Source organism: Ovis aries, chromosome 4 (genome assembly GCF_016772045.2).
Source record: "Ovis aries strain OAR_USU_Benz2616 breed Rambouillet chromosome 4, ARS-UI_Ramb_v3.0, whole genome shotgun sequence".
Lineage (NCBI taxonomy): Eukaryota > Metazoa > Chordata > Mammalia > Artiodactyla > Bovidae > Ovis > Ovis aries.
The window spans coordinates 54974597-55118775 of NC_056057.1; the positions used below are offsets into that span (position 1 = coordinate 54974597).

Genomic DNA, 144179 nt, shown 5'->3' on the forward strand with positions numbered 1-144179 from the left:
TAGACATTGAAGAGAAGCACAGGGGTAAGAGGATGATGGACTTAGGATATTTATCAATAGGCAGTTTGGAGGAGGCAGTGAAGAATGATGAATGAAAATGGAGCTTGAATATAAAAGGAAAGTCAGAAGAAAAATGTCTACCGTTAGAATGCAAAGAGAAGAGAGATACGGGTGATATAGACATGTTCAGGGCTGTTGCTGAAATATGTATTAGTGCTACATTTCTTAAGTACTGTTATTGTTTATACAAACTATGATATGCTCAGGGTTAATCTAATTTCAGATTTCAATTTATTTTTTAAATTTTTTGTACATACAGGCGACTTGTACAAAATAATGTTAAGTGATTTAAATGATCATTTCTAGATTGAAAACATTTTACAAACTGGAATTTTCCTTTTGAGAATCTTGATGGTTCAGGCTTCTGAATCTCGAAAAGAAGGCCGAGCATCACTTTGAGTCTCTTATATTTTACCTGATGTAAAGCTAGAGGTGGAGCCCGATGAGCAGTGGTATCAGGCTGCCAAAAAGTCTCTGAAATTTTCACAAATGAAAAGCTCAACATGCTTTCATCCTACAAATAAGTTCAGAGAAAACTGATTTGATTTATAGTGTTAATTCACCTTGCTAGATGACAGCAGGCAAGTAGAGAATACTTGAAACTTTTTTATATTAATATAGAAGATATGTTGGAGAGATACCAGACCAGTTAGGATGTCTGAGATTTCTGAATTCATATGAGCAAGGATTTCTTACAGTTCTAATAAAAAGAACTTGCCCCTATGAGCACAGTGTTCTTTGTCGCTGTCTTGCAGTGACATGATAGTATTTGTGCCATGATATGATGTTCTAGGAATTTTTCTTTCTCTTTGATACACTGTCAATGGTCTCTCTACAGCATGATTGCATTTATCTGTTCTCTCCCTATCCATGTCTTCTTTTTATCTGGACTATTTTGCTATGAGTTTTTCCTTTGAGGAGACAACTAGGATTGTAATGCCCATAATATAGTCAGATTTTGCTAGAAAAGAATCAGCAAACCTTTTCAAATTAGTTATTCTGGATATTTTTCTAGGATATATAGGTGATTACATTAAAAAAGGATATAAATATATATATATATGTTGTATATATACACATGTACACACACTTATTTTTATCAGCACAACATAAAAAGCTTATTTCTGGGATCCTTTTATACTTAAATGTTATCTTTTATATACTTAGCTTATGTGAATATGATTGATATTTGTATTTGTAGCTGAATTGGAAGCAGTCAGAAGATACAAAAGGCAAATTGATGATAAGCATAGTTTCCAGACTAACTAAATACTATTGATACTTTGCACATATCAACTTAGATATTGTATGATTTTTATTTTTCCTTGATGAAGTTCATGATTTTTCTTCCATCAGATTTTTTTACTACAGATGTACCAGTTTCTCCCATTACCTTGTAGGAGTTTCTGGACCATAAACTATCCCTGTGAATTGATTCCACACTCCCTCAAATATGACTTTTCATAAGCCAAGTGCTTTAAAAATACATTTCATATATTTCTCAGACTACATGTAAAATCAGTATCACGCAAACATAATACTTTTACTACTTTCTTAGAGCATGGTGTTGAGAGGAAAAAAATTTAATAAATCTGTGCCACATCTACATTAATGCAGTGGTGCAATATTGAAACTGCTTTTATCTGCCACATTTCTCAAATGAAAGCGGCAGCTAAATTTTATGGTAGTTAAACTGTGAACCTTGCACACAAGTCTCGCCTGTGTGGATCTGGCCCTTTGGTATTATTAAGGCAGTAGCCTTTATTCTGCATCTTAGACTTTAAAAGTTGCTGTGGATATAAGAAACCTATCATGTGGTCATGTCTACACGGTAAAATCTTTCCAAAGTGCGCAGCAAATTTTTGATAGAATTCATAGGCCTTTCAAGAAATTAGGGTAAAATTCTGCCTGGCATTTCTGAAGCAGATGGTGGAGGAGACTGTGGTCTACTAGGCTCGCAAAGACCCTAGACATGGACTTTTCAATAGTTCCTGAGTGGTTCGGTAATAACCTGCCAATTGTTTGTAACTTCTGCAATAACCTGATAATAATCTTGTATCTTACACACCAAGGAAGTGTAAATTCCACTGTTTGAACAAGCAATGCCAACAATTAGGTGTTTGGAGACAAATACAGTGTTTATTAGTTAGAGTTCAGTTAAATCTTTCAGAGAAGTTTACCATTAAGCTGAAATAGGAGCAGCAGATAAACCACTTTTCATGTGAATGTGTTTAAATGGCTTAGAAAGGGATTATGTTTTAAATATTCTTATACCTTTATGTAAATTGAGTATGCTAACATTCTTGCTGGGATGCCGATAAACTCCTCTATCACCCACAGTCAACAGTACCTCTTCTTTAGCTGTCCTGAATAAATGAGTGACATTCACTATTGGCAAATCCCCCTGGAGTAACATGAGCTTGTGTGTGCCCAGCCACAATGCCAGTAATGACATGATTCTGAAGGGATTTGAAACTCTACCTCAACAAATTTATTTCTGTTTTTCAATATATATTCAAAGCAATACTTTGGCATTGTAATGTGATTCTTGACAGGGCTAAGGTAAATTCATCATGCTAAACTGAAATGTTTCTGGCAGATGCCTACTCTGTAACAATCAAATTGTGTGTACTGTAATATATGACAACCACAGTGCTACTTCTAGTTGTAAAACTTGCAAGTATAATTCTTTATTAATGCAAACTTGGAATGTAATTATGCAGTGTATTATCCCACCTTATTTTTTCATTTAGAAAAACTTTTCAAGACAGTCTACCAACTTACAGATCATGGGAATTTTTGAGTGATTATAGAAAGAATACAACTTTTTTGTCACAAATAAATGCAGGTATTTGATACTTTTCAAGATCAGATACTTGTTGAAATTTAAGAAAACATATAAGTATCATGTCTCCTTTTATTAAATATTAATTTTACTCTCCATAGAAATAATTATTTGTCCTAGGTGGATACTCTTTTTTAAAGAAGAAATTATTAAAATGCCAATACTGTGTATTGAAATATTATAAAAAGAGATATGTTTTGAGATAGCCTCTAATTAGTGATACCACCTATATACTTCAGTACAGTTTATCATATTTTAGGTCAAAGAGCCTAAACAATAAAATGTTTTATTTAAAGGAAAATGTAATTCAAGTGAATGACAACCTTTTGACTTCATAATATACTAAAAGCCTATTTAGTATGTCTCCTTTAATTCCCTGATATGAGCTCTGAAAACAAAAACACTCTTGGCACCAAAATATACATTTTAAGAACCTAACCATTTTTAAGCTTTGGTTTGGATTTCCATCACCTTTTCCTCCATATTTTGAATAATTGATTTTCATGAACAGATAAAAACCTTCATTTCACATTTTATGATCTAGTTGCCAGAAGCAAATCAAGCTTCCACCTGGGCAGCTGCATTGCGATCCCCTTCAAGTACCATCCTCCACCACTATGGACATGAAAGAACCCATGTGGCTTTCTTGTGCCCTGGTGACTCTGCCCTTACAGTCCTTAGCACCTATATTTTAGAGAAATGCTTGAAAATTCATTAGTATTTGTAATGTGAATTTAAATATTTATGTTCTAACATAATTATTTTGTAAGAAAACAGAAGTTAACTCTATGACCCTCTTGCAACTTTTTTTTTTTTTTTTTTTTTTGCTAAGAATAGAATAGCTAAAGCAGGTCTGGGTCACTTTATTAGGACTAAGGAAACATAATATGTGATGCTCAGAAATTTAGACAAATTAGGCAACCCCTTGGGGCCAGTAAACACCCTCCTAGACTAACACAGAACTTGGAACAGGCCCAGATGAAAATTTGAATCAGGTTTGCAGAAAGACAAAGGCTGGCAAGAATATAACTTCGGAAGATTTACTCACTAATTTTAGAGCTGCTGGAGGCCAACCAAAGAGATTTGGGTCATACATTACCTAAGACTTATGATGGGAACTGGACTTACTAAGCCAATTAAAGAATGATTCATTCAACCAGTCAGTAATCAGTAACTAGTTAGCAATCTGTTGATTTTGTTAAAAATGATCCATCCATTGTGTATGTAGCGCAGTGAAAATTTCTCCTCTCTTTCACTTATTATGCTCACAATTGTCATCCAGTTTGTGGTAGTAATACAGATCCAGTTTGCATGTTAAGTAATTCGTGGTATACATATGCATATATATTCATTCATTCACATATTAATTCAGCATATATATATAGATGAACACCTCTCATATGTCAGGCACTCTGGCGATCCTTTGTCCATGTCTCTTTGCTTCTGTTTGCCTCTCGCCTCTCTTCCCCTTCCCCCAACCCCTGCCTTACATCTATTAGCATACATCCCTAGGATACTAGGAAACTGGAACATTTTACTCTGGCATTTTCCTCACTGGTTCACCCACCCACATACTATGTATAGTAGTACACCCATCACATAAAATCACAGTGAAATTTTGACAGTTTCCTAATATTGGTGAAACTGTTTATAAGCACTTTCAGATCCATTATCTCATTTAATGAAGACATGATGTTGGTGACCCAAAATGTGTAGTGTATGCACTTTAAAACTTCTATGAATTTGGCTTTTATTTAACGTTCATACAGTTGGTTTTATATGTAAACACTGGGCACATTTAATAGGCTCATTCACCTGGAATAGTCTTTCCGTTCTCTTTCAGAATTATCTTTAATTCAGTCCCTCCCCACTGCCCCCATATGTGATTCTACAGTCAGTGCCTCAGATCAGGTCCTTACCATCTTTTGTGTAGATGAACTCACCATCTTTTAAATCCCTAATAAGTTCATACTCAGTCCTTTCTAATTCATCTGCTGCCCCAATACAGTTATATCAAAATATAAATTTGATCTTGCTGTTTCCTTGATTTAAGTCCTCAGAAGGCTTTACTTAGCCTCCAGGTCAAAGTTCAGAAGCACTCAAAGAGCTGCCTTTTTTGACTCAGTTCTGCTTTTCCCCAGCATTACCAATTCTGTCCTTTCCAACATTACTGCAATTTCAGAATGCACCAATAACTATTTACTTTCTCCAAATCCCAGTTCAAATATTACCTCTTCTAAGAAAACTTCCTGGTTCTCCTGGGGAGTGTTAGTCAGCCTCCACTTCTCCCCTCTCTTAGCAATTATACCATCTCTATTATGTCTTTAATTCTGTCAAATTAACGTACATTCTCTCTCTAAGCTGTGAATTTGTCAGTGGACATCTTGATATCCCTACTCCCAGCACAGGGTCTGGAACAAACAGATTATCCTTGGCTGACTGGCTGAATATTGAGGCATCAATTAAAACGTCAGTTTACCAACTTTCAGTGGAGGGGTTGAACTGGAAGACTAAGTGATACTGGACCTACTATAGCTTAGAACTATGACTCTGAAGACATATAGATGTCACACCCAGTTGTTTTATTACCATTGGTTACATTCACATGGAGTCTCCAAATAGCACATTTCTGGAGGGATTCATTTCCAGGCTAAGCTTTCTATTGTGGGTCTGCTTATGTTAATATTATTGAGTCATTTTAGGTTGTAGGGAAACAGGAAAGCCTCATTATCTCTAGCAATCCTAAAGCTTAATAAACTTTGGACCACTCCTGGTAATGATACCTTCTTTCTTTCCCTCTCCCACCATCAGCTAGTTTTAGTGTCAAATATTAGCATGGAAATGTGTGATCATTGAACTTGAAATTGCTAAATACATTTCTGGAGTATCTAGTATAGTTCTTGTGGTATTAGAGTTGATTAACTGTGTTTAAGAGACAAACATCTAAGAGACCACCAGAATTTACATTATTTTGATAAATCTTAGAAACATATGATAACAGTATTGGATTCAGACAATGTGTGCATTTGTACACACACACACTCACACTTTCTCACTCATTAGAGTACTGGCAGGAAACAGATGGCTCACTCAAAGGGCTTAGTTGAAGAGCGTTTAATAAAAGGGACTGTTTACAGAGGAACAGTCAGTCAAAAGGTAACAAACATGGGATTTTGAAATGCCAGGAACTAGCAACAATGGGAAACATTCCTTCCCCATGCTGGAGGGGACAAGATCAGGGAGCTGCAGCTATGGAGGGGTCACTGCACACAGTCACCTTATAGGGAGGAATGGAGTTGTGAAAAATCACTGCCTGGCAGGAAGGGGGCCTGGCAGCAAGGTGAGAATTAACACCTTGACCTCTCTCTTCTCCCACGTTCTGATTTCCCATTAGTGCTTGGCATCAGCCAATGCCAACTGGGAATCAGAAATCAAGGGATCCTGGCACAGTGCAGGCAGAGACAGAGAGCAGATCTTTAGGGTCATATGGAGAATGACCAGCAAACAGTCTTTTGAAGAACATCTAACTCTTGACTCCTCATCCATCCAACTAGAGGGAAAAAGTCATTGATAAACAGGAACAAGACAGCGAAACACCGTGAGTTGATTGACTTTGGGGTCAATGTGTGTACCAAGAAATAAGCAGCACAGTTAGGAGCTATGATTTCCAGTGTCCCTCAGAGCCCATGCCAGGATACCCACTGAAGGCAGCAAAGATGGAAGATAGGAAACAAGGCAGGTAAAATTCAGATCCCAACTTCCTCACTCCAGTTTTAATCCAAGCAGCTGTGACTGAATCTCTTTATTAACTTATATATATAGGATTTCTTTAAAAATATATTGTTCTAATGGAAAGACATGGGAATAGAAATCAGTTTTCCTACATCCTACCAGTTACTGTGTGGCCCTAGGAAGTGAACTCAAGCAGTCTGTCCCCATTTTTTCATCTGTAAAATGGAAGTAAAAACGTATATCATAGGTGAATGGTAGAGCAGCAGAGATCAAATGAGAAAATGTATGTGGTTTCCTTTTGAAAAGTTAAAAAGCTCTACAAATGTCAGGCCCAATCACTATTGGATACTATCTTGTAAAGCTGGTTCCTGAGTATAAGCTTGTCAATATCACATCCTCCCTTTGAGGCTATCTTTCCTCTACACATGGAGCACTTTGCTCCACTCCAACTGAAACATCACATACAAAGAAAAGATAAGCAGTAAGAAAATCCAAATGTGTTGGCAATACGGCTGCATGTTAAAAAGAAAGAAGTAGATTCACACTGAACTCCGTTTTCGTGGTGCATAACTCCTCTTTCCATAGGTCCTATTAACTTCAAAGGGAGCTCCATGCATGTAAATGATTATATTTATTGGATGCGCCAACTCCTTCTTATCCTCCGGGCACAATTAGAAATATCAGAAAAATGAATGTCAGAGACTTGGATCCATGTTTGATATTCTATGGGAAATTTCCCATAGTTACAGATGTTAAAATTCCTGCCCAATTGTCCAGTTACAGATTTGTAGTATTTCTTTTTTTTTTTTTTAATCACCCCTGGAATTATTTCTCTTATTTTAGAATATTCTTTTCTTCATTTAAAGAAAAATATTCTCTTTAGGTCCAGACAAGCTAGTGATAATATCCGTGCTTGTTGTACAACTTGGGATAGTAATACCAATTTAGACTGCAGGACCCCTCTCTTGCAAGTAACGGCTAGGGCTTCCCTGAGATTATACCAATACTTTCAGCAATCCCGTTCCCATTTCAAGTTCACTCTAGTATCTGCTGGCTGAGACAGTGCCTAGGAACTGAATTCCTGGGTGCCCACTTTAATATTACATCCAGTAAACCATACTGTAATATCAGTGTTTGTTGTAAGTTCAAGCCACTATAGATATTCTCGTTATCTAGCTGTAAACTCAAGGGTTTTTTTTCCAGTTGAAATCACCACAATCAGTGAAAACAGATGGCAGGTGTGAGTTGAAATCACCACAATCAGTGAAAACAGACGGCAGGTATGTGGAGAACTGTACTTTTTGTACTGATTCGTCATTCTTTTTAAATTCAGTTGTCTCGTGGCTCTTGGTGGAACTCTCTCTAGAACAAATTCTGACAACTATTTAACATCTTCACCCCGTCTTATCAGTGAATATAAGTGCCTTGCAAGTGTTACAAGCAAGGCTCCTCAGTGATGCTATCTATGTACACACCCATGAAGGCAGGTCACCGTTTTAACTATACTTTTTTTTTAAGTGACAAAAAAGCAGAAACATAGAAGAAGCCCCCCAGAGTAAATATTTAGAACTATGATGCAAGGGAAAATATACATACTATTCAGTGATGAAAACCCTCATTGGAAATGTACCCACATGTAGAGTGAGAGATACAAAGATGCTTCAAAATAATATTTTGTTAAGCAGCATGATTTATAAAAATCATTCTAGCCAGTCTTATAGACCAAACTACATGCACAAAGTAATTTGGATCCACTTTGAATTATCTGTGAGAAATTAGTAGGCAAAGATAGTCCAATTTCAGTAAATATTTATAGAGCAAAACAATCCAAAATATATATAACAGTCAAATTTCTAGTGAAAATGTGTGTAAGTAGGTTTATTTTGAAAGGAAAAGTCCTCCTCCCAGTGTCATAACCAATTAAATTCTCCAGGTAATGACCCCATTTGCATAGTGAGCGGAGCCCACAAGTGGGAATTTTAATGGGCACACCACCTGAGTACAGTAATTGAGAGTGACATAACTTGAACTAGTTTTGTGCTTACCCCACTGAAAATTCTACTCATATTATTTTTAATGTCAAGCTACAAGTCAAATTTCAAGATGATGGATTTGTTCTTTTTTAAGCACCGAGTTTGAATAAAAGAAATGCTTTAATTCTGTTATGCATTGCATATCTTTGCTTTAACTAATCTGCAGTTCTGATTCTCACCATTGCTCCATTTTCCTCAGTGATTGGAATTTAATTTTATTCATTAATTTGTGAATAATTAGATAAAAAAAAATGACATCCTCAGCAGCCGAATTGCTTTAGGATTGCCATTTAATGTACTTTTTACCAGAATATGTATTATCGTTAAGCTGGCATAATAGTTTACTAAAAATGTAATTGTATAAATATGCCCAATTATTCTTTCTGATGATCTAACAAAGTCTAATATGTATTCATGGGCATTTCCCTCCTCCTTCACCTCAACACCAATAAAACGTAGTTCCTGCAGAGCTGATCACAGATGCCTTGTCATCTGAAGGTGTTACTTTTAAAAGATATTCTCCTTCTCTCTCAGGCACTATTCATGTCCTTGAAAGAATAGTGCATTCTGATTGAGGGATCATATGAGGTCCACATTAAATTATATAATAAAGGTGATCTTGAGACTCGGAGAGTCAGACACACATGATGAACTGTGCTATCCAGGTTTTGAGATGACATTTTAAAACTTCTTTTGTTTCACTCGAAGATTGCTTGAGATCCTAACTATTTGTAGGTGTTTGACACCACTCCGTCACATCTGTAATTGGCATAGCATCCAGCAGACAGGCTCTGTACATCTTTACACTGCAACCTACCAAGTTAAGAATGTATTGGTTCAATATAAAACAGCAGGCTGTTTTTAGACATAGTTACTAGTGCACAAGCTTTAATATGGCCTGGCTTCATCCTATAATGAGATCTTTTGGTTCCCTGCTCAACGGGCTTTTATTCCTTTGCAAAAGGCTATGAACTATGTCAAGTGGATCAGCTGCTTTTGTACACCCTCTTTCTTGGCTTTGGAATGTAATTCCTTTGCTTCTACCCCTTTATGCATCAGACAGAACTTAAGAACCTTTTCAGTTTTTCAAGCTAAACTGAGAATTTGTGTGAATTTGCTTTTCACTGTTTTCCTAATAATTACATTCTCCACTGAACGTCAAAGACCTGCCTGAAAGTGAACACTGAATTGCAGAGCTATACTTCGTCTTTAACAGATACATCTATACCCTCTTTTAGTAATATATTGAGGCATGTTTAGCTAAATTGATTTCTTCACAGTCACCTCACAAATAAACTCAAGATTCTCTTGTAGCAAGGGTTGAGGTGAGGAGGGATCAGGGGCATAAATAATGGACACACAGAACTACAACTAGTGGCTGCAGTTCTGCAGGAAGGCAAGGAACTACTCCTTTTGACGTTTGGCAGCTTGTGGTGGTGGTGGTTGTTTAGGTGTTCAGCCGTTGTCTGACTCTTGGCAGCTCAGGGGCTATCGTTACTGCCCAGGTGGAGAATGTCATGCGGTCGTCCCAGTATGAGGAGAGTGAGATGGTGCAGGTTTCTCCTTGCCTAGATAGAAATTCTTCTTTCTAGTTGAGGCTTTGATGTAGCTTTGCTTAGAATCCTGTTCACCTCCAGGTTGCCTGTTGAACTTGATTAAAATTTGGTCGTTTGGGTGATACTGATTCACAGGCCTTTAGAGAGGGCAGTCAGTGTTCATTGGGAATTTTGCAATGTGAAAATATATGGCAGATTTAGTCACGAGTGATGATTTTTCCAAAAACCACCCCTCCACGTTAGGTCTGCATCAACCCCTTCCACTTTAACCATAATCTCTAAAAGTAATCTGAAATGAACAAGTAAATATTAGTAGCCTCAGTAACAGTTTTCTCATGGGAAGTGGCAAACTTCTCCCAAAGGCTGAAACATCTTGAGGGTTTTTTGACTCCCTTGAGGGGCTTAAAGAAAACAGTCACTATAAATTTATTGATTATACGGGACATAGAGATGAAGGGTTAAAAAGAATGCCTTGTAGTACCCATGCCTCAATTTTAAAATAGAAATAGTAAGTGTAGAATAAACTCTATCCCTGTATTAACTGTCATTTAAAACAAAATGGTATGCTTTTCTGTATTAGTATTAAAATAAGAGAAAAATGGATATTATAGTGTCTGATGAAAGTTTATCTTGGCTGTCAGATTAGATGTCATAAACCTACAGGCCTACAAATCACAGGTAACTGGAAAGGGCATAAAGGTCTTGAATAGTATGAAAAATAATCTTATAAATAAATTTATTCATTAGATGGCTGGGTAAATCTAGGCATTGAAACTGGAATTCAAGAAGGCAAGCCACAGAGACTCTGGACTCAAATCTTATTTATGTTAGGCAGTGACTTTGATGTTTATAACATTAGAATCTAGGGCACTGATAAGAGTTTGTATAGATGAAGAATGAAAAGTTATTACATAAGGTTGCCTTGGTTACTCTGTGAACTGTTCAGAGAAACACCGGCTATTTCAGGTGAGGGAAATGGATATAGTCAATACACTATAAGAACACAAAAATAAAATTATTATACTCCTAAGTAAAATGTCTCTTCCTAAATAAAGTGATTCAAGGGGTTAAATACTAATAACAAAACACTTTCTACTACTTAAAAATTGTGCCACTAAAAACCCTAGTTGAAAGTACTTCTGATGATTTACTTTTGGGTGAAATTCACTGAAATTAATACCCAGTTCTATAGATCTTTTGTGTTTAATTTCAGCATATAAATATATATATGTGTGTGTGTATGTGTATAAACTACCACAGTTTTTTAATAAGTTGGGAGATAATTCCGAAGCAAATAAGTAAAAGCAATTTATTAAAAAACAAATGTAAAAAATGTGAATTTTGCTCTACTGTGAAGTTTTCACAGAAAACCATGTTTTACCATGTTTTGAAATCATTTGTCAACTATGATTTGCAGTATAAACTGATCTGAATCTTTCATAGTTCATTTATGGGCATGAGTCATGTGATTTACATAGGAGACTAAGAGATCTTTCAGAGCAGGATGTAACAGGAAAAGAAAAGTCTAAGCTTTTAAATTATAGTTGAATTCACTTAAATATTGATCCATCAATTAGATTAGAGAAATCATTTTTTTTTATTTCAAAATAGTATATTCAGGATAATACAGGTCCAGTTTAAAAATATTTAAGATTACGTTTCCACATTTAAAGAGAGACCAAATCTGTAACTGTAAACTAGAGCACTTATGGCCATATAATTCAAGAAAATATTTTACATTCAGAAATTCTAAAATACATATTGAAAATCTTTTCACATTTGCTACTTTTGTTTTTTTCATTTATTTTAAAAAATCATACAAGGTACTTTGTGGTATGACTGCAGAATAGACAATAGAGGAAAAGTACTGTGAATATAAATATGAGATTAAAATTCTACCAATTAATGCTCTCTGTTACAGAGAAACATTATAAAAGTGCTAATATCATCATTGTAAATAGCAGGATACACTTAAATATTAGACAAACAGTTTGGCAGAAAATTTTTGCAGTATAACAGATATACTGTTTTAATGATTCCAGGTCATAAGGTTTTATATATCAATATAAAGTTGATACTCTTACATCCTAATATATATACATGTTAACTTTGGATATATGTTAATATTCAGATTCTGGTTACTAAGAAATAGTAGAAAGATGTTCTCATATTTCATTTGTTACATCAAAAATGCTCTTTAGGCCAGGAAGAGATAGACAGCTGTTGACTAGAATTCTATTTAAGCCTGACAGTTTAAGTGTGTATGTGTGTGTGTGTATGTGTGTTTAAAGAGCACTAAAAGGGGATTCAAGAGTTTGCTAATTTATTTTTTTCTTTTTTAAGCCTTTTAAGTAATGATATAAGTGGAAACTAGGTTTCATCTCAAAGGAAAAATTATTGGTGACATACCCATGCTTTTGGTTTTAAAATCTTAAAAGCCTAGATTTGCTAAAAGGCTTCCTAACAATATGCATTTGTTTTTACTATCAATTTGATATTCAGTTGGAATAATAAAAAATAACTATTCATCCAAACATATAGTTTCAAAATTTCTACAAGGTATTACATTAAATCAAACCAAACTACAAGTTGGGGACATCAAGCTTAGTAGAAGAGCATGTAGTAGGAAAATATACTCTCCTTTTCATCTGTACCACACAAAGTCTCAATGTCTTAGTAACTTGCTAAGTCTTAATAAGTAACTCAATAAGTCTTACTCATTTCTTTACACTTACGGATCTTTATAACCCACCATTTGGGTTTAATGTAAAATTGCAATACTGAAATTTGGTCATAGTAATGGATGTCAAGATTCCCACTGCACTGGAAGGAATAATTTGTATTTAAGGTTAATTGTGCTTATAAATATTGTGGGGTTTGCTTCTTAACCAAATAACCCTTCCCCTTGCAAAATACTTAAAGCTCTCAAAAGAAGTGTTTGAATAAATCAAAATCAAAATGCTGAGATTTTAATATAAAATTTTTCCTAATTTAAGTGCAACTTTTCAAAAGTGCTCCACATTCTATAAATATAGCTATTTTAATAAAGCGTTGTTTTTATCAAAACTTTATCATAACCTCTAGTTTTTTTAAAGAAAGATGTATTGCCACAACTAAAGAAAATACATACATGAGGCATTTTTCTTGTAACTGCTCAAGGGCACAGTCAGCTCAGGTTGGTCACCTAAAACTTGGTCCTAAAGCTAATTCATTCAAGCAGCAGATGAATCACTCATCCCAAGAGGCCTCCTTCAAATGCCACATTCTCCTCGAAGCCTTCTGAATATTCCCATAGACGTTAGCTCTTCCTTTCTGTGTATCCCTACAGCCTTTTGAGTTTCTCTCCCTCATAATCATGGCTTCAATATGCCTGTGGGCTGGCCTATTCTTTACAAGTCTCTTTGCCTAAACTTTCCTCTGCTTCTCTGGATGGAAGCTGAATGCCATCCATCTCGGCACTGCAGCAGGTCACACACAGCAGGCACTCAGTGTCTGTTGAACAAGCAGAGCGCAGACACAAACACTAGGTACCCAACGCTTGTGTGGGTGTGTTTCTCAAAGTTTACTCTAAGGAATGCTTACTTTTAATCATTGTAAAAACATTAAAAATAAATTGTCTGATTTAAATAATCACTGAAAAAGAATACATTTGGAGCAAGGGGCTCCTAAGATGGGTTAAAAGAAACAGAGAGAGATAAGTATAAAAAGGAGGAGACATTTTTTTTTTTTTTTCTGTTTTTGGCCAAAATGTTCCTCAGTCACTGCAACCTATTAACAAGTTTAAAAGTAGTTAAAATTTCACATATTAAACCACGTGGATTTGGTTAGAGGGAGGAAAACAGGCTTTCAGAGATTACCTAAAATAATGAGTTAACAGTGCAAGTACTGGGTTGTTTGATGAGAATTTTACCACATGCTTTTCTTTTACCTCAAAAGAAAAAACTTAAAATACTCTCCAGTTTCAACGCAAACAGAAGATAAATATTTATGAAGGAAAACAAATTCCACAGCACTCCATACAGATTTCCAGGCAGTCCGATGATTCACAACAGGCATCCATGATGCCACAATCCATGTCACAAGGGCAGTTACAGTCATCTCCCATTTCATCTCCACAGCAACAGCAGCAGGCTTCTGAGGTGCAGATGCCACACGAAGCTTGTCCCAGGACAATATTGCAGAGGGTCAGAAATTCACAGAACAGGCAGGCCAGGATACAGTGGACACAGCAGTCTTCATTTTCAGGTGGGAGGAGACCACACAGTCAGAGAAAGAAGAAACACAAAATATATAAATCATCAGTAAGCTGAATAATAATTGATGAAAGTAAGTAATCCAGAATGTAAGGACCTGCAGTCCTAGTTCTGTGGGTTGGAAGGATGAGCAGAAACAGGTTAAATTTTCGATGAATAATCTTTAGAGGCAGATATTGCATTTGGTGGGGAGGGAAAGACTGTAGTTGTATATAGATGTGTGTGTGTGTGCCTGTGGGTTAGAGTATTACTCACTGCGCACTGGTCCTTGGTTCTAGGTTCCACCCCTCTATGCCTCTCATCCCTCTCACCTATATCCTACTGCTCTCTGCTAAATGACAGTAAAGTCCTTCAGAAAACAAGTTACTGCAATGTCCCCACCTGCTCTAAAACTGCAAGGAAAAAGATTTTAAAATGATACATTCAGTATATTATTGAATAATTAATTCAACAGCTAAATAAAACTGGCTCAATTTTATGGTCCTTGATTTTTTTGGTTTCACAAGAATTAAAAACAGACCGTGGCCCCAACCATTGTTTCCGGGATAGTTCTGCCTATCTCTAACAAAGGATACATACCTTAGCAAATGTGAATAATGACACAGTAGCACTGTTTTCCCACTTCCTGTGCGTGAAGTACTTTACTGAGACATCTCTAATGATGCCTTTTTGAACAACAAATGTCATGAACTGATATAAAGAAGTGAGAACTCAACAGATTACAATCTAATAAACTTAGTACACCATATTCTAAGCTTCTTTCCTCAGAATTTTGGGTCAAGTAAAAGGCACAACTGAAGAAAATGTCTATTTCCAGAAGACTTTAACACATGCAATAAAATAAATTATGACCAATGTTATAAGACATTTGTCTTATTTCAGAAATATTTATGAATTTTTAGCAGGACTATTTATAGGTGTGTGTTTGTGTTCCTTTTCTTCTTTAAAAATGTATACAATGCAAGCTTTAATGAGGGGATTCTGCTTCCAAGAACAGCAACAGACAGTATAGAACAATCCCCTATCTATATCCCACTGTGACATGACTTGTGTGTTTCTGTATTTGGCTTTAAGATTGAGTGCCTTTGATGGAGTTTCATCAAATTGTGTATTCCATCATAACCACTCCCCCCCACCTCTGAATATTCCCATTTCTCTATAGTCTCTAATTTGGTAGCGTTTATAAATTTGTAAAAGGGGGAAATGTGGGAAATACATACTTTACATGCCAGATGGCAAAAAGGAAGAGGGTCAGGAAAAACTCAAAAAGGAAACTCCAGAGTTGTTTGTAGAATTAAAGGCTAGGAGTTTCTTGGTAACCTAGTGGTTAGGATTCTTGGCTTTCAATGCCATGGTTCAGGTTCAATCCCTGGTCAGGGAGCTGAGATCGTGCAAGCTGCCTGGTTCAGCCAGGAAAAAAAAAGGCTAAAAAAATACATTGGTGTTTCCTCCCATCTTTCTCAGGGCCAAGCCCACTCTCATATAAAATGGTCTATGGAGCAACTGGAAAATGATCATAGAATTCTAAATCTGTGAGTTGCTGTCTTCCTCTAACGTTTTTAGTAGTACAGTAGTCCTCCACATTCCAAGACCCCCAGTGGATGCCTGAAATCATGGATAGTACAGAACTATATACATACTCTTTTTCCCCATGCATACACACTTATGATGAAGTCTAAGTTATAAACTGGACAAAGAGATTAACAGTAACTACTAGTAAAATAGAATAGTTATAACAATCTTCTATAATAAAAGTTATGTGAATGTAGTCTCTCTCGAAATATTTTATACAAATTTAATGCCTTTTCCATCTTAACTATACACTTATTACACACTGTGGCCATACCTTTTACAGTTTGAGGTGAAATAACAAAATTATCATGAATTTCTTTTCCCTTCTTCACAATTTCACAGATAGACTCATTCTAACTGTAGACTTTAGCAACTTCAGCATACAGGTTTGTGTGTGTGTGTGTGTGTGTGTGTGTGTGTGTGTGTGTGTGTGTGTCTTTCCTTATTAAGTTGAGAACTTTCACCTATTTAATCAAAGAAGTACTTTACAGTTTCTCTGTGGCATATATGAGTTGCCAGGATCAGTACTCTTGTGTTTTGGAGCTGGCATTATGTAAAATCAAAGTTACTTGAACACAAGCATGGTGATGTTAAGACAGTTGGTCTGAAATCAAGAAGGCTGCTACATACGAACAGGTGGAACACACTGGACAAAGGGATGATTCATGTTTTTGGTGGGATGGAGAGGATGGCATGAGATTTTGTCATGCTACTTGGAGCAGCATGCAATTTAAAAATTATGAATTTTTATTTCTAGAGTCTTCTATTGAATACTTTGGTACTGTGAGTAAATGAAACCACAGAAAACAAAACACATAAGCGGGGACTATGGTATCCAATCACAACAAGAGAACAGCAAAAATCTATTCCATGGATCCAAGTCCATAGCCTTGGGAAGTCCTGGGTTTCTAGAGAGCCTCTACTTTCCCTCTTTCTACATTCCTTCTATAAAGTTTTAGCCTGATATCTTATAAGTCTCAGTTTAGTAGAGTTTATCTAGGATTATGTTATCATCATGATTTGTAAAATATCTGAAACATTATAGAGCTGACTTTATTATTATTCCTATTAAGAAATTAGTGTTTAACTGGCAAGCAAGCCAGTTCTATTCAATATGCCTTCAAACAAATACCTGTATTAACTAATTCTAAGGACACCTTAACTTTGTATTCTGCTATGGAATGGCCTGTATTTCAAAACTAAGAGGGGAATCCATAAGAACTTACTTGATACCGAAGAACCTTAAGCACAGTTATTGAACATTAGATTATTTATGGATTAATCATGAAATATATCATACATTGATGTAGTGAACTTATCTTCAAGGGGAAAGAATGGCCTTAGAATGGCCTTCCCACCAGACTTAGAAATAGAGGGTTACAATATCTTTGAAGCCCTCTTTGGTCCCTTCCTAAGTACATCTTTCTCTTCCCTTGCTTTTTGTTGTATGTTGTACAACAATGAATCTGTAAATATCCCTACATAATCTATCAGAAAGAAAATGATACCACATAAATTCCTGTAACACTTTTCTCAATATTATGTAATTCAGATTTACCTTTCTTAATTCTTGTAGTTAAAGTTCACTTGTTTTACACTATATTTATCCATCCTATTTAGGAGTATTCTGGTCATTTCCAGTGTTTTGCTGTTCCAAACATTAATGTTTGAAACAGGTGTGTGCAAGTCTCCTAGAGCCAACTTGCTAAATAACTGACAGTAGAATTGCTGGGTTCTAGGATGCACATTCCAGTCCCCTATAATGAGAAGGACATCTTTTTTGGGTATTAGTTCTAGAAGGTCTTGTAGGTCTTCACAGAACCGTTCAACTTCAGCTTCTTCAGCATTACTGGTTGGGGCATAGACTTGGATTACTGTGATAGTGAATGGTTTGCCTTGGAAACGAACAGCGATCATTCTGTCATTTTGAGATTGCATCCAAGTACTGCATTTTGGACTCTCTTGTTGACCATGATGGCTATTCCATTTCATGTAATACTGCGTTTGGTTCTAAAGTGACTGCTCCAAAATGTATTCCCACAACCAAGTATGAGCATGCTCACTGCTCCACATCCTCACCAATCTTTGAAACTGTCATATTTTTGAAACTTTGAAACTTTCACATATGCCCATTTGTTGCATGTGAAATGGCATCTCATGGTAGTTTTTCCTGCATTTACTTGTTTACTAATAAATTTGAACATCTTTTCATGCTTTTGGCCATTCATGTTTCCTCTTCTTTGAAACAGGTGTTCATGTATTTCCATCACTTTTCTATCGAATTGCCTGTTTTTTTTTATTGACTTGCAGAAGTTCTTCATGTAGTGAAGACATCTATCCATCAGTCCTTTGTCAAATATGATTGTTCTCCCTTAGTACTGACTTACTGAAGTTAAGAGATAAGATGCACATGAGTTAATGTTTAGACTGAGAGTTTGAAGTGATGAAGAGAAAGTCAATCAAATCTTTTCTTTAGCTGGAAATTCCAGATGGAGATATCAGATAGACTAAGGAAGTAAAGTGGAAGACTGACAACTTTGGCTAATGAGTAAGTGAAAAGAAGAGGAGGTATTAACAAATTTGGTGGTAGAATGAAATAGAGAAGTTTTACTGTATTATTCAGAACAAAGGGAGTCCAGCCATTCTGATATACAGAACAGGAGGGGAAACCAATAAGTAGTCAGGAAGGAGTGACTGAATGTGAATGATGTGAAATCAGCTGCCCTCAAGATGAAGAGGAATGAGGGTGACAGTCACAGCGAAACCATTCACAGCCGCTCAGAGAACATACTCTTCTGAGAATTAAAATCTGTTCCAGATCTTAGACAATAGTGACAGTTGTTATACAAAAATCAGAAGCCCTAAGCCAAGAACAGATTCTCTCCAAACTTCTACTAGTAGCTAACAAAGAATTTAATTCTGTTGAACTTTGTATTTTTAGTAAACAAAGAACATGAAAAAATAAATTCTTAGTGCTAAATAGATCAAACACTCCTAGACTGTGTTCAACAACATAGTGTAATTTCTATAATGGATACCAATGGTGGTTTTATGTAGAATAAGAAGCCTGGCATTAATGAAGAAAAAGCATTTATTAATTAAGAAATGTGTTATCTTAGAAGAGACATTTTTACCACTCTTGTACTTTATTTATGAAACTTGACAATAAATTGTATTTTAAGCTCTTTAAAAATATTAATTCGATTCAAATAACATCTCTAAGAAGCAGTATTGGTATTATCCCCATTTTACCACAGATAGATTTTATAGAAAACTTAGGAGATCTGCTCAAAGTCACAGAGGCAGGAAGTAGCAGAGCCAGGACTGGACCCACATGATCCTCCCCTATCATCCATGGTCTAATCCAGCAGCCCATGCTGCTGGTGTGGGAATGACTACTTTTAACACTTCGTACATCTTCCTGGAGGAGGTCAGTTATAAATAACTAATTTCTGCTGATTTGTCTTGCTGATCTTGTTTTCAGCCTCGATTCATGTTTTCTTTCTAAAGATGAATCTGAATTTTAGTTTTAATGAAGACTTGATAATAAATGTTATCCTCAAGAAAGAGCAAAGTTGATGAGTTGGAGAACTCATAAATTTCCAGTCACATTGGTGAAATGGACAAAAAAGCATAGGCAGCCAAGACAGAGATGGTGTCTCAATCAAAGTAATCTAAATTTAAAACTTTAAAATTAACGTATGAACAGGAGCAATGTAGAGAGTAAATAGGAACTCTACTGGTATACAGTCATGACAGATTTTTAAAAAATAAGCTTTTTTTGCAGATATTAAAACTTACAAAAATAGTTATCCTATCCTGCCTAATTTACTGGAAAAGCACTTTGGGCTGCTCTGAAAAATCAAATCTGAATAAGCCACAATTCAAAATTCATTTCAGAGATTAAAGTGACATTAGCAAGGTGCATTCATAGAGACATCTACCAAAACCACATCCATTTTCTGTACTTTATAAGTAGAAAAATACTCAGATATAACAACAAAGAAGGAACAAGCCAAAAAACGAATCCCTAAATCCTATCAAATCAGTGTAATAACCTGATTTGTATTCCTTGCCAAAAGGATTTTTCTTTCCAGTTGTGTTCTGGAAAGGGTAGTTTGATTGTGACTGGAGGTAATGAAAAGGTTAAAATAATCTAAGAAGAAATAGCAGTTATAGTTTACCACCCCTCTCATCCCCAGGGGGATGGAAAATCATAAAAGGCATTAAGTTGTTGGTTTTATTTGAAGCAAAGAGAGGATTATAAGAATTAACAAACTAAGAAGACTTAAATGGAGAAACAAACTAAAAAAGATGAGTCCTCTGCATCCATGTAGTTCACTGTGAGAAATAATTGTTTTTCCCCCTGTTCTTGTGGTTTTTCATTTTTATGGTTTTATTCGGTCATATTTGTAGTTTTTTGCCAAAAGCGTTTAACCTTTGAGAAGCCAACTAGGTTCTGGGAAGGATGCCTTTTCCAAACTGGGCCCAAAAGAATTGCACAATTCAGTGTATTACTGAGAGGAGAATTCAGCACAAGACTGACAGCTACTGTAAATTTAGGAAAACAAAGAAACACATCAGCAGCTAAGGAGCTAAAAAGAAAGCATAAAAGGAAATCTTTGGCACAGTGTTTGATTAAAAAAAAAAAAGCTATTACAGATTACTTGCAGACACAAACCCAAACAAAATCTTTGAGTCCTCTGGAAGGTCATCAATGTTAAATCCATGCAGCTGGCATATCTGGCAAGGGTCTGTTATAGCTTCCCAATGCCATGAAGGTAACAACTGAACCTTATTTAAACAGCATCTTAGATGACTATTGGAAATATCTGTGACTGATTTGAGGCTCTTTGCTCTCTTTAAAATGAGACTGAGATTTATTTTAAAATGAGATTTATTTTTGTAAGGATACATGAGTTTAATAATAAAATTATCCCAAATTGATTTACCCAAATCATTGGTGGCCCGAAATACTAGGCAAATGGGGTCGCACAGAGTTGGACACAACTGAAGTGACTTAGCAGCAGCAGCAGCATGAGAAAAGCAATTTGTTTTAGTGAAAGGAACCCAAAGAGCCATCAGAAAACTCTGCACAGTAAACTCAGCTGTATTCTTAATAAGTCTATTTTTTTAGTTTCCTTCTTTTAAGATGTGGTATGACAGGTGCTTTGAATTTCTTGGAACAAAGACACCAAACAGCAGAGTACAGGGAAGGGCAAAGAACAGTGAATTCTGAGAATAACCCACAACCCATTTTTGAGCAAAGGCAGGTCTGTATGTGTCTTATCTTGAGTAATCTCTAATAACATTTCCTATGACTGAAAATGCTTGAAACTACTTTCTTAATCAGGTCTCCATCATGTAAACTATATACAAAGAAACGGGTTCATTATTTTTTTTCCAATAGGCCAATGATATGCCAAGGAGCAAATGCAGATTGAAACATGAGCAGTCAGTTATGTGTAATTACTAATTCAGGAAACTGTATTGTGATCAAACCTGACTCTAGCTTTACAATCAGAGAACCCACAGGTGACTCCTGCTGAGGCTCACATGCACCCTGGGACAAAGAGCGACTCACCACGCAGGGTAAGAGGCATTCCTCTACCCAGATACTGCTTTGCTCCAACTGTTTCTCAATAAAATCCAAAAGCAGGCTGAAAGTGGGTTTTGGTCATCCTGAATTGCAGCCAGGATGGCTAAGTTAGTATCTGGCCTCTGTGAAAGTCAGCTGTGAGGGATGAGACACAGACATCTCTAGGGAGTTCCGCTCTTCAAGTGATTGTGGGGGCAGGAAATATTTACTAAGACGGTACGGTAGCTCAGCTCTAAGGAGCTGTGTGTCTTCAAGCCAGAGGACGCACGGCATTCTGGCCTATGGCCCTAGAATGACCTGCTGCTTGCATAAATTGGCCTGAAGTACGCCTCCCACACAGAGCCCTCTGGCACACTGCTGTCCCAGCGAGGCCATGCATCTTAGCCAAAACACAGTCAAGATTTTCCTAGTAGGGAAGAAAGTGAGATAGGTCAGGAGGTAAAAGAAAGAGAGCAAGTTACGTTTTCCACTGCAGCATCAAGACCACACTTAGAGAAACAACAATAACCTTTACTATTATCTTTCCTCTAAATGAACTCAAAAGAACTGGAGCAAAAACAGCACCATTCTCCCCCACCCCACAGAGAGACTCCTTGATCATTTTCCTAACACGTGTCCAAGTCCTGGAGTCCCTTTTCCTCCTATGGGAAGTGCATTCATATTTTAAATTACATAAGTGGAGAGCAGTTTTTTTTTTTTTTAATTCTCTGCTTTGTTGATCCTGCTGCTTGATTTGCAGCTGATTGATCAAAATATTCCAAATTCTCAGGAAAATTTGATCCAGTGATTGTTGGTCATGACTTAACTGTAACCCTGATTCAAGCAGTTCTTTCTAGAGTCACCTTTTATAAAGTCTAAGAAGGAAACAAAAAGTGAAACAAAGTTTCCTAGGAGCTTTAGAGAGAAATCTGTCAGGGAGTAACATGCTGAGTTAGTAGAAGTGTTTAATTTAAAACACATTAGAAGAAAAGTATGTGGGCAGTGACGCAGCAAAAGAAAAGTGAAAAAATATCAATGGTGCAAGTATTATTTATATTAGTTTATTGAATCTCTATATTTAAAATCATATATTTGATAGCTGGTAATAAGTTACTGTTAGCAAAGGGTTAAGATAAGGATTAAAAGAGACAATGTATACAAAGTACTCAGTAAAGAATTTTTCATGTAAGTACTTAATAAATATTATTACTGCAATAACAATGATGACGATGGTACAATATTTATTCTAGAGAGGCTACAACTCTCTACCTTTCAATGTATTCTTCACTCTGATTACCACACCAAAATAGAGCCATTCTATTTTAACCTAAGGAGGTTTATTAAAGGCTCTGTTCTTAGTTCAAATACTTAAAAAAGAGACTCAAGAAGGCAATTCTAAGAGAATTTGCAGAAGAGTGGAGCAGAAATCTGCCTGGAAAGATTTAGTCAATCTTGTGTGTTTGGCTACAGCAGGAGATTTAAAAATAATAATCTTTTCCCATATTTAAACTATTATCCATTTATTTTCTCAGGAAGCTAGAAAGCAAAGACAGTAAAACCATACTTGAACCTACTCAGTGCTGACTTTATTAGTTGGCCAGTTGAAATATCTCCAATCCAAAAAGTTTAATTAGTAGGAAGGTTGACTTTAACTTTTGGATAACAAAATCTACTTTAGATCTTAAAAGCATTTTCCTAGAAAGAATCACTACATAAACAGTCTGCTAAAGTTGGTCACAATATTATCTATTTTTAGGACAAAAAATAAGTATAAGAAAATATATATTTGCATAAAAATGATGTAAGAAATCTCTCCCCAAAGCTTAATATTTTCCCATTTTTATTTTTGCCACTGTGTTTATTTTACAATTTACCTTTCAGCCTCACATTTTCTGATTTGTGCTTGTTTAAATATTGTGCCAAGGTATATAATGAAAAAGAATCAGCATTTTTTTTTTAAGCCATGTGGGTCTCCTACTTGGGTTATCTTATAAATGGTGATAATAATATAAACAGTAAACAGTAAAATAACACTTTTGCCATATGGGATTCTATTTATTCACTTTTATTGATGTGTAATTTACATATAGTATATTAGTTTCAGGTATACAGTGTAATGATTCCATATTTGTATATTCTGCAAAATGATCACCACAGTGTGTCTCAGTAACATCCATCATCGTATATAATTACAGATCTTTTTTCTTTCAGAGAAACTTTCAAATATGTAATACAGTACTACTAATTATAGTCAATCCACACAACTTATTTCATAATGGGAAATTTATGGCTTTCGACACCCTGCAACTGTTTTGTCCGCACCCCCCTACCTACCTCCAGGCTCTGGCCCCCAGCAACCTGGTCTTTTCATCTATAGCTGTGGTTAAGATGCCATATATAAGATCATAATGATATTTTGTCTTTGATTTATTTCACTTAGCATAATGTTCTGAAGGCCCGTCCATGTTGTTGCAAATGGCAAGATTTCCTTCTTTTTAATGGCTGAATAATATTCCATGGTATAATATACACCATATTTTCTTTAACCATTGATCAATCAGTGGACACTTAAGACTGTTTCCATATCTTGGCTATTGTAGATAATGCTGCAATGAACACTGGGGTACGTTTTCAAATTAGTGTTTTTATTTTCTTCAGATGAATACCTGGAAGTGGAATTGCTGGATCACATGGTCATTCTATGTTAATTTTTTGAGAAACCTCCATACTGTTTTCCATAGAGACTACCAATTTACATTCTCTTCTACAGTGTACAAGGTTTCCCTTTTCTCCACAATCTTACCAACATTTATTTCTTGTCTTTTAGAAAACAGCCATTCTAACAGGTGTGAAGTGATATCTCATTGTAGTTTTTAAATCAGATTGTTTATTTGCTATTGAGCTATAGGAATTATTTATATATTTTGGATATTAATCCAAATTTGCATATACTTTCTCCCATTTAGTAGATTGCCTTTTCATTTTGTCACTGGTTTCCTTTGTCTTGAATAAACTTTTTAGTCTAAAGTAACCTTACTTGTTTATTTTTGCTTTAAACGCAACACCTTTGATTTTTGGATCAAATCTAAAAAGTCATCACCAAAACCTGTGTCAAGGATCTGACAACCTATGCTTTATTCTAGGAGTTTTAAAGTTTCAGGCATTAAATTCTTCAGTCTTATAATAATTTTTGTCTATGGTATAGATAGTGGTTATATCTTTTGATATAACCAGTTCCATTCTTTTAACCGTGGCTATCCAGTTTTCACAGCATCATTTATTAGCATCTGTCCTTCCCCTGTTGTGTATTCTTACCTCCTATGTCATAAATTAACAGACCATATATCTGTGGGCTTATTTCTGAGCTCTCTCTTCTGTTCCACTGGTTAATGTGCCTGTTTTTAATGCCAATACCATGCTGCTTTGTATTATAATTTTGTATTATAGTCAAAATCAGAGCACATGATTTTTTGGTTTTGTTCCTTTCTCAAGATTGCTTTGACTGTTCTTAATCTTTTGTAGTTCCATACAAATTGCAGAATTGCTTGTTCTAATTTCTGTGGAAAATGCTATTGGCATTTTGATAGGGATTGCACCGAATCTGTATATTGCTTTGGATAGTAGGGACATTTTAATCTTATTAATTTTTCTAATCCATGAGCACAAATATCTTCCCATTTATTTTTCTTCAATTTCTTTCATCAATGTCTTATAGTATTCAATATAGAGGCCTTTCATTTCTTTGGTTAAATTTATTCCTGGGTATTCATTTTGATGTAGTTATAAATGGGATTATTTTAAGTTTGATAGATTGTTATTAGTGTACAGAAATGGGACAAACTCTTTAATATTAATACTGGATTCAACGACTTCACTCACTTCAATGATCTCATAGTTTTTGTAAGTGTCTATACCTGGTTTTCTATATATCCATAAGATCATGTCACCTGCAAACAGAGACATTTATACTTCTTTTTAAGTTGAATGTCTACTTTTCCTTGCCTAATATCTCTGCCTAGGGCTTCCAGTACTATGCTGAATAAAAGTGGTGAGAATAGGCATCCTTGTTTTGTTCCCAATCCCAAAAGAAACCTTTTTAGCTTTTACTGTCGAATGTGTTAGTGGTGGGAGAAGGCAATGGCACCCCACTCCAGTACTCTTGCCTGGAAAATCCCATGGACGGAGGAGCCTGGTAGGCTGCCGTCCATGGGGTCGCGAAGAGTCAGACACGACTGAGTGACTTCACTTTGACTTTTCACTTTCATGCATTGGAGAAGGAAATGGCAACCCACTCCAGTATTCTTGCCTAGAGAATCCCAGGAATGGGGGGAGCCTGGTGGGCTGCCATCTATGGGGTCTCACAGAGCCAGACACGACTGAAGCAACTTAGCAGCAGCAGTGTTAGTGGTGGACGTATCATATGTGGCCTATATTATATTTAGGTATGCTCCCTCTATGCCTACTTTTTTGAGAATTTTTATCACAAAGGATGTTGAATTTTGTCCAATGTTTTTTCTACATCTATTGAGATGATCTGATTTTTATCCTCCATTTTGTTAATGTGGTGTATCACACTGATTGATTTGTGGATGCTGAATCACATACTTGCATCCCTGGAATAAACCCCAGTTGATCATGTGTAAGATCCTTTTGACGTATTGAATTCAGTTAGTTAATATTTTGTCGAGGATGTTTGCATCTTTGTTCATCAAGGATAGTGTCCTATAATTTTTTTTTTTTGATGCCTTTGTTTACTTTTGGTATCAGAGTAATGCTGGTCTCATAAAAATGTGCAAGTATTCCCTCCTCTTCTATTTTCTGGAAGAGTTTGAGAAGGACTGGTATTCATTCTTCTTTAAAAGTTTGGAAGGATTCACCAATAAAACCATCTGGTTCTAACTTTTGTTTATTGGAAGGATTTTTTTTTTTTTAATTTTCATTACTGATTCGATCTCCTTCCTAAAAATAGGTCTTTTTGGATTTTGTTTCTTCTTGATTCAATCTTAGCAAGCTGCATATTTCCAGAAATTTATCCAAGTTGTCTATTTGTTGGAATATAATTGTTCATAGAATCCTATGTTCCTTTATGTGGTATCATTTATAATGTTTACTTTTCCTTTTCTGATGCTGAGTCATCTCTCTTGGTGAATCTATCTATTTCACTTATTTCCACTCTGATTTCTGTAGTTTTCTTCCTTCTACTAACTTTAGACTTTGTTCTTATTTTTCTAGTTCCTTGCAGTATAAATTAAGCTGTTTGAGATTTTTCCTGTTTCTTGAGGTAGGCGTTTATTAGCATATACTTTCCACATAGAACTGCTTTTGCTTTGTGCCATAAATTTTGATATGTTGTATTTCCATTTCATTTTTCTCAAGGTATTTTATTTCTCTTTTGATTTTTTCTTTGACCCACTGGTTATTCAATAGCATGTTGTCTAATCATTGCACATTTATGAATATTCCAGTTTTATATATATATATATCTAGACAGATAGTTGATTTACAATGTGTTAATTTGTGTACAGCAAAGAGATTCAGTTATACAATTATACGTATATATATTATATATATAATTTTTCATATTCTTTTCCATTATGGTTTGTCACAGGATATGGGATATAGTTCCCTGTGCTACACAATAGGACCTCATTGCTTATCCATCTTATATGTAAGATTGCCTCTGCTAACCTCAAACTCCTATTCCTTTTCTTTCCTACCTCACCTCACCCCCTTGAAAACCACAAGTCTGTTCTCTATGTCTGTGAGTCTGTTTTTGTTTCATAGATGTGTTTATTTGTATAGAATTCTAAATTCTACATATAAGTGATATAGTGCTTGTCTTTCTGGCTTCATTTAGTATGATAATCTCTAGGTCCATCCATGTTGCTGCAAATGGCATTACTTCATTCTTTTTCATGGCTGAGTAGTATTCCATTGTATATATGCACCGCATCTTCTGCTGATGGACATTTCGGTTGTTTCCATATCTTGGCTACTGTAAATAGTGCTGCTTGAACACAGGAGTGTAAGTGATCTTTTCAAATTACAGTCTTGTCTGGGGGTATGCCCAGGAGTGGGACTGCTGGATCATATGGCAACTCAACTTTTAGTTTCTTGAGGACCTCCATATTGTTTTCCATAGTGGCTGCACCAATTTACACTCCCACCAACAGTAGAGGAGGGTTCCTTTTTCTCTCCACACTCTCCAGCATTTGTAGACTTTTTATGAGGGTCATTCTGACTGGCGTGAGGTAGTTTGCTGTCATAGTCCCGGTGGCTATCAGACGCAGGTGATACACAGATAACTCTGGGGAGCACCCATAAGAATCAAGGTATTCAGTCATGTCCAAATCTTTGTGACCCCACAGACTATACTCCACCAGGCTCCTCTGTCCATGGAATTCTCCAGGCAAGAATACTGGAATGGGTAGCCATTTCCTTTTCCAGGGGATCTTCCCCAATCAGGGTTTGAACCTGGTTTTCCAACATTCCAGGAGGATTCTTTACCATCTGAGCCACCAGAAAAAGCCCCAAAGAAGGGTACAAGTTCCCTTAATGGGAGATACCAGTGACCTGGATGGAGGGGAACACAGATGGTGCCCGCCAGCCTCTGTCCCCAGAGAGAACTTCAATAGGCCCTAGATGTGTGTGTATTAAATGCTTGTCCCTCTGGTTGACATTTAAAGTTGAGCAAATAGGTCTCGTTCACATATTGTCTGGCCCCTCTCAATTGGTTTTCTGCACTGGTGACAGGTGAGTCAAAGCAAGCAAGCCCTTTAAGAGCTACTTCCAGTCACTGTAACCACGTGGGTCTCATGAAAGGAGAGTATCATTGGTTTCTCAAACCTTAGATGTTTGGGGAACTTATCTCTCTGCAGGTCTTAAAAGTCTCTGATATGAGGTTTAAACCCCCTACCCTCAGGGAGAAGCTCCAGGTTTTGTTTCCTCTGATTGTGGGTCACTACACCAAGATTTTGTCTCAGCCCCACTTAACTGCTTTGATGTAGGTTTTTTTCTCATTTGCCTAATGTTTAGGAGTTGTTCAGCTTCAAAACCTCAAGTCTCCAAGGTCCTTTTTAATGAGGAACTTTTATCTTCTTGAGTTATGTATTTGGTATGTCTTTGGGAGGAGGTGAGTTCAGGATAGTCTATGTCACCATCTAGAATCAGTACTCCCCATTTGGAATATTTGTAGGTTAATATCAGTGGCTATTCGAGAGTCCGCAGGGTTGGCCGTGTGATGTGAGGTTTTTGTGGCAGGATGGGAATAAACAAACATGCTAAGAGGAAGCTGACAATATCCGCAGGACTGGGACCAGACACAACAACACTTCAGCGACCTGAGCGTTCCTTAGCAAGAGTCCGAAGGGCTGAGAGGCCCCAGCAGTTCTTGTAGCCCCCATGGAGGCAGGGCACCATCCCAGCAGGACACACAGGCCTCACACAGGCAGGACGAGCCTCACTTGAGAAGGCCCAGGGTGTGCTCCCAGGCCCTGACAGAGAAGCCAGGCCCCCACCAAAGATGCACAGCAGTCTAACAGACACTGCAGGCAAGATGAAGGGGAACAAGCAGAGTAACACGCTGGGACAAAATGAGACGCCAAAGCACACGTCAAAGCTGTGCACAGGACGTAAATCCTGTTATTCATGGAGTTAATTTGCGAACCAGTGACGGCATTGTCCCTCTTCCCCCATCATGTGCTCTCTCCACCCATGTTCTCTCTCAATATCATCTGATTTCCTTTTTTTTTTAAGACACCAACACAAGTCAAAGATGAATAGGGCAGCAGAACACTGAAATTATAAGGTATAAATACTTCTACCTTAATTTAGTGTACAAACAACTCCAGAGCCAAGAAAAATCTATGATCACATTGTTTGCGATACTCTAATTGACAAGAGTAGATAAGCCTAGTTTTCTAATTAAAAAAAAACTGTAGCCTTTTTGTAATACTTTAAATTGTGCAAAAGAATATAAAAATTCTCTTTTCAATACTTAGTTGCTTCCTAATCCTCTGCACCTCATCAAGGCCACTCCCCAGTTGAGGTTTTCCTGCACCACAGCTCATTCCTACTATGACAGTTCAGGCAGTAAATGCCAGAACTACCCAAAGAAAAGCTGTGTCTGTGGTGGTTGTTGCTGTTTATATGGTTTGGTTTCGGTAACAGAACCTAATAGTGAGTTAAGTCTGTCTTAACTGACTGGAAAACAGGCTTTAATTTTCCAAATCCTAATAAACAGGATGATGCTTAGCTGTGCTACTCTTGAAGATAGCAAAGTAATTATAAAATGAAACATCTTTGCTTTTATGCCCCCAACGTTATTTCCTGTAGCTAGAAGCCTGCTGCTGCTAAGTCGGTTCAGTTGTGTCCGACCCTCAGCAACTTCACTTTCACTTTCATGCATTGGAGAAGGAAATGGCAACCCACTCCAGTGTTCTTGCCTGGAGAATCTCAGGGATGGGGGAGCCTGGTGGGCTGCCATCTATGGGGTCGCACAGAGTCGGACACGACTGAAGCAACTTAGCAGCCGCAGGCTTCTAGCTACAGGAAATGACATTGTTGGGGGCATAAAAGCAAAGATGTTTCATTTTATAATTACTTTGCTATCTTCAAGAGTAGCACAGCTAAACATCATCCTGTTTATTAGGATTTGGAAAATTAAAGCCTGTTTTCCAGTCAGTTAAGACAGACTTAACTCACTATTAGGTTCTGTTACCTGACCTTGAACAAGTATTTCACTCTGTTCATATGCATACAGTGAGTCGGGAATGATCTCCAAATTATTTTCAAGCACTAAGTTTCTATGATGATATGATGATATAATGTACAATTATCTATACACAATAGATTCCAAAGTCTAGCTCAGGGTCTTTTCTTGGCCTGGAACAAAGGTACTGCTAGGCTTAACACAAAGCAGTGTTAAGCAGAGCAGTCAAAGTTAAGCAGTCAAAGCAGAGCTGAAAGTTAACTGATGCTGAATACAAGTTGAGTTTAAGTTGGCTAAGTCCCAGGGGCAGATGGTCAGAGGGCATGTTACGTGAAGAGAAAGCAAAGGTGGATCCAGGTAGTGAGGAGGCTATGTAAAAAAACAGAGGCAAGAATATGGTAGTTTTAGAGATAAGAGTTGCTGTCTATTGTTGGAGCAGGAAAACCAGGTAGAAAGCTTAAATATTCCATTTCAAAAATGGAGAGGCAGGGACAGCATCTGTGGTAGTAATATGGTGTCAGGCAGGATGACTATGAGGAATAAGAAGGTGAGATTAGAAGGAGTTGATAAGACCCCAGACAAGAAGAAAAGTCAAGTCTGACTCCCTGGCTCTGGAGCCATTTACTGAGAAAAAAACAGAGATAGTTCCCTTCTGAAAACACTCAAAGGGGGATGCCCAAGAGGTGGCTTGAAACACTGATCTAGAGCTTGGGAGACAGTCAGAGCTGGAGGCTGTAACTCTTAAGAGTGAATAAAATCAAGTTGCCCAGGGAGAACGTCCAGAATGGAAAGAGAAGGGATGTAGAGATGTGAGGGAACGAGAGCATTTAAGGAAAGGACTGAGTAAGGTGAGTAGCAGAGGAGACGGACAGGAGTAGACACACAGACGGACTCTTCTTCCCATGCAGAGTGAGGGAAAGTTCCAGAGAACTTTGTCGAAAGAGTAGCAACAAAATGAGACAGTCGCTGTGGAAAATGGGAGAGGCTGGCTCTGCCGTTTGCTGCTGAGGGACTTCCCTGGTGGCTCAGACCGTTAAGCATCTGTCTACAATGTGGGAGACCCGGGTTCAATCCCTGGGTCGGGAAGGTCCCTGGAGAAGGAAATGGCAATCCACTCCAGTACTATTGCCTGGAAAATCCCATGGACAGAGGAGCCTGGTTTGCTACAGTCCATGGGGTCACAAAGAGTCGGACACGACTGGACGATCTTCACTGATCTTCACCTAGGTACCTGAGGGAATGTGTGAATCAAGGTGAGATCCAAGACACACTGGGGTATTTGCAGCAGTTTTTATGGATATCAAGGCTTTGTGAGTACTACTCAGCTCTTGGTACAGAGAGAAGGTAAAAAGACAGACAATCTAGACTTGGGGTTCTGAAAGGCAAGTATGAGAGAATAACAGAGTCTGAAGTTAGGAGATTTGTCAAGAGATCCAAATATAAACAAATATATACATTCCAAATATATAAAAATAGAATATATTTAAATATTTTATATTTACATTGTATAATATAGCATTACATTAAATATATGTATTTAATATATATAATAGATTATATTTTATATAAAATACTAGTATATATATTAAATATCATGGCATATATACTCATATATATAATTATAAAGTGGTCAACTGGAGTTCAAGAACCAGTATGTTCATATTTAGTTCACATTTATTTCTAACTATAACAACAGTAATCAAAGGCACTAGGTTAAAGACTAAAATAGGACGGCCGTACAGAATTCAGTACACAAGCCTGGGAACATGGCAGACCTGTTGACTTGATGAAGCTCATTTGTAGGCCCTGAGGCAGAGCTTCCTTTGGGTTTTTCTTCTCCTTTCACTCTGCTCTATAGAACACATGGAGTGAGCTACCTCCTATGGTCGATAGCTACCACAGATGCTGAAAAGTTCTTTCTACAATAACTACTCTTCCGTCATTCCAAAATGCAATTTCTGCATTCCTCAGTGAACATAATTATTAGGAAAAAATACACAACTTCTAGAGGCAAATTTAAATATGTTATGTATAGGGATGTTATTCCCCAAGAAGTCTGGTTTCTCCAATTTGATTTCCCGAGAGAAGTCAGAGTAGAAATTTATCAGGTTTAATATGTCATAAGATGTAAGTCCATTTTGCTCTTTTCTTTCAATTATCTGCACATCTCCCCCAAACTCTTGGATTTTTCAGTCTTTAGGAGACAACTACTATTTATTTGTATGAATTTTCCCCTTCAAAATAGGAACTTTGATTAGTTTCCCTGAGCAAACTATTTACTAATTATTCTTTTATTTTCTTCTAATTGCTTCCTATATCCACTTGATAAATGTCTACCACCTTCGGTCAAGTTTTCCCTTCAGTCAACTGTGTGAGTAGTAGGGAAGACCTTACACGTTATCAAGAACCTGTGCTGGGAAGGGGGCCTGAGGCCACATTATGCTGCCTATCAGTTAAAATCCTTTCAGAAGATTAATCTGAAATACATTGCCCAACAGATTGTTGACTTTGAGTCTTTCCTCTGTTTTCTCCCATACCTATTTATGGAGCATTACATTAAGATCACTGAAACGGTGGCAGGAGAAAAATCACAAAGTTAATTTTCTCCATGCCCTGGTATTGCTGACAATGGCTTGGTAAAAGAGTATCACTAAAATGTAAAGACAACTACAACAGTTACTTAAGAATTTAGTATTTAATATCATTTTTAAAATAGAAATTTGGACATATCTTAATATGAGCAAAAATTTAAGTTATTTACAAAAATGTGTTCTCTGTCTTATACAACATGCACACAGAAATGTAAGTGTACAAAACAAGTATGTTACTTGTAGTATAAAAATAGTATAAAAAAGAAATTTATACTACAAAGAATGCTTAGGGTGCAAAGGGCACTAGGCAGGGATTCTTTATTTGCAATGTAATGGACACAAAATAATATTTTTAAATGTGTAAAATGAAAAAAGATTTCAATGGAAACCAGTTATATTGAAACATTTATTATACCTCGGCTTTTAACATCATGATAAGCACTTCTTTTTTAACATATTAAAAACAAGACCTAGAGATGATCTAATAAGTGCTGTGATTTAAAGTAGTGATTAACATAACTAATACTTCATGATTTCTGAAATAACCATAAACTTATTACTTTCATCTATAATTAAGTAAAATTTAGAATTTCCTTCAAAGTTTAAAGGTTACTGACATTAAGGTTACTGCCCCCAACCTGCCCCCCATCAACGTCACGGATTCTTCCCAAAGCTAAAAACTTCTGAACTGGAAGATCATAAGCACATTTTTCAAATAGCTTCCTTGCGTATTCAACTGAAACTTTCTATAGAAAAAAATTTTTTCATCTTACAAGTTTTTTTCAGAAATATGGGAACTTTATACCACGAGCTCCCTCCCCTCGCTCCCTCCCCTCTATCCTATTTCATACTACACTAGTTGAGGTTTATACAAATTAAATATAAAGGTCCTCAAAACTATGATAGTTGAACAGTATATGTAAGTATTAAAAATTACTGAGAAAATTTCTAAGAGAAACTAGTATTTCAGTGTTACCTCAATTAGTTTTAAGATTCAGGCAGTGCCATTTAAGAATGCAATTTAAAAAAATCAAATAGCAACTTAACTATATACTCTGAAAGATATCAACTGAAAGACTCTAATTCAACCAAGAAAAAAAATCATTGTTAAGCCTTGGGTCTTAAAGAGAATTTTAAAGTCATATCTTGCAAACATACAAACTAAGAATAAAACTATCTGAAAAGAGTATTAAAGCATTATTACTGAAAATGTCATGAATCATTGCCATTGAGTTCCTCTAAATTGCAATAAATTGTTGAATGAAATCATGCAAAGGGAATAAAATGAGTCAGGAGGGAAAGAAAGAGAAAGAAATAAGAGAGCAGGGTGTTGAAAGATCAACAGACAGGTGGACAGAGGTATAGAAAGTATGCTTTGGAGAAATAACCAAAATGAGACAATCAAAATTCTGGACTTGCAGACCAGATTTTTAAAGATGAAGCATCTCTGATGAGTGCACAAAACAGATATACTTCTAGGCATGCTCCTGTTCCTTAAGACTCCTTTTTCAAAAATTCTTTGTTCAAAATTAATTTCCCTCCAATATTACAATTCTCCATTCATAACCATTTGAGTGTCTATTTAGCTAATAAAACACAAGATCTTCTAAGTGTAGAGGGAGTATGGTGGGGCACACACCCAAAGGAAGCAATTGAGGAAAAAAAACGTAGTAACAAAACACTAGGGAAAAAGAAAAAAAAAAATAGCACCAAAGAGAACAATAAGCTACAGTATCTGTAGATAATACTATAAAATATACCATTATCAAAATAGTTTTAAAGACAAAGGAATGTGAACAATCTATTTAGGCTTAAATTTTTGAATTTTCTCTTCTAGATTGTCACTACATGGCATGAATTGAGGTAAAAATTATCCACCAGTATTTTCTTCAGTTCATCAGATGAGGTAAATACTTTTATTCTATCCTCAAAAAATGCAACTGATTTTTTAAAAGGTGAAAAATACTGTTTGCTAAGGTGGTAAAATTTAGGCTAACGTGAAACACAAGACATAAGAACAATGTTTTGATTTACCATGAGCATCTAAGATAAAAGTTTTACTGTAGGCGGTCACCTCAAATATTTGACGACAAATTAGTATCATATTTTTCTTGTGTATATACTTCACAAACTACAAGACTCATGAGTCATCAACCAGTTTTCGTCAGAAGATTCCAAACATCCTGCACATTCTGTATCTCTTCCCAAAAATTTCTCCCTTTGAGAATTGTAGTATTATGCAGTGTCTAGTGCTATTATTATAACTATGAGATAATTTTTTTGAAGTCTTTCTAAAATGAATGGAAACTTCTAGCATATTTTACATCATTGCAAATGATGAAACAGTTTTAGATGGAAGGTTTGAAAAACTATAAATCTACCATGTCAAATCCTACTTGTCATTTGAAAGATCACCAGTTAAATAAATAGAAAGTAGTTAGTGTATGAACCTACCAAAGAAGGCAGTGTGAAAGATAATCTCAAAATATGGCTGGCCACTTTCTGGTAATGATCTAAAATCTGAGAGGGATGATGAGATAGAGGTACAGATATCAGTAACTACAGATGGGGTGCCTTCTAATAGATCTCTTCTGCTTCAGCTATTCAAGGGCATCCTTGTCCTGCATCATCCACCAGCTACTTCTCTACCAGCTCATTACCAACAAAACTCAATATATCCCATCTCTAAAAATATTCTTTTAGCTCACAGCCTTTTTACTATTCTCTTTTAGGAACACCCCTTGAACAGAGTAGCCTAGCTGTGCCATCTTTAATTTTCTCTACCACTTCAGTGAGACTTTTGTTCCCATCACACACCAACAGTATGAAGGTCACCAGTGATCACAGGACAATGTCAATGGTCACTTCTGATTCATCTCACTGGCCTTCTCAGTTGCTATTTGACACATGACCACTCCCTCCAACTTGAAACACAGTCTGTACTGTTTCCTCCGCCATCATTGACTACTCATCCCATTTTTTTTCATAGTGTCTGTTCATTTTCTGACTTATTGAACAGGTCTAGAGCTCAGTTCTTGCATCACTAATTGACTGTACTTCCTGGGCAGTAGTTCTTAACCCTGCATGGATGTTAGAGTCTTGTGGAGAACTTCCATAGCAGTGGCCACTAACCTTTTTGGCACCAGAGACCAGTTTCGTGGAAGACAGTTTTCCCATGGACTGGTCTGCGTGTGGGGAGGTGGTTTCAGGGTGATTCCAGCATGTTACATTTATTGCGCACTTTATTTCTGTTATTATTACATCATTTCCACCTCAGATTATTAGGCATTAGATCCTGGAGGTTGGGGACCCCTGTTCTAAAGGATTCTGATGCCTTGGTCCCACTCCACTTGAGTTAGGTTCTCTGGGGTCTGTGCCCAGAGAGATATTTCACATTGTACTCCCTTTGTCCAGAAGTTCTTACTTCAGATACCCAGGTGCTGGGATTGAGAACCACAATCCCAGGGGATCCCATGCGCTGAACATTCTGTACTCTGATGACTCACAAAACATCTCAGGGTGCAGATCTTTCCTCTCACCTTCAAACTCCTCTACCCAACTGCTTATTTCACTGTACCACCTGTAAAGAAAATGGGCATCTCAAATTGTTCAAAACCAAACCCTGTTCTTCCCACCTCTATTAATGGTAACTCCATACATTCAACTGCTTGGACCAAATAACCTAGAGTCATCCTTAACCCTCGTCTTTCTCTCACACTGAAATATCACCCTTTAATAAATCTTGCTCTGCCTTCAAAATACATTCATACACAACACTATCTTACTATTACCACTCTGATCCAACCCTGTCATCTCTCAGCTGAGTTACTGCAAGAGTCACACAGCAGGCCCCCAGGCCCTCTTTCTTTGGCCGCTGTGTACCTATAGTCTACACTCTGCACAACAGACAGGTGATGCTTAAAAATGGTGAGTCAGATCATGCCTATCATCTGCTCAAGCCCTATCACTGGCTTCCTACCTCACTCAAACCAAAATCAAAATCCTTAAAATGGGTCATTAGGTCCCTCCATAATCTATGCCCTGCTTTACTGTTTAGTTCTTAGAGATATGTCATTTTAGAATAAGACATCTGAAGGTATCTGGGGTCTTTTGTTACCTTCAGGAATAACAAAAGACCTAACAGGTGTTTGCTACCACCTTAGAAATCTGCGAATCTAACTGTTGTTAGATTCTGAAAAAAGCCCACACACCAAAAGTGATCACTGTGTAAGAGACAGTCACAATTCATTTATAGAAGTTGGAATTTTGATCTTAACTTTTAGAGCTTTTGCTTGTGACAGTAATTCAGTGAAGAGTAAACCACATTAAGGTCCTCACTGGTGGGTCAATCACTAAAGAATCTGCCTGCAATACAGAAGACCCAGGTTCAATCCCTGGTTTGGAAGGATCACCTGGAGAAGAAAATGGCAACCCACTCCAGTATTCTTGCCTGGGAAATCCCATGGACAGAGGAGCCTGGGGTGGGGGCTACAGTCCATGGGGTCACAAACAGTCTGATATGACTTATAGCAACTAAACCACCACCAGCAGACCACATTAAAACACAAATTTACTTTAAATACATTTTAAAGTTAAGCTACTAGATTCTGCAGTAATTTCCTTACTCATCTTTCCCATAGTTTTCTTCTCTTTAGCTGTGTGTTTACTTGTTTGGGCTCCTGATAGCTCAGTTGGGAAAGAATCCACCTGCAGTGCAGGAGACCTGGGTTCGATCCCTGGGTTGGGAAGATCCCCTGGAGAAGGGAAAGTCTACCCACTCCAGTATTCTGGCCTGGAGAATTCCATGGACTGTATAGACCACGGGGTAGCAAACAGTCAGATATTACTGGGCGACTTTCACTCGTTTATGTTCTGTTTTATTTCCTGTCCTATACTATGTGTAAAAGTTACAATTAAATTCAATTAAGGGCCTTATCAATCTAAATTCTAAGAAGCTATTAATTTCCATCAACCTGTGGTCTAAACACAAATCAGGAATTTGGAACTCAGATTCATAAATGTCTGCTGGGTCAGTGTCTTCCATTCAAATGCAATGAATACTTCTGGAATGAAGGAGGAGTGGGGACTTGAGTTAGATGCTTTTTGAGTAACTTTATGGGATAACTTGGTATGAAAGTGAAAGAACGTGAAGTCACTCAGTCATGTCTGACTCTTTGCAACCCCATGGACTGTAGCCTACCAGGGACCTCTGTCCATGGGATTTTCCAGGCAAGAATACTGGAGTGGGTTGCCATTTCCTTCTCCAGGGGATCTTCCCAACCCAGGGATTGAATCTGGGTCTCCTGCATTGTGGGCAGATGCTTTACCATCTGAGCCACCAGGAAAGCCCAACTTGGTATATGAAGACATGATTAGAAAGGAATTATCAACGATACTCCCATAAAGAGTGGAGTCACCTACATTAACAATTCAATAAATGCTTCTCTGGTTGCTCAATTCTCATGCTTTGATAATGGATGTGTATTTACATAATCCGAACTCTAGATTTATAATCCGAACTCTAGATCTAAATGCTAAATATCATTTCTTTAAATGATATGCTGGCTTGTCAATAAGGTTATCATTATTACCTTCTTAAATCTTCAAACTTTCCCTCTCTCCTGGATCCTTTCCATCCCAATAAAACCTTTTCCATCTTAAAACCTCTTTGGACGTTGACCTTTCTAGAGCTATCGTTATTAGTGTGTTTTATCACATTCCGCAACCCATATCATTCTGACTTCTCTACAAAAATGGCTCTTAATTAGGTCACCAAATGACATCCACATGGTTAAATTCAATAGAATCATTTCAATTCTTATCTGACTGAGGTGTCACAATAGCTGGCGCAAGCTTCTCCCTTGACTCAAAGCATTTATTCCCTGGTATCCAGGACACCACCCTCTCCAGTTTGTTTCTTCTCTCACCTTTCCTATCGACTCCTCTTGGCCAGATCATCTTCCTCTTCTTTTTGCTTTCTGACCTCTCCCCTAGGCTATCTTATCAGTGCTATAGCCACACTCTGACATCACTTTTAGAGAAAAGCCTGAACTTTCTATGGCATTGTCTCCCCAGTGCTCAAGCTAAACCCACTCTCCCATTCCACCAAGCTGGCTGGCCTCCAGTGATCCCTGAGTCACTCAGTTCTCAGTCATCTGACTTTTGCTCTTAAATCTCTACTGAAGAAAGATGCATGGTTTCAAATATCTCCTCTAAGAGAACTAACAGAAATTAGTGTGCTTGCTTTTAACTCCGTCTCTGAAGTTATATATTGCCAAATGTTCTTGGATTGTGTGTCATTACTGGAAATTGCACAAGTCTACAATTCATCTCCTGGTCAGCCTCAAACTATATTCAGCTATTCTTCACGATTTCCTAAATTTCAGTTCCCTTTCCGAACTAACTGAACTAGACGATGAATGACAGTCCTGATTAAAATGCATTAATCGGACTGCTACTCTAGTTCTGGGCCAGGACTCCTCGATACAATCCTGAAACCCTACAGAAAACCATCACTGCCCACACATCGCATGACTTTTGAGGTTGAAAATGGACTGTAATCCAGGATAAGCCTGGCTGCTGCACTTACCTGTTACTGTTTCACCTAATGAAAACATCATCTAAACTTACCATCATCAAAGAAAAAATTAAAACCCTGATATATTAATAGGGTTATTAGGTTATTCAGTTCTTTCCACTTAGCCTATTATTCTTTCCACTAAGCTGGGTTTCTAAATAACCTCTTCACTCAGCTACCCCACACCCCAATGCTTCCCAGCCAATCTAGCTGTATCTCCATTGTTTTATTTCCTCCTTACCCACCTCCTGTGTGAGTGCTAAGCTAACTCAAATTCTTAGAGCAGTGGTCTAAGCTTGTGTACAAAACCAAACACCAGAGGTGGAGTCCATACACAGTGGATAGTTATCTCTTCTTTCAGGTGTCAACCGGTATAAAAGAAGTGGTCTGAGATTTTGAGGCGTTTCTGTTTCAAATCTCAAATTATATACTTTAGAACCTTGTAAAATCTTTGCTTTTCACCAAATGGATGGATATAACTTACTATAGATCATAGATTACAAAGTTAACCTATTTTCCTAAACTCAAAAGGAAGTGTATTTAAATATTTACTTTCAGCCCTAAAGTAATATCACTTATAATTTGATAGATGATTTTTTAAGAACAGTTGATTTAATATTTTAATGATTTATACTTTGACATCGTCAACTCTGATCATACCTGTTTTCCACACACCCTTCTCTTTGTGTTTGGAGAAGGAAATGGCAACCCACTCCAGTATTCTTGCCTGGAGAATCCCATGGATGGAAGAGCCTGGTAGGCTACAGTCCATGAGGTCGCAAAGAGTCGGACACAACTGAGCGACTTAACTTCTCTTTGTATTACTGTTTCAATTAGCTTGCTGGTTGAGAAAAGAAAATTATTAAAATCCTATTTTCCAATGGACTGGCAAATATTGCATCAGAAAGCAGAATTCTAAACCTTTCTCCCACACAAGTATTCTGACATGGAATGGAAGGCACTGTGCCTGAGAAAACAAAACAAAATAAAACAAAATATCATGCAAGCAAATGAAGTATTTTGAGGAACACAGCAATATATCTTGCCAAAGTCACAGAAAATTTGTTTCTGGAGGCTCAGATTATAATGTTATAGTCAGATCATGAAGTCCTATTATTATCCTTCCACTAAAGTACTAGTACTTCTAGAAGTTTGGTGTGTTTTTTTTTGGCCTCATTTAGCTCAAATATTTGCACTCCCTTCAATCTCCCCATTTCATCTCCCTTGAGGATTGCAGCAATTTCCGAGATATCAACTATGACGTCTGTGAAATGTTGAAGAGTAAGTGCTTGCGTTCTCCAATTTATGCCCCTTACTTGCTTCATCATTTACTAAATAGTTACGATAAGTCAGGTACTAGGCTCTGTGCTTGAAGCCAAAAGATGGATAAAACCAAATCTTTGCCTTCAGTAAGATTACATTTTAGTGCAGAAAGAGTTAAACTCCAGTCTCATTGTGTATTTGGAAGACACTGTGGGGACCCAAAAGAAGAGTAATCAGCCCAGAACTGGGGCATCAGGAGACGACCCTTGAGTTCTGAAAAAAATATGGAGAGGTCATGAAGGCGAAGTTATGAGAAATATGAGGAAGAGAAGTGGCAAAGTCAGTCAGCTATGTTGTTAAATGTTTGTGCTTGCAGTTGAAGGCACAATTTCAAGTGTAAGGAGAGAAGAGGAAGTGGTGAGGTCAAGGAAAGATATTTTTACCAGTGATTCTCAAGGAAGGAGGGGGTGGAACCTATTTGAATCACCTAGTGGGCTTTTCAAACTGACCTGGTCAATTGTGTACATCTCCTTTGAAGCCTGTGTGCCCCACCCAGACTGCCTCCCAGAGTCATGGCTGTCCTCCTCCTACTCATGATCTGATGCAGGGGGAAATACACTGAAAAGGGGAGGAAGAAGAGTCTAAACACAAGACAGAGAAGAGTCATAAAGGTAAGAAGTCAAGAGGCTAGTTTAAAGACAAGCAGAGGGTACCAGTAAAATGGGAGAGGACTGGGCTGAAGTCTGTCCATATATGTCCAAAGCTTTCCTGAAGAACCTGTTAGCATGCCCAATTCACAAAGTCTATAACTAATTCATTTTATCTATGATAATAGTTCATTACTAAAATACAAAAAGATCATAAAGGTGATGAGAGTACAGATGCTTAGTGTATAGCAGTATTCTGGGTTTATATAATTGCAACTATGGAATTTCTGTATCATGGAGAGAAAAGAAATCTTAATGTTTCAAAAATATATATACAATGGGCATAAAATGATATCCTTCAGAGAAATCGTAAGTATCTGGCTACATTAGAACAACAGGGCTTCCCAGGCCGCCTATGGACTGATCCCTTCCAGTCTCACCTCTCCTAATTTGACTCCTCAGCAGCAAAGTACTTAATGGTTCTCTGAACAAAAACCTTATTTCACAAGCCTCTTTCAGTCTTTTGGAATGCCTCTTTCAACTCCCTTACCTTCTCTTAACCTTCAGGTCTCCATCAAGGCATTACCTTGTCTAGAAAGCTGACATTGCTGACCCTTCCTTCCCTGTGTGCTCCTTCATGATGATGATGAGAACACCATCCAAGTACTTCATCCAGGCCAGGCTCTTTTATAACTAAAACCGAATGCAAAATCAACTCAAATACTCTTCCAACCATCCTATGATACAGGTGACTAATTATATCCCTATTTTACAGTAAGCCACTGAGGGACAAAGAGGTTAAGTGACCTACTCAAGGACACATCATGGGCCAATAGTAAAGCCAATGTCTGAACTGAGCAGACTGGTTCTAGAGTTTGTGCTCTGACCACTAGGCTATGTGGCCTCTCTGATTTAAAACAAGACTGATCCTCAGTACTGCCATGCATATGATGCCCCTGACTCTTGTTCAACAGTTATATTTAATGAACTGCTGGGACTAGATATGCAGTTTCTCTGTAAGTACTTAATCTATGTTTCAGTATGAAAGTGAAAGTGTTAGTCACGTCCAGTGCTTTGTAACCCTATGGACAGTAGCCTGCCAGGCTCCTTTGTGATAGTTTCCAGGCAATGATACTGGAGTGGGTTGCCATGTCCTTCTCCAGGGGATCTTCCCAATCCAGGGATTGAACCTGGGTCTCCTACACTGCAGGCAGATTTTATTCTTCTTCTGTTTTTTTTAAACCATTTGAGCCACAAGAGAAGCCCATTATGAAATATGTCAAATAGCAAATATCACTAAAAAGTATAAAATCTCCTCAAAGTATCTTTGTTGAAACTTAGTTTTTACAAAATCACAATAGCATCACTGGCACACATGTGTTAGGATTTACGATAAGGAAAAAATCATCTTAGAGTCTAATGAAAGCTCTTAGCAATTTGAATATTATATGATACTAAATTATACAATAATTATTTCAAAGGTCAAGAATCTTAAACATGTCTTAAAAAAATCTCTACCTGGGTGATGCAATCAAGAAATTGAAGTAATGTATGTATGAATATTTAATTATACAAACAAGTAGGAATCTACTAATTTAATAATATTCAAATAAAATGTACAGTATTTCCCCACATGGGTATTTTTTTTTCCTCTATTGCATAAAAGGAATTTTTAAAAGAACATATCTTAAATGAATATGAGCACATATTTTACTTTCCAGTGCTAGCTTCATGGAGGTGGTTTGGAATAAAACATTGCATCACTTATTAACTCAGGGAAAACAATGAAGCTATTGTACCGGGGATGACTGTAAGTTTAAGAAAAACATTTTGACTCAGACCCAGCCAAGCTTCTTCAGGAATTTACAGTCTAGCAGGGAAGGAAAATGGACACAGAACATAGGTATGAAAATTGTTTTCAAAACTTTAGTTGGAAGAGTTTAAAGGAGGCAAATGTATACTAATCACAAGATCCTTGCCTGACCCACAGCTGGAATGATATCAACATCCCATGTGACGTTGGAAAGGCCAGTAAATTACCTTTCCTCAGAGAACTTTAAGGCAAAATAACACAGTGGTGTCGGGGATAGACCATGGAGCCACGATGGTCTAGGTCTGAATCTCATTTCTGTCATGTACTAATTGAGTTTGGCGCATTCACGTATGTCTGTGTGCCTCGGTTTTCTCACTTATAACTAGATAATTACATATAGCTCATAGATGACAGTACTGTTGGGAGGGTTAAATGACTTCACGTGCATGAAAGTGAAAGTGAAGTCGCTCAGTTGTGTCCGACTCTTTGCGACCCCATGGACTATAGCCCACCAGGGTCCTCCATCCATGGGATTCTCCAGGCAAGAGTACTGGAGTGGGTTGCCATTTCCTTCTCCAGGGGATCTTCCCGACCCAGGGATCGAACCCAGGTCTCCCGCATTGCAGGCAGATGCTTTACCATCTGAGCCACCAGGGAAGTCCTTCACGTGCATGAAGCAGGTAGAAAAGTTATGTAGATTAGAATAATCTATGGTACAAATCTTCATAACTGAATCAACATAGCTTAAAAAGAGAAATCTGATGGAACCCATGTCTATTTGTCCTGAAGCCTTAAATAATCCAGATTAAAGACATATGAAAAGATGTCACCAACTCACTGACGCAACTGTGAGGCTGAGTCAATCCTTACCTCTATATAAGCAATGGGCTCACATCATAGCAGTGTTTTCCAAACTGTCATCAAAGCACCCCTTAATGAAACACAATGAAATAGTGTTCTTGCCTGGAAAATCCCAGGGATGGCGGAGCCTGGTGGGCTGCCGTCTATGGGGTCACACAGAGTTGGACACGACTGAAGCAACTTAGCAGCAGCAGCAGCATGAAATAGTTATATATTTAATTTCATCATCTGAACCAGAAAAATGCCTCTGGTTATCACTGTTGTTTATGTGTAGTACAAAAATCATAACCACAAACACTTTATCCAGAAAAAAAGCACATTGCCAGACCAGGCAAGGTTAGGTATTTTTGTGGTTTTCAGCAAATACCAGTTTGCTACTTGTTTGCTCATTTTGCTGTAAGAATAGGCAATCCATTTTTAATAGTATCACAAATCAGGCCTCTTCAAGACCTACTGTTCTCACATATAGGCCTCCAAATGCTGTCTCTGTTTAACAAAACTATTTAGAGTAGCCCAGACTTGGAAGCAACCTCAGTGTCTACTGACAGATGAATGGATAAAGATGATGCTGTACATATATACAAAGGACTATTACTCAGCAATAAAAAATAAATAATGCTATAAAAAGAATGAAATTATGGTATTCACAGAAACAGAAATGGACCTAGAGATTCTCATACTAAGTGAAGTCAGTCAGAAAGAAAGACAAATATCATGATATTTTTTATGATGTGGAAGCTAAGAAAATGAAAGAAATTAACTTTATTTACAGAATAGAAATAGACTCACAGATTTTGAAAACAAACTTATGAAGGTGGAAAGGAGGTGGGGGAAGGATAAATTAGGAAATTGGGATTAACAGATGCACACTATATGAAAAGAGGTAAATAGCACACAGAACTACACTCAATATCTTGCAATATCCTATAATAGATAAAAATGTAAAAAAGAATATGTATATATTTAACTGAATCTCTTTGCTGTATACCTGAAACTAATACAACCCTGTAAATCAATTATATGTCAATAAACTGAAATAAATTTTTTAAATTAAAAAAAATTTCTGCCATTGTTTTATTCCACAGACATTAGATTTCTGCTCACCACGATTCACATATTTTATACAGCAAAAGACCTGCTCTGAGAACAAAGCAGCTCTGCTATAAAGCAAGCACACAGAATCTTGGAACTGAAACTAACTTCTTTTTCAGTTTCTAACCAAAGCATTTTCTTAAAAAAAATAAGTCCCAGAGAACAAACTTACCTTTAAAACTGAAGGCCAGAAGAAACAAAATTTGAGGGTACAACCTTAAATAGCAGCAAAAAGTAGGACAATGTCTATCTTTGAGAAAATATGAAATAGGACAATGGAATTTTCATCTTAATTCAAGTAGTCACAAAGAAACGTACTATCAGGTTAAACTGTATAGCAAAGCAGTGAAATAGTGGGCAGGACATTGTAAAATATACTTAGACAATTCCATTGGTGTTGCTGTTCCTCATTCCCCTAATCCAATATGGAACAGATTTTGTGATAACAGAAGGATTACAAGGGACTTCCCTTATCCACACCTTTATCCACCCTCATCCACAGCAGCCATAAGGATGGGTGGATGACAGGGGAAGAGGAACATGAGACGGGAAAAGCAGGAAGAGGAGAGAGGGAGAGCAGAATTTTACTTCATTTATGTACTAGTGGTTTTCCTCTTCCTTCCTATGTTAGTTACAAAGCTGCATTCTTTCATTAAATTCAGAGATGGTATTAAAAAATAAGCAAAAATATATAAAACTCCATAAGGTATTTCAAGTTGGATTGCCATGCAAATATTACCATTCTTTAAAATCAGTAAATATCAAATGGAGAATTAGAGGTTAGGAGCACAATAGGAAAAGTCAAATGTATAAAACAAGTAGATTTCAATTGCATTCAATTATTTCACCCAATCACCTAGAAGCAAAGATCCTCTAAAGAAAATTGCATTGCCTTCCCAACTCCTTAGAGAGCCAGTTTAGTTAACAGCCTACCTATGCTTCAGAGATGACCACACAGCTTACATGTCAAACTCATTTTAAAGTGTCAATCATGTCCTTTTCAATCTAATTAGTTTGGAAAGTAGTGTCACTGACCTGGCACTATGCAGACCATTTATTATCATATCATTTGATCAACCTAACACTTTACCTCAGTTGAGTTTGAGACACCTGTAGCCAAAATGTAATATCCTTTCTCCCACTCATGACTAGTAACTCTCGATACAATTTCCTATTTACAACTCAATTTATCTCGATGAATAAGCATGGCCAACTTCACAGAAGCATCCCCAGAATTTCCTTTATTTAAAATTTCATGATAATTTAAATAGAAAGGTGAATAAGAAAAATATTTGTATTATATATATGTAATATATATACACACACACGTGTATGTGTGTGTGTAAGATTTGAGTTTTTGATGCCAATGAACTGCTAAAAGGAGAAGAGAAAGAGCAGAGGAACATGTATATATGCTGAGAGAAATTTGGGACCTTGAACTTGAGGGAAAGTGATTTTTTTAACATAAATTCACAAGCCATTTTTATAAAAGGAGTTTGTAGGTTATAAACCCAATGCCATCAGATGGGCTTGTGTTATAAAAAAGGGAAACTTCTCCTACTTTATAGTATTTCATTAATGAGGTAATTGCTAATTCTTGAGAGGTCAGAGAATACAGCCCAGTGCCTCTAAGGGAGGATCTAGAGGGCAGACCACCATGAGCTTGGAACAAGGCAGAGTTGGGCGAGGGGTGCTGCCCTTGACAGCACTGGTAACTGGAAGATGCTAGTCAGTCAAGCAAGAGTTCACCTAGCCCTTTCTCTGTCAAGAGCATGAAAATTACCAAATGTTTGCTTTTAGTTTTGCCTATTTAATAACTGAACTGCAAGAAAAAATATAAGCAGGTATCTCTGAATCAGAGATTTACATACTGAATCAGGGACTGAAAAAATACATACAATCTTATTCCACCAAAACATGGTATTCACATTTTTAAATGTGGTTTAAAAAGAAGTATAGCAGCTATATTTAAAGTTATGACTGTTCACTCCAGAAGACAATCTAAAAGCAGGATGTCAGCCGGCAATGCTTCCGTTATAGCCTGGGCTTTCCTTTGGGGAAGTTGCATTTTACCAAAATTCCTGTTTGGAGGCAAAGCAACATTCTTCATACATTTGCTTGATCAAATAATTCTTTGTGAATATGGTTTTACATCTGGTCAAGTAAAACACGCATACGCATCACACTTACCTTCAGGTGAAGAGCCCGTCTTTTGGGAAAAGACAGCATTTACTTTACTCTTCTTACTGATGTCACTGTTTACAGACAAGCTGGAGTGAATTTTTCTATGCATTTTTTGAGAAACGGGTGCTGAGAGTCTTCGATTCTCTGCAGATATGTGTTTGGCCCCATGGTGGATTCCATTGCCATTGCTCAGACTTGGGTGGCCGTTCTTTATCTTGCTTATTTCCTCCTCACTTTCCTGCACTGCAGTTTGAAGCTGAGGCAAGCGCTGAGGTTGGGCTAAGTGAAAAAGAAAAAGAAAAAGAAAAACAGGAAATATTTTTCCAGTTAAAAAAATGAGTATTTGGAAATAATCAAAATCCAATCAGTAACAGACTTTCTTGGGTTTCATCCATGATCCTAGTGGGGGGTGGGAGAGGGACACACAAATAAAGACGAATACAGAGAAAGCATAATTACTAAAAGAGAAATGGAAAGGGTCATCAAGAGTAACTTTACATAAGGGACACAAAAAGAAGAGGAAAAAACGGTGTTTCTTTTAAGTAAATTTAAGTTGGAAATCTGAAAAAGGTAATTCAAAACTCATTCAACAGCTAAGTCCCAGGTCCTATTTTGGGTGCCACAGACACTGCAATATTATCTGAGTATCCCTGACAATGATAAACTACTCAACTGCCTTTTGAGACAAAAGGAAAGGAACAAAGAATTGAAGCATCAAAGCTGGATAAGACGGTGTGTTGTATTGTTTTCTTTTTAATTCCACTTTAAATTCTGAAGAAAATCTTTTCCATATTTTTTTAAAAATAAACCATTTATGGAAACGTAGGAATAGAAGAGAACTTCCTCAATCTGATAGAACACATTTATCAAAATTTAATGTCAGTCCTACAGAAGTGTTCCCGTTTGGTCAGGACCAAGGAAAGAATGCCTGCCTTTACCCTCTTACGCGACACTATGCTGGCAAAAGCAATGAACACTGAAAAGAAAAAACATGTCTGAGTCTTGGAGAGGAAGAAACATTTTTGAGATGGATACATAATTGAATATTCCAGGGGAAATCTAAGAGACTATACAGTCTGAAAAACCAAGAATTTAGCAAGACGTATACATGATAAACCATATTAAATTCAGTGAAGTTCTATAAGGCAACAGTAAGCAACTAGCAAATATGCAAGAACTGAACTCTTTACAGAAACAACAAAAGAAAAACAAGCCAACAAACAAACAAAAAAGCCTGTAAGTCTCTAGGAATTAAGCTAGGAAAAAGGGGGAAGAGATTCTATGGCAAAACTGACCAAACATAATTGAAAGACATTAAAAAAAAAAACTAATAAATGAAAAGATTGTAAGTATGTTAATTCTGGTAATATAGTAATTATCCCCAATTTATGTAATGCAATTCCCATAAAAATTCTAAAAGGCTTATATGTGGAACTTGACAAACGGATCCAGAATTTTATAAGAGTAGTCAAGAATCACTAAGGAAATTTTAAGGAAGAAAGAGAGGATTGTGGGATTTGACTTAGATAAAAACTCTTATCTTGAAATTACAGTAACTAAAGTGAAAAGTGAAAGTGAAGTCACTCAGTCATGTCCTACTCTTTGTGACCCCATGGACTACCAGGGTGACAGGGAGCCTACCAGGCTCCTCCGTCCATGGAATTTTCCAGGCAAGAGTACTGAGTGGGTTGCCATTTCCTTCTCCAGGGGATCTTCCTGACCCAGGGATCGAACCCAGGTCTCCTGCATTGTAGGCAGACACTTTACCATCTGAGCCACCAGGGAAGCACAAATCATATAGACAGTTCATATTTATCACTCAAATCTTTTTTTTTTTTTTTCTGCCACACGGCATGTGGGATTCTTGGTTCCCCAATCAGGGATTGAACCCACACCCGCTGTGAAAGTCTTGGAGTCTTAACCACTGGACCACCAGTGATTGGCCTTTCCCAGTGGCTCAGCAGATTGCTTGCCAATGCAGGAATGGTGAGTTCAATCCCTGGGTCAGGAAGATCCACTGGAGGATGAAACGGCAACCCACTCCAGTATTCTTGCCTGCAGAATCCCATGGACAGAGGATCCTGGTGGGCTACAGTCCTTGGGGTTGCAGAGTCAGATACGACTGAATACACACGCACACATGGACTGAGACAGTATGGCCTTGGTCCAGACATAGACAAAACCAATGGAACAGGAGAGCAAGTCACCAAAGTACTTGTGTATGCAAATACAAATGCATCTGATACAAAGAAATTTCAGATGTTTTCAATGTTTATAAATGAAGAATTTAAAAGAAACATATAAAATAACATTTATTGGCATGACACTAAAAAGGGAAAACTAATTTCTTTGGCCAACAAATCACAAAACAAGCACAGTGACTACTGATCATCTATGCTGCCCAGCATTTCTAAAGACCCTCATAGATTTTGATAACTTCCTCTAACTCATCCCTACATTCCTCAAGTTAGAGGGCACGTATGTAACTTACATTCTACCAAGCAGAAGCACAACTCACATGCAGAAGTACGGATGCAAGATGGCAGCCACACCCGGGTGGTGGAGCCTCTCAGCACAGACAGTAAAGGGGGCATTTGTCGATCTTGGCAGTGGGTGCAGTGTCTGGTGTCCACTTCCTAGCAGATCAGTGGGCAAAGCATGCAGTAGTAGTAAGGTTTTTCATTAGGAAAGCACCCATTTGGTGGGCATGATCCTTGGCTGTAAAACTCCTGGGAGAGTCTATATGCTACTGATAAATATTTTCTATTTAAATTAGCTAAAATGGATTCTGGTTTTTGAAGCTCAGAGTCCTGATCTCCCCCACAAATGTTATCTATTTACATTGGTTAAGTAATGAGTTCTTAAAACCCACATTTATCTTGCTGGTATAGGTCCAAAGCAGAGTTATCAATCATAGAATTTCAGCAAAAAAACAGCAACAGCAAAAACAATTTGGTGTCAAATTTTACTATTTTATCATTTCCTGGAATTTCAAAATACGAAGCTGCTGTTTTAATTAGTCTTTTCTGTTTAAGATTATGAACAGTTATGAAATGTTAATTAAATCTGAATACTAAGAGGTCGACTTAGAAATAAGTATATCACACAACACTGTAACAGTTACACATAGAACTGATAATGGCTAAAATGGACTAATTATCTGTTATCTTGGGACTACCTAAGACTTCATAAATATTTTTGACAAATTAGACAGGTCTTTAGCACACATTGTTTACTTCCATTCTTGTTCACATATGCTATGTCTCTTGAAAAATATCTTAACATACCAGACTATTTTATTCCTCATGAATGTAGACATTGTTAGAAAAAAGTTTATTATTCTTCTTTTACTTAACAAAAGCATCCTTTCATACCAAGTTTATTAATGTTAATACCCAATTTATAAAACTAATATATGAACTCTTAGAGTTAATCCATTTTTTAGTGACAAAGGAGAATAATTATCTAAACATTTAGTATTTGAGAATAGCACAGAGTAATGGCTGTAAAATTTATCAAAATGTTTTGTTTTCCTCCTAACTTCTGACGCAAAGGAAAAAAGAAGAAAATGGTTATTTCTCTGCTTAGCAACTATATATGTCCTTCTCAAAGCTAAAATTGACAATCAAGGCTTGTGTAAAAGGAGATCTATTTCTTATGGGTGTGCAATCATTTGATCTAGAGATTAATTTGCTGCTCCTGTAACTTCTTGTATCAACTAGAATGACATCCTAATGACTGCTATTGAACATAAAACCAGTTATGCATATGTATTTAACGGGATGCCAAAGAAGATAGTTAAACCTAATTTGGTGTTCTTTTCAGAGCTCTTTCCAGTAATCTCACCAAATAAATGGAATGTTTTGGACCACTTCTTCTCTGAAAAGAATAATTCAAGCAATTGAGAGCTGGGTTAAGTTGAAATGTTATTGACCAATGCTGTGGAGACTTATCAATCAAAAATGCCCTGTCATATTCCATAATCCAAGATCAATTTATAATTATTATTTAACAAGCATTCCCTATAAATAAAAATAAAGGTGGTAAAAGATAATCAGGTCTTGCCACCAAATTCTAAAACCGACAGACCTGACCTATTCCTACCATCAAAATTGACTATTTGCAAATTACTGTATATGGTCAGAGTGACATTCAAACATATTCTTAATGATTTATCTACATTTCAATCTTCAAAGTTATATCTATTTCTGTTAGCAGGTAAATGATGGTACATACATTTTTGTTTCACTGGCACCTAAGTATTTTTAGTATAGTTTGTATTATGGTCAATAACCAAGTATTCCCTTTTCACTCCCAATTTCTTAACATTGTGATTTTGTCAGATGCAAGCAAATATAAGCAAATCAAAATTGGATAAAACCTAGATATATGAGTTATATTAACAGACTTTCAACTTCACTGATGCTTTTTCAGAGATGTGACTTAAATCTTACAGTAAATGTACAACTAAAACCAAATCAGAAACATGATTGCATTCCTGAATAAAGAACAAAAACGTCTGACTGACTGATTAAACCATAACTACTTAGCTTTAAATAGATTTTTTCCCCTTACCGAGTAAAAGTTGTGTATGGCTTTAAAAAAAAAAAAAAAAGCACACTAATATGGGAACGACACAATGCTTCTTAAAACACAAGTGATGCCTAGGGACCCTCGCTCTCCCTTTAATGATCCACTGCTCTCATTCAGCTGTCTTTCTTTTTTCAAATCTTTACATATGTGACAGCTCTCAAAAGTAGACCATAGACCATCTGGCATTTTCAGAGGTGTAACTTGTGCAAATTCAGCTCTATTGGGAGTGCACTGCTATCTTCTGCCTGCGTTATAAAGGGACAATAGAATGTAGAACTTATGAGTTGTTTTGAATTATTCATTTTTTTGCCTGTATATTCAAGAAATTTTACAAACTCTGCATTTTGTACTACATAATCACATGCGTTAAAGGTACAAAGAAACTTTTTGACACCTCTTTTCTACAGAAAGCTGGCATTTTGTTTGATATGTGAACATTCAGCATCTGTTATATCATTCTAAACAGGATGGGTGCTTCCACAAAAGACCCCATTTTAAACTTACTCTATGTGAGCAAAAAAAAAAAAAAAAATGTATTCTTGAGATTTAGTAACGAATGCAATACATCAAAATTTCAAATACCAGTTATTTGAACATTCAGCATCTCCAAACCTGGATAGCATTGGTCACCTGCTTACCATATGTGTTAAGATTTTTAAAAAAATCATTTCTCACACAATGCAGCATGATTGTAATTTTAATATCCATGATGAATAGTTACAAATGTCTTAAGAAATACTATGCTTTCTAGGTTCAAATGTTTTCAATCAGGAAGGAAACCGATAGAACTAGATCTAGCGATTTTCAGTAAGAATAATAAGTATGGGAGTAATGAGTCAATAGCATGAACTTCTTTTGATAATTTAAAAAACAACTGGGTGATACTGGAGCTAGTAATAACTACTTGAGACTGCAGCTGCTGGAGGAGCAATATAAAGCAACACTCTGCTCTAACATATAATCTATTAGCATGTGCAAATCATCTTCAGTTGCTGGTCTCTTTACACAAGTCAGATTTAATAAAATTATAAAAGAATTCTCATGCCATTTAGTCAGTTTAAATGGCTGTTGCACATATCCAAAAAAAAAAAAAAAACCTGAATTAAACGCTTAGGATTTAAAATTGTCAGTAACAAAATGATCAAAATAGAATATGGAGAATAGAATGTGGAAGGGGGAAACTGACTTGGTATAAACCGAATTTACTCTTCCTAGGGATAGTTACAAAGCTTTTGTTGGGTACCCAGTACTATGCTACTCCTTGGTCACTATGAGACAGACAAACAGACACCCATCCATACACACACACATACACATGTAGACTTTATATATACTTATAACAAAATAGCATCTTATTAAATATACATAAAATATACATCTACATACAATAATAGGTTTAAAAGTTATTTATTTCAATATGCACTAATATGACTAAACTATATTATTGATACTTATTGTCATAATGTAAATTTGGGCTAAAATAAATGTGCTATTAGACAACTTGAATCAGCGTGATACAAACCTTTCTCAGTGTATAGACCCAGCATTCTAAAACACAGTCTGGAAGCTCCTGGCATTTTCTACCAGGAGCTTAGTTCCTCTCCAAGGGCCTTCTGAAATTTATTTCTCTCTCAAGCTTCTAAACTTTTCCATCACATCTTCTCCATCTTCATTTTATTTAATGTGTATACTAACATATTGATATCTATTTTGGAATTATAATTTTTTTAGAACCTTGACCATTTAAGAATCTCAATTAAATCCTGTGCTTACGTGACTGGGGTCTCACAGGATAGAGGGGATTGTTCTTTGATACTCTCATGTAGATTAGTAATTTTAACAGTGATTCCTTTTTAATTATTGCAAAATAAATCATCAGATGTCAGGGGTTGGAGGTACTTCTTCCCCAAACAAAAGAATACAACTTTTAGAAGTCTGGAGAATTGAGCACTTTTCTCCATTGCACAAAGAACATTTAGGAAGTACTTGAACATCTTTAAATATAGTCTAGAAGAGGGTTATTGCTAGCAGTTTCCCAGATCCATCCTACCCATCAGTCCCGGGTATGGGGCTAACCCATTTCCCAGCATTCCTTGCAGTTCGTTTCAGCCATGTGACCATGTTTGCTCTGAAGGGCTGAAGAGAAGAATTTATTTCTGTCACTTCTAGGCCTAGACCTTACGACTTGGGTGTGTCCTCCTTATGCTTCTTTTTCCCTGCACTTAGCAGCTACCCAGCTTTGACCACGGCTGAGGGAAATACCTTAAGAGATATTGGAGAAACCAAACAGCAAGAATCTGCATGGCAGCAGAGAGAAGAGCCTCTTACTAACCTGGAATGCTCATCTCATGCTGTTACATAAGAAATAAACTTGGATTTAGCCATGGGATTAATGCTGCGACTCATGATAAAACATAGCTTCTACCAATACCTATGAATAACTATGTAAAGCACATCTACATATAATATACATAAACTGTCCCTAGCCCCAAAGATCCAAAAGACATCATACTTCCCTAGCAAAAAAGAAGCGAAACAGTCTAATAGTAGTGGAAAGACCACTGCCGAATCCACAGATTCTGGTGGATCTTAGAAAGCAACTGCTCCACTTTATAAGGTAGGAGCCAGTTATCACCGAGGGATAATCGTGCATGTTGTGATTCTGCAGAAAAGTTATCCCAGCCTTACTCCACCACTCTAGCACAGTGATACAACTCTGTCCAACTGCACGTTTACCATGGCTGGAAGGAAATCCAGCAGGGTGACCAACCATCCCAGCTTTCCCAGGACTGAAGGGGTGCTGGGAGGCAGAACTAATGGTTTTATAACTAGGACAGTCCCAGGCAAACTGGGACCAGTCGGTCACCTTAATATCAGGAGCAATTTGTACACAAGTATGTTCTTCAGCAAGATACTGGCAACAACAGGTAGTGGGAAGTGTGTACACTTTGACAAACAAGACCCACTAAGGTTTGAATTATGGAGCCAGTATTTCCTGGTTCTCTGAGCTTGAGAAAATTATTGCATCCCTCTGGGCAGTAGGACGTTCATTGGCAAAAGGAGAGGAGATGATAGATCTCATAGACCTAGAAGGGTTTGTCTTCCCAGTTCCACCCCACTGATCTCTCCCTCCCTACTCTCCCCTACTTAACCCCCACCCCATTTGATTCTGATTTATTAGTTGGCTTTTATTTTTTATTCTGTGTTACCAGATCCTTTCCTCCCTTATAAGTCAACCCCAAACCTTCTTGTAAACAAGCAGATTTCAAATAAATATACAGTGAAATAAATTTAAAAAAAAATACCTTTAACAAAAGTGATCTACATTTTCTTTTTAATATCTTCATGTATTACAGAAAAGTCCCCAGGGAGTACACCAAAGAATAATACAAATCTTTATTACATCCCCTCCAAGTGGAGCTTTTGTTACATCATGTTTTTATCCTCAAACGGATGACAAATTTGGCTTCACTTTATGCCAGCCTTTGAATATCACAGTTTTTACTTAACTTACCTGGATAAGAGGAGCCCACCACCCATACATTTGAGAATAGACTATTTTCAGTTTAAGTTAGCAGGTTTCTTTATGGATTGCTATCTGCAATCTTCTCTTATATATTAAAAGAACATATTGTCCACCTATATAATCCCATTGTGAAGATGGGGCCTCTAGTTGCTGTGGTCTCCTTTGTTCTCTGACTCAATAGGTATTTTCCATTATTTGACTTAACTGATAAAGTGACCTCTGCTTATAAGTATTTATAATTCTATGTGTGTGTGTGCTAATCGCTCAGTTGTGTCCGACTCTTGCAACCCCATGGACTGTCACTTGCCAGGCTCCTCTGTCCATAGGGATTCTCCAGGCAAGAATACTGCAGTGGGTTGCCATTTCCTTCTCCAGTTATAACTGTATAGTAAACATCTACATAAATATGTGTTAATATTTTACAGAGAATAAATAGCCTAAACAGTGCTTTCTGTATGCCTGAAAATACATTAATAAAAAGATAGCACAATCCAAAAATCTATTTTACATAAGGAAATGGCAGACCACTCCAGTATTCTTGCCTGAAGAATCCCATGGACAAAAGAGCCTGGTGGGCTACAGTCCATGGGGTTGCAAAGAGTTGGACATGACTGAGTGACTAACACACACACATATACATGGAATATGTTTAGGTATACAAAGGCATTTCCTTTGTGTGTTTTATTTTAAGATCAATTAGTGGGCAAGCAGAAGTTTGAAAAGTCCTACTGTTATCATGCTATGTTTCAACAAATGGAAGTTTTTTTCTCAAAATTCTGAAAACAAAAGCAAGTTAGGAAGTATCAGGTAGCTACACCTCACTTCAAAACTCATACCATTAATTAAACATTTTATTGACCTTGCTAGTTTCACCATGAGGCTTATAGGGAAAGATTTTTAAAACTAGTATTTGTTTTTAGATGTAATCACTTTAAAATCACCTGGTTTTCTATCACAAAGGGATAGAACATATCAAATATTATCTTTTCAAATAACATATCTAAAACACTTGGCTTACTTAGCATTTACAAACATTAGGCAGCATATACAAAAGTAAAATTAGAGTGGATGGCATTTAAAAAAGCATATACTGAAAATCCCAAATATCTGAAATTTTCAGATTCATCCAGAGCTTTTACATACCGACTGCAGCTTTGAAGGACCACAAAGCATATAAGAAGACAGCCCATTAAGAAGCATGCAATACTCTTAGGTTTCAACTTAGCATACACATTGAGATATCTAGATAGGTGCAGAAGTGCTTTCTGGCATAGGTCCTAGACCCAGTCTGCTACTGGGTGTGTTTAGCCCCCCTCCATGTGATAAGGGAGAGGATACAATGATTAGATAGCATCACTGACTCAATGGATATGAATCTGAGCAAACACTAGGAGATAGTTGATGACCAAGGAACCTGGCATGCTACAGTCCATGAGGACACAACTTAGTAACTGAACAACAACAAATATGATAAGGCTCTCTGGTAAGGCACAATACAAGTCAAAAATCCTAAGATGGAGGATTCTGATCTAATATAAAAACCTGCATCAGGAATAGCATCAACTGCTAATTGGCAATTACCAACAGCATTACCAGAGATGGAACAGCAATGGCATTTGCCGTCCGCTTTTAGGGAGACTGAAGCCTGTGCTGCTATTGCCAGTGAACTTCAACAACCCCTGAAGGGGTTCAGGGTGGAGTGAGGCACTCTGAAAATACATACCCATCTGATTGCAGAGTTCCAAAGAATAGCAAGGAGAGATAAGCCTTCTTCAGGGATCAATGAAAAGAAATGGAGGAAAACAATATAATGGGAAAGACTAGAGATCTTTTCAAGAAAATTAGAGATACCAAGGGAACATTTCATGCAAAGATGGGCTCGATAAAGGACAGAAATGGTATGGACCTAACAGAAGCAGAAGATATTAAGAAGAGGTGGCAAGAAAACACAGAAGAACTATACAAAAAATATCTACATTACCCAGATAACCATGATGGTGTGATCACTCATCTTGAGCCAGACATCCCGGAATGTGAAAGCAAGTGGGCTTTAGGAAGCATCATTACAAATGATGCTAGTGGAGGTGATGTAATTCCACTTGAGCTTTTTCAAATCCTAAAAGATGATGCTGTTAAAGTGTTACACTCAATACTGGTTGGTTGTTGGTTTAGTCACTAAGTCGTGTTGGACTCTTGCGACCCCATGGACTGTAGCCTGCCAGGCTCCTCTGTCCATTGGATTTCCCAGGCAAGAATAATGGAGTGGGATGTCATTTCCTTCTCCAGGGAATCTTACCGACCAAGGGATTGAACCCAGGTTTCCTGTATAGCAGGCAGATTGTTTACCAACTGAGCTACAAGGGAAGCCCACTCAGTATGCCAGTAAATTTGGAAAACTCAGCAGTGGCCAAGGACTGGAAAAGGCCAGTTTTCATTCCAATCCCAAAGAAAGGCAATGTGAAAGAATGCTCAAACTACCGCACAATTGCACTCATCTCACACGCTGGTAAAGTAATACTCAAAATTCTCCAAGCCAGACTTCAACAGTATATGAACCATGAACTTCCAGATGTTCAAGCATGATTTAGAAAAGGCAGAGGAACCAGAGATCAAATTGCCAACATCTGTTGGATAATAGAAAAAGCAAGAACTAGAGTTTCAGAAAAACATCTACTTCTGCTTTATTGAGTACTCTAAAGCCTTTGACTGTGTGGATCACAACAAACCGGTAAATTCATAAAGAGATGGAATACCAGACAACCATACCTGCCTCCTGAGAAATCTGATTGGAGGTCAAGAAGCAACACGTAGAACCCGACATGGAACAATGAATGGCCTGGTTCAAAATTGGGAAAGGGGTATGTCAAGGCTGTATATTGTCACCCTGTTTATTTAACTTATATGCAGAGTATATCATGCAAAATGCCAGACGAAACATGCTGGATGAAGCACAAGCTGAAATCAAGATTGCCAAGAGAAATATTAATAACCTCAGATATGCAGATGACACCACTCGTATGGCAGAAAGCGAAGAAGAACTAAAGAGCCTCTTGATGAAAGTGAAAGAGGAGAGTGAAAAAGTTGGCTTAAGACTCAACAAAAACTTTTTTGTTAGTCATGAGGATCTGATGTCACCATGATCTAAATCATATTCCTTATGATTATATGCAGTGGAAGTGACAAATAAATTGAAGGGATTAGATCTGAAAGACAGAGCTCCTGAAGAACTCTGTAAGGAGGTTTGTAACATTGTACAGGAGGCAGTGAGTGATCAAAACCATCCCCAAAGGGGGGAAAAATTGTGAAAAGGCAAAATGGTTGTCTGAGGAGGCCTTATAAATAGCTGAGAAAAGAAGTGAAAGGCAAAGGAGAAAAGAAAAGATACACCCATCTGAATGCAGAGTTCCAAAGATTAGCAAAAGAAAGCCTGCCTTAGGGATCAATGCAAAGAAATAGAGGAAAACAATAGAATGGGAAAGACTAGAGATCTTCTTCTCTTAAGACTTAGCAGCAGTAGCAGCAGAGATCTCTTCATGAAAATTAGAGATACCAAGGGAACATTTCATGCAAAGATGGGCATAATAAAGGACCGAAATGGTATAGATCTAACAGAAGCAGAAGATATTAAGAAGAGGTGGCAAGAATACATAGAAGAACTATACAAAAAAGATCTTAATGACCTGGATAAACATGATGGCGTGATCAATCACTTAGAGCCAGACACTCTGAAGCGTGAAGTCAAGTGGGCCATAGAACTCATCACTAGGAACAAAGCTAGTAGAAGTGATGGAATTCCAGGTGAACTATATCAAATCCTAAAAGATGATGCTGTTAAAGTGCTACACTCAATATGCCAGCAAATTTGGAAAACTCAGAAGTGGCCACAGGACTGAAAGAGGTCAGTTCTCATTTCAATCCCAAAGAAAGGCAGTGCCAAAGAATGTTCAAACTACTGTACGACTGCACTCATTTCACATGCTGGCAAGACCATGCTCAAAATACCCCAAGCTAGGCTTCAACAGTACGTGAACCATGAACTTCCAGATGTACAAGCTGGATTTATAAAGGCAGAGGATCCAGAGATCAAATTGCCAACATCTGTTGGATCATTAGAAAAGCAAGAGAATTCCATAGAAATATCTACTGCTTTATCGACTACTCTAAAGCCTTTGACTGTGTGGATCACAACAACAAACTGGAAAATTCTTAAAGAGAATGGAATACCAGATCACTTCCCCTGCCTCCTGAGAATCCTGTATGCAGGTCTCAAGAAGAAACAGTTAGAAGCAGACATGGAATGATGGCCTGGTTCAAAATTGGGAAAGGGGTACATCAAGGCTGTATATTGTCACTCTGCTTATTTAACTTTTTCTTCAGCTTATATCATGTAAAATGCCAGCCTGCATGAAGCACAAGCTAAATAAGACTGGCAGGAGAAATATCAGTAACCTCATATATGCAGATGATACCACTTTAACGGCAGAAAGGGAAGAGGAACTAAACAGCCTCTTGAATAGGTTGAAAGAGGAGAGTGAAAAAGCTGGTTTAAAACTCAACATTCAAAAAAACGAAGATCATGGCATTCAGTCTCATCACTTCACGGCAAATAATTGAGAAAATAATGGAAACAGTGACAGACTTTATTTTCTTGGGCTCCAAAATCATTGCAGATGGTGACTGCAGCCATGAAATTAAAACACACTTGTTTCTTGGAAGAAAAACTATGACAAACCTAGACAGTGTATTAAAAAGCAGAGACATTGCTTTGCTGACAAAGATTTGCATAGTCAAATATATGGTTGTTCCAGGTTTCATGTAAGGATATAAGAGTTGGACCATAAAGAAAGCTGAGCTCCGAAGAATTGATACTTTTGAACTGTGGTGCTGGAGAAGATCTTGAGAGTCCCTTGGGCTGCAAGGAGATCAAATCAGTCAATCCTAATGAAAATCAGTCCTTAATATTCACTGGAAAGACTGATGCTGAGGCTGAAACTCCAATACTCTGGCTACATGATGGGAAGAGCTGACTCATTGGAAAAGACCCTGATGCTGGGAAAGACTGAAGGCAGGAGGAGAAGAGACCAACAGAGGATGAGGTTAGATGGCATCACTGACTCAATGGAAATGAGTTTGAGCAAACTGAGGGAGATGGTGAAGGACAGGGAAGCCTGGTGTGCTGCAGTCCATGGGGTCACAAAGAGTCTGGCACACTGAGCAACTGAACTACCATCCTAGCTGGAATGTCAGTAGTCAATATGAAACAGTAGCAAAACGCCTAGTTAAAACAAGCAGTCTGCAGTCCTTGGGACACAGAGTACATGCAAAGGAAGGGTGGAGCTTTAGGGGACTTGCAGAAATCTACCCATATATTGGTATTTTGGAGTTCTCCTGGCTTTTGGTAGCTGCTGTAAGAAAACAACAAACTCCATCTAACTGGCCAACATGAAAGTCAACTAGAAAAAGCAGAGTTTTGTTAAAGAAAGCTTTTTTACCTGCAAGCAATACAGCCAAACCCAGCAACATACAAACAAATCAGGTATTCTATAAATCGAAACAGACACTCTCTTCAATACAGACAAATTTCAAAAAGTCTTCCTTGCCTGAGTGCAAGCTTTGGTGAATAGAACAAGGGCTAGATTTCAGCCCTCACTAGCCTTTGTGCAACTCACAGATATAAAAATGTAAGAAACAGTCCTGGTAGCCAGTAATGGTTAGACTGCTGAAGTTCAGATCTCTTATCTGAATTTCAGCAGTCATATTATTTGTTCCAGTCTGAATGCAGGGTGCTGATCAGGTAAATGTGATGTGCTGGAAAATGAAATGAGGGGATATTAGGGAGGTGCAGGAGTGGTAGGAGCCTGAACCTCCAGGCTCTCTCAAGTGTCTCTCCCTCATGCTCGGTAGTTCCCATGACTCATTCCCAAGGGATACAAGCTGGGGAAGGAGCCTGAGGAAGCATATGACCTGAGTCAAGCTTCACCACCCACAGAAGAGCAAGTGACAGGAAGCCATTAAATCAAGACTAAAGGAAACAGAGCGATCCCTGAATCCTGAAACAAACGTGGCTAGTCAAGGAACCAGAGTCAAACTATTTGACACATAACTTTTATACCAGTTACCAGAAAAAGAGCATGCCACAACCACCTCCAAAGGAAAAAAAGGTAGCGGGTGGGGGTGGAGGGGTATATTCATAAGCAACTAACAAATATCTTAAAGAACTTATATAGCTAAGGAAAAAAAAAAATTCCTAGTCCAGCAAATAAAGAATTGTGACGATTCCACCTTAAGGCAATCCCTGATGCTACCAACAAGAACTGCTAAGGCCCCTGCAAGGGAATCCTCCCCCAAGCCCTTCTCAGAGATGGCCATGAAGGACACTCAATAAGGGAAAACTTCTTAGCAGATAATCCTCAGGTAACACATCCACTGGCCACAGAAGCCAGGCCAAGTTTAGGGAAGAAACTTAACAAAGATGCCCATGATAGTCCTGGGCTTCCCAGATGGTGCTAGTGGTAAAGAACCCACCTGCCAGTGAAGGAGACCTAAGAGACCTGGGTTCGATCCCTGGGTCAGGAACATGCCCTGGAGAAGGAAAGTGGCGACCCACTCTGGTATTCTTGCCTAGAGAATTCCATGGACAGAGAAGCCTGTGGGCTACAGCCCATGGGGTCGCAGAGTCGGACACGACTGAAGCAACTTAGAATGCACATGGTAGTCCCTGGCCACAGCATCTTCTGGACTATCCTGCACCAGGGTGATATGGACACTCTCTAGACCAATCCTGTACTTGAGTTTACAGAGCAGCTATCCTATACTTCCTATACCATCAGATACGTTTTAGGCCATAATTTCCAAGAACATGAGGCACTACACCCACATCTGTTTGAGATCAGATTTCGTGATCATTTTAGAGGAGGAATAAAGATCACCCAGAAGTCTGTGGAATAATGACCAAATGACACTAGCTCTAGAGTATCACAGGAACGTGACTTGTTTCTTATTAGGGACAGGCAGAGTACACAGCTTGTTCAAAAGAAGACAGGGTCTCATTAGGTAGGAATATTTTGAAATGATATGTAGGGAACAAAATGTATCTGTGTAGACACAAAAGAGAAATGGGTGCCGGTCAGCCAGGGACTGGACCAATAGATACCTATTCTTGGTCCACCCAACATTATCCCCTTTCTTCTGGTGGTTGTGTAGGTAATAATGAGAACAGGACCTTCATTTGCTGACAAGAGCCCTTCTAAAATTAGTATTTTCAATTACATGGGTTTTGCACGCAGAGCTTGACAACCTTAGGCATTTGCTGCCTTGCCTTTGATTACATAGCAAGTGCCTTAAGGACAAGATTCTATCTTCTCAGAGTTCCATCAACCTTATCAGGTGCATACCAGCTGACAAAAAGCCTTGTACAATGTTCAGCACCCAGTGGACACCCAGTGAAAATTAACTGATGATGATAAATTATACTAGCTTTTAAGCTGTCACTTGATCCCAGTGTATAACAACCTTCCTGAATAAATCAAGCAACAGTTTGGTATTCAGTACCATTATAAACTTCTTCCTTCACCTTCACGAGTCTAGGGAATTGCTGTAAAAGCATAATATGAGGATGGTGATGCTATAGGAAGGATTCAAGAAACCCACTCTGTTACAAGGGAATTAAAGATTCAGTTATAGATATCAAACTATGCATAGGGAAATACATCAAAAATACTAGTCAAGTGACCTTTTTGAAAACAGCCTAGGAAAAGTCAGTATACCAAATTATAGAGCTTAAAGTTTTTCCTCCTCCCTATAATAAAAGTAAATCCAACTTAATGTACAAGTAAAATTGGTTTCTCCTTGAGATTTCAGAAGTGGCAATGCAAATTAAGTTTCAGTTAGGAGATATAGAATCAGAGAAAACTATGTATTGCTAACTGAACAGTTAAAAAGTCAACTTATTTTCAGTAGTTTATATAAGATAAATCAGAAGAAAAGTTTAAATTCTGTCATTATGAATTCCCCAGAGCTTTAACAGAACACATAACAGTTAAACTTCATTGGTGGGTATTTGTTATTAGGATGGCTTTTCACTCTTCAATAAATTTCTTTAAGATATGACTCAAGACAAGGAAACCTTTGTACTTTACTTCAAAGAACAGCTCTCATTACGGATGATGCTGTCTCTGACATAATCTGAAAAACAGGTCTCCAAGCAAAGTTCTCAGAATTGACTCTAAGACTAGGATGGTCCTAACTGTCATGTCCAGCCCCAATAGGAGATCTTGTATTTCCTCCATAAAGAATAAAAGAGCTGCTTATCCCAGAAATGAACAACAGTTTCAGGAAAATGGTGTAATAAAATTTTCCAAGACTGTACAGGAAGATTCACAAATATACATTTAAAATTCTCATATGTGAACAATGTACTATAAACTTAAACATAATGGAAAGATTTCAATAGAAAAATGCATAAGTGAAAATAACACTATTTTCTCATTATCTTGTCTTCTCCTAAGATGAAATCTCTCTCCCTACCTCCTTACAAGGCTGCTTTAAATTTCTGGAGCCTGATTGGTAGAATGTGAATTTTAGATTCTTGCCTTCACCAACACATCAAGATAATTTGAACTTCTGTGACAATAAAATGTTACCCAAACATAAGCATCAGGAAATGACTTAAACACAAAGGAACAAGCTCATTAACCACATTTGAAGATGAGTATGATTGAGACCGTTTATGCAAACATTTCTTCCTCCAATTTTGCCATTAAAACACACAAAATTCATCAAGGTACCTTTGGCTACATACTAAATTAAACACATTATTGAAAAATATTTGTTGAGTACATACTCTTGTGCCAGCCATTGTGCTAGGCATAAGGGATTTACAGTGAACCAAACTTTCAAAGACCTTGCCTTCACAGAGCTTTCAGATAGGTACTATCTAGCGTAACAAGAAACCCAAAGATAGGACAGCTCTAGTATCATTAATTCCGCAGGTTCTATATTTTCACTGCCATCTTTGGCATGTCTACTTTCCCGTCTGACTTTTCCCTACATAGTTACAAAACTCCTTGACACAACTCCAGACACCACATTGGGAGATGATGATAGTCCTTGAAAAAAAGAGGGAGCTCATTCCAACTGTCTCTTTTAAGAATACAAAAATGCCATTCCCAGAAGTCCTCCAGGAGACATCTTCCAGTTTCATTGGTCAGCAATGTCCCATGTTGACCCCAAACTGCCCTCCTGTCTGCTTCCAGAGCAAAATTTGTTAAAGGTCTGCTCTCTTCACCAGATAGGAGGCTCCTCTGTAGGAAGATGCATGTCATTCATCCACTTGTATAGTCACTCAATGAGCATTTATTAAGTGCCCATCACTTCCTAATATCTGCTCCAGCACTTAGAAAGTGGTCATTTAGAAAAAAATGAATGAAGGAATGGAATAAGAAAACAATAATGTTCATTTTATACCTCTCAATTTCAATCATTTAAATAAAATCTTAAGTACATTTGCTATACCTAGAAACATAAATAAGTCTGAGGAGGCCTTACTAATAGCTGAGAAGAGAGGCGAAAGACAAAGGAGAAAGGAAAGAAGGTGGCATTAGTGGTAAAGAACCCGCCTGCCAATGCAGGAGACATAAAAAAGAGAGGTTCGATCCCCAGGTTGGGAAGATCCTCTGAAGGAAGGCATGGCAATCCACTCCAGTATTCTTGCCTTCAGGATCCCATGGACACAAAGATCAGACAAGACTGAAGCAACTTAACACATACACACACACCCAACTGAATGCAGAGTTCCAGAAAATAGCAAGGAGAGATAAGAAAAATTTCTTAAGTGAACAATGCAAAGAAATAGAAGGAAACAATAGAATGGGAAAGATTAAAGATCTCTTCAAGAAAATTGGAGATACCAAGAGAATATTTCAGGCAAAGATGGGCACAATAAAGGACAGAAATGGCAAGGACCTAATGGAAGCAGAGGATATTGAGAAGAGGTGGCAAGAATACACAGAACTAAACAAAAAAGTCTAATGACCTGGGTAACCATGCTACTGTGATCACTCACCTAGAGAAAGACATCCAGGAATATGAAGTCAAGTGGGCCTCAGGAAGCATCACTAGGAACAAAGCTAGTGGAGGTGATGAATTCCAGCTGAGCTATTTCAAATCCTAAAAGATGATGCTGTGAAAGTGCTGCACTCAATACGCCAGCAAATTTGGAAAACCCAGCAGAGGCGATAGGACTGGAAGAGGTCAGTTTCCATTCCAATCCCAAAGAAACGCAGTGCCAAAGAATGCTCAAACTACCGCACAATTGCACTCATTTCACAGGCCAGCAAGATTATGCTCAAAATACTTCAAGCTAGGCTTCAGCAGTACATGAACTGAGAACTTCCAGATGTACAAGCTGGATGTGTAAAGGCAGAGGAACCAGAGATCAAATCCGTTGGATCACAGGAAAAGCAAGAAAAACAAAAAAACCAAACTACTTCTGCTTCATTGACTATGCTAAAACCTTTGACTGTGTGGATCACAACAAACCGTGGAAAATTATCAAAGAGATGGGAATACCAGACCACCTTACCTGCCTTCTGAGAATCCTGTATGTAGGTCAAGAAGTAGCAGTTAGAACCAGGCATGGAACAACAGACAAGTTCAAAATTGGGAAAGGAGTACATCCAGGCTGTATATTGTCACCCTGCTTTATTTAACTTCTGTTCAGAGTACATCATGTGAAATGCTGGGCTGGGTGACTCACAAGCTGGAATCAAGACTGGCGGGAGATATATCAACACCCTCATATGTGCAGATGATACCACTTTAATGGCAGAAAGGGAAGAGGAACTAAACAGCCTCTTGACAAGGGTGAAAGAGGAGAGTGAAAAAGCTGTATTAAAACTCAACATTCAAAAAACTAAGATCATGGCATCCAGTCCCATCACTTCATGGCAAACAGACAGGGAAAAAAGGGAAATGGTGATAAATATTGTTTTCTTGGGGTTCAAAATCACTGTGGGCAATGACTGCAGCCACAAAATTAAAAGACACTTGATCCTTGGAAGAAAAGCAATGACAAACCTAGACAGCATATTGAAAAGCAGAGACGTCACTTTGCCAACAAATGTCTGTATAGTCAAAGCTATGGTTTTTGCAGTAGTCATGTACAGATGTGAGAGTTGGACCATAAAGAAGGCTGAGCGCCAAAGAACTGATGCTTTTGAACTGTGTGCTGCAGAAGATTCTTGAGAGTCCCTTAGACAGCAAGAATATCAAGCCAGTGAATCCTAATGGAAATCAACCCTGAATATTTATTGCAAGGACTGATGCTGAAGCTGACACTCCAATACTCTGGCTACCTGATTCAAAGAGCCAACTCATTGGAAAAGACTCTGATGGTGGGAAAGATTGAGGGCAAAGGAGACAGGGGTGACAGAGGATGAGATGGTTGGATGGCATCATTGACTCTATGGACACGGGTTTGAGCAAACTCCAGGAGACAGTGAAGGACAGGGAAGCCTGGCATGCTTCAGTTCATGGGGTCACAAAAAGTCAGACACGACTTAATGACTGAACAACAAGAAGCACAACTGCCTTCTCCCATACCTCTGATAAGGCTTCGTCTACTTAATCCAGATGATTTTTAGAACCCGTAGCAACTGTGTTTATCCTCCAAAGCTTCACAGCTATCCCACACACATTTTATAATTTATACAGCCATTTAGTGTCTATAATTTACAAGAACTGGAAAAATAAGAATGTCATGTTTGTTCATCACCACTGACCTTGTATTATTTTAATCAAAAGAATGGTGTTCTGTTTCCAACAGTAGACAAAAATACACAGATAATAACTGGAACTAGTAAAAAAAAAAAAACCAAAACACTGAAAACTAAGATTGTTATCTTAGCACTTGGAGATAAAATAGTGGGTTAAAGTGCTGGGACTAAACAGAGGTGAAAAAAGAGACTAAACATCAGATGACAAATAAGAAATAGACTATGCAAGTTGAAATGACGGTAAGTGCTATAAAAGAAAACTACTATTATCAGAGAGAACAACAAGGAAACTATTTTGGTCTGGATACACAGGAATGGCATTTCCAGAGATCTGAAGGGGACAGGGCCTCACAAAGAGGATTAATGGGGTTCCAGGCCAGGCTAACCATTTGTGACAAGCCCTGAAGTAGAAGAGGGCTCAGCATACTGCTGAACTGATGGGAAGCAGTGTGGCTGGAGAATATTTGCACAGCCTTTTGGACCATGTATTTATTGTGTAATTCAGTTTATAAACAAATATATTAGAAAAATCATACACTGTGCTTCCATAAAAAATTCCTGGCAATATTTTTCTAGATATTATGCTTCTTTGCTATATAAGCCATTACTATGATAAATTATTCACTGATAAGACCACTCTCAGTGTAACTGACCAGAAGTTGGCTTAAAACTCTGAATCAAGACACTCTCAATAAAAGGGTTCTTAGAAAGTTACATAAAGGGGCCATCAACTGTATATAAATGTAAAATAAAACAACAATTTGGAATATTAGGAAACATTTATAGAAATCTTATCCTGTAATTACCTGCCAAGAAAGAAACACATAAATCCATTTCCCTGAAATGTGCAAATCTATTTATATTGAAATTGGGTGAAAATTGTTCTGAGGCTAGAGAGAATAGCATGAATTATTGGAAGTTCTTTAACAGAAAATGAATGGTTGTGAGGGAATCTTGCTACTATCATTATATATCTGTTCAGATTTTAGAAATAATTATATCACTCTGATTTGTACTTATCTTCATATTTTATTCCAATTTCCTAAATCAGATTTCATTACTCAATTAAAACACAATTCTCAAGCAGTATGTCTCAACCTTTTTCTAACTCTACAGGGTTTATCTGAACAATATACATGCTTTAGTAACATCTTGGTAAGGTTTCAAAAAGCATACTCTTCCTCCAGGGATTCTGTCTCTTGCCTTGCACACTCTACTGGAGAATCTGAAATCTAATACTGGAACTATTGCATGAAGGGGGACCCCTTCCAGGGCCCGAAACTGGGCTCTTGTCTAACACTCGGAAATGAATTGTCCAAGGAGACACATGTGCTGACAAAGCAAGAGATTTTATTGGGAAAGGGCACTCAGGTGGAGAGCACTAGGGTAAGGGGACCCAGGAGAACTGCTCTGTGTGTGGCTCGCAGTCATGTAAAAACTGGTCCCCATTTTTAAAGTAGTTAATTTAGCATTAAGATAAGTCAGAATTCCATTTATTAACATGAATCCACACAGAAGTGAATTCCTATTGATTAGTAACAAAGGTGGAAGCACCATTTTATACTGAAAACACTAATACAAGAGGTAGTACCAGGAACTAAGGACAAAAAGACTATTCTTTTTGTTGAAGAACATTCTCTTGTATGGGACTTTCCTGGTAAGTCTGCTGATAAAGAATCTGCCTGCAATGCAGGAGACCTGGGTTCGATCCCTGGGTTGGGAAGATCCCCTGGAGGAGGGCATGGCAACCCATTTCAGTATTCCTGCCTGGAGAATCCCAGGGACAGAGGAGCCTGGCAGACTACAGTCCATGCAGTTGCAAAGAGTCGGACATGACCGAGTGCCTAGGCACAGCACAGCATTCTCTTGTGTGTGTTTCTTAACTGATTGAGAGGCTTCACTTATTTTAAAATTAATATTCAGTTTTAAAGATAAGAAAGATCTGTGCAGTGCACATTTTCTGATGATCTGTGTTGGGTAGTTATTTTTAGAATTATATGAAACAGGCCAAGGTATTGAGTAACTTGTCTCTTCCCCCTGCTCCAGGATAACCAGTGAGAGAATCCAGAGAATCACACACCATTTTTTTTTTTTTCTGGTCCTCTACTTAATATATTTTGGATTAGCCTAAAAATGCAAATACAGAAGCAATTCCATGCTTTTCAAGGCATAACTCAAAGGGGTCCTTTGTTTTGACCTTTAACCCAGGGACTAGTTACTCTCATCATTATTATATAATACTCACTTATAAACTTAGACTTAATATTTAGATTTCCATGTTTGACCCTTCAGCAACCTCATGTGGTAGTGAGCGAAGGCACTCCTTCTATCTATATTCTCGAGATGCAGAAGCTGAAGCTGGATGGCGAGTGACTTCCCCAGTGCCACACAGCTAATGGGCTTTAGGCAAGATTAGAATCCAAATCACAGGAATCCACCCCTTACTGTTCTACACACATCTACAGCCTTTCTCTGCGCACCACTGCTGCTTTACTACCAGAAGGCTCACTCCTGTCAAGATGGAGCTGGGAGACAAATCAGTCAAGACTTTGACCATTACTGCATTTTCGCTTTTCCTCCAAATGCTTTGTCTGTTTAGAATTTGAGAGTCAAGGTAATTGGCTTGTCAAATATATACTTTCCTTGACTTTAAAAATAAACCACTATGCCGTGTTTATATCCATCATCAGTTATATCTCTAGTTCTTCCAAAGTCTTCATACATAATCATTAATAGTATGTGAGATTTCAGGGTTAGTTTGCAAGGCATACTAGAGTGGATTCCATCAGGCCCGACTAACTGGAAACTCTCAAAATTGAAGCAGCCCTTATAAGACTTATACACATTAAGTCATCTGAATAAAGAAACTTCTTTATAACATTCTGCGAGGAACTAAGTTTCCACCCCCACACCCCAACCAAAGGACCAAGTTTTAACATTGTGTGCCCCCCAAAAAATATATCATAGATATACACTGAGGGTGAAGGTGTACATAGTAATAAGCCTCTTTTCCAACAGAACATCCACACTATTTTCACATTTGTATTAATATGCAAAGAAGTAAAAACAACACTACACCTACAACAGAAGGGAAAAGAATAAAACTACCCTGAAATGATTTAACAATGTCATCCTTACCCCCTTAAGAAATGTTATTCTAGGACTATAAACTACCCATTTTTTCAACTCATTGTAATTTAGTGTTTCATACACTAAAATGGACACTAAAATCTGTCATTATTACTGACCAAACTATAATCGCAGCTATTCAGCCTGTCAGAACTGTAGATTCTGACTCTGTGAGCTGAGTTATCCTATTTTGTTTTTTAGGTCCAAGAAGTAGTGGTTGGGCTTTTGTTTGTTTTTAGTTAAAAAAAAAATGCAGAAAATGAATACTCCCACATGTTTGTGCTTTTAGCACATTAAATATGCACTCTGAATGGTTCCACATAAATATTTTTACTTTAACACTGTAGATGTCACCAGAAAAACAAACTAAATTGAAGAGTTCTTCCCAGTGAGTATTGTAACAAACCCTTCATTTTCTGTAGGCTTAATGGGGACAAGGGGCTGATCACGAACTCAGTGTTTATCAAAATAAGCAAACCTGAGAAAAACAATGAGGAGCAGAGTGATGAATCTTTGGCTAAGTAATGGAATCCACTTCTCAGGAAGAAAACTCTTGAACATATTTAAAATAATGATGATGAAAGTAAAGTATTTTATTTATGTGTCTCAAAAAATTAAGAGCTGATGGTAAACTGCTTGCATGGGATCTTCTACTACATGTATTAGGTATATTATAGCCTGATTAAAATCCATGATAAAATTGAAACTTTTGAACAAAGTCCTTCAAGGTTAGAATGATTAGGTTTTCTACTGTGTAAGTATGGAATATTTATTCCTGATAGTAAGAAAGTTCCTTCCACAGAGGTAGTTTCTTCATTTTTACTTAATAAAGTCAATTTATTACAAACTCTATTCCTTCTTTCCTCCCTCAGAATATATTTATTGCATAAATCTAAGTTTTCTTACTCTGTAAGTGCTTATTTTTCTGCAGTAGGTCTATTATGCAGTATTTTGTAACATAATAACTTATAACCAAACCCTTTTGAATGCTTAAATATTGTAATACTGATTATTTTTATACAAGCAAATGATTATCATTTGGTTTATTGGCTACAAACAATGGTGCCAGAAGTTGTATATAACTAATGTTTTCCAAGCAGGGCTATAAATATTTGCTATTCTTCTTCTTTATGGTGCCCAATTCTAAGTAGCAAACTGTGAACTTTTATATACTAAGAATGGTTTGAAACTGCCCCCAATAAATCTTCTCAGTCTTAGGCCACACTTCCATACCATTGAAAGAAATAGCTGATATTGCACAAAGTTTTGAAATACACTCTTCTCCAAAGTATAGCTTCATCAGCAATTTATTTTAACATCCACATCTCCCTCTCAAAGAGAATTAAAACTAATTATGTATTGTCCCAAATGCAAAGATACCACTGATACCATATGAATTCATATATTATTCAAAAAGCTGATTTTTTTTTTTACTTATTAATATGACTCTTAGGTGAACTGTATCTCCATTATAAGAGACTTTGCTCGACTCAAAGAACAAACTCTAGCTATAATAATCATGGAAATATTCTTTCCAATATATTTACAAACATTTTGATACAGTGTTTGGAAGGCTGCTTATTCCAGAAATTTTTAACTAAAAATGACAGCTTATTTGAATTCAGGACTGAGTGTCTAAAGAAGATGAAAGACACAAGCATTTGTAATTCTTTAGAAAAAAACAGGCAAAAGGGTTTTCAAACTTGAAATGCCTGACCCACATAATATACACCTTGATTTTGATTTAATAAATGTCAAGATTACTAAGACACACCATAAGGCCTTACTGTCACAGATTTTAAAGTCTTCTCATTGTGCCAGTTAACAAGGCTACATGTATAAATTATAATCATCCTTACCAGTGTTATAAAACTTAAAGTGTTACATAGCAAAATTAGAAGAAACACATTCTGAATGACGTGAATATCTCTTGAGAAAGCAACTTCCCCAAAGGTTCAGAGCTAAGCCAAGTGGCCAGCACCTGGGTTCTCCCCAATAGGCAGTCATATCCATCAGATCCTCTGGGTCTTAGAGTCACAACTTAAAAAAAAAAAAAAAAAAAGTAGTCTTTAAATGTAAAAACTAATTTTCAGCTTATTGTACAAGATTATTTGTTGTAGGGCAACACATCTGATTGAAAACTTTAAAAGTTCTATGTCTGAGCTCTGCCTCAGAACTAATTGGGGAGCTTTTAATAGTTATGATTGCCCAGACCCTACTCCCAAATGATTCTGAGGTCATTGGTATGGAGTGGGGCCTGTTTTTAAGTTAATGTGGAGATGAGATGAGAACCACTGCTTTGTACACAGGAGTATGACTGTAGAATCATATTCCTGTCCATCCACATCCCCCAGATGTTCAGCTTCCATTATTAAGATCTTTTTTTCCTGCAATAGTAAAATGCCTATATTCATACCACAAAAAGAATGGCAGATGCCAAGACTCTCTGTCTATCTCTTGGAATGAGAACAAGTTCTCATGGAGGCAATGAGTAAATAGTTCTGAAAATTAAAGAAGCCATTTTCCTAAGATGTCAAGTATATATTAAGCCTAGCAATTGTCTTGCATTTAACAAAAATGACATTCCTAAGGAGTACAGTAGGTTGCAATTTTCCCAACTTTTTTTCCTGACCTAAGACAAAGGCAGGATGCAGTCATATCATTCATAGTGGTAGAATGGCAATAAATCTTAACTAGGAAATGGATTAGAATTTTCAGTTTGGAATAAGCTTATAATCTGGGAAAACAGCCATTTCTCCCTGTGATTTTAACGCATTCTCTAGAGAACCACAAACAGCACAGTCCTTAGCCTTCCCTCTGCTCTACCCCCACGTGAGAATCACTGCTAGGTACTCTGAAGATCAGCTCTGCAGCCCTATGCACACTGCTTGACTTTTCTGAGCTCAATGTCATCTACAGGTAATACTATTTACTCCACCTGCCTGATAAAGTTGCTGATAGGCCAAGTTAGATCATCAATATGAAAAAATTTCATTAACTGTGAAAAACTCTAAGTAATGACATTGTTAATATAACTAATAAAAAGCATTCTTTGATATGCATGAACTGTAAGACTGAGAAATTAGCTCCTTAAGAGAAGCAGAGATAGTCAGTCCACATTTTAAGACAAATTACTAGAGCTTAACCAATTCAAAGCTGTCAGTCTCCTACAGAGAAGCTAAGTATAGTCAAAAGGTACCGATTTTCATTTATTCAACAATTAACATGTACGTACTGGGAACCGACTCTCATGCATGGCCCTGGGCTAGACATGGTGAGGGCTACAAAACTGAGTGAGATGCCAATTCTGCCTTTAAGGAGCCTTCAGCTCAGTGACAGGGAAGAGGGCCATCCACACAGGCACTACAACTTTGAAATTAATGAGTCCTTTAGGAGAGAAGAAGATAAACACTCTGCAAAACCAAACAAGGGAGAAATCACAGATGTCTGGCTGGAGATGTGGAAATATAGGTAACTCACGTGAAGCTTGGGAGAAGGAAATCCTCAACAGGTAAAAGGAAGAGCGAGAGGCACATTTTGGCTAGGAGGAAAGTTCATGAAAGGAAGTGGAGGACAAAGTAAAATTTATTTTATTACTACAGTTCATCCAAAATAATTTACTGAAAATTTATTGTTATCCTAGAGTAATGCTAATTGCTAGGAATGCAATGTAAAGCCAGCAAACATTAGACATGTAATAGCAAAAATCAGTTACGAATTGTGACAAGCATCAGGAAGGAAAAGGTGCTAAGATAAATAGGGAAACCCATTTCAGTTTTGAGTGGTCTGGAAAAGCCTCCTTTTGGAAGTGACAGTGAAGTCTGGAGGGAGACCCGGAATGCAAAAGCCCAGAAACAAAGATACTCAGAGCATCTTAGGGACTAAGAGAAAGCCACTCATACAGAGGCAGGGAGAGAGTGGCAGGAGGAAGAGGAATTTCAAACTAGAAACATGTCCTGTCAAATTTTACAGAAAAAAAAAAAAAAGGGACTGAGAATAGACCACTGGACTGAGGAAAGTGACCCATAAGAAGACTAATTTAGCTGTCTTTAACTGTTCCATGACAGATTGAGATAGGCTAAGGTATTCGCTATATAGAATTGGTTTTGAACACCAGGCGCTGATACTTAAATAGAACCTAAAATGGCTCAGTGATGAAGGAATTAGGATATAATCTGATTCCTTATAAAACAGTGTCATAAAAAGGCAAGGATGGACCACAAGTGGAAGTCAACCAGAAACTGTATATCTAGTAGCAGCAGAGATATATCAATTGACATTAGAGACCACATATTTATACCATGGTCTTCCCTGGTGGTTCAGAAGGTAAAGAAATCTGCCTGCAATGCAGGTGACCAGAAGTTTGATCCCTGGGTCAGGAAGATTCCCTGGAGAAGAGAATGGCAATCCACTCCAGTATTCCTGCCTGGAGAATTCCATGGACAGAGGAGTCTGGTGGTCTATAGTCCATAGAATCACGAAGAGTCGGACACGACTGAGCAGCTAACACTTTCACTTTCTTTCATTTAGACAGAGCTCCTCTTCCTGCTACACAACATTTTTGGTGTATGATAGATAGCCCTTAGAATATGAAGTGAAAAGACGGATGGTATGGTCAGCTATCTAAGTTTCAGCATAAGTTTGGCAGATACAGTATAAGTTCACAGAATTTAGGGGATATTAAAAGATCATGTGCAACTCCAAGATGGCCATGAAAAAACGGCAGGTGAAGTGAAGGAGGAGATGAGAGACTATGGGGAGAAAGTAAATGGTGAGCAGGTTAGGCATAATTAAGGTAAAGTGTAGGAAGAAATGAGAAAGTTAATTTCAAAATCTTAGAGTAGATCTCATTGGTGGCGAGGTCCAACGTGTGTCCATATTTGTAAGATAGCTACAGTGAAACAGTTAAAATGGGCAAAAAATGATGTGACTTCAAAGAAATTAAAAGAAGCTCTACATCAGTCAAATAAGGGAAGCCTGACTTAGAGAACAAATAAGATACTAGTTAAGCAAGCTCCAGGAGTTGGTGATGGACAGGGAAGCCTAGGGTGCTGCAGTCCACGGGGTCGCAGAGTTGAACATGACTGAGCTGAACTGAACTAAGCATAGATTACGCTAGAAGCTAGAGCTGAAGGCATGAATAGTCACAACAATAATATACCCAACACATGTTTTCACAACGACCAATGTACCACCAACACCCCTCAACCACCTTTCCAGGCACCAGATGGCAACTAGACTCAAATTTAAAGTTGAAATGATCAAAAGATTTTGTACCTTGAAATTAGCTGTTCACCCTTCCTTGAATTTAGTTTGTCTGAGTCCAAACAAATTTCAATTTCATGGCAAAAGTATTATTCAATCCTCTATTTAAAAAACAAAGACTCATATGCATATTTATACATACATATAGACTTTGAAATTTGATAAATTTAAAGGAATCTTTTGTTTAAAAAATTAAAAGGCAAGTTGTGCATATCTAAATAAACACCAAATGGCTTTTGCTATCTTTCAAAAACCCAGACCTCAAGTCAACCCCTTTAAATTGGCTAAAGTAAAAAATATTGAAGACTTAACTATGTATGAATATGGGTTTAATTTTACATTCCCAGTACTAAGTTTTCTTATTCAGAGCTATTTGGGTAAGACTTTTAAAAATTTACTGCATATGGGGGAAGTGCAACGAGAAAAGTCTAACTCAGAGGACTAGTGGGACAATGTTAACAACACTCAGTTCAGTTCAGTTCAGTCGCTCAGTCGTGTCTGACTCTTTGCGACCCCATGAATCGCAGCACGCCAGATCACACTATTCGCTAGCTGTGCTGTTGTCACTGATGCAACCTGCTTTATCATTCCACTTTGTGATTATAACAGCACCTTGGTAATGTTGAGAGAATACAGAGAAGATAACCTGCAAAGAAGGCCTCTAAATATATGACACACGGATGAATCTTTTTCATAGAAACAAGCAATGTATGGGCAGCATCCAAAGATGAGACATACGGTCTTATTATCATCACATCAGCATGAATCAATTATTTGTGACATTTGAGATTGTGGGAATCTTTTTCCTTAAATCTCCCAATCTAAGTTCTCAAGAACCATGGAAAATGTATTTAATTAAATAACATGCCAAAGCAGAACAAATTTCTCCACCCATTCTCTTCTCTGGTTCACTTAATACAATTTCACCCTCTAATGCCAGCATCTGGGGGTTTTAAAGAGAGAGTTCCCTGACTTCTGTGTCTCCTGCTACAGAACCCAGGGACTTAGGAAGAATCTAGTTTCCAGTAGAGAATCATGGAGCTCAGATTTACCACCGAGTCCTAAAGGGCTCTTTAAAGAATCACAGACAAGTCACAGTATTGACTCCCAGCTGTCCTATGGTGAAGAGCAATGGGGCTCCTGAAAGGAGTGGAGGGGAATTCCATCAATCTGCTACAGCCCCTCATTCTCAGCACAGCTTTACCAAGAGCTGGATAAGAGCTGGGAATCACTCCCTCCCTTCTTTCTGGCAGCTGTTTTTATAGCTATATGAGCTACTCATGCATGGGACTAACAACTTATCAATGGATGTGAGGAGTCCTGAAAAACTCCTTCCGTCTTGAATTTCAGAAACTTACTAAAAAATTACAAAATGGGTACAAGGTAATATTTTTTGCTTACCAGAACTAAATCCTTGCTCTCTCAATACTTCATTGGACCAGCTTCATGGGCATGTGACCCATGCAAGAGCATTGAGCAACAAGTTTAAAAGCACCCGTGCACTTGGTTGAATGCTCTGCAGTTGCCATTGTGAAATTCATAACAAGTCTTCCACAAGGGGCCCTGCATTCTCATCTTACATGGTTCTCCACCTTCAAAATGACATAGCTGGTCCCGTCTTCTTCAGACCCTAAAGAAAGCTGAATCTCCTGGCCTACCTGTGACCTGAGCATTTCCTATAGGTAACTGGGATCTAACGTAGCTTTGGGAAATCAGTTCCTTAACCTCATCATTTTTGCTACACAGGGGAATTTTCTTTTTAAAATATTATTACTTTTAATACAATTAAATAATTCACCTCATAGGAAAAAATGTAATACAGAAGAAAGTATACACAATATTAAATAGAGTCTTCTTCACCAGTATATCCTCACTCAATTTCACATTACCAGAGCTAACTATTGTGAGGAGACATCTTCCATTAAAAAAAAATAAATAAATACACACATATATTAATTTGACACATACACACTGATTAATTTTATCTTTTCTTAAATTCCAATTCTGTATGTCTACTAGATGGAGAAATTCTCTGAAGTAAAGTGAAAGTGTTAGTTGCTCAGTCATATCTGATTCTTTGCAACCCCATGAACTGTAGACTACCAGGCTCCTCTGTCCATGGGATTTTCAAGGCAAGAATGATGGAGTGGGTAGCCATTCCCTTCTCCAGGGGAGCTTCCGACCCAAGGATCGAACCTGGTTTCCTGCACTGCAGGTAGATTCTTTACCATCTGAGCCACCACTTTTCATTAAATGGAGAAGATTCTTTAGAATCTACCAATAAAGATAACCAGCAACTTCAAATCATGTTTATTATTTTTCACTCATTTCAGAGTCCTCAGCTGCATTCATTCAGAACAGGTGACTGATGGTAGCACAAAGGAACAAAGACCCAGAGATAACCAAGTGACTGCCTTATCCCAAGCCACTAGGTTATTGTGAGAAATTCAAGAGATTCAGAAGAAAGAAAAACACAGATAAAGCCTTAACTTTGCGATGTTGATTGGTAGAAACATGGATTTCTGTTTCCTTACCTGCCAAACATGGCAATTTTTACGAAGCTTCCAAATCCTCTTCCCAATTGAAGTCTCAGATTTAAGAAAAGCTATTTCCACCACCCATCCTGAGGTTCACACTCAGTCCTCTGTCCTCACCTAGGATTGTTCCACCGCAGAAATCTTTAAGTTCCTATTTCCCATTCTCATTACCCGTCTTCTTTTTCCACCTATCCCATTCACTTACTGCATCTATACCTACTTTTGTTTCTTAAAAAAAAAAAAAAAAGAAAGAAACAAATCTTCAGGTATTCATTAGTTTCATTGGTTTTTCTTTTGTATTTGGAAGATCCTTCCAGTCTTTACTTCTTTCCCTACCCATTTGATATTCACAACCCATCACCTGAAGCCCTTGTTGGACAATGTCCTTAAACCCTTTGCCCCACTGTCCTTTCATTTGCCCAAACTAAAAACCTTGGTCTCCTTTCCAGCTCCTGCCAGTCCCTTACCCCAGATGTCTTACTAGTTGAAGCTGAATCCACCTACTTCCTGCAACCCCACCAGCCACTCTACCCCAGTCCAAGCCACCTTCTTTTCTCAGTTGGATTAATACAATAGTCTCAGTTGTTCTCTTAATGCCTTCAGTCCTTACCATTTAAACTACTGAAAAGCAATCACCCTAAAATATAAACTAAAATATAAATTTAAGCCATTTCTACTTTCCATGCCCTTCATCTTCCCTTAACCTTTGTTAACAGATTCTTTCCCTCCATCTCTTCACTCCTCATCTAACAATTTATATCCCAGCTTACACAAAACTTCTCCACGTCTCCTCAAACTGGCCACGTGTTTTCTAGACCCATAGGTGCACTGTTCTTTAGGCTTCGAACACTCTGGCTCCACCCCTGCCCCTGCTTTGCCTGAGTTGCTCAGCTCCTTCAGGTGTCATCTCAGACATCACTTCCTCTGGAAAGCCCCCTCGGACCCTCCTCTACCTGAGCATGTTTCACAGATGTGAACACAAAGCCACCTGCAGTTACTTATCATAGCATTCAAGACACACACTATCATTTCAAGATGAACTGTATGTCTCTTCCACCAGACTAAATTCTGAATGCAGAGACCACTCCTGTATCACTCATCACTGTATCCAACACAACAGCTTCGGCAAACTATTAGCACCCCATCGTAATGTAACCAATTTTTTATTCAGTTTTCAAAGTTATAGTTTGATTCCTAATCCTGAAAATTCATTATAGTAACACATTGTACAAGTATTAATCTCTGCATAAATTCAGAGTGTTCAGACCCAGGAAGTTTGAGGTTTGAGAACTAAAATTATCTAGACCGCAGTATTTATGGTCTTGATCATTGAAGGTTATTTATTTCTTCAGTGGTTAGCATTTTCATGGTGGTCCCTAAGCTAGTTCCCAGGCCTCAGCTCCTCCCTCCAGTTCAATGAACTCCCAAGTGGAAAAAGAGTAAGTCTGGTTTCCTCACTGAGTCCTCATCCACCACTTGCACTTCAATACCATCTCATCTCACCCCAAAAAGATCAAAAGACTTTAGGAATATCTGAAAACCTTAATCTTTAACAAAAGAGCTGCTGCTGCTGCTAAGTCACTTCAGTCGTGTCCGACTCTGTGCGACCCCATAGACGGCAGCCCACCAGGCTCCCCCGTCCCCGGGATTCTCCAGGCAAGAACACTGGAGTGGGCTGCCATGTCCTTCTCCAATGCGTGAAAGTGAAAAGTGAAAGTGAAGACGCTCAGCTGTGTCTGACTCTTCGCGACCCCATGGACTGCAGCCCACCAGGCTCCTCCACCCATCGGATTTTCCAGGCAAGAGTACTGGAGTGGGGTGCCATTGCCTTCTCCATTAACAAAAGAGCAGTAGGATATAAAATGGAAACTGAATGAATCGTGGTATTTGATAAAGGTGAAAAGTGAAGTAATAAATTAAATAACATTAATAGGAATCTAAGAATAATAAAAAATATATTTTATAGATACAAAACATAAAAACTAACTTAGAAGGGCAGAGAGAAATATGAGAAGAAAAGAGAAAGGAGAGAGAGGAGGAGGTGGGGAGATAACGAGAAAGCAAGGGAAGGAAAAACGAAGGAAGGAAGGGAACTGAAGCAATCTCAGACTTTTTCTTATAAATAGGCAATAAAAATAAGGAACAGGGGGAAAGGCTCTAACCAAAGTGTCATCCCTAACTACCTCTACAGACAATAAACATTATCCATAACGCTGCCACAGTTCACTTAGAAGGCTTCAAAAGAGCCTTATCAATGAACAGCAGTCAGACTTAGGACTCGACAGCTTTACATCATTAGAGCATCTGTGGAACTTGAAAGTTAATATAAATGAGCCAGGCGTAGCTTGGGAGTAAGAAGGGAGCAGCTGTGGGTGTGCGTTCAGTCGTCCCAGACTCGCCACTCCATAGACTGCAGCCCGCCAAGCTCCTCTGCCCATGGAATTCTCCAGGCAAGAATACTGGAGTGGGTTGCCATTTCTTTCTCCAGGGGAGCTTCCATACCCAGGGATAGAACCCTTGTCTCCTGCATCTCTAGCAACGGCAGGCAGATTCTTTACCACTGAGCCACCTGGGAAGCTTACCTAAGAAGGGGGTAAAAGGAAAAAGGCAATGATTTAGAATGTCCATCATAGGACCTTAAAGCTGAAATAATAGAAGCAAGATGGGTAAAGAATCTCTTCCCTCCTCTCATTAATTCAATACACTTAAGTAATCAAGCATTTATTAAGCATAAACCATGTACCAGCAACTGTGCTGGCCTCAGTCATGGACATAAGTATTAATGGTCTCAGAAAAACCTGGTCTCTGTATCCAGTATGTCGGGACACATAACTCATCACAGAGAGTGGAGAAAAAAGCCTTATAACTGATACTTGGGCCCAAGAACAATCATAATAAAAACTGATAAATTCACTTGAGTGCTTACCCACTTAGCTCTGTGTTAATCAAAATGTAATATGCATTTTCTTATATAACCTTTAAAATAGTAGCATGAGGTATATAGAATCAGTACCTACATTCTAAAAATGAGAAATACAATCTCAGAGAGTTTAGGGAACTTTGTCTATGCCAGTATCAATGATGCATCCAGGGTCTGAACTCTGGCATTCAGCTTCTGTGGCTCTCCAGGACCCTGAACCTAAGGTACTTAAAACAAAACATGGACAATGGTTCTCCCTAGCTTTTTGGGTAGAACCCAGATGAGCATGGAGTAATGCACCTCTAGGAAAAAGTGTGTCAGGGAACTTGAGCTCCATTCTAGAACAGTCTAAAATGGCTGTCATTGATCAACACATCATATATGGGGAGCCATCAGAAATGGCTTATGATTATTCACCCAACCCTGAAACCAAACCATGAGTTGGTTTTGGAATAACTGATGGTTAAAGATTCCTCTCTATAGCAACAATTAAAAGCCTCTGAACTGTAGCTACATAACCATTTGGTCAGCATATTGAAAAGGATAATTTTTCTGAGAGACAAATAGAGGACTAAACAGTGGAAGTCACCGTGACTTGCTCCGAATGTGGACTCCCACATGAAGAAGCATGAAGTATTCAGGAAAGAATCTCCAATTAACTATGAAACAGAAAAGCCATATTCCCCAGTCCTATTGGGTGGTACTTATGGGAGGTGGGAGGAGAGCTTGTTTATGCCTCTTCTGTATAAAATGAATTCTAAAGAAAACCAAATAATACTGTGATGTGCATTCAAACATGAGTGCCACTGAAGAGATTTAAATCCAAACCTCTCAGTTTTCTTTCCTTATATTTAAAGTTAAAAATGCTCTAAGTGTATAAATAGTACACCTGAGTAGTCTCTGCTTTTCAGTATTTTACATAGAGGAAGCATTCTCTAATGTAATGAAATGGTATTCATTAACAGGTGATCAGCAATAAGTTAGCAAAGGCTGGTAAAAGAAATGAGAGTCTCTAACAGCAGAGCCTCTGGATGTTGTGAGGAAACTCAGCGGATGCCAAGAGGAGGATTTCAAGTAGAAGCAAGAGTGAAAAAGCATGACATACCAGCTCAGTAAAGAGGAGGCAATTGTGAATTAGAGAGAGAAGCTTGTGTTTTACGACCAATTAAGTGCTTACTATTATGAGAACTAAAACCTCTTCAAAATGAATAAATGGGTTAAATAGAATGGGGATTACCATTTAAGTAGAGCATTCTAAGTTTGCTTCAGATCATGGGAATTCTACAAAATCACAAAGGAGAGAATTAGCTGAGCAAAATAGTTTCATTTAATGGGAAATTTATTTCGGAAGGGAAGCTAAGGAAAATTTCTGGAGTGAAGTAATGACATTTAGAATTAGGAGACGTTTATGTAAAAAGTGATGTCCAACGATAAAGTTAAGTAATAAGAATTTTCAGAAAGACCTAGAAAAATCTGAGACACCTGAGGCACTTTAGAAAGAAGAAAAATGTAAGCTCTCCATAGGAAATAATTAGAATAGTAGAATTTGACCTAAATTAAAGGAAAATTTACTCATGCCTATGAGTATAGGCACAGTAACACACACGCACACACACTCACAGATATAATCCTTCCTACCTTAGAAATCCCCCCAAAGACTGAGATCAAAATGTTACTTCTATTCCTTTTCTAGTCTAATTAAAACATGAAATGTTGCCTATTGCCTGTTATCAGTTTATGCATATTATGGGTTAAATAGAAAAATTAGTATTAATTGAGGATGTCACTTCACTGCAACATTTATTCCACCAAATCAGAGGACGAGTGATTATTAAAACAAGGCATAGCTCCAAATTATATACTGTCCCACATATGCCAATCTGAGGGGAAAAGCCAGTGTTAGCCACAGAAAGAGACTCTTACAAATTCTAAAATGGGAGCCCCATTCCAGAAATTAAATACCAGAATATTTTTCTCAGAATACAAATGTCTTTTAAATTGTAAAAAGAATTAAAAAAATTATTAAAAAACAAAACTCCCACAAAACCTGCTTATGTTTTTAATTCTTTACTGATTTGATTTAGATTTTTTTTTTAACAAACTTCAGTGGTTGGAAATATCTTTTTAATTTAAATTTCATAAGAAACAGAGTTACAATGCACATTCCCTGACCAGATTGTGTGTGGCCTATTTATTCGAAATGTTTCATTCCATATGGATTTCTTCTCTTTATTTATAACTTCAAGAAAGGATTCTAATAAGTTAGCAACTCAAGGACAACTGATTTGAAATCCAGACCTTGAGAGCACAGTCCCTCAGGTCTGCCACCTGCGATGTTTTCTAGAAGGACCAGGGAAGGCACACAAAGCTGGAAATCTTTGTAGAACTTGCACCAAGTGAGAGCCACAAGTGGGTGGTCCACTGAGGTCAGGGTTAAAGTTCACAGAATAATTTGGAAATTATTCTCAGCTTGGATCTCGTTTATGAGGCCTGAGAATACACCCTTTAATTAGAATACAATTTCCACAGCAGCCACTCCCTTGACTTTCCAGAGCCCAGTTATTCTCAGAAAAGTAAAAACAGCCTCGTCACACTGACAGCTAACAATCCCCTATAAATTATGCCTTAAATGTCCAACAAAAAAGGCAGCAGGCATCCGGGACAACAGAGATGTTAGCTGCCAGCCCTCACTCACCACTCTCAAGAATAGATAGAGAGAAATTGCATTCAACAGCAGAGTCACTCCCCTCTGCTTCTTGCTTATGCAGCTGAACTGTCCCATGGAAGCTTGGAAAAAGAGTGGGTTGCACATTTGAAAATGTTCCCACACCCCAGCCGGCCTTATTTTTCTGATGATCCCTCCATCCAGCCAACCTCGCACTACAGTGGGAAACTAAAATCAGTTCCATGAGAGCCAGCTGTCCGCCTCTTCCACGGTGCTCAGGGAGCCACACAGGACTCCTGGCACAGGAGCCAGCCCAGGCCTGACTCACGCAGATGTCCCCCTCACCCCCCACCCCGCCCAATGCAGCTCTGAGCCACAGCCTTCTTTCCAGGGCTATTGTTACTACAAAAGATGCACTAGGCCCCCAGAAATGCTCTAGATGCTGAAGTAAGAGGAAAACACACATCTCTCTAACTGCAGGGTTAAGAGAGACAGACGCTAAATGATGCAGAGACAGCCAAGGACTCAATGGGGAAAGCCAAAGATGGAAAGTCAGGCTAGCTTAGCAGACTTTAGTGTCTGGGAGTTGGAACAGCAAAAGCTATCAGATTATCAAACTTGCAGATGCTATCCAGACTTGAGTTGGTTTTAAAGATGACATAAAGTGTTCCATTTTGGAAAATCCACATATCAAATTTTTCTGTAGACCCAACAGAGTAGCCTTTGTCTAGAGAAGTGTGACTGGGAAAATAACAAAAATGTAGTTTCTGAAATCTGTCATCAGAATTCATAATCCAAAGTCACCCACAAATATGTGGAAATTCTCGGCAACTTATGTTTTGAGCAAGAGCAGCATTACTGTCTTTGGCCATTATCATCTGATATCCATTCATCTGTCAATTTTCCCAGCCACTCTCTCAAAGGAGGTAATAAATCTCTCTCTCTGGATTCTTTCAGTGTATATTAGTGTGTGTACCTAGACAGTTGTTCCCAAGTACTCCAGTACCCCACGATACAGGCTGCATCATTATCTCAATAAAAAAACTATTTCATGCACTTTACAATATTTATCATTGTCCATAATCAATCCAGACAAGAGACAGGAGTAAGTTTTAAATCCATTCACTTTAATGATGTGAGTTCTGTGGCTAAAATGAGTTTCATCAAACAGCACTAAAGTTTTTTAATATGACATGACTCTCCATATCCTTATGCAATGGTGGTTATATTTTAGTTTTTGTCCTAAGAGTTCTTATTCATGTTTTTCCAAGTGTGGGCCTTGGGAAGGGAAATTGGTAAAAAAAAAAAAAAATCAATTAGTGAAACACATAAATTCTATGAATATGGGGGGAAAAAATAAGCAAACAATCATACCTCCCAAAAGGTAAAGTTAAAATTGTCTGTAAGACCCTGTCTCTCGCTCTCTGCTTGCTGAAAAATCACAGATAAAATATGCTAGTATCTCACAAACCCTTAAGTTTCATAATAGCAGGGTCAACATTTAGAAAGAAGACGACAATATATGTTTTGGAGATAAATATTTACTTGAAATATATATATATTTTTTGATTCTTTGGAGAAAGCTGAATAAATCTTGCTCCTAATTTCTGAGTTTCACTTCCTTTCTATTCCATTCCCCAGTAGAAAAGTGTAAAAAACCAAAATAGTTCTAAAATTAAACTAAAACACAGTCACTTTTAGAGCTTTTTGCTTGAAAACTTTAAGTCTCCTTCTATAGTGTTTTTATTATTTTTTTTTTCTTCTACAAAGTTGGCTTTTTCCTTCTACCTGCTTTTTTCTGTTTGGTTTCTATTATTCAAAGTAAATGTAATAAGCAACAAAAAAAAGTTTCAGTATTATAGAGTTGTCTGAACTGAAGAATTAAATTAAAAACAAAAAAAAGTAACACTTGATTCCCAGAATAAAACTTTTCCTCTGTCTTCTCTGAAAAATTGAAAAGTGACATGGATATTTTGGTTACCATAAATGATAATTTCAGATGTAGCACTCCTAAGGCCATCCAGGCATGGCACAGCACAGTGATGTTCTTTCTATATATACGTTCACTACAGAGAATCTTTCACTCTATGGCAAATTCATATTGAATCCACCAGGGGGAATTTAGCGGCCAGAAGAAGCACAACCTGCCATCAACATGGATTCTGAATAGCACTTAAGAGATACTGGTGTTTCTGGGCATTCCCAGAGTAAAACAAAACTAAACCAAAGCTTATTACATATTCTACAGAGCAATTTTAAGAAGAGGAAGAGAATAAAAAGAAGCTAAGTAGTGATAAAAGTGTTAACTGTGAAAAAACAGTTTGGAATCATTTGGCCAGAACAGGGACCACATGGTGTTACCAAAATACTACTCACTGTCCTCTACCTCATCTTTATCTTTTTAGTTTCACTGTCTGTTTATACGTAGAATTGTCCAACTTCTTACTTAGTTGTTACTCAAGAAGGAATTTAGTTTTGTCTAAATCTCTCTGAGAATGGAGTCCAAAATTTTCAGTTTAATACTTCCTTTTTAAAGACAGGATGAAAGCCAGCAGACAGTATTATTTATACTCTGCTTTACTTCTATATGTTAAAAGACTCATGAAAAACACTTTCAGGTAAGTTGCTGATTTACAGATTTCTAGCAGAATTATATGAGATGATTAACTGAGAGCATATTATTATAGTCACGTCCCTGAATCACTCCAATTTTCTCCAAAAATACTTACTTCTGATGAGTTCATCATCCGAACAATTTCCCCACATGGGCTGGTCCTGCATCTCTCCATGTGTGAAGCAGCTATCGGTAGCTTGAGTTATCTCTCTCTCAGTATTTTCTTTATCACATTTTTCTAAATTAAAAAAAAATGCATTATCATTAAATGTTACATATTTTTCTGTTTTCATTTTTATAGATTTTTTTCCCCAAAATGTTTCTATAAATCTGCCATAATTAAAAGTAATGGGAGCAATATCTCTACTAACCATTGCAAATGTTATTGACTCAATAGAGATTTACTAGCATCTACTCTATGACTGCACTCCAGACACAGCACTAGTGGTAGAGAACATGCCTTGTCAATGCAGGAGACTTAAGAAACACAGGTTTGGTCCCTGGGTTGGGAAGATCCTCTGGAGGAGGGCATGGCAATCCACTCCAGTATTCTTGCTTGGAGAATCCCTTGCACAGAGAAGCCTGATAGTCTACAGCCCATAGGGTTGAAGCATCTTAGCACACACACATGCACTTTAGGACCAGCACTGAAGAAACGTTTTATTGTAAAAATTGTCTGTTAAGATTACTGTAAACAGGTCATCAAAACATAGCAAATGATCTGCCATGATAGAAAAATGTGTAACAGTTCTATCAAGGATGGAACTGAGCCCATACATGTAGAGGGCAAGGGTGGCAGGGAAAGCATCAAAGATAATGCGAGATTTATATGTGAGTTTATGGGTTCTCCAGGGAGGAAGCCAATGAGTAAGGGAAAGTAATGTCTCATCGGGAACATAACTTAAGCAAAAAGCTGACTATAACACAAGGGTAAATGAATGTTACAAGAGGTCTAGGGCACTAAAGACATTCAAAGTAAGAAGATACGCATCAGAATTCAGAGCTCAAGAAAAGCATGATACAAAATGGTGCATGTTGGATAATCTTTAAGATCAGCAGGAATTCTCAAAGTAGAGATGAGAGAAAAGCCATTCCAAGTGAAAGAATTGCAGGGCAAACACCAAAAGCAGACACGTAGGCAAAAGTTCAAATTTTCTGCACTGTGAACTACTTAAAGAGGGATATTAGGAAATAAGATTGTGAAAGTTTGAACAGGGACATGCTATGGATTTGCATGGCAAGGTGAAAAATCTGGACCTAATTTCAAAGTAAGATAAAAAAGTAACAGTAGCCATGGTAGCTTTATGAACTGTCTAATCAAAGCCACATATAGGGGAAATGAACAAACGTATATACACCAGAGGTTCTCAATCCTGACAGTACTCTAACTCACTCAGGGGACTTCTTAAAAAATAGCTTCCTGGGCCTTATAACCTAAAATTCTACTTTAATTTGGGGGTGGGAGACCCAGGTGATTCAACTGTCCTTAAATCCTTAAGAGTCACTGGAGGACGGATGCATCTAACAGGGAGAACAGAGTAAGGGAAACTAAAAGAGAGACTGATGAAAGTTTTGTCAACTGGATAAGAAGATGGGAAAGGAGGTAACTGTGATAAAATAATTAGAGGATTCACAGACTGTCAAAGAAGATGATAGCTGGAGATGACTGTCTTAGGATGGATTTGACTGGGAAAACCCAGAGATCAGGAAAATAATTTATATTTGTATATGTATCTATGTATAACTGAATCACTCTGCTTTACAGCAGAAATTTGAAAAAGGAAATAGCAACCCACTCCAGTATTCTTGCCTGGAAAATTCCATGGACAGAGGAACATGGTGGGCTACAGTCCATAGGATCACAAAGAGTCGGCCACGACTGACCACATCAGCACAGCAGAAATTAACACAACATTATAAATCAACTATACTTTTAATATTTTTTAAAAAATAAAAATATATATTTGTATATAGTTTATATTTGGGCACTGTATTATGCAGTTGAATATACAATCAATTACAAAACACATCCCAACCTTCATGGACTGTAGCCCAACCAAGTCTAGTGGATGAGTTTAGTTTTAAACATCTGCAAGTCACAAAGTTATAGCTGAAACAGTTATCTTCCTAAACTTGACTGCTGAAGTCATTCAAATGAATAGGCTCACCAAAACTGTAAGTCTATGAAAAGAAGAGTATCAGGAGGGTTCTATACAATCAGAAAGGAATCAGAGAAGGAAGAAAAACTAGATGATGTCAAGCCATGGAAGCAAGGAAAGGAAAGAGATTCAAACAGAAGTTGTTAGTCAACTGTATTAACATTTCCAGTGGAAGGAAAAAAAAAAGTTCTGCACATCCAGAAATTTCTCCTGTACCATGGGGATTTCACAATTGAAAAGTTCTGCCATAAAACACATTTCAACACATGAAAATAGATGGACACTCAGGAATAAGTCTAGAGGCTAAGATTTCTGAATTTAAAAAAATTGGGTCTCCAATGCTAAATATTTTTAGAAAGCAAAACCGTATTCAGATAGCAGTAAAATATAAATTAGAACCATACTAAATCAACATGTTCTAGATTTATGCAGCATTTACTCAGCATTATCCTAGGGAAAAATGTAACCTTCCTGAGATGTGTGTATTCGTTTCAATTAAAATCTTGACTTTTTTAAACAACTTCTGAAATCTTTCCACTGCTACCGTCAACCCAAGGCCTTTCTGAGATGATCAATAGCAAAGATTTTTCTAATAGCTCTACACAGGAACTCTCTCCTCAGCAGAGTCCTACATTCTTGCTGCGACTGTTATGTAGCTGACTGCCGCCAGGTGTCATGCTAGTAGGCTTGATTCAATTAGTAACTCTAATTGAAGCTGAATGAAATTAATTATATAATTTTGAGCTGTTCAAGTTTAATTCCATTAAAATTAATTCATGAAACCAGGGCATTATGAAGCAATGCTGACTAAAAGAAAATAGGTATGAATAAAGCCTCTAGACACACTTGACTCACATTTGAATCATGTCCAATATTCAAGTGCTAAACACAGACCCTCTCAACTCTCCATTGACTAAATGAAAATGTCATGTGGCTCGTACACACACAATTTTAGTAGTGACCCACTGCTAAGAAGAAAACAAAGCTCCTCCTGCTCTGAATATTTACTGAGACAGTTATCTTTTTTTTTTTTTTAAGTTTCCTTATCTGTGAAATTCTAGAATTACATGATCTCTAGAGTCCTTCTCAAGTTGAAAGAGAAAAGGAAAATTATCATTCTCTGTCTCATTACCTTCAAGAAATGATAACTATGTAACTACTATTAAATTACAATCATCAGTTGCCTACTTTGAAAACTAAATGGTCTCAGGCTTTTGCTACGATCCTTAACACTCAGAACCAAAGCAAGACTCAGAAAAAACTCCAAATTTAAACTGACTCGCCAATTCTTCACTCATAAACTTCTGTGACTACTTGACTATTTTGTGTTTTTTTTTAACATATCTATTTTTATTTTATCAACACATCTTTAATATTTAATGAAATACAAATATGGCAGCCACATAAATAGTGTGCAGTTGTATCTAATATTGAATAAATGCACTGAGAGAGAATGAGATTTAACTGATTACTGCAAAATGGGCACCATGATGTCCAGCCAATCTTATTACAACTTTCAATAGGTTTGGGTCAGCCACTACTCATTAAGAGGAAAAATAGCAGTTTCTAATAATGGATTTCTGTTATCTGTTTACGTTGTCTGCCACTTCTGAAATACAGCAGCGGAAGCCATGGTCCTTGTTTAACTGATTCCTTTCAAGCTTTATGAAGGTTTGTAGGTGCAATTCAACTGCTATTTGGGCCTGAAAGATATGACAGGCCCACAAAGATTTGACAAAGAAATGTTTGATATGATGTCAAAGGCAATCAAATAATTTCAATGAAGCATAAAATCAATCTTTCTACAGGTTTCTGTATATACATCATTTCCTCCCCGACTATATATATACAAGCACTCTTTCCAAACTTGGTAAATTTCTCTTAAAAGGGCATCTTCATCATGTCAATCATGCTGTTCTTCCAAGCCACTGGCTCTCTACTGTAGACCACGTTTAACATAAAGATGCACAAGTCCCAACTTTGGGGTCCCAATTTGGGTGATATGGAGAAAGGAGGGTGTCACCATCATATATGGCCAGATTTGAAGAGGACTGTTTCAGGTAAGCTCTTTGGTACTATACAATTTAGAGAAAACTTAGAAAGTGTTAGTTGCTCAGCTGTGTCCAACTCTTCATGACTCCACGAACTTAGCCTGCCAGGCTCTTCAGTCCATGGAATTCTGCAGGCAAGAATACTGGAGTGGGTTTCCAGAAGAGGGAATCCTTCTCCAGGGGAGCTTCCCAACCCAGGGATTGAACACAGGTCTCCTGAATTGCAGGCAGATCCTTTACCATCCAAGCCACCAGGGAAGCCCTTCTGTACTGTAAAATTTAGAGAAAATTTAGAAAAGCCCATCAAATACTGAGATATAGGCCTTGCCTCTCATCCCCTTGTCACAGTATTCCAAGTTATCAGAAAATACAATTTTATCATATCACTAATATAGAGGGATTTAGTTCCATCCTTATGTTAGGACAACACTGAGAATACAAAACCTAAATTACTACACATAACACTAAACAGTCCTACTAATAGTTGAACATTAAGAAGTATGTTTTAGATGTTAATACAAAAGTTGAAGACACTTTAAAAATATCACTAAAGCAAAGGACAGTCATACACCACTGGCATCTGCTGCCAAGAGGCTAGCTCCCACACATTCTCCTTTGCCCATGCCAAAGAGGGAAACACAGAAGAGTCGGCAGATGAGGGGGAAAAGCTTGCTCCTTGATAATGAATCCTCTAGCTGGGGAGACCAAACACACACACAAAATAATCAAGCAACTACAAAGCAGAAGAGAATGAAAACTGCCCTGGGTCCTAATTCTGGGTCAAAGACTGACCAGCTGTGTGTCTGGGGCTCGGCCTCATTCTCTTCATCCAGAAATGAGGGCATTGGGCTGGATGGCTGCAGAGATCTTTGCTGTCTGTAACTCTGAGTCTGCACAAAGGCTAAATAATTGAGCCAAAACTTCATATACACACAAACTGTAGGGTGTTTAGAATGGAGAAGAGAAAAATCATAGAAAAATTCTGTAAAGCCCTGGGTTTGAATTAATTTTCAAAGAAAATGATGAGCATAAATTATGCCAAACAAAGGAAAAAGGTAAGAATTCTAAAGGATCAATTTAAATATAATATGTCCTACTCAGAAATGACTATCTGACAGGATCAATACTCTATTTTTTATTATTTTTCTAAAGAAAGGCATGAATGGTGAGAAGCAATCTCTCTCCAATCTTGATTATTCTGGCTAAAGGATATGAGATTCAGGTAAATAGAATTTCCATTTGATGTAAAATTTTATAATATTCTGCCTAGTTGGCACTATCTAATTTTTAAAACTTGAGAGTTTTACTTATCTCAGACAGTTGGGGAATAAAATAACTTAATAGTGATTAACAAGAGAAAACAATCTAAATGTATAAAAGAGTACACTGGATAATAATATATGTAAAATATAATATATGCCATATTAACAACCATTCAGCTGATATATAGTTGTTAAATAAGTAAAAAAGAAGAAAATGCTTCCTTTTGCTGAAAGAATAAGTTAATGAATTTTATATTTACAGTATTAGCAATTTTCCAAGGACATTAACATGTTTTGTTTATTTCATCTTCAGAACCCATTAGCTAATTTCATATCTCTTCCAGGGTAGAAAGCCCATTGTAATGCTCAGCCTTTCTCCAAAATTCCAAGGAATGGTACCTCATAAGGGATCATATTCTACTCTTTGTCAGTCTGATTTAGTAGTAAATTGTTCTTTATTTTAAGCATAAATATGCCATCAAGTGACCTTTAACTACTTCTAGTTCTGCCCATTGTAGATAGAAATAATAAACTCACATCTATAAGACAATCATTCAAACTATTCATGAGGGTTTTTTTTTTCATTAGTTTGTAGTTAAGCATATTTATTATCTGAACAGATACATGGTTTTAACAAATAAGAGTAAGAAAAGAATCTAGTAATGTTGTAATCTGTTTCCAGGATGAAATGAGCTTGTCAAAGTTACCTAATGAACTTTTAAAACATGTACAATACTGTTCACGCATCATCGTTTTCCAAGAAAGAGACAATACTGTCTCAAAGTCCAGATATCTGAATCTTTCTTGATAAACAGAATCTGCCTATCAATGCAGGATATGCAGGAGACATGGGTTTGATTCCTGGGTCAGGAAGATCCCCTGGAGGAGGAAATGGCAACCACTCCAATACTCTTGCTTGGAAAATCCCATGGACAGAGGAGCCTGGAGGACTATAGTCTGATGTGCCGCAGAGTCAGACAGCACTAAGCACGCATGCACAACTCAATGAATAAGAACAAATGATAAATAAAAAAGACTCAGGTTCTCAGGGACAGAAATACTATCCTTACACTGTACATTTTACTGGAAAAATGTTTAAGAGCACAGAATCTGAAATCAAGGGACCTGGGTCCACCACTAACTACATGGATCCTGGGCAATTTTCGTAATCTTTGTCAGATTCTTTATCTTTAAAATGGTAATAACACCAGTCCCTATATCAGAAGGTAGATGTGGAAAGAAATGGAACCATGCCTGGAAAGTAGAATGTCTGGTATATAATAAGGGCTCATTCACACTTGCTGCTGCTGCTGCTGTTAAGTCGCTTCAGTCGTGTCCGACTCTGTGTGACCCCATAGAGGGCCTCCTACCAGGCTCCTCTGTCCCTGCGATTCTCCAGGCAAGAACACTGGAGTGGGTTGCCATTTCCTTCTCCAATGCATGAAAGTGAAAAGTGAAAGTGAAGTCACTCAGTTGTGTCCGACTCTTAGCAACCTCATGGACTGCAGCCTACCAGGCTCCTCCGTCCATGGGATTTTCCAGGCAAAAGTACTGGAGTGGGGTGCCATTGCTTGCTACTAATATTATATTAAGTGTCACTACAATAAGCACCTTTTTAAAACCCTAGGGAGGTGTTGAGGACAGTATCTATCTATTCAGTAATCACTACATAAAAACCAAGCTAGAAATCTGTTTACAGACTGAATATAAGGAAATCTATTTCTTTCTTTGAAAAGCTATATATATTTTTTTCCTTATGGACAATGAAAATGATATTAGAGAAAATGCTTTCTTTTTGCCTCACATTTGCAGATAAAACTGAATCATTGGGTTTGACCCTGCAGTTATACCAGTACATTTCAATTTTCCCTCAGGCTTGAATCTCCTAGTTTCCATGATTCTGTGTGCGTATATATATGCGTATTTTATATATTTATATATTTTATATATATATATATGTATTTTAAAGTACTTTTACAGGTTACCTTAAATATTCTCTTGAACTAGGCATAGGTAGGTATAAATACATAAACCAATCATCAAATCTACTTATATGTACTTAATATGTATATTTTGTGGAAGACTAGTATAAATGATGGTGCTTGGCACATATCCTTATAAAACTGTATAAAACTTAATCAGTATACAATTTACTTATTTCTTAAAGCAAGGAGTATTAGCAGCTTTCTTTATGCATAAAACTTGGGGCTGCTGCATGCTGATCTACTTCAATTAAATATTTTATTTTAACCTATGAGAGATCACTTATAATCTATATAATATGTATATTCTTACTGCCATGCAATCTATATTCACATCTCCTTTACCTGTAAACAATTTCATTTTTACTCTTCCATTCAAATACCAACATTATTTCAGATTACCTATGTGTATTCTGGATTATGAAATCTTAAATAATCTGAAACTAAAATGTTTGGGAAAAGTAAAAAAAAAAATTTTTTTTAATCTGGGTCTCTATTTCCCAGAGGCTACGACAATGTGGAAATCTACAAATATTTTACAAATGTAACCTTTAAAAACCAAAGATAAGGCAGCTTTCAGGAAGACCTGAGGCTCTGGAATTTCACTTCTTCACTGATCCAAATAAAGAAAAAAGAAAAAATAATCCCTTAAGCTTAATGACCTTTAAGAAACATTGCAAAACCTGCCTGCTTTGCCTGATGTTCTAAAACAGATTAAAATTTCATTGTCCAAAACATTTTAAGATTAAAACCAAAGCATTTTTAGCAGATGAATGAGCATATTATTAAATTTCTTAGTTTTATATATATACAAAACTTATCATATAATCAGACATACTATTATTGAATTAATTAAATGCTTAAATCAATTTAATCAATTAATTGTTATTGCCATTATTTTGAAAAATAGTAAGACTTCTTGGCAAAAGCTAAATTCATTCCTTCAAAGGGCTTCTTATGCAGTTAGAAGCTTATGGTGTGTTTAGATTTGAAAGAATGAGAAAAATGACACTGACTCAACTAGTTTAGTTGGGGTGGGTAGAGAACAATGTTTTATACACAGCAAATCAGAGAACAATTTTAAAATTATATGAATACGCAATTGAATACAAATATGCAAATAGGTGCAAACTGCAGCAATAGTGCAAATTAATATCTCAACAATCAGGGCTCTATAAATGAGGGGTAAGAAGAATTAGGCACTTTCCATCAAAAAAAAAAAAAAAAAGTAGTGCAGATGTTAGAAAAACGCAAGCTGACACAGGGCACCAGGACACATGTCCTCAGTCATCTTACTCTGCTGCACCTTTTACATCAGAATCTAAAGTTCCTCATCCTAAAAATGTATTTTCAGGATAACTGACCCCAGACTCCTGCATCTTCAAATACAAGTTCAATAATGTTCTTCCTACCAGCAAATTCACCCATATTAAAGCCAAACATTCATAAGGCTCACAGAATTTTGAGTTACACAGGCTCATAAAGATCTCTTAACCCAACAGGATAACATAAATTCAGTTCAAAACATCAACATCCAGCATCCCATAATGAAGGCAAGGAGAGCAGGCATGAATAATTCCAGAGACAGGGAAACGGCCTCAGAAGATATAGCTTACTTCAAGTCAGGACTTCTTAAGTATTCAAAGACTTCCCCCAAATCGTCTAAAATTGACTTATAATTTCCACTGATTTATAGTATTTTGTTCTTTGCCATCAAAGTCTAATCCTTCCTCCATGTTGACAGAGCCTCCATATTCAATCTACTTTTATAAGCATGATAATCTTTTTCAGTTCAGTTCAGTCACTCAGTCGTGTCTGACTCTTTGCGATCGCATGACTGCAGCATACCAGCCCTCCCTGTCCATCACCAACTCCCGGAGTTTACTCAAACTCATGTCCATTGAGTCGGTGATGCCATCCAATCATCTCATCCTCTGTCATCCCCTTCTCCTCCCACCCTCAATCTTTCCCAGCATCAAGGTCTTTTCAAATGAGTCAGCTCTTTGCATCAGGTGGCTATTAAGTATTGGAGTTTCAGCTTCAGTATCAGTCCTTCCAATGAATATTCTGGATTCATTTCCTTTAGGATGGACTGGTTGGATCTCCTTGCAGTCCAAGGGACTCTCAAGAATCTCCTCCAACATCACAGTTCAAAAGCATCAATTCTTTGGCACTCAGCTTTCTTTATAGTCCAACTCTCACATCCATACATGACTACTGGAAAAACCATAGCCTTGACTAGACGGACCTTTGTTGACAAAGTAATGTCTCTGCTTTTTAATATGCTGTCTAGGTTGGTCATAACTTTTCCTCCAAGGAGTAAGTGTCTTTTAATTTCATGGCTGTAGTCACCATCTTTTTACTCTTTTTACTTTTTAATCTTTTTACTGTTATCTAAAAAGTTATCCTGAAAGAATTTGCCTTAATGACTGCTGAAATCCAGAGACATTTCATCTAGAGTAGTTCCCCTACTTAGCAATTAACTCTGTTATAAAAGAAATTGAAGACTTCACCTTCTTCCCCTTTTAAAAAATAAGGTTATACACCCATCTTTAGTGTTTTAGCATCATCATTATTCTAAGTGCCATAGTTTTTAAAACTTTTCTGTTACCTCTCAGTTATACCAACAGATTTTATCACGAACATTCTAACCCAAGCTCTCTGGTTAAGGTATGAACTCATATTGAGCACTATTTACAAAAATGAAGGCCAACAGAAGTCAAAACTGAACCAAAGAAGTTCTTTAATCTGTAAAGGCATTTCTAAGCTATGATTTGAGTCTGATCTTGAAATAAATAAGTGAAAGAGGATGGAGAAGAGCATTACAAATAGTGGTGAAGCCACAAATATGACAATAATGAGAGACTCTACAGTATATTGAAATTGATTTCTTAGACTTCAGAATGATGGATATGAATTAGAAGTTGGGAGATGCTTCCTCTCTGGTAATTCTCCTAAAGGAGAAAACCAGAAACCTCTTATTTAATTCAGCAATACATCCTCTGGTCTTGTGGATAATTTATTTGGGGCACTGCCTACTTGGAATTCTCCTTTAAAACCACCAACCCAATCTGGCTTTACAATTTCTGCAATCTCATTAACTTCCAGTTTTAGTCGCCTCCAGGAGGATAACTTATAGATCCATTATCTTCACCCCACTTCCTATCTTTACCTACAGATTTGAAGTTTTAACTCTACACCAATATACCTTTAGCAATTCAGACTTAACATTTCCACTTTTCTTTTGTCCCTACCTGTTTCTCCAACTGTAGCTTGTACATTGGTCAATGGTATTCACAGAATCACTGTCAGTTCTCTATTTTCTCCTTATTGTCCCTTTCCCAACAATCAATTGCTAGAACCTGCTAGTAAGTTATAGCTCTCAATTTCTCTTAAATCTATACTTTCTTGCCTATATCCACCACCAGGGCCTATCCTCATTTTCTCTTCCAAATAGAAATCCTTTTCTAAAATAAAGATTGAATATTTTACTCCTTGGCTCAGTTTCAGTTCAGTTCAGTTGCTCAGTTGTGTCTGACTCATGCAACCCCATGAATTGCAGCACGTCAGGGCTCCCTGTTCATCACCAACTCCCGGAGTTCACTGAAACTCATGTCCATCGAGTCGGTGATGCCATCCAGCCATCTCATCCTCTGTCGTCCCCTTCTCCTCCTGCCCCCAATCCCTCCCAGCATCAGGGTCTTTTCCAATGAGTCAACTCTTCACATGAGGTGGCCAAAGTATTGGAGTTTCAGCTTTAGAACACCCAGGACTGGTCTCCTTTAGGATGGACTGGTTGGATCTCCTTGCAGTCCAAGGGACTCTCAAGAGTCTTCTCCAACACCACACTTCAAAAGCATCAATTCTTCAGCGCTCAGCTTTCTTCACAGTCCAACTCTCACATCCATACATGGCCACTGGAAAAACCATGGTCTTGACTGGATGGACCTTTGGCTCAGTAAGAATTAAATTCATTTTCCATATGAGTGAAAACCTGACAGAGTTATTTTAACATTGTACATATATTAATGTTGCAAATTCCTACACCTTTCCCATGTTCAATAATTTCAGCTTGTATCTCAGTAAGAAATAGAGAATAAAATCTCAGAAAATCGTCCTGAAGTTCTGCATGCTGCTTGGGTGATGTGACGTGAAAAATAAGAACAAAGTAGGTCTATATGCATAAAGACCCAGAAGATTAAAGGCTGATTCACCATGAAAAAAGCAGGTGAACTGGTTCTATGAGTAGAGAAAGTAAGGAGAGGAAACTGGTTCCCTTGTCCTCTGCCATCTGCCTTCAGGGGGTGTGTCACCTGCCCAACCACAAGGTGCCTCATTTTTAGTGCTCAACTCTGCACAGTCCAAACCAAAAAGACCTACAAACTGTGTCTTCTTCAGCTCGGATCACTCACAACCGAATTCAGACAAGACTGACCCCTTGCTATCCTGAGATTCTCTTAACCTCCAGAAGCTCCAGAACTGAGCCGGTCGCCCTACAACTGGCCGTAAACTAATCTGTCACAGGGCTCTTGTCGTTATCTTGAACTGACATTCAGACAAGGGATTTGGTGCACACACACACCTCATCCTCTCTCTCACTTAGCTCACAAGTTCTCTCTGGGCAGAACGTGTGTTACACATTTTCAATTGTCTCAGGCAGGCACAAAGGAAATAGTTGTTCATAAGTTTCCCAGTTTAAATATGTTGATATATTTGGTAAGATATATTGTGCTAGCAAGAAAATGTATTTCAGACTTTATTCCTGAAACCATACTTAAAAATCAGGCATAAAAGCACATGCATATGAATCATCTTACTTCAGATCATGTGGGTGTGAATCTGAAAACAGAAGTGGACTGCAAGCAGAAACCACAAACGAAATTAATGTTAAAATAACTCTTTTCATAGTTCCTGCTTAGTGAACTCTAAGCAACTAGAATCTATAAAATACAACTCAATTTCCAAAAGTTATAGTAGAAACCTTAGCTCCTTCAGGATGTGTAGGCTAACATAAAAAGAAAATACTAAAAGCTTAAGAAACTTCAGTGTTAATGGCAAGAGAGAGGAGAGGGGGCAAAAGATGAGAGAGAAAAAGGTTATGAGAGAGAATCATCCAAAACACAGGATTGATCAAGACAGTAGGAAGGGCTGCAGCAAAATTCAACTATGTAAACATCTAGACTCTACCCAGTGCAGAATCGATCTCCCCTTAATAAAAACTGAATAAAGACTTTTAGGAATAGAAACATAAAAATCATATCCCACGCCTTTATAGGGTGGAATACTTAAATTAACTCAGAAAAACAATTTGGTTGAATTGTTTCCCTCTTCTGTTTGCTGTTGTTCTAACTAATTTTCCACTTGCAAATGGCCTCTTAGATTGTGGCAATTAATGTTTCCTTTTCCCCCAAATCTTTTATTACAAAAATATAATGCTAGTAAAGTAATTGCACACTGTTATTAGACCTTTCCATGAAATCAACCCAACATGATCCAGGAAACAAGGTTCAAAGAAACAGGAAAGGCTCTTACACACCCAAAAATTCCACAGATTCCCCACTAGCCCTGTAAAGGTCACTCAATTATATATGTTAAATCCTTGTATGCGAACTGACCGAACAAGGACAACAGGCATGACTCTTGCTGACCAGAAATCATAGCCTGTTAATTGTACTTTTGGTCTCTCCAGCTCCCCATATAGCCTGGAACACAGGACCAGTTAGTACAAACACACTCTTCCCACACAGGCCTGATACTCCTCCCTTGCCCCTACTCCCACTGCTTTCATTCTGCCAGTCTCCAACCCTAAGCCAAATCCAAAAATCCATTCTATCTGCTTCTGTTCCCAAGGTCCCAAATGCTTCTTGCTGAGAAAGGCAATCAACCATGCTGACCGTGTCCACTAAAAATTCATGCCATTCATTCTTTGTTAAGCTCTCAGTGTTACTGAGCAATCCTTTTGTTCGCCCCAGATGGACTCCCTCTTGAATCCTTCCCAATCCTTTCCACACATCTCAAATTTCTTGACTCATCCTAACCCCAACTTGCTCTCAGCAAATGTTACATCTATTTTTCTGAGAACATCGAGGCCTTCAATAATCTCTTACTCATATGAAATTTTCTCTAGATGATCACTCATCCTTGTCTCCTATCCCCATCTCAAAGGGGAACATTCCCAACTTTCCAAGACTAGTCTTATCATCTCCTTCCTTCCCAGGATTTTACTCTTTCAATTACAAACACCCACTGCACCACGGTCCCACCCCAGGCTCTTTCATCTTTTTTCCTTCTATCCCGTAGCTTTCTTTCCATTAGTGTGTGATGGACATGCTCAAAATTCCCCATCCAAAAGCAGCCCTCTCTACATCCTGCTTCTAACAAACTACAGCTCTTCTCATCTTCCATGGCCCCTAAATATCTAACATTTCTGTGACCAATCCTATAAACTCACTCACTGTATTCTTTTCCTTCTTCTCTCAAAAGGGTAGCCATCCCCCTAAATCTGGTCCTCAAATACCCTCTCTCACTCTTGTGCCCATCCATCAGCTACTTGGTGGTAAACTCTAAGTCTGTAAGCCTGACCCTCACCACTCTCCTAGTGATAGATTCTCTTTTTCAGTGGCCTACTGGCGATCCTGGCTTAGCGTGGAACCAACATGATCAAAAAAAGACTCAACTCCTCCTATGTTTCCACTCAGGTCACAAAGCAAACCTATGAATTACCTTAAATTTCTATCTTTCCACCACCTCCCATATTAAGTATTTTGCCCAACCACACAAACGCCATTGAACAAAATTGGACACTGTGCCTAGTTTTAGGAGATTCAAAAATGAGTAAGTGAAAATCAATGCCCTCAACATTCTCTCACAGCAAGGTAGAGCACTGTCCTACTTTTGCTATTGTTCTTAAATCCATAGTCTCAATTCCACTCCCACTGGTCCTCCTCTCATCTTTTGTTAGGCTATTGTAGACTCCTTCCGCAGAGTCATGACCTGCAGTCTTGCGTCTCCATTCAAAATCATCCTCTGAACTGCCACCAGATTTATTTTCTAAAAACACCAATTTGTTCCTATCCTTACCCTTACCAAGAACTTTCAATAGCTCACTACTGCCTACAGAAAGGATATACAAATTCCTCTCAGGAGAATCAAGGACCTCCTCAAAATTATTTTAACTTATCTTTACAACTTTACCTTATTTTCAACTCCTTAATAGAGCTCAAACAATGCTCTTAGTGAAGTCCTCCACATTTTGTAACAGACCTTGCTCTTCATATCTATCTCCACAAACCTTGTGGAGTTTGACCATGATTCTTGGTCCAACTCATATCATAAGTTTTGAGTTTTCCAAATGCCCTGCCATCACTTTCTTTGTGTGTCTCTATAGCATCTTTCCATCTTCTTTATAAGTATGTGTAAATGTATTTCTCCAATATACTGCAAGCCCCATATTTCATTCATCAATATTTTTCTCTCTGTATCTGTCACAAAGCATTATCTCTATTTATATATATTGTGTATGCATATGTATATATATAAATAAAACAGAACATTCACAGAGCACCTGAGTAAGGCAGAAATAAACAATGGGAGGACAAACAAAAAGGGTATGGTAGGGAAGAAAATTGCTATGAAATTACCCGGAATTACAAACACAATGTATATCAATAAATGCTTTCCCTATTCCTATCCTCCATCCTGACCCCCAAACTATTTCTATTCTTTGCCATTTGCTGCCATGACTCACACTTGTTCTGGACAGCAACCAAGCCCTCCATTTAACCCAATCATTTATTCCACAAATATGTACTAGAACCTACTTCAAAGTCAACAGTGCTCCCTGCCTATCTCAAGATTTTGTGCCATCATCTCCTTCCTTAACACAGTCCCATCCAGCTCAGTTCATACTGCAGTGTCCCTTAGAACTTTATTTGCAGTTCTCAGCTCAAACAATTTAAGCTCTCCAAACATTTTCTTAAATTTATAGTCATAATCATTTAACCACTTCCTTCCTCCCTCCCTTCTTAGGTTTCTCCCAGTTACTCCTTCTCTTATGCATTTGATTTTCTTTTCTTAGCAGAGGGAACATGACTATGTCAAGCTGATAAGGCTTGCATTTCTCTAAACTTACAAAATGAACATTAGTTTTTTTAAGTGAAAAAGGATTTGGAGCATAAGGGCTACAGTGCTTGAAATGCCCCCAAATCCTCTTCCAAATCTAGACAAGGTTTCTTATAGTTTTCCAGTTAAGCCTATTCTCTAAAGCACCTGTACTGAAAATGTTTCACTTACCTTTTTCTTAATTACCTGTATGTGGTTGCCAGTATCATTAAGAGTATGTTCTCTATAATAACATTTAATAAAATTTTCAACCATATTTTTGAGATTATTGAGCTAAACATAATTTATCATTCTGTTTCTATGAGAAAGGATAATCCAGATTTCAAAATACCAACTTACAAGATCACAGATCTTACAACTTTCACAGATCATGTGAAAATTAGGGACTTCTTTCCTTATTATTCCATAAAAATGCTTAAATCCCTAGAGAGAAGTCCAGGATGACGGGACAAAAATATCTACTGAGGCAGTAGAACAAAGTATTAAAAGATCTATTTTTGACTTATTTTTATCTCATTCTTTTCAATGTGTATTTATATATTTATTTTCTAATATTCACATATATTTGTACAATAGTATACATAATCTTGACAGGAAACTTTTTTGAGGATTAAGACTCAGGCCTCAGTTCAGCTCAGTTCACTAATTGGGATACGGGATAAAAATGCTGGCGAGCTCTAAGAGACAGTACACATGAAGTGATATGATTTAAAGTTTGGAACTTATGACGTTCTCAAGATTTTTTTTAAGGCTTTCTATAAAAAACAAAAAGACTTTTTAAAAATCAAAAGCCTGTAAAAACAATGATTCTCAACTAGAGATAAAGAGCACCTGGAGATTGACAAAAATGCAGATTCTTGAGTCTTACTCTCCGGATTCTGATTCTGTAAGTCTAGAGTGGAGCCAAAGATGTCGGCAGCCTTGAGAGACTAGAATAGCATCTCAACACAATCATCATTCCAGGCCAGATAATCCTTTGTTGTGAGGGGCTACCATATTGTGTGCACTGTATACAGTGTTCTCCCTGGCCTCTACCCACTGCATCCCAGGAGCACCCACCTGCCATACCAAACATGTTTCCAGAAGCTACCAAATGTCTCCCGCAAGGCACTTCGTCCCTGATTGAGGACCAGAGCCAGAAGGTGCCCAAAGATGACATACTCTGAGAAATGCCATTCTTAAAGGAGAAAACGATATGGGAAAAGTCAAAGAATATGGATATTACGAGCATACGTGGTATAAATTGAAATAAACAGGCTTCCCGTAAAGGAAATCTGATTAGCCACTATAAATTCCTGACAAGTCAGCTAAGCTTCTAAGTCAAAGCTCTTCTTATGTAATTTCAACTTGAAGATTTTCTCCCTAGCTTCTATTTTAAATTATTTTTAATTAACTTTACTGGCATTTTGCATCCTGCTATGAAAAGTCCGCCTAATAGTCTCAGAGGACTCTCCCAAGAGAGAAGAGTGCATTAAATCACACATTATCACATTAAAGAATATTCCAGCACACAGTCCAGCAGTCTAAATCTTGGCAAATGCAATGGGGGAGGGAGGGGGGATGCAAGGACCAGAACAGACAAAGTGATTCACAGTATCCAAAACTGATTATTTTCAATTCACCCATCTGTAGGAAAAAAGTTCTACTGATTGTCTACTTTAACCCACATTTATCATAATGACATATATTTTACAATTTATGTTTCTATCCTGGATTCTACTGACTATGTATGAGACCCTGGACACATCACTTAAGTTCTTTGGACATCCCTTCTAGAAAGTGAGTCAAATAGACTAAGTTATTTCTAAAGATCCTTCTAGTTACAAGTAGCAAACATGGAAGCATTTAATTAAAAGGCTCTTTTAACCATGGAGAAGGAAATGGCAACCCACTCCAGTTCTCTTGCCTGGAGAATCCCATGGATGGAGGAGCCTGGTGGGCTACAGTCCATGAGGTCGCACTGGACACGACTGAGCGACTTCCTTTTAACCATATGGATTCTAATAACTGTGCACAAAAAAGCAAATGCCTACCAAGGTTGATAGCACAATGAATTTTAAGATGCTTGACCCAAAAAAGAAAAAAATGACAATTAGATGAACCATGCTTACAAGATCCATTCTCTTTTAAAACAAAAAGAAGTTTAGCGCAAACTACCCTTCACGCGTGAGAAGATCAATCAAGTCAGTCTTTCAGAAGTTCACCATAAATAGGGAAATAGTTTTAAATCACATTTAAAACTATCTAAATTTAAATAGGTTTAAATTTACTTTCTAGTTTCTGTAACAGAAATCACAAATCAGCTGCTTTGGAGCCATTTCCAGCCTGCAGGTGTGGTTGTTTTGTTTGGCCTGGACAAAAATTGGATTTAATTAGCTGCCAACTTTTAAAAGGGAGTGATGATACATAAAAATCCATATTTCCAGTATCTCTTGAAATACTGGAAGATATTAAACCCAAGTGGCAATAGTGAGCTGGACTGAGAAGCCCTGCCTCCTGGGCCCAGAGCTCTCCAGGGGTCCTCAGTCCCCACTGCTCCCTATCTTCCCACACCCATCCCGGTTTCTTCTGACAGCAGGGGCATATGAGCCTATATCCTTGTCCGTAACAATTTCTAAAATGCACAAATAAGATTTTTAATGCTTTCAGAGCAACAAAACTGTGCTTGGAGAAGAATCACAGCCAAAGGGGAGAAGTTGTCAAGAGACACCTTGCTCTCAACATGAAAACCTTGCATAACTATCAATATGAATGCTGATAAGCAGAATGTGCTATACTGTAGGCATTTAACCACCTGAAAAAATGCAGAAAGAAATCCTAGATTTGATGGGGAGTTCAGACTACAGACCCCCCAAATTTATTTTCAACTTTAACTTTTTATGCCTTCAGTTAGTAGTACACATAGCTCCTCACAACACAGCAATACATGAACAGGTTTTATGTCTTTACATACACACATATATATACATGCAAATGCATATTAACATACCCATATATGCATATGTATATTAACACACATATATATTTAATTTTGTTTGCAGGGGAAGACTTGATTTCATCCTTCTCCTTCATGAAAAGGCATTTTCTACTAACTTTCATAGAACATTCCATTTTTCTCACTGATTTTAATACATAAAGCTTTAAAATTAGGTTTCTATTAACTAAGCAGCCATATCTTACCAGAGTATTATTCAATTATTCTTCTGAAAAGATGATCAAGATTCCAAGGACAGAAGGACGAGGATGAAAGAACTCGAGAAAGAGTTTAGAGAAGTGTGGCCTGCAGGCAAAGTTTCTTCACTAGCATCTTTACCAACAAAACCACCCTAACCATGGCAGCTTCATACAATTTTCTCCCTGCCCACCGGATCCAAAACTTTTTTCCTCCAATTTATGAGATCTGCTTGTTTGAGATACAACCTTTTAAGAAGATTCTGAAGATTTTCTTTTGTAAAAAACTTAACTTTATATTACATTCACAATTAAATTGATGCCTATTTAAAGGATTCGGCAAGTCAAAGTAGACTAATATAAAAACCCAAACAAAAATGCTGCTGAGGCTGAGTCAATTTTAGGTAAAAAATAATCCAAGAGTTTCCACACTGATAATGTGTTACATGCAGTCCACAGTTTTCTTCAGAACATTCTAGAGGGTGGCTTCCTAAAAACATATCATGCAATACCTTACATCATTACATCTGCACAGATGGATTAGGTATCACTGCAACTCCTACTGACTTTAAAATGTATATTTTTAAAGTTGGACATTGCAGATATCGTTAGTTCTAAGTCCATTGTTTTTCTAGTGTGTTTGAGCTTGATTTTTGACATAAGCATTTGTTAACACTAGTGATTAACAGCTCAAGTGTGAACCTGAACAACCCATCAAGGAGCCCATATGACTACTGAGGACATGCCTAATGACAAGAAAACAATTGCCTTGGCAATATAATGTGCAGAACATGGGCTGCTTCTGGGAAAACATGTTTATCATTCTAGTTCTGATTTTCTCTATTTAGGAAAAATGACTCACTGTTTAGAAGCAAAAAAACAACGATAAACATAATTCAATTTAACAGCCTTTGAATGCCAGGACATTTTAATTTAGCCATGGATGTTTTCTGCTTTTACCTAATGTGGGTTCAACACTAACTTCTCTTCCACTTTTTACTGCTTTAACAAAAAGAATCCCAAGAAGCTCATGACATTATTCTTAAGGCTGGGGGGCTGGGAGGGTATCAGGCTTGAAATCAAGATTTAAAAATAGGTTTCTGAACCCTGGAAAATTATTTAGTTTATATGAGTCAGAACCCTTTAAAGCAGAGTCACACTAAGAGGAAGATACATAGGATTAAGATCCTTTCTCTCTGTCGCCAACATGAAGTATGTTACCTTCAAGAGAAGATCCTGTCTGATTTGTGTATAAGCTTCTTGTGGAAGTTCCCCAGGAACAGGAGTACTTATTTTTTTTTTTTTTTACAGACTGTATTTGTTTATAACTTGGATGAACACAAAGAGCTAATTCATTCTTGGAAAACATTTCTTTTGAAGCCTGTTTATTTCAAAACAAAAACAGCTATTGAAAGCATATGCATGAGCCATTCCAAAGCAACTGGTCACAGAAACCTGGATTATCAAAGCTGCAGAGGAGCCCACAAGAAATAGAAAGATGAAGGGAGAGTGCAGGTTTCTCAAAGAGCAGCGGCAGTCCTGGATCTGCTGAAGACACAGAACTTAAGTGGTGGGGAAGCGCTTCGGAGCCCACACTGTTGGGTCTTGGGCCCTGAAATGCATATGTTTAAGAAAGTAGTGATCCTGTACACATCCAGTTTCTCGGCAGCCAAAGAAGGGGGAGTGGAGAGATCAGCGGATCCCGCCCTCTTATCCGGTTGTTGATCTGAGGCTGCGATCCTGGAGAACTTGATTGAATAATGCTAACTATGCAAAAGTTCACTACGACGAGGTAGGCTCAGTCCTTGCACCAATTCCCCACACACAGATTCCAAGCAGTAAATGTGCGAACACATTTTAAAATGCAACAGTGACAAAGGAGCTCGCAACTTGCAAGCGACACTCACCCTGGGCTGGGGCGCCCAGCCGGCCACCGCCAGCCTCAGCCCCGCGCTGGGGCCCGGGAGCCAGGGCTTCGCCCGCGCCGGACATGGGCCGCTCCACTGAGCCCTCGCCGCGCCTCCGCCTAGCTCGCCGCCCTTCGGGGTCGATGCACCAGGGGCTGGGAGGTGTTGGGTGCTGGGAACTGAATGCTTCTGGCGAGGATTGGGAAAAAAAAAAAATGTTTTGAGAGAAGAGCACACCACCCCTGCGGGACATTCCCTCCCCCTCTGCTTCCCTTCCCCAAACCCCACCCCGGGGAAGTTTTGATTTGAAACCCGGGAGGAAAACTGTTACCCAGCAAGTTGACAGCAGTGAGTCCTAGCAGACAGAAGGGGGGCACTCAAGGGGGAGGCGCTGGAAGGGAGATCTGATTTGGGAGCAGCTCGGGGAGGGGATCAGACCCCTCCTCCTCCCGCCAAGAGCATCACCACCTACCTCGGCATCCCCCCAACACACTCAAAGCCCTTTCCTCCTCCTCCTCCTCCTCCTCCTCTTCCGCCTCGGAAAGTTAGCGAGGCTCCGGCAGGGGCCGCAGGTCGCGGTGGCTTGACGGCGGCAGGCAGCCGCCTCTGGGTGTCCCTCCCAGCCTCCGTCCCGCTCAGCAGACACCTCAGTGGCGGCAACGGCAGCAGCCGCTCCTCTGACTCCGTGCTCTCCGCCCCCTCTTTACAGTCAGCTCAGCCCGGCCGGTTCCCCTCCGAGGGGACTCTTGCCCCTTTGCCTCTCTTTCCCCCTTCCACCACTCCTGCACTCCAGAAACACTTCTCGCTCTGTGGCGCCTTTTCATCATATCCGGATCAGAGAGGCCTTGAACTCTTGGCTCTCTGCCCCGAGGCTGGGGGCGGTGCGACCCGGGCTCGGCCTCCGGGTGCCTCACGCCTGGCTCTGTCTGGGTCAGGAGGCCAAAGCCCTACGGGGTTGGCGCTGGGCGGGGTGGGGTGGGAGTGTCTTCCCGGGGGAAGGAGGGAGTTGGCTATTCCCTGGCTGCCCAAGAGTGCCCCCCACTCAGAGAGTCACCTCATCCCTCTCCCCACTCCTGGCCCAGACCCACTGACATTATGGGAATGCCTTGAAGGAAGTAGAAGCCTTCAGGGTGGACAATGCCAAATGAAAAAGTATCACTTTCCTGATAGAATACAGAAAGAGCAGTTTTGAAACCCTGACCCCTAGCAGAGCGATTAATCTCTTCATCTCTGGCTCTGAAGAAGTCTTTATTCTGTTTTTCAGTTCTTTGTTTATGTTGGTCAAACAGGATCCCAGACAGGAAAAACCTGTTGCAGCTGCCAGAAGACTCAAGAGGCATCCAGGAAAAGGGTGACACCCTTGAGGATGCTCTGGCCCTGGTCTCAAACCGCGGCTATATCAGGGCAAGTATCTCCTCCACAGATGACTTCTGTGGGGAGATAAACTTGTGGTCAGAAGTAAAAAGCTGACAACTCTCCATTTATAAAGGAGATGTTCTGATTGCAGTTTAATCTGATGAGCCAAGAATAACATCTATAAAATAATTTGCAGATACAGTGTACTTCAGATAACTATTGCTCTTTATTCGTTGCGAGTGAAATGCAAAATTTGTAGAAAGCTAGAATAAATTCATTCCCTGACTCTTTAGGACAAGAGTAATTTACAGTAATGTTATCAAAATTGGAGAAGATGCACGTTGGACACATCTTCCTTCTAGGGGTAGCAATAATATCCCAGGAATTTCATCTCTTCAAGAAACCAACTGGAATTGGTTCCAATTGATTAAGAAGACGTATTACTTGCCTATGAACAATCAGTATAGCCAAACTTACTTTCAATTAAACCTGAAAAATTGTCTTTGAAATTTCTGATGACAGTTATTGAAACCATATTCTGCCCCAAAAGGCGGATGACATTCTGCCCAATAACCTATGACTAATAAATGCTTTTATTATTTTTAAGTTTAGAGATTTCAGGAATGGTGTGTGTAAAAGTACCTGAACTGAAAAATTTGTCTGGAGGCCTGGACTGTTTGAAGTCCACTTGATGCAAACAGATCAATTCTGAGGGCAACTGCATTACCATTAGAGAGCAAACACTGAGGAAACTTGGTATCTAGATTCTATTCTATCCCTATTTTATTTATTTCTCTGTCTTTTAAAAAATACCCTCATTAAGGTGTTAAACTCCATGAATACTTACGAAACTATAGCACTCTTCTAGAAAGTCATAGTCAGTGATAACTATTTGTTACTTTAATTGCACACAGTACTTAATGTTGCACACACGGTAGGTGTTTCAATTAAAAACTCCTTGAATTGAATTTAAACACCTTACCCTCTAATGGGAAAGAAATTCAAATAAAAATATTAGGAACAAAGGAGACTCTACGTGGTAGAATCACCAAAACAGTCCAATACTGTATCTTGCTCAGTAAGACTTTGAGTAAGTCAGTCAACCTCTCTGTGTCTTGGTTGCCTCATAAATGAGACTATTAAGGTACCCCTTCATAGGTCCCATATGGACTAAATAAGATAATTTTCAGGAGATTATCAGATACGAGGAAAATACTCAAAATATTAACTGTTACTATCAGCAGAAGCATGTTACTGAGTAATGCTGAACTTGGCATAATGATGTCACAAGGGCCACATCAAAATAACAGGTGACCGTGCCTGGTGTACATGTGCAGTCTATACACAAGCGGTCTCAAAGACTTCTTGACATCAGCCCTTTCAGTACCTTGTCAGGCTTACACTGCTAGGATTTACAGTTCAAGGCTAACTGAAAGTCTATCTTATGTCTTTAGGTAAACTCAGGTCTTCCTCCATACGCCTTGTGTTTGACACCCAGGAACTGAGCGTGGACTCCCCAGTGTTCATCAGACAGTCTACTTACCCAGTCCCTTGCTCTATTTGTTCAGTCATCTGTCTCAATACTTAGCTTAGTTCCTAAAGAGCACTACAGTGCCCTTATCCTCTCATTCTTTTATTCAGTAATATGTATGGGGGGGGTGGGGACTGTCATGGGTGAAGATAATCAATGTGGCCACTGCCTTCAATGAAGCTCACAGTCTAGAAGGAAATATGGATATATAACCACTTAATAACAGCTGCTGATTGGGACAATAAGGAAGTTCTGGAATACCATGGTAGTACTTTGTTGCAGGGAAATACAGTCTACTCTAGGATCAGGAAAATGTTTCTGGAAAAGGTATGTCTCTGCTGCTACCAGAAGAAACCAACAAGAGAAACGATTGCTCCAGGCAGTATGTATGGACATGCAGAGGTCTGAGGACGGCCTAGCTGCACTGAAAACCTGAAAGAAGTTCAGTGGAAGAGGATAACCCAATGCAAGGGAGAGAAATGGGGGATGGAGCTGAAGAGAAGAACAGAGGTCTTAATCAACTTTGAAAAAGGAGGATATACTTTCCAAATTTCTATTTATAAAAGCCACTCTGGAATAATAAGTAAAATGATTTGGAGGCACTGAGATTGTGGCTCAGAAGTCCAGGTAAACATGAGGGATGATGACAGCAGTAGGAATGGCCGAGATAAAGGATACAGAAACTACAGGAATCAAGAGTAACTTGCAGTTTTCTGCATCTTGGTGGATGGGGGACAATATTACCTACAGAGATGGAAACATTCGGGAGAAGCATGTTTGGAGGAAGAGCTGCTAAATTAGTCATGTGGATGATGTAGTGTCTGAGAAACCTGTGAAATGGCTAATTGGAACCATGCAGTAGGTTGCTGGATAGGTGTCTGGAATACAAGCACACAGATGGTGCTTTACCAGCAAGAAGGTCGTAAGCACCCAAGGTAAGCATGCTGTGTAAGAACAGAAGGCCTACACCACAGCTAAGCCCTGAAACTCAGTCCAAATGGGTCCTGACTAACCCCTCCCCCATTCTCCACCCCCTTCCCAATGCCAGAAGACTTACCTGATGAGCTTTGAGAATCATCATTTTATTTAATACTATTACTGTCTGTGCCCCTCCACCAGCCCAAATGCCTCAGGGAATATCACATAATATCTTTATTAAACAGATTTTATCATGTCTCATACTATGGTCATGGGCTTCCCAGGTGGTGCTAGTGGTAAGAACCTGCCTGCCAATGCAGGAGATTTAAGAGACATGTGTTTGACCCTTGAGTTGGGAAGATCCCCCGGAGGAAGGCATGGCAATTCACTCCAGTATTCTTGCCTGCAGAGTGCCATGGACAGAAGAGCCTGGTAGGCTACAGTCCAGAAGGTCACACAGTGTCAGACACGGCTGAAGCAACTTAGCGCACACACACATCCTGATACATCCTGGTTCCCTGGGGACTGGCCTTCCACTGAAATTAAATACCCTAGCCCTGACTCAAAGCCGCTGAAATCCCAATGTGCCTTACAACCATTGAGCATTCCAATGGTACCTTACAACCATTCCTGCCTAGTGATGTACACACTCATGATGATGTGATGATATGTAAACACATTGTGAAAGATATCTGACATGAGCTGAGCGAAAGAAATGAACTAATTAAAAGAATTTATAAAGCATTCTAATGGACTGCCAGAGCTTCATGGCCCAGTCAACATTCAGACATTTCTTGCACAACTATTATATTCTAGGCAAAAAGTTAGGTTCTGGAGATTTTTTAAAAATATTATTTAATGTCTTGACAAGCTTTATTACTTAAATTACTTTTCAGCTGGCTAGAGGCCTATCTGCCTGGCAAAGTCAATGCTTTTACATAGCTACCTTAGCCAAAGGTCTACAACTAGATGTACAGTTGTGCTTCCCGGGGGGGGGGGGGGGGGGGGGGGGCACACAAGACAATTCTCCGCAATGTGAGGAGGAAACAGTAGAATGAGAATTCATATTTGCTCTTATGTCATCATTTGTAATTTCAATTCTCAAGTATGTTTTAAAGCTTATATATGTATTAGTACAGAAGTACGTATAATTTATAAATAAATATAAATTAGGGGTTTTTGCTTAAAAGTATTTTATTGTGTGTGTGTGTGTGTGTGTGCTTACTTGTTACCCCAAGGACTGTTGCCTGCCAGGCTCCTGTGTCCGTGGGAATTTACAGGTAAGAATACTGGAGCAGGTTGCCATAGCCTACTCCAGGGCAGCTTCCCAAACCAGGAGTTGAACCCTGGTCTCCTGCTTGGCTGCTTGGCAGGCAGACTCTTTACCACTGCACCACATTTTTACTTGATTTAAAAATGATTTGTACATTCAACAGTACATTCACCCAAACTGTACCAAGGTTAATTTTCTCTAGAAAACATATATAACTACCTCATTTAGGTAGAAGCATGACTTCAGTAATCCCCAAACCTAGGACAGAGAAACCAGAAATTAACCCCAAGTCTCTTAGTACCTCCAGTAACCTCCATGACCTTCACGTAGTGCCAACACAACAGCCACTGACTTTCTCAAATTCTATTATTTTATTTATTTTTGTGTGTGTGTGCACACATACTTTTCAACAAACTTTATTTTCTATTGTTTAACCTCACAGAAAATTTAGAGCACAGGGGCTTTGAGAAAAAGAGCTTAGCTCAGGGAGCTATTAGGTCAGAAAAAAAGTGACAGCAGAAGAAATGACAGCTGACAGACAGGGAAGATACAGGGAAATAAATACGTCATAACAACGCCTTTGTGAATTCAGCTCAGTGAAACAGGGACGGCTCCTAATGAGGGCCTGAGTCATTAAGGAAAGGTTCAGTTACCTTAGTGCTGCATTCTGTTTTTAAAGGAGGCAGGTCAGTATTTTTACGTTTTAGGAAAAATTCCACCGAAAAAAAAATTTCACATTAAAAAAAAAAATGTTGCTACTTGAAAGAATAACTTTCACAGAATTACATTTTTTTAAAGCTGCCAGGGAAATGAGCAATCATGATTCTAGGCCAATTTGTTGTAACTGTATTTCTCCATCTCCTGGTGCTCTGTTTGAAGAGGAGAGGTCAAGTGGACAGGTTTCTGGAATCCCATCGATACTTCAAATAGAGTACTTTCTTTCCCCCTGCCACTCCCCCAGAACACATGGGTTCTTCCTTTAAATGTTTAATGAGAAAACTGGTTCTTCCACTTTAAAACTACCCACATTTGAAACATTTGAACATCTGGAAACTACCCACAGGCCCAACTCCTTCATTTAACATATAAAGAAATATAAAGACATAAAGTTCAGGATTTCCCTGGTAGTCCAGTGGTTAACACATGGTGCTTCCAATGTAGGCACAGGTTCAATTTCCTGGTTGGGGAACTAAGATCCTGCATGCCAGGTGGCCAAAAAATAGAAAGAAAGAAAGAAAGAAAGAAAAAAAAAACAAGATATAAAGTTCATTAAGTTCAACAAACATATACTGAGAGTTTACTATATGTCAAATCATATGCTGGGCATCAGAATTTCAAAGACAAAAGAAAGACCCAAAGCTCAGAATGTGTAAGGGAAGAGACAGGGGCAGGGAGCAGAGGGGGAGAGGCAGTAAATCAGTAATTTACTGCACAGCAGGAACACGAGGTAGCAGCACCTAACTTGTTGGGTGTGGGTGGGGAGAGCCAGGTTGTTTCAGAAAGATGATACCAAGCTGAGTACTGCTGATGAGTAAAAGTCTGCCTGTCAAATAGCTTAGGGAATTCCAGACTAAAGAGATAACGCCCACAAGGCACAGAAATGTGAAAGCCCCAGAGAAGTTAAAAATTACTCAGCTTCTAAACACCCAGGCTTCTTGTTCTGATTGATTATCCGGATAAGCTGTGTAAATGAATCCATCACTTCTAAGTGATGGCGAAGCTAGGGCATATCTGATCTTCTATTCAGGAGTTCCAAAGGTTTTCTGTAGTAAATGTGTGACCAAAGGACGTGGCACAGAATCTCCTGTTGCTGGATTAGCTTGACTTGTCCTTCCCTCTGAGCTCTCAGTTAGTGTCCCTTTCAGTTATCTAACTCCTCTGGCCTGGGGCATTGGCCTTCGGGTATTTCCTTGCTGTCAGGGTACTTTCCAGCGTGCTTTCTGAAGGACTGGACCAAGAGGTTAAGGGAGACAGTGACACATGTCAGATAAGAACAAGTGGACTGAAGGCAGAGATGAAGATGTGTTTTTTATCATATGCAGCAGACAATAAGGTACATAGACAGTGAACCTGGATATACCAGATATTGTGGAAAAGCAGTAAACACAAGAGGCCCTCGAAAATGATGACAGATATGCTGAAACTGCAATTAGGGATAACTTTAGCCTGATGACTCTGACAAAGATATGTGAAATAATGGAGAAGATGAGGATTTCTTTTTGTCACCACAGCCCCTAAATTCATTTATAGCCTCAGGTAAAGAGAGGAACTTTTGACTCTGGGATTTAAATCAATGCCTATATTTCTCCAAATTTTCTATTAAGAAATAGACACTAAATAAAAAATGCAGGATTGCAGATCAATTATATTTTCCATTCAATCCTTGGACCTTTAATTCACTTTGGGAAAAAGGCAAAGTTTTGCTGAATATTCTTGCAACTCCAATTATTCTTTTCTCTCCTAGTTTGAACAGTCCCTCCTCCTCAGGCACTTGGATTCTCTTGTTACCCCAGGTTTCCAGCCTTAAACACAGAGATAATAATAACTCATAGTCACCCTAATTTAGGAGCAGCAAGCCTGTTTCCATGTTTACAATCATCTGAAATGTATCCAGGTTCACAAGGGGAACTGGGTTATTTGTGGCCATGTTATTTAGGTGGCAAAGAGTTGGAGTCCCCCTGGGCAGTCATCCCTAGAAGAGCAGGAAGTTTACAGAGTGGATGCAGAGCATGAGTTATTAGAAGAAACAGGTATATATGCACATGTTAGCCACTAAATGGATCTTTAAGACATCATATTAAGCAAAAAAAGAAGGTAATTTTAGTGTGGCACCAATTAATAATTAAAAATATGTATACACAAAACAGGGGCTTCCCCAGTGGCTCAGTAGTAAAGAATATGCCTGCAATGCAAGAGATCTGGGTTTGATCCCTGGGTCAGGAATATTCCCTGGAGGAGGGCATGGCAACCCACTCCAGTATTCTTGCCTGGAAAATCCCATGGACAGAAGAGCCTGATGGGCCACAGTCCACGGGGCTGCAGAACGCTGGACACAACTTAGCAACTGAGCATGCACACACAAAACAATAGAGCACAGTTTATAACAATACATCCAAGAATAAAGATTTACATAAACATCTTAGAAGGGTAATGAAGGGAAGGAAAGGAGTGAAGACTAGGAATCAGAGAGAACACGCAAATATAAACAGCAGAGCTCACACACAAGAAAGGGGACTTGCACAGACCATGATACTGTGCCATCTACGAAAGTGCTGACAAACTCAACTCCTTGCTCTAGAGGTCCAAATCCATGACAACTATTACTGCCAATAATCAATAAATAAATGAATTATAAATAAATGGCAGTAATAATAATCTACTAAACAAAAATTCAAGCAAGTCTCATTATCAGGCAATGTAATAAAATAACAAGAAATGACCATGTTCTAGGGAATATATTGAAAGAGGTGTCTTACATATATCACTAAAATCACTAGAGACAATTACCTAATTTATCTGTGTTAAAAGTCAGCAACACCAGAACACTTTGGTTACAACAGCCCATTTATACGAAGCCATGTTTTCTTACTCATTCTCATATAGACTGTTGTAGTCTGCTAGTACTGGCCCCTAGAAAGATACGTCTACATTCTAATTCCCAGAGCCTGTGCATGATACCAGTCCATTCTGAAGGAGATCAGCCCTGGGATTTCTTTGGAAGGAATGATGCTAAAGCTGAAACTCCAGTACTTTGGCCACCTCATGCGAAGAGTTGACTCATTGGAAAAGACTTTGATGCTGGGAGGGATTGGGGGCAGGAGGAGAAGGGGACGACAGAGGATGAGATGGCTGGACAGCATCACTGACTCGATGGACGTGAGTCTGAGTGAACTCCGGGAGTTGGTGATGGACAGGGAGGCCTGGTGTGCTGTGATTCATGGGGTCGCAAAGAGTCGGACACAACTGAGTGACTGAACTGAACTGTGCATGATACCTCATTTGGCTAAAGGGTGTTTGCAGAAAGTATTCTGCAATTAAGAGATCATTCTGGATCATCAATGTTGGCCCTCATGTCAACAGCAAGTGTGATATTTCACTTTTGGGTGTCAACATGACTAAGCCAAAGGATGCCCACATTACTTGGGCTTCCCAGGTGGCACCAGTGGTAAAGCACCCACCTGCCAATGCAGGAGACCTAACAGATGTGCACAAAGAGTCGGACACGACTGAAGCTGCAAAGAAGTTGGACACAGACGCACGCACATGTCTGTGACAGTGTTTCCAGAAGAGATGAGCATTTGAATTAGTGGACTGATCAAAGCGGATGAGCTTCCCCAGTGTGGACATTCACCATCTGAGCCTTTCAGGGCCTAAATAGAACAAAAGGCAGAGGAAGGTTGGATTTGCGCCCCGCCCAACTGTTTGAGTTAGACCATCAATCTGTCACACTCGGCACTCCAAGTTCTCAAGATTTCCGTCTCAAACTAGAATCTGTGCCTCTCTGTCTCTCAAGGCTTCAAAATACACCACATGCTTTCCTGGTTCTCCATCATGCAAATGGTAGGTCCTGGGACTTCTCAGCCTCCATCCAGTACTTTGCAATAAGTCATATATATCTCCTATTGGTTCTGCTTTTTTTTTTTTTTTTAAGAAGACTTCTATCTAATATAGCAAGTGTCCTTAGAGGCACAGGTAAGAGAAGGCACTACAAAGACAAGTGCAGGGATAGGAGGAAGGTGGACACAAGCTAAGAAAGCTGGTAATTACCAGAAACTGAAAGAGTCATGGCCTAGATGCTCACCCTGAGCCTCCAGAAGAAGTACAGTCCTGTTAACACCTTGGTTTCAGAGTACTAGACTCTGAAACTATGAGAATAAATGTTTATTGTTTTAAGTCACCAAATCTGGGATGTTTTGTTACAGCAGCCACAGGAAACAAGTAAATTTGTCTTCAGGAAAAGTGAAATTGAAGCTCTCTAGTACATCATGAGAAACGCTGGACTGGAAGAAACACAAGCTGGAATCAAAATTGCCGGGAGAAATATCAATCACCTCAGATATGCAGATGACACCACCCTTATGGCAGAAAGTGAAGAACTAAAAAGCCTCTTGATGAAAGTGAAAGAGGAGAGTGAAAAAGTTGGCTTAAAGCTCAACATTCAGAAAACGAAGATCATGGCATCCGGTCCCATCACTTCATGGGAAATAGATGGGGAAACAGTGGAAACAGTGTCAGACTTTATTTTGGGGGGCTCCAAAATCACTGCAGATGGTGACTGCAGCCATGAAATTAAAAGACGCTTACTCCTTGGAAGAAAAGTTATGACCAACCTAGATAGCATATTCAAAAGCAGAGACATTACTTTGCCGACCAAGGTCTGTCTAGTCAAGGCTATGGTTTTTCCAGTGGTCATGTATGGATGTGAGAGTTGGACTGTAAAGAAGGCTGAGTGCTGAAGAATTCATGCTTTTGAACTGTGGTGTTGGAGAAGACTCTTGAGAGTCCCTTGGAGTGCAAGGAAATCCAACCAGTCCATTCTGAAGATCAGCCCTGGGATTTCTTTGGAAGGACTGATCCTAAAACTGAAGCTCCAGTACTTTGACCACCTCATGTGAAGAGTTGACTCATTGGAAAAGACTCTGATGCTGGGAGGGATTGGGGGCAGGAGGAGAAGGGGACGACAGAGGATGAGATGGCTGGATGGCATCACTGACTTGATGGATGTGAGTCTGAGTGAACTTCGGGAGTTGGTGATGGACAGGGAGGCTTGGAGTGTTGAGATTCATGGGGTTGCAAAGAGTCGGACACGACTGAGCGACTGAACTGAACTGAGGCCCAGTGTACTACTAATTATCTGATGTTTGCCGTTCTCTCATTATCAAAGGGAAAAGCAATCTACTCTAAATTCCTGAAGGGAATCAGCCCTGTTATCAAAAACCTTTTCCAGGTTGATGTATGTCCACTTCAATACCTCTACAGGTATAGCCCATCTCTTAGCATTAATTATAATGACTATCATGTACCACGTCCTTCAAAATTCATACATTCTTTACCACCCATCAATTTTATCGTAGGGATACCCTTTATAGTATGTATTGATTATATTATAATCACTACTCTATAAAAATAAGAAACACTGTTAGCAGTTCAATGAAGAATGATTAAGTGTCAATAGTAAGTTGCAAAGCTCAGGCTATAATTGAAATCTGCATGTAATTATCATCAGATAAGTACTGAATATAAACTCAACCCCAAGTCTCCAATTAGGTCCTGGCAGCATTTCTTGTTGGATCAACTATAAATGTCAAATATTCTACTAAACACAGAAATAAAATGAAAGTAAAACACATGTGTCCTAGTCTTCACAAAGTTTAGTCTAGGGACTGGGAGACATTAGTCAAACGAACACACATGTAAGTATCTAAGTACAAATAATGGTTTAGTGAAGAACAGCAGAATGCTATGGGTATGTAAGAAGGGCACAGAATTAAAGACCTTTGCCCCTGCTCTAAAAGAATTTAAAAGCAGCGTAAGGGAAAGAATCAAGTAAAGAGAAGATTACAATATAATTGGATTCATACTATGAAGTGGGAATTGGGCCCTATGACAGGACACATGAGGCAGAACCAAACCCAACCCTAAGAGTTTGAAAAATGAAGTGAGTTTGGAGAAGAGTCTTGATGAGAAAAGTGGGGAGAAAAGAGAAAGGAAGTAGCAAGTACAGAGATACAGGAGAAGGTGAAGTGGGCATTCACAGAACTCCAAACCTTATATCTGTTCTATTGTATTTCTTATAACATGTATGTCTATAAAAAAAAATAGGATCTCATTTATACATTCCAGAAACTTTTAATTCATTTTAGAATTCTGTTAGAGGGTTTCTAGACTAAGTGTTCTCCTCTCTAAAAATGACACTGTTTATTAAATTTTCCTAGGTGATCAAACAGAAACCCATTTTAAATATATTGAAGCCACATGCTATTGGCTCTGTGGTGCTGGAAGAAACCCACCTAACATGTACAGCACGGGAAGCTCCACTCGATGCTATATAGTAGCCAACATCAGAAAAAAAACTAAAGAAGAGTCAATATATGTATAATTGATTCACACTCCTGCATACCTGAAACACAACATATAAATCAACTATATCCTAATAAATTTAAAAAAAAAAATACGCCTGACTGCCACACACACCAAAGGCTTAGAAGCCTCACTTTTATTTACACAAAAAACTGCATTGCCAATGCCACCAACAGTAGCAAAATATTGCCCCATGGTGTTACTGGGACATGACATTGAATGGAGTCCTTTGGTATCATCTGTCTTTTTATCTTAGAGTTTTTACTTCTTAGACTTTGAAGAGTTATCTCTTGGGTCTGTCCATAATCCAAGAAAGTGGTACTTGGAAATTCCACTAAGCTACTTTTTAAAACAAAAATAAAACAATTTTTTCAAACAAATAAAAAATAGTACTTATAAAAGATATGATTACAAAATTGTTTCAAAATAAAAGGAAATCTCTGAATCATATAAAACATAATCAAGGCCAAGACAAGAAAGATGAGGCTGAAAAAAGCCATCACAAATGGAAATGATGACACTTAAAATTGCTGGAATAACATTACAATATTTCATTTAGCCTGCACTGAGTCCCAGAGTGCTCTTTCCTTAGATATTAGTTGATGGACATTGTGATCATTTAGCATTACAGATACTAAGCTTTTTTCATGCAAGGATGTGAATATCTTCAACTAGGAAGAAGCAAGTTCTTAGGACCATTTTTTTCTTTCTGTATAAATAAATCCTTGAAGAGACTCTAGGATTTTCTCAGCATCACTATTTAAGAACCATTAAAAAAAAAACAACAAAAAACAACAACAAAAACAAACTAAGCATAATTCCCAAAGTAAGGAAAGCTACCTTAAAAAAAAAAAAACTAAGCTATAAGAGTTATTTTATTTTTTGTATTGTTCAGTTGCAAAGTCATGTCCAACTCTTTGTGACCCCATGGACTAGCACACCAGGCTTCCCTGTCCCTCACTATCTCCCAGAGTTTTCTCAAAGTCACATCCATTGTGTCAGTGATGCCATCCAACCATCTCATTCTCTATTGCCCACATCTTCTCCTGCCGTCAATTTTTCCCAGCATCAGGGTCTTTTCCAGTGAGTTGGCTCTTCACATCATCTAGCCAAAGTACTGGAGATTCAGATTCAGCATCAGTCCTTCCAATGAATATTCAGGATTAATTTCCTTTAGGATTGACTGGTTTGATCTCCTAGCTGCCCAAGGGATTTTCAAAGAGTCTTCTTCAGCAACACAGTTTGAAAGCATCAATTCTTCAGTGCTCAGCCTTCTTCATCGTCCACCTCTCACATCCACGCATGACTATTTGAAAACCATAGCTTTGACTATATGAACCTTTGTCGGCAAAGTGATGTCTCTACTTTTTAATATACTGTCTAGGTTTGTCATAGCTTTTCTTCCAAGGAGCAAGTGTTTTTTAATTTCATGGCTGCAGTCACCATCTGCAGTGATTTTGGAGCCTAAGAAAATAAAGTCTGTCACTGTTTCTACTTTTTCCCCATCTATTTGCCATGAAGTGATGGGACCAAATACCATGATCTTAGTTTTTTGAAGGTTGAGTTTTAAGCCAGCTTTTTCACTCTCCTCTATCACCCTCATTAAGAGGGTCTTTAGTTCCTCTTGCTTTCTGCCATTAGAGTGGTATCATTTGCATATCTGAGGTTGTTGATATTTCTCCTGGCAATCTTGATTCCTGCTTGTGATTCATCCAGCCTGGCATTTTACATGATGTACTCTGCACATAAGTTAAATAAGCAGGGTGACATTATACAGCTTCACATATTCCTTTTCCAATTATGACCCAGTCCATTGTTTCATGTCCACTTCTAACTGTTGCTTCTTGACCTGCATAAAGGTGTCTCAGGAGACAGGTATGGTGGTCTGGTATTCCCTTCTCAAAGAATTTTCCCAGTTTGTTGTGATCCACACAGTCAAAGGCTTTTAGTGTACTCTATGAAGCAGATGTTTTTCTGGAATTTCCTCAGATTATAATTCTGACGTTTAGTTCAGCATAAAGAAACGAAGTCATTCCCTTCTTTGACCCTGCTAAAGTCATGCTTTCCATGATTGAAAGGTCCTTAAATCAAGAAGTCACCTCTGTTCCCCAGCTCCTCACCCTAATCAGGATAGACAATGGGACAAGGACGAAAGAGACTTTTGATTAGAGAATTTGAAACCATAATCCAAGAGAAAGATGAAAACTAAAGTAAAACAATCAGCAGTTTGAAATATTTCCCTAGTGGCCTTTGACCCAGGGCAACAGATACATTAAAAATTGCATATTTTAAGGAAGACAGAATGCTTAACTTCATTCTTTTTGTTTGTTAAAATTTCTCCTAAAAGTGATAACCTCAATAAGAATCTTGCGGCCAGAATTATGTATGATACAAAAGTTTGATTCAAATATATCAATAAACTTTTTAATATATCTTGTGCATGTAGTTTAGTATATTTAGTAGCAGATCAATGGTAATTTCAAAATACTGAATAAGAGATATTTTTTCTGATACTAGAAGTATTTTCAAATAATTTTGTTTCCCTAGCTATTTTAGTGAATGAAAATAGTGGTATGCTTAATACATTTTTAAAAATCATTATTTTAGAAAGCCACTTTAAAGTCTAATAATTATTTTTGATAATTTAAGATGAGTTCTATCATTATCAAGCCAATAAGTAATCAGTTGTTTAAACAATATGTTATTGTTACCATAGTATAAAAAGTATTATACCAGGCCCAAATTCATATCTCTGAAAATGATCAGTTGACTAGGAAATTGAATCAAAATAATTATTTAAACCAATTAGTAGTTTACAAAGTATAATAAAAATTGAATAATTTATAACTTTGAAAGCTTACTTCGTTGTTAATGTTTATATTATGCCTCTAGAACTATATATTATGAAAGTATATTTACAGATTGTTATATTTTATGCTTAACATCACATGAATTTCTCAATACTATTAAATAATATTACATGCATACTGAAGACCAGAAAATACAACTTTCTATAAAGTAGTACCTTACACTTCAGTTCAGTTCAGTCACTCAGTTGTGTCTGACTCTTTGCAACCCCATGAATCGCAGCACGCCAGGCCTCCCTGTCCATCACCATCTCCCGGAGTTCACTCAGACTCAAGTCCATCGAGTCCGTGATGCCATCCAGCCATCTCATCCTCACTCATCCCCTTCTCCTCCTGCCCCCAATCCCTCCCAGCATCAGAGTCTTTTCCAATGAGTCAATGCTTCGCATGAGGTGGCCAAAGTACTGGAACTTCAGCTTTAGCATCATTCCTTCCAAAGAAATCTCAGGGTTGATCTCCTTCAGAATGGACTGGTTGGATCTCCTTGCAGTCCAAGGGACTATTGAGAGTCTTCTCCAACACCACAGTTCAAAAGCATCAATTCTTCGGCGCTCAGCCTTCTTCACAGTCCAACTCTCACATCCATATATGACCACAGGAAAAATCATAGCCTTGACTAGACAGACCTTAGTCGGCAAAGTAATGTCTCTGCTTTTGAATATACTATCTAGGTGGGTCATAACTTTTCTTCCAAGGAGTAGTACCTCCTATACTAGACACATTAGTAAATATCTTGGCAGGGAGCAATCTAAGATGACCTTCAGTGATCCTCACCTCCTATGTAGTCCCTTTCCTTGAATGTGGCCTGGAGCTAGTGATTTGCTTGCAATCAGCAGAATAAGGCAAAAGTGATGCTATACCCCTGCCATGATTAGGTTGCAAAGCCTGAAAATTCCATCTTGCTAGAATTTCTCCCTCTTTCTCTCTCAGTATTTTTCTCTCCCTACTATGACAAGAAACTGAAAGTGGTCCCCAGCCAGCAGCCCTTGAACATCTGAATTCTGTAAAAAATGATGAGTGACCTTAGAAGTAGTTCTGCCCCCCATTAAGCCTTCAGATGAGCCTATAGCCCAAACTGACACTGTGATTTCAGCCAGTGAGAGACTCTGAAGCAGAGAACTCAGCTAAGCGTTGCCTAGATTCATTTCTCACACAAACTATGAGATAATAAATGGATGTTGTTTTAAGCCAATAAGTTTTGGGGTAATTTGTAATGAAGCAGTAGAGAACACAATAATTTAACATGTTTGTTTTTTTCCCTAAACCTGCAGAGTACAAAAGAACACTATTCAGAACTATAAAGAGCTTACCAAGTGACCCAGCAATATCACTTCTAGGCATATACTCTGAGGAAACCAAAACTGAAAAAGACACATGTACCTCAATTTTCATTGCAGCACTATTTACAATAGCTAGGGCTTCCCAGTGGGGCTAGTGGTAAAGAGCCCACCTGTCAATGCAGGAGACATGAGACCTGGATCTGCTCCCTGGGTCGGGAAGATTCCCTGGAGGATGGCATGGCAATCCTCTCCAGTATTCTTGCCTGGAGAATCCCATGGACAAAGGAGCCTGGCAGGCTACAGTCTATAGGGTCACAAAGAGTTGGATATGACTGAAGTGACTTAGAAAGTATGCATAGGACATGGAAGCAACCTAGATGTCCTTAAACAGATGAATGGATAAAGAAACTGTGGTACATACATACAATGGAATACTGCTCAGCCATGAAAAGGAATGCATTTGAGTTAGTTCTAATGAGGTATGTGAACCTAGAGCCTATTGTACAAATATACAGAAAAACAAATATTGTATATTAATGTGTATATATGGAATCTAGAAAGATGGTACTGATGAACATATATGCTGGACAGAAACGGAGACACAGACATACAGAACAGACCTACAGACAAGGGCAGGGGAGACGAAGGAGAGAGTAAGATGAATGGAGAGAGTGAGATGCATGGAAGCATATTTACTAACATATGTAAAATAGATAGGAGTGGAAACTTGCTGTATGACTCAGGGAACTCAGACTGGGGCTCCGTAATAACCTACAGGGGTGGGGAAGGGTGGGAAGTGGGAGGAAGGTTCAAGAGGGAAGGGACATACATACACCTATGATTAATTCATATTGACTTGTAACAGAAAACAAGCCAATACTGTAAAGCAATCATCAATTAAAAATAAATAAATATAATTTTAAAATTATAAATAAAGTAAAATACAATATAATGCAGGCAAAAAAAAAAAAAAAAAAGGAGTTTATGCCTTGGCAACTGCCTTAGTGCCCAGCACTTAAACTGATGTTTCAGGATAATTGTTTGTTTGCTTCTCAGACCAAATAAACACAAGAGTTGTTCTTCAGCCAAAGGGTAAATGTGTGCCTAATCTGTAGTGTCTGAATTTTTTCTACCATATCTGTGGGTAAGTAAGTGAATTATTCTACCTCCCTAAAGCATCAGATATTTTCATATTTTAAATTAATATACATTATTAATATGTAATAAAGTGCACAGTTTATACATGCTTAGTTTGATACGTGTGTGTGTGTGTATATATATATATGTAACTATCACCCAAAACAAACTGTAAAATATTTTAACCATCTAAGACTTCCAACCTTTTTCTATTATTCCTCTTCACTGATTGCTACCCCCCTCAACCACTATCTAATTTCTATTGAGATGAATTAGTTTTGCCTTAGTCTAGATTTCATCATAATGGATTCAAACGCTGTCTATTCTGTTTTGTCTGGGATATCTTAGCTTAACATTATAATTTTAATAGCCATCTACATTATTGCCTGTGTCAGTGGTTTCTTCCTTATAATTACCGTGCATTATTTCATTTACGTAGATATACCATGCTTACGTATCCACTTACCCACTGATGGACATTTGGGTTATTTGAAGCTTTGCTTGCTGTTAATAAATCTACGATGAACATTTGAATACAAGTCTATGTGTACATATATTTATCAGGTAAATACATGGGAGTGAGATTTCTAGATAAGCATACAACTAACTTTATGAAAAACTGCCAAGGAGTATTTCAAAGAACTTATATTATTGAACAATCCCACAAGCAATACAGAAATATTCCAGTTGCTCAACATGCTTGCTAATATTTCATGTTGTATTTTATTTTTAATTTTAACTGCTGTAGTAGGTAAAAATGTTATCTCATTGTGATATTAATTTGAATTTCTCTGTTCACTAATAAGGTTGAAATTTTTCAAACATTTATTAACCATTTATATATCTTGCCCATTTTTATACTGAGTTGCATGACTTTTCTGTTAATTGTGTATGTATGTCTGTGTACTTGTATTCTGGGTACGAATCCTCTGTTAGATATATTTGCTGTAATTATTTTCCCCCAGACAGTAACTTGTCTGTTCATATGCCTTTTTAAAAAATAACTTTATTCATTTATTTTTGGTTATGCTGTATCTTTGTTGGTGCGCAGCTTCTCTACTTGCAGAGAGTGGGGGCTGCTCTCTACTTGTGCTGCTCCAGGATTCTAACTGTGGTGACTTTTCTTACTGTCGACAAGCCCGAGGGTGTGTGGCCTTCAGTAGTGGTGGCACATGGGCTCAGTAGTCGCAGCTCCTAGGCTCTAGAGCAGAGGTTCAATAGTTGGGGTGCTTCGACTTGGTTGCTGCCCAGCATGTGGGTTCTCCCTGGGTCAGGGACTGAACCCATGTCTCCTGCATTGGCATGTAGATTATTTACCACTCAACCACCAGGGAAGCCCCGTTCATATCTTAATGGAGTCTTTTGATAAAGCCAAAATGTTAAATCTTAATAATGTTCAATTTATTTTTAAAGTCTTATGGTTTGTGTTTATTGTGACCTGTTCAAGAATTCCTTGCCTACTTTGAGGTTACAAAGGAGGATTTCTAAATTTTAAGAAGTTTTATGGCTCTGAGTTTTATGATCTGTCTCAAATTGTTCTGTGTACTGAGAGAGAAGGACCTATTTCACTTTTTTCATATTGATATCCAGTTGTTCCAGTGCAATTTGCTGAAAATACTCTCTTTTCCATGTTCGACTAATTTGCAGTTTCATTAAAAATCAAATGACCATAAATCTTTTGGTCTCTTTCCGGGCTCTCTATTCTGTTCCATCAACTTGTTTTCCTGGTATTACCTGGATACTACACCATAGCTGTAGTTTATCTTCAGTCTAGAAATTATATGGTACAAGTCTTCCAACACTGCTCCTTTTAAAGATTGGTTTGATTTTAAATTCACTATAGTTCCATGCATGATACAGTGTGCTCAGAGCTGGTGTACTGGGATGACCCAGAGGGATGGGATGGGATGGGGAGGGAGGTGGGATGGGGGTTCAAGATGGGGAACACATGTACACCTGTGGCAGATTCATGTCAATGTATGGCAAAACCACTACAATATTGTAAAGTAATTAGCCTCCAATTAAATAAATTTATATTAAAAAATAATAAATTCACTATATACATCTTAGAATAATCTATCATATCTTGAAAATAGCCTTCTGAAATTTTTGAAAAGATTTCATTGAATCTATATACTAAAGACAGGAAAAGTAAACATCATAACAATATTGAGATTCTCAATCAATAATAATGTTCTCTCCATCTTGCTTTTTTTCCTTAATATCAGTGATGTTTATAGTTTGAATATAAAGGTTTTAGACATGTTTTGTTAGATTTTTTTCTAAGTATTTCTGTGAAAAACCGTGATGTTTCTGAAAGTTTACCCTACTTGCAAGCTAACAAGTTAGCCTGTCACAGTCACATGGCTGCTGGCAGACAACAGGTGAGTTCTGGGTCAGAGATAAAAGACAGTTCAACAGTAATAGTACTAGCCAGGGTATCAGCATTTGCACAACTTCTCCAAACCCCAATTCCTATGGGAAGATTCAAAAAAGTTCTCATGATAACTGCACAATCTTAGAGACTGGAACATTTTACAGTAAGCACCAGTGAGCCTACCCTTTGCTCTGAAGGGAGGCACTATCTCTGCCTTTCAGTGTTTTTTGTGACAAAAGCATACTTGAAAACATGGCTCAGAACAAAGATAGGCAGGGTCTACACTGATGAGACATGCAGAAATGAGAGAAACGAATAAAGAATTGTCTCCCAACAATCTTGATGCTATTTTAAATGGAATTTAAAAATTTCAATTTCTCATTGTTCATGAGTAGTATATAGATAAGTAATTGATTCTTACATACTAAAGAAGTAACAAGACAATAATCAAAGTTTTCCAAACTACTTTAAAATTAAGAAACATAACTTCTGAAAATAATAAAATAAAAAAGTGAGAATACAAAGAAATTAAGAACATTTTGAATCTAAACCTAGAAAATAGAGGGAAAACTGCACTCAGAGAGCAATGTAGAGCCTCAAATGCCTTTATTAACAAAATTAAAAGATACACAATAAAACAGTATTCATTTTAAGGATGGACAGGGAGGCCTGGCGTGCTGCGATTCAAGGGGTCGCAAAGAGTCGGACACAACTGAGCGACTGAACTGAACTAAAAGAAAACAATGGAGAAGGAAATGGCAACCCACTCCTGGAGGGGTGGAGAATCTTGCCTGGAGAATCCTGTGGATGGAGGAGCCTGGTAGGCTGCTGTCCATGGGGTCGCATAGAGTAAGACATGACTGAAGCGACTTAGCATGCATGCATGCATTGGAGAAGGAAATGGCAACCCACTCCAGTGTTCTTGTCTGGAGAATCCCAGGGACAGAGGAGCCTGGGGGGCTGCTGTCTATGGGGTTGCACAGGGTTGGATATGACTGAATCGACTGAGCAGCAGCAAAGAAAACAAATTATATTTTAAACTTTTAGACTTAAATAAAAACTAATACTTTTTTTAAAAGATAGAAATGATAAATGCAGTGATAAATCTTTGAAAAGAATCTATAAAATAGGTTCAAGGTGCTCTTGATTAAGAATAGAATTATATGTAAAAAAATTTAAGAACAGAACTACCGTGTAATCCAACAATCCCACTTCTGGGTACATACCCAAAGGAGAGGAAAAGAGGATTGTCAAAGTGATACCTGCATTCCCATGTTCACTGTGGCATTATTTACAATAGTCAAGATGTAAAACACCTAAGTGTGCTGATCAACATATGAATAAGACACACACACATACGCACTAGAATATTACTGAGCCATGAGAAAGAAGGAAATCCTGGCATGTGCAACAACATGGCTGCTGTTGAGATTAAATCTCACTTAATGTTAATTTTTACCTTCATATACCTTCTGCTGGTGGCAGGTGAAGACAATGCCTCCGCATCACCAGGGCCAACTGCCAGCACACCCACAGTTAAGGTGGGATCGAGGGCAGTGCCAACAACAGTGCACCTGTGAGTCCACACAACAGGCAAAAGGGCACAACAGAGCACATTCACAGATGAGCATCTCTAGACTATCTCCAGCAAGCTACTGGTTGCCTTCATCTCAGGTGTGGGTCATAGGACAGCTCTTGGAACTGGGAGAATCAGTATTCACAAATCAGACTGTTCTGGTAAGTGTCGCATTTTTATTGATGGCAAGAATGTCCTTTTGTATCCTTTTTTCTTTGGTAAAATCTCTTAAGTTAGCAGATTTTACTCTTAAAACATGAAGTTACCTTATTGAAGTTATTTCCTTGATGTTAGTATCAAGAAGGTGGAGAAAGCAATGGCACCCCACTCCAGTACTCTTGCCTGGAAAATCCCATGGACAGAGGAGCCTGGTGGGCTGCAGTCCATGGGGTCGCAAAGAGTCAGACACGACTGAGCGACTTCACTTTCACTTTTCACTTTCACTTTTCACTTTCCTGCATTGGAGAAGGAAATGGCAACCCACTCCAGTGTTCTTGCCTGGAGAATCCCAGGGACGGGGGAGCCTGGTGGACTGCCGTCTATGGGGTCGCACAGAGTTGGACACGGCTGAAGTGACTTAGCAGTAGCAGTAACAGAGGTGGAATACACAGCAGCTTCTCTCCAGTGGGAGTCCTCCAGTCCCACCTATCTCACACTGCAAATCAGAAACAGCTAAAAACAGATCTGGGGACCTCTACTCAAACACTACGGAGTAGACCCCACCCCTAACAGGGCAGTGACAATAACAGAGCAAAGGGGAGGCTCTGCTCAATATCCAGGGCAGGCTCTGGTCACACCAATGAAATCCCCTATCAAGAGGATAATGGCACAAGCCTCTGGACCAGCTTCACCCATCAGGGGGCAGATGTCAGAAGCAGGAGGAACTACAACCCTGCAGCCTGCAGAAAGGGGACCACAAACACAGTAAGTCTGCTGAAATGAGAAGACAAAGAAAGCTTTCAAATGAAGGAGCAAGATAAAAACCTGCAAGAACAACTAAATGAAGAGGAGACAGACGATCTACCTGAAAAAATAATTCAGAGTAACGATAGTAAAGATGATCCAAGATCTCAGAAAAAGAACAGAGGCATGGATCAAGAAGATACAAGAAATGTTTAGCCAAGAACTAAAGAACGAACAGAGATGAATAATAACTGAAATGAAAAACATACTGGAAGGAACCAATAGCGGAGTACCTGAGGCAGAAGAATGGGTAAGTGACCTGGAAGACAGAATGGTAGGAAATCTCTGCCATGGAACAGAATAAAGAAAAATGAATGAAAAGAAATGAGGACAGTCTCAGAGATTCTGGAACAACATAAAATGCACCAACATTCGAATTATAGTGGTACCAGAAGAAAGAGAAAAAAGAGAAAGGACGTGAGAAAATATTTGAAGAGATTATAGTCAAAAATTTCCCTAATATGGGAAAGGAAATAGTCAACCAAGTCTAGAAAGCACTGAGTCCCATAAAGGATAAACCCAAGAAGGAACACACCGAGACACATATTAATCAAACTAACAAAAACTAAATACAAATAAAAAATGTTAAAAGGAACAGGAGAAAAGCAACAAATAACATACAAAGGAATCCCTCATAAGGTTATCAGCTAATTTTTCACAGAAATTCTGCAGGCCAGAAGGGAGTGGCATGATACATTTAAAGTGATAAAAGGCAAAAACGTACAATCAAGAATTAGAATGCCATATGCCATGCAGTATAGACAATTTTTTTTAAAATCACATATTAACAGCAGATGGAGTTAATTGCTATTTCTAGGACATTCCATCCAAAAGCAGCAAATACACTTCCTTCTCAAGTGCAAACAGAACATTCTCCAGTGTAGACCACATCTTGCAAAGGAAACCAAGCCTTGATAAAAGTGAGATACTTGAAATCACATCAAGTATCTTTTCCGGCCACAACACTGAGATTAGAAATCAACTATAGGAAAAGAAACTGTAAAAGGCACAAACACATAGAGGCTAAACAATATATTATGAGATAACCAGTGGATCACAGAAGAAATTAAAAAATACCTAGAGACAAACGATAACAGATACATGACAATCCAAAACCTGTGGGATACAGCAAAAGCAGTTCCAAGGGGGAAGTTTATAGCAATATAATCTTACCTCAGGAAACAAGAAATATCAGAAATAAACAATTTAACCTTACACCTAGAGCAGCTAGAGAAAGAAGAACAAACATTTAACTTTTTTTTTTAAACATTTTTAACATTTTTTATTTGTATTTAATTTTTGTTAGTTTGATTAATATGTGTCTCAGTGTGTTCCTTCTTGGGTTTATCGTTTATGGGACTCTTGGTGCTTCCTGGACTTGGTTGACTATTTCCTTTCCCATATTAGGGAAATTTTTGACTATAATCTCTTCAAATATTTTCAAGTCCTTTCTCTTTTTTTCTCTTTCTTCTGGTACCCCGAATTTAGTAGAAGGAAAGAAATCATAAAGATCAGAACAGAAATACATGAAATAGAGACAAAGAAAACAACAGCAAAGATCAATGAAACCAAAAGCTGGTTCTTTGAGAACAAAACTAAATTGATAAGCCTTTAGCCAGACTCAAAGAAAAAAAGGGAGAGGGCTCAAATCAATAAAATTAGAAAATAAAAAGGAGAAGTTATAATAGACACGACAGAACTACAAAGAAGCATGAGACCACTACTAGCAACTATATGCCAATAGGATGGACAATCTGGAAGAAATGGACAAATTCTTAGAAAGGTACAATCTCCCAAGACTGAAGCAGGAAGAAATAGAAAATATAAACAGGCCAATCACAAGCACTGAAATTGAAACTGTGATTAAAAGTCTCCCAACAAAAGTCCAGGACCAAATGGATTCACAGGGAAATTCTGTTTAAAACTATATGATCTAAATAAAAACTATATGATCATCTTAATAGATGTAGAAAAAGCTTTAAACATAACTTACCCACTTATGATAAAAGCTCTCCAGAAAGTGGGCACAGAGGGAACCTACCTGAACATAATAAATGCCATATGTAACAAATCTACAGCTAATATCATACTCCATGCTGAAAAGTTGAAAGACAGTCTGTTCAATAATGGTACTGGGAAACTGGACAACTACATAAAAAAAAAAAAATAGAAAAGTCTTGAACATCAAACACAAAAATAAACTCAAAATGGATTAAAGACCTAAATGCAAGATCAGATACTATGAAACTTTTGAGGAAAACATAGGCAGAACACTCTTGATATAAATCACAATAATATCTTTTTCCAGTCATCTCCTAGAGTAATAGAAATAAAACCAAAAATAAACAAATGGGACCTACTGAAACTCAAAAGCTGTTGCACAGCAAAGGAAACCATAAATAAAACAAAAAGACAACCCACAGAATGGGAGAAAATATTTTCAAATGATGCAACTGACAAGGGATTAGTCTCCAAAATTTACAAATGGTACATGCAGCTCCATGTTAAAAAAAAAAAAAAATCACAAAATATTCAAAAGACCCAAACGGACATTTCTCCAAAAAAGACATGCAGATGGCTAACAGGCACATGAAGGAATGCTCAATAATTAGCAAATTATTAGAGAAGTGCAAATCAAAACTATAGTGAGATATCACCTCACATCAGTCAGAATGACCATCAACAGAAAAAAATTGAAAACAAATGTCGGAGGGGGTATAGAGGAAAGGGAACCCTCCTATACTGTTGGTAGGACTGTAAACTGGTATAGCCTCTATGGAGAGCAGTATGTAGGTTCTTTAAAAATCTGAAAACAGAGCCACCTTATGATCCAAAAAATCCTACTGCTGGGCATATATCCAGAAAAAAACAGGGTTTTAAAGATATGTGCATCCCAATGTTCACTGCAGCACTGTTCACAATAGCCAAGACAAAGAAGCAACTTAAATGCCACAACAGAAGAATGGGTAAAGAAGATGTGGTACACACATATATATATGTATATACACACACACACATACATACATATATATCATATAATGGAATATTAGCCATTAAAAAGAATGAAATAATGCCATTTGCAGCAGCATGATGACCTGGAGATTATCATACTAAGTGAAATAAGTCAGACAGAGAAAGACAACTATCATATCACTTACATGCAGAATCTTAAAAAAATGATACCAATTTACTTATTCATGAAACAGAAGCAGACTCAACATTTAGGGAATGAACTTATGGTCATGGTTGATGAGGGCAGAGGGAATGGCTGGATTGTGAGTTTGGGATTGACATGTAAACTGCTGTATTTAAAATAGATAACCAACAAGGACCTACTATACAGCACAGGAAACTCTGCTCAATATTTTATAATAACCTAAATGGGAAAATTATTGGAAGAAGAATAGATACATGCATATGTATAAATGAATCAATTTGCTGTACACTTGAAATGAATACATTGTTAATCCACTATCCTCCAATATAAAATAAATAAAACAAAAAAATAAACAAAATGATAAAAATAAATATATTAGCAAAAAAAGTGAAAGAATGAATCAGAAAGAACAAAGGTCCTAGGAAATGAAGAAAGAGGGTCAGGACAGAGCGACAAACACCCAGTGAATACAGTCACAAGAAGAGTCAAATGTGGTGGTCTTTTCTATTAGATTCATTTCTTAACAACTTTATTCACTCCCATCCCCATGACAGAGCCAAGCACACTGTTAATGGCAAGTGGGATACTGACAACAAGGGTGTACTAGTTAATAAAAATGGGGCAAAGACATTTTCCTACATAAATTCATAATCTTCACAGAAATCTTAACCATTATATGTTATTTCCTCCATTTTGAAGATAGGGAAACTGGGAGTCTGAGAAATTTATTTGCTCATTCAATTCACATAGGTATACATTTGTAGAATTTTATTAATTAAATGGTTCCTATATTTCAAACTCTAGCAGAAATCTGTCCTGAAACCTAAACTCTAATTTTCAATTTCCAGATGAATTGTTTCTCAAATTTAAAATTGAAAATGTTCAACCTCAAACTTATACATCTCCTTAATCTGTTTTTCCATCTATTCTGCCCCTTCAAATAGTAACCTCTCCTCCCTGTCAACTCCTGTAAATGTGCTTTCTTTCTTTTGGCATTTGCCGTATTTTGCCTCTAGCTGTCCTATGACTGATGGTACACAGCTATGTCAAGTTGACCACCGTGAATCAAAAGACTGTAGTCTTCTTTCCCCCATGGTGGTCCATTGTTGTGCAAACACTGGGGTGAGTGGTACCTGGAACGGAACAATTAGGTTGGTTTCTCAAAGTTGTGCTTTGCTGTGATATATTAAAAAGGGTGTTTTGTCTGCTTCTATTTTATGAAGGAATGAACTAAGAATATGACCAATGTATAATAGTGGAAAGGCTTCACTAAATTTAGTAGAGTGCTGGAACGAGAAAACTCTATAAACAGTATCATAGTGTAGGTTATATTGCAAAGCTTTCTTCTTCAGAGAGTGAGTTTCCTCAGATTTTTTTTGAATGGTAAATGCATTTAATGTTTCTGATACATGAAATACAGTCCAATTAGTCACAGTTCTTACTTAACTGTTCATAAGAATGCCAACTCCACATTTAAGTCTCAGCAGTGCTGGGAAAGAGTAAAATGTGGTCCATAAAATTTTCTGTTAAAATTTAAGTAATTAGTGATAAATTAACCTTATCATGGATGTTGCCTATTTGTATTTTTTCTTTAGCTCATAAGCATCTGGACGATGGGTAAACTTGTAAAACACACCCATGCTCTTGTGTGACAAGTAGGTGAATGTAAGGATATATGCAGATAGGAACTCAAAGTGCTTCTGCATTGATACTAGTTGAAACTGTGTTAAGATGAGCTATTTGTGGAAGAGAACAGATTTTTTAAAGAGCAGAATGTTAAGTCTAAATGAGAGGCAGGGAGTAAGAAGATGAGAAGACAATGCAGTAGTAGGGAAAAAGAAACGGATTTCAAAGGGGAATTAGGAGCAAAGGAATGTTTCCTGAGACCCTTAACCTTCTCTCCCTGACCTTTGCAGACTGACATCCCCCTATCCAGCTCTACATGGTTCTGTTGGGGCTTACAATCGCTGGACACTGCGGCACAGTCACAGGGATGGATGTGAACTTTGGGCCAAGGAGAGCCCTTCCTGGAGATTTACAGTTACTAGAAAAGAGAAACTTTCTTTCCCCATGATTCACTAACATAAGAATATGACTAAATCTGCGAGTAGTCATATTCTCTACCAAATGGATAGCATACCCTCAAATCAGGAAAAAGTGACACACAGAAAGAAGCTGACAGAAGAGACGGAGGGATGACAAGAAGTCTAGTCATCTACAGATTCGGGGTGACTGAGAATAGACGCATCCCCTTTCTTCCTATTTCCATTAGCCAATATATTCTCTTTTTGCAAAAGCAAATTTGAGTAGGTTTTTTTTTGGTCACTTGTGACCAAATACTGTGGTTAATCTCGGTAACAGTTGGCAGAGGCATTACATATGCTACAGTAAAGTCAAGAGACTGCAGACAGAAAAACAGTCTCTGCTTTTGACTGTTAATCTTTATCAGTCATCTCTGGGAATACAATTTTATTATATTACTTGGGGGCAAAAGCTAGTTTTCAAGTAATGTATTAAAAACCACTTAAAACTAGCATAATTATTTGAAACTTTTTCTTGGTCCTTAATACAACCACCCCACCAACATCCACTCATACTCAACAGAATTTCTAGATGGTTTTTGTTCGAATACTCCAGTCCCAGTATTATAATCTTTCTAATTTAAAGTTAAGAAATTAAACTATGAATCACACAAAATATTTTTACTTTTGCTCAAAGTGTTCAGTTCACTGACTAGGAAATATGTGTTTTAAAGTCAGAAATATTTATTTCAGAAGGAAGGTGCTTACCATAAAGCATATATATGGGAAATGTACATTCTTAGAACTCACAACATCATTATAAACTACCCTTTCTAATAGACATCATGATTGTCAATTAAATACATAAAGAGATGAATGGCTCCAGTTGAAATATCAAGATTTGAAAAGGACCCTAAATATAAAAGATAATTCATACAGCATGTAAGCTTCAACAGATTCAAAGCCTCACATATTATGAGAAACAAAAATATATTAGAGAACATTTAAGAAATTATTTTTCTCAGTAGGGACTGCTGTACTGAAGGCAGAATTTCTGCTCTGAGTTCTTTTGCTCCAGGTGGTAGAATTAATCGCAGCATTGCTCTCTGGGGCAAAGCAGGAATCCCTTTCTTACTCTTAGGACATTTTTGCTCAAGAAATTTATTATAACTCAAAAGTAGGCTAATGTGCAAATTTAATAATTTCTTTACATAAAATACTTTCTAGCCTGGATCTAAATCTAGATTAGTGGACACATTATGCTTGCGTTGTACAAATGAGAGTTAATCATGCCCTTCCCTTTTGTTTCTATGATGAGTTGCCTCTTGGAATATTATAGTTTGGTATATTTTTATTCTGACAATTAGCACCCAGATTATGCACTTTCAGCATTAGAAACTCTATTTCAGGGCCAGAGAGCACGATTCTCATTCTTTGTTAGCTTTGTTACATACTTTGCTGCTGCTGCTGCTAAGCCGCTTCAGTCGTGTCCAACTCTGTGCGACCCCATGGACGGCAGCCTATCAGGCTCCTCCATCCATGGGATTTTCCAGGCAAGAACACTGGAGTGGGGTGCCATTGCCTTCTCCAGGTACATACTTTAAGAACTTATAAATTTTGATCAGGTCTTCTGATCTGAACACACATTATAGCAATGTAATGTATGCCCTTTTTGCTGTACTTATGAAAGAAGGTTCCTGGGTAGTGAGAGCATATATTTAAAGACATACGCTATCTAAATTCTAAATGCTTAATTTTCTGTTAAGACAACATCTGGTTAGACTGGACATTGATTCATCCAAATGAAGTGAGAGGAAAGAACTAGACACCATTGGATGACTACTTTCTGTTTTAACCCCTGCCTAGAAATATTCAATTTGCAAACAGCACAAGACACAGAGTAGTAAAATTACACAAAAAGAAACAAAAATGCCTCTATGGGAAAGGTGGACTCTGCTATCTCATAATAATAACAGAATCCATTATTCACGTTAATTAAAAAAAAATGACATATAGTGTCACTTGGTAGAATATATACCTTATAGATAAATAAGATAAAGAAAATTTTTTATCAATCATTATCTTAAAGCTAAATATTTTCAAAAAGAAAAACAAGGTTATCTTAACACTTTGACAATAGGTAAAATATGATTAAATAATGGAAAATGGCTTAAAAAATAAAACGTTGCTCATAATCAGTGTTCAAAATGTGAAAATAGCTTAAATCAAACAAATATCTAGTGCAAAATAATTTAGCCTGGTGTGCTAAAATCCATGGAGTTGCAAAGAGTCAGACATGACTGAGCGACTGAACAACAGCAAGAAAACTGGGTAAATCTATTCTGTACTAACATAAATGCATAGAAAGTATAATGGATGATATACTCACAAACTGTTAACTGTTTCTTTGGTCATTTCATTGGAAATGACTAGAAATAGGGAATTAGGGATAAAAGAGGAAGTTTTTGTTGTTATTTTGCATTATATTAAAACTTTTTCACATTGAAAGTTATGATCTGAACAACTGTTCAAAAGTTATGATTTGAACAATTGTAATTTTTAACCAATTTTTAACTTGAGTTACACACTCATTTCTTTATTTACTGAAACAGATGCCTAATGTATATATCACCTGATCCCCTCCTTAGTACTAATTTGCAAAACATTCAGAAATGCTCTGTAAGTTGCCATTCCTTAAAACCATTATCAATAAAAGTGAAGGGTATGTTACGTTTTGGCTCTAATAAGGAAATCCGACAAATAAAAATATTCTAAAGAAACAAACAGACACTTTACTCTTTAGACTGGTAGGTCACAAACACAATACCGTGGGCTAAAAGTCCCTTGGAGAATTTTCTAAAAATACAGATTACCAAACACTACCCACAAGGATTTTAATTCAATAGGTATGAGATGGAGTCCAGGCAATTCTGGCTTTTAAAAATCTTTAGTAATTCTAGTCAAAGAACACATTTGGTAACCACTGCCTAAAACTCTTCAGTATATACTATTTTACTGACCTTTTATTCTATTAATATTTTGGTACATCCTTCTAGTCTTTTTCCACTCAAGCACAGATCTTTTGTCACATAGTCACACTAACACTGCGATTCAATTTTCTTTTCATGTTTTTCTTTTTAAAAGTTGAAATGCATTTTTTTTTTACCTTTTTAAAATTCTGAGTCATTTGATTATTCAAAATGGTAATGTATGTAAATAATATACTTAACATATTTTTGTTCAATCAGTAAGTCCTGTGTCCCTCTTTGTGACCCTACGGACTACAGCACACCAGGCTTCCCTCTTCTTCATTGTCTCCTGGAGCTTGCTCAAATTCATGTCCATTGAGTTGGTGATGCCAGCTAACCACCTCATCCTCTGCATGCTCTTCTCCTTTTTCCCTCAGTCTTTCCCAGCAACAGGGTCTTTTCCAAGAAGTTGGCTCTCAAGTGGACAAAGTCCTGGAGTTTCAGCTTCAGCATCAATCCTTCCAATTAATATTCAGGGTTGATTTCCTTTAGTATTGACTGATTTGATTTCCCTGCAGTCCAAGGGACTCTCAAGATTACTGGCTTAAAACTTAACATTCAAAAAAACTAATATCATGGCATCCTGTCCCACCACTTCATGGCAAATAGAAGGTGAAAAAGTGGAAACACTGATAGATTTTATTTTCTTGGGCTCAAAAATCACTGTGGACAGTGACTGTGTCCATGAAAGTAAAAGATGGAAGAAACATTATGACAAACCTAGACAGCATATTAAAAAGCTTTGAGACATCATTTTGCCAACAATGGTCCATCTAGTCAAAGCTATGGTTTTGGCAGCAGTCATGTATGGATATGAGAGTTGGGCCATGAAGAAGGCTGAGTGCTGAAGAATTGATGCTTTCAAACTGTGGTGCTGGAGAAGACGCTTGAGGGTCCCTTGGACTCCAAGGAGATCAAACCAGTCAGTGTTAAAGGAAATTAACCCTGAATATTTATTGCAAGAACTGCTACTGAAGCTGAAGCTCCAATACTTTGGCCACCTGATGCAATCAGCCAACCACTGGAAAAGACCCTGATTCTGGGGAAGATCAAGGGCAAGAGGAAAAGCGGGCTACAGAGGATGAGATGGTTGGATGGCACCACCAACTCAATGGACATGAGTCTGGGCAAACTCTGGGAGGTGGTGAAGGCCAGGGAAGTCTGTTGTGTTGAGTCCATGAGGTTGCAAAGAGTTAGAAACGACTTAGTGACTGAACAACAACAACATAGAGTACATTTATAACTCAAAAATAGAACAGTCACCAATTTGCAATAAATAATATTTACAAAGACAGAGGTTGGGCTATATTAATGAAAAACCCTGAAAACTAGGCTTAATTGAAAATTCTATCATGATGTTAGTCAAATTTATATATCTAAAAAGTGTAACAAATTAAATGGAAGGGACAGAATTCCAACTGTTTCTTTACATGTAGATGAAAGAAGTTTTAGAATGATTGAACTTTTAGAACATAATTCATGAACCTGAGAAAATGCATGATTATCTTTCACAAAAATTTAGAGTAGGATGTTTAAGGAAGTGTATGTTGAGAATAATTTTAAATACTGAAGAGGCCAGGGGAAAAATGATTTTGAGTATTTCTTGATATTATGCAAGAATTAATTATCTATTCTATATCTTTAGAAAGTATTTTTTCATTTTGTAACAGTCTATATAAATACAATCTGCTAAATTGAAATCATTCCCAAACAATTAGGAAAAAAACATTGTTCCATTTCATGTACTGTAGTTAGCTACTAGCACTAGAAAAAGTAACATCTAAAAATGAATTTGTAAACAAAATGAAAAGGCAACCTACAAAATGGGATAAAATATTTGTAAATAACATATCAAATAGTGGATTAATATCCAAAATACACAAAGAACTCATATATAATTCAATCGCAGAAAAACAAACCACCTAACTAAAAAGTAGGCAGAAGATGTGAAAAGATTTTTCCAAAGACATACAGATGGCCAACAGATACACATAAAGGAACTAAAAATCATTACCTATCAGGGAAATGCAGATAAAAACCATAAGCTATCACCTCATACTTGTTAAAATGGCTATTATCAAAAGAAGAGAAATAACAAGTTTTGTGATATTGTGGATAAAAGGGAATCCTTGTGCACTATTGGGAGGAAAGTAAATCAGCACAGTCACTATGAAAAAATGGAATCAAGATTGCCAGGTAAAATATTAATAATCTCAGATATGCAGATGACACCACCCTTATGGCAGAAAGTGAAGAAAAATAAAGAGCTTTTTGATGAAAGTGAAAGAAGAGAGTGAAAAAGCTGGCTTAAAACTCAATTTTCAGAAAACTAAGATCATGGGATCCAGTCCCATTTACTTCATGGCAAATAGATGGGGAAACAAAGCAGCTTTATTTTGGGGGGCTCCAAAAGCACTGCAGATGGTGATTACAGCCATGAAATTAAAAGACTCTTTGGAAAAAAAGCTATGACCAACCTAGACAGCATATCAAAAGGCAGAGACATTGCCAACAAAGGTCTGTCTAGTCAAAGCTATGGTTTTTCCAATAGTCATGTATGGATGTGAGAGTTGGATTCCAAAGAAAGCTGAGTGGTGAAGGACTGATGCTTTTGAACTGTGGTGTTGCAGAAGACTCTGAAGAGTCCCTCAGACTCCAAGGAGATCCAACCAGTCCATCCTAAAGGAAATGAGTCCTGAATATTCATTGGATGCTGAAGCTGAAACTCCAATACTGTGGCCACTTGTTGTGAAGAACTGACTCACTTGAAAAGACCCTGATGCTGGGAAAGACTGAAGGCAGGGAGAGAAGGGGACGACAGAGGTTGAGATGGTTGGATGGCATCACCGACTCGATGGACATGAGTTTGAATGAACTCTGGGAGTTGATGATGGACAGGAAGGCCTGGCGTGCTACAGTCCATGGGGTCTCAAAGAGCTGGACACAACCGAGTGAGTGAACTGAACTGAACTATGAAAAATAGTATGGAGGGTCCTCATAAAATAAAAATAGAACTATCATAGATCCAGAAATTTCACTTTTGAGTATTTATTTGAAGGAAACAGAAACCATAACTCAAAAAAATGCCCACCACCCATATTGATAATAGTACTACTGACAATAGCCAAAACTAGTCCATCAATGGATAAAGAAAATATGATTTGATACATGTATTATATATACATAAATATCTAATATATATAAGATATATATTATATGTATACAGTTACCCCTTGAACAACACAACTTTGAACTGCATGGGTCCATTTGTACATGGATTTTTTTCCATAAATATATTCAAATTTTTTTTGAAATTTGAGACAATTTGAAAAAACTGACAGATGAACTGTGTACCTCAGAAATATCCAAAAATTAAGAAAAAGTTAGGTATGTCATGAATACACAAGATATATGTAGATACTACTCTATTTTATCATTTACTACCATGAAACACACCAATACACTAGATTTATTAGAACTTACACACACCACTCTTATAAACCATACATGGCACCATCCTCAGTTCAGAGAAATGTACACAAACTTAAACGTGCAGTATTAAGTCATAACTGCATAAATTTAGCTATAGTTATACTGTACTTACTGTAAAAGTTTCATAGCCACCTTCTGTTATTGCAAGTGTCTGCTTATAATGCCATGTGATGCTAACCATCTCCATGTGACAAGTTTTCTCTTCAGTAAATTGTATGTCACAGTAAAAAGTGATCTCTCCTGGTTCTCACATGTTTTTCGTAGTGTGAAATGTAAATCTTGAATAGCATCATGAAACCTATACCAAGTCCCACTAGTAATGCTGCCAGTTTTCCTGAAGAACAGAGAAAAGTCATGACATGACAAGAAAATTTGGATTGCTTGATATGTGCCATAGACTGAGGTCTGCAGCTACAGCTGCCCACATTTGTTTCATGATAAGAACCATCATAAAAAAAGAAGAGGAAATTCATGAAGCCATCACTGCAGATGCACCAGCAGATACAAAATCCTTGCACTTTTGGTGAAATATTTTTTTCTCATGTTGAAAATGAAGCTTTTATGTGGGTACAAGATTGCCATAAGAAAGTCATACCAATAAGACTCTAACATGATTTAAGGAAAATCAAAGTCAGTATACAATAACTTAAGGCAAAAATTTAAAAATCTCAAGCTAAAGAACTTCATGCCAGGAAAGGATGGCTTGATAATTCTCAAAAGAGATTTATTTGGCTTTGAAATGTCAATATAACAGGAGAAGCAGCTTCTACTAATCAAGACATCAGAGATGAGTTCTCAGATGCTGTTAAGACAGTCATTGAAGAGAAAGGATATCTGCCTGAACAAGTTTTTAATGTAGACTGAAGTGCCCTATTCTGGGGAAAAATGCTACAAAATAGATTTATTAGTAAGGAAGAGAGGTGAACACCAGGATTTAAGGCAGGGAGGGATAGGCTAAAGCACAGTTTTGGGCAAATGTAGTAGATTTGTGATCAGAACTGCCCTTACCTATAAAGCCTCTAAGCCCTGAGCCTTGATGAGGGAAAAAAAAAAAAAAAACACCACCACCAGCTGCCAATCTTTTGCTTGGGTGACAAGAAATTCTGGATGAGAACCATTTTTCTGGATTGGTTCCATCACTGCTTTGTCCCTAAAGTCAGGAAGTACCTTGTCAATAAGGGGCTGCCTTTTAACATTCATTGTTGTTATACTAGACAATGTCCCTGGCCACCTAGAACTATGTAACACTGAAACACTGAAGTGGTCTACTCTTCCTCAAACACATCATCTCTAACTTAGCCTCTAGATCAGAGGGTCATGAGTGTCTTTAAGGTTCATTACACATGGTACAGTATGGCAAGTATTGTCAATACTACAGAAAAGAACCCAGATAAAGAGAAAATCATGAAGATCTGGAAGGATTACACAATTGGCAATCCTTGAAGGTGTCATCGTTATTATAGAAAAAGCCATGAAAACCATCAAGTCCAAAACAGTAAATTCTTGCTGGAGAAAACTGTCTCTAGACATTATGCCAAACTTCAAAGGATTTAGAACAGAACGCATCAAAGAAACCACAAAAGAGATGGTGGATATGGCCAAAAAGATGTGGATCTTAGAGGAATTAAAGTGCAAATAAACACCACACCAGAGGAATTCACACATGACAACTGGATGAGAATGAGTGCTTCTGAACCAGTGCTGAGGTTCAGGTGAGCAAGATGAAAAGAGATGAACCATTCTGAGGAAGATGGGAAAAGCAGTGCCAGCAAAGACACTGATGTGTGACAATCCGGTAGACGGTCTCCTTTTGCACAAGACTTGCTTTCAACTTCTGTTATGACATGGACCCCTTTATGGTACTGGTGCTGAAATTAAAGCTAGGGGTGGAGGGATTGGTATTATATAGAAGCACTTTTAGAGAAATTAAAAATCAGTACGGTCAGACAAATTATGACACATTTCCATAAAGTAGCACCGAGCGCGCCTACCTCTCCTGCCTCCACTTCTACCTCTATCACCCCTGAGACAGTGACACCAATCCCTCTTCTACTTCTTGCTCAGCCTAGTCAATGTGAAGATGATGAGGGACTCTGATGATCCCTTTCTAATAGTCATCATGCCTTACTGTTAATAAACTTATCTATTGTGCACGTGTGTGAGTGTCTTCACGAGGAAAGTAAAAATGGTACAGCAAAAAATGAATGAGATATATTTATATCATCATCATTGTCACCCAAGGATTCACAATGTAGGACATTGTGTGCCAGACTTGTATGCCTATCCATATATAGGCATAGGTGTGTGATATTTTACAAAAATGTGTTAGTTGTCTTATCATTTTATAACTTTGCTTGCAAAGAATTACATTATAATACAGTATACCTCTGATAGCAAAATTGCCTATCAACCTATCATCATAGGTGTTTTTTTTAAAAAAAAAATGTAATAATGTTTCTAATACTGTATTATGCACATGACTGTAATATAAGTGAAGTTGCTCAGTCATGTCCAACTCTTTGCGACCCCATGGACTGTAGCCTACCATGTTCCTCCGTCCGTGGGATTCTCCAGGCAAGAATACTGGAGTCGGTTGCCATTTCCTTCTCCAGGAGATCTTCCCAACCCAGGGATCGAACCCAGGTCTCCCGCATTGCAGGCAGATGCTTTACCATCTGAGCCACCACTGTAATATGATATGCCATAAAAATTTTATAATCATTATTCATTAGTATAGGCTAAGCTACTGAGGAGCAATTATATTGCTTGCAATAGGTATCATAAAGCAGTCATTTATGCTTCTTCATTATCAATAAGAATCAGGTACAAGTAAGTTCAGAGGTCAGTGACCCAGATTCAGTATGTTACTTCCAGAGACCCAGGCTCCTTCTATGTTGTTGCTTTACCATGACCTACATCACCCACGTCATCTCATGTCTAGGGCGACTATGCCAGCTATGGCCATCATGTCCACATTCCCACCAGCCAGAAGCTACAAAAGGAAGAAAAGCATGCCTTCTCTCAACAAGCAAATATCTTAGAAAGTTGACATACCACTTTTCCTTTCATTCCATCTGTC

General features: G+C 37.9%; 1 protein-coding gene across 7 annotated transcripts; it reads right to left on the reverse strand.

Moving 5' to 3' along the window:
- Nucleotides 1–11799: 11799 nt before the first annotated feature.
- On the reverse strand, nt 11800–107854 carry MDFIC (MyoD family inhibitor domain containing). 7 transcript variants are annotated; one of them, XM_012176761.4, is made up of 5 exons: nt 107516–107854; nt 107044–107229; nt 86506–86628; nt 47374–47646; nt 11800–14459 (listed from the first exon to the last, which is right to left on the reverse strand). In XM_012176761.4, the coding sequence occupies exons 2-5, from the start codon at nt 107126–107128 to the stop codon at nt 14212–14214; spliced, it is 729 nt and encodes a 242-aa protein (XP_012032151.2). In that variant the 5' UTR covers nt 107129–107229; nt 107516–107854; the 3' UTR covers nt 11800–14211. The 7 variants fall into 7 exon arrangements, with proteins under 7 accessions (XP_012032151.2, XP_042104507.1, XP_042104512.1 ...); XM_042248573.1 differs by having other exon boundaries at nt 107044–107232; XM_042248578.2 differs by having other exon boundaries at nt 107044–107232; nt 107509–107722.
- Nucleotides 107855–144179: the final 36325 nt, after the last annotated feature.

Excerpts from the sequence above, each read along its gene's own strand:
- MDFIC (XM_012176761.4), bottom strand. The coding sequence starts at position 107,128 with ATGTCCGGCGCGGGCGAAGCCCTGGCTCCCGGGCCCCAGCGCGGGGCT. Across the intron at positions 86,629-107,043 it reads GCTGGGCGCCCCAGCCCAGG|AAAAATGTGATAAAGAAAAT; the intron begins GTGAGTGTCGCT and ends TTTTTAATTTAG. Across the intron at positions 47,647-86,505 it reads GGATGATGAACTCATCAGAA|CCCAACCTCAGCGCTTGCCT; the intron begins GTAAGTATTTTT and ends TTTTTCACTTAG.